At 44.0% G+C, this 122,175-nt stretch overlaps 2 protein-coding genes and 1 pseudogene across 13 annotated transcripts; 2 read left to right on the top strand and 1 right to left on the bottom strand.

Annotated features, from left to right (window-relative positions):
* Positions 1-22,471: 22,471 nt before the first annotated feature.
* Positions 22,472-71,259, top strand: ZFP62 (ZFP62 zinc finger protein). Of its 8 annotated transcripts, none has more exons than XM_032335206.1 (5): positions 22,472-22,553; positions 35,059-40,436; positions 46,501-47,102; positions 65,458-65,493; positions 66,615-70,019. In XM_032335206.1, coding segments are annotated over exons 1-2 (2,781 nt in total). In that variant the 5' UTR covers positions 22,472-22,552; the 3' UTR covers positions 37,839-40,436; positions 46,501-47,102; positions 65,458-65,493; positions 66,615-70,019. The 8 variants fall into 8 exon arrangements, with proteins under 8 accessions (XP_032191097.1, XP_032191094.1, XP_032191100.1 ...); XM_032335203.1 differs by adding an exon at positions 63,978-64,119 and having other exon boundaries at positions 65,458-70,019; XM_032335209.1 differs by lacking the exons at positions 46,501-47,102; positions 66,615-70,019 and adding an exon at positions 70,533-71,259.
* Positions 71,260-74,826: 3,567 nt separating this feature from the next.
* Positions 74,827-94,128, top strand: MGAT1 (alpha-1,3-mannosyl-glycoprotein 2-beta-N-acetylglucosaminyltransferase). 5 transcript variants are annotated; one of them, XM_032335215.1, is made up of 3 exons: positions 74,827-74,914; positions 76,032-76,451; positions 91,532-94,128. In XM_032335215.1, the coding sequence occupies exon 3, from the start codon at positions 91,629-91,631 to the stop codon at positions 92,970-92,972; it is 1,344 nt and encodes a 447-aa protein (XP_032191106.1). In that variant the 5' UTR covers positions 74,827-74,914; positions 76,032-76,451; positions 91,532-91,628; the 3' UTR covers positions 92,973-94,128. The 5 variants fall into 5 exon arrangements, with proteins under 5 accessions (XP_032191106.1, XP_032191102.1, XP_032191104.1 ...); XM_032335211.1 differs by lacking the exon at positions 74,827-74,914 and adding an exon at positions 75,157-75,246; XM_032335213.1 differs by lacking the exon at positions 74,827-74,914 and adding an exon at positions 75,301-75,959.
* Positions 94,129-109,462: 15,334 nt separating this feature from the next.
* Positions 109,463-109,762, bottom strand: LOC116585870 (annotated as a pseudogene).
* Positions 109,763-122,175: the final 12,413 nt, after the last annotated feature.

Genomic DNA, 122,175 nt, shown 5'->3' with positions numbered 1-122,175 from the left:
TTTATGCCGATACCATAATGTTTTGATTACTATAGTTTTGTAGTATGTCTTGTGATAATCTGTAGTTTTGCTCTTCTTTCTCAAGATTCCTTAGGATACATCTCAATAAACAAGTAGGCACTGACATATAAAATATAATACCACTTACAACTGCTTGAGAAAAGAGAAATGCTGTGCTGTCAGTCTCCCCAAACATCTACTATATACCGTGCACATAGCTGAATACTTTTTTTTTTTTTTTTGACAGACAGAGATCACAAGTAGGCAGAGAGGCAGGTAGAAAGAGAGAGAGGAGGAAGCAGGCTATCCGCGGAGCGGACAGCCCGATGCGGGGCTCGATCCCAGGACCCTGGGATCATGACCTGAGCCGAAGACAGAGGCTTTAACCCACTGAGCCACCCAGGCACCCCATAGCTGAATACTTTTAACATTCTTGAAGTATCACTGTTAGAGTGATGGAGAGCATTTTGGTGTTTCCCAGTCTTTAGGGATGGGAGGGTCAGGGAGGGAGGCGGTTGTAGCTATGAAAGGGCAATAGAAGGCCTTGTGATCACAGATCTCTTCTCTTCTCTGTCTGTATCTGTGTTAACAACCCAGCTATGATATTGTACTAGAGCTTTGCAAGATATTACCACTGGGTTGATACTGCTATATTATATTTTACAACTATATGTGAATCCCCAATCACATCAAAATAAAAGATTGTTTAGTACACATTTTCTAAAAATACATACACGTGTAATTTTTTGTTACATGTTCCCACCTTTAGTTCTGTCATCACCTTGAGGGTCTTGAGAATGCCTGGGGATCATAGCAACACGCTGTTTCAGAAACGGGTATCAGAAATGGAATAGGAGCCTTGACCTTGGCTGCAAGTTTGTGCTCACACTTTCCACAGGATGTTTGGATGGATTGCCCTTGGGGTATGAGTGAAAGCAAGGAGTTCATGTTCGGTGCCCAAGCAACTGGTTCAGCAGTAGTACTGTTTACTGAACACCAAGGGAAAACAAATGGGTAAATATCCAACATGATGTCAGGTGTTGATATGTGCTAAAGAGACAGTACAGCAGAGTCCCAGGCTGGATTGTTGCAGGGCGGGAACGGGGAGGGGATTTTAGGTAAGATGCCCAAGGGGGTAAAGAGGCACTACTAGGTGCCCTAAGCAAAAGAGGTTTCTATGGGGGGAAAAATTGGGAAATAGTTAAATAAAATTACAGTTACTGCAGGATTCTCAAAGCCAATGAGTAGTCTAATGGCACTTAGAGGCCATGCTCCTGAGGTTGTCTGTCCCTTCTGGGAGCAGGAAGGCTGGTATAGACTGAGGAATGCTGCTGTTGTGAGACTGGAGACTGAAGGGACTCCATTTTTAGAAAGGCTCCCTCTCCGCTGTTTCTATGCTAGACCCCATTTACTCATGTTCTGTATGTCACCTTGCATCTGAATGAAACCCAAGAAGCTATGTTCTTACTCCAAAGGGAACAGAAGAAAGTTAAGTCATTCTCTGAGTTCATTCTAGGCCCCCAAGCCCCGATAATATCTAAGAACTGGATCCCAAACACGTTCTAGGACTCTAGTTTCTGATAGACCTCAGCTGACAATGGCATCAATACCCAGGACCTTCAGTGATTAATGAGTGATTAATAAATATCAATGATTCATAAATAACACCTGTTGTTTATCTCTCATTTGCCCTTGACCAGCACCTACCCTGGATTCCTGAACAAACATGTACCCTAAACCCCTTTCCAATATAAATTCCTAGCCCCAAGCAACACAGAGACTCACTCTCCTTTCCTTTCCAAGTCTCCCAAACAATCCACCTGCTATATTTTATTTAATAATAATCATTAGTAATAATATTAATATTAATTATAATTTATTAATATTTAATTATTATAGTGACTCTTTTAATGAACTGAACTAATAAACTAAAATGATTATTATTTAGTAATAATAATTAATAATTTCTGCTTTCACTTCCTCCTGGCTCGAGTTTGATGTCTACCCTGAACAAAGCCAAGGACCCTCTTTGCTGGTCCTGTGTATCCCACGCTGGGTCCTATGTCTGCTGTTCTAAGGTCCCTGCACCAGGGGCATGGGACTTGGCTCTGGGAAGCCCTGCGGCCCCTCAAGCCATTCACCACCTCTCAGTGGGTGTTTCTCCCTGCTGCAGAGATGTGGCACCCTTGGCCAGCTGGAACCCTGAGTGTGATGAAGGAAATATTCAAGTTTTAATGTTTGTGGGTCCTGCTCCTGGTCTCCCAAGGAAGTTACACTTTTACCAAGGTCAGAATGTCTTCACCACACTTCAAAATAGGGGCTCTATTTCTGCCCTGAGCACATACTGTACATCTGCTTTGTTAGCCAATGACCTAAAAGAAAACATTTCAAGCTAAAGATAAGAGTAAAAATCTCCCTACAGTTCTGTTCCCATACCTTCAAAGCCTGCAACCTTGCACCTGCTAAAAAGCAAAAACAAAGTGTGTATTTTTCTGAAATGTCCTTCATCATGATGAATCGTAACTCTTGATGTAACAGAAAAAAAAACCATATATAACACAGGATTAAACATTCCTTCTCTGGAGCACTGTCTTCTTTGTGAAGTTTGTGTATCCCTGGGCCACTGTCCTCACTTGTGCTTGTGATCTCATAAAACTCTCGCCCTTTCTCTAAAGAAATTCTAAAAGGTTTATTCCTTTTGCTTTGACGAGAGCACCCCCAGCTGTGGATTTGAAAGGGGCTCTGAGAGCAGAGGTCCAGAGGCCTGAGGGTGAAGGTGCAGAGTCTGTGTGTATCCACCAAATACTTTCATTTCTCTTCTCCTTTCCAAAATGTAACTGAGGCTTTTCTCATTAAACACACCCTCCGAAGCTCCCAGACTTAGGAAAGGCCTTCATCTTCTTCGTCCCGGCACCAAGTGACCTGAGCTGCGCAACCTCCCTAGCGGAGTGAGCAGGGATTGCTGTGACAAGGACCAAGGACCAAGGACCAACCCTAACCACACCTTCCCTCAGCTGCTTCTTAACCTTTTTTCTTTTAAGATTTTATTTGTTCATTTGACACAGAGAGGGAACACAAGCAAGGGGAGTGGGAGAGGGAGAAGCAGGCTTCCCACTGAGCAGGGAGCCCAATGTGGGGCTCCAACCCAGGACCCTGGGATCATGACCTGAGCCAAAGGCAGACACTTAATGCCTGAGGCATCCAGGCGCCCTGCTTCTTAACTTATAATTTGGAGATGTTTGAACATAAACAAAGGAAAATATAGTGAACCCCGATGTTCCTACCCATCATTAGCTTCAAAAATCACCAATTCCAGGGACATCTGGGTGGCTCAGCTGGTTAAGCGTCTGCCTTCAGCTCGGGTCATGGTCTTGGGGTCCTGGGATCAAGTTCTGCATCGGGCTCCTCGCTCAGTGGGGAGTCTGCTTCTCCCTCTGCCTGCTGCTCCCCCTACTTGTGCACTCTCCCTCTCAAATGAATAAATAGTCTTTTTTTTTTTTTTAAATCACCAATTCCTGGTCATCTCCTTTCATTTAAATCCCCATCTATCCCCTCAACCCTTCACATAATTCTGAAGCAAATTTCAGACATTATTTCACCCACAAATATTTCAGTGTATACCTCTAAAACTATAATCCTTTAGAGATATTATGTGAGAGTATGATAACTGTTATCATCTCTTTAAAAAAGTAATAGTACCAAAACAATGAATACTGTTATGCTGAAAATAAATAAAAAATAAATTTTAAAAAAAGTAATAGTACCTACTTTCTGTCATCATATTCAGATTATTCTAATTTCCCCAACTATCTTCCATAAACAACATATTTGGTCTGTGTTTAATCAGGATGCAAATACACTACGAATTTGTAACAAATTATAATTTGTGGATAAATCTCTTAAGTGCATTGTAATCTGTTAGTTCTCTCTCCTTTTATTGTTCCTTGCAATTTTTTTGTGAAAGAAAATATGATTTTTCTGGTAGTCTGTATGTCACTGGCTGAATCACGTTTAACGTTTCTCTCTCCCCATATTTCCTGAAAATTGGCAACTGGGTCTCGAGGCCTGATAAGATTCAGGGTGGGTTTTTGTTGGTGGTGGTGGTGGTTGGTTATTTTTTGTTATTTTACCTTGTTTTTTTGTTTTTGTTTGCCCTACATCCCTCAGTTTACTAGCAGTGACAGGACATCCTGTTAGCTAGGAGGCGATGGGGGGTACTAAGATCAGAAGGCTGTCTGCAGAGGGGGGGAGGGAGAAGGGACAAAAACGGAGAAAGAATGTCTCTGTTTTGCAGAACAAGCAGCTCCCACCAAGGAGACCCATGGCCTGGTGTTCCAACGGATTCGCCCTTGCATGAGCCCCACCGGCTCTTAATACTAAGATCTCCTATGGGCAAGTTCTTCTGCTCTTAAAAATAAGATCACCTATGGGCAAGGTCTTCTGGTGTTTTTTGAACACAGTGTATGCACTAGCCTGTTGACAAGCTGAGTTTGCACACGTGAAGCAAACAACTTAACTAACAAAATACTTACAAGTTCCCTAATGTATCAAACACCCCCAGCACACTGAATGAAAGCTTCCTGCACGAACCCCAATAGAAAACGGTGCTTTCGGGATTGTTTTCGTCTCCTTACTTGTTGCACGTAATTAAAAAAAAAAAAAAAAAGTTTTTGCTCAAACCAGGAGACTTGGGCTGGTCCATCGGCTGAGGTCCACAAGCGGCGGACACTGTCTAGTTCGTGACCATCCTAACCTCATCCTTCCCTTCCCGATTACCGGGAAAGCCTTTGGAAAAGAAACTTCTGGCTCAGTATTTGGTCATACTCAGGATAAAGGCCGGATCTTTTTCTCCCCTCACGCACCAGTCTTCTAAATAACGACGTGGTTCGCCGACCCCAAAGGAGGTTCCGGGCGCTCTTTTTAGGGCGGTTGTGAGTTGGTGGATTTAAACGCACTAGATGTGTTTCAGTCCTTTGCACTTATCGCGCTCGCTGAAGCTCCAATAGGCTCGCCCAAAGGGAGCTCGGTCAGAGTCACCCCAATTCCTCTTGCCTGGACCAGGTGGGGTGTCAGGCTCATCCCCCAATCAGTCGTGGCTCCCGGAGACGCCGGGTCCTCTGTGTGCAACATGGGATTTACATGGTCGTCCTATTTACGGACCTCTCAGTTCTCCACCCCTGTTCCCGTTACGGTGTCGCGGCCACCCTCCCTTCCGCGATTAACTTTAGGACACCCTCATCTAGAGCTCGGACCAGGAACCTAAGCTCTCCGGGTCAAAGGCGGCCGGAACCAGCGAGAGGCAGTCCGCCCGCCCTCCTAGAGCGGAACCGGAACTACGCCGGCGGAACTCGCGAGCGGCGCTCCGCAGCAGCCCCTTCGCCTTGGTTCCGGGTGTGCAAAAACTGGAAGGGAGACCATGGGTCGTCCGGGGCGCGAGCAGGGCCGCAGGGCTGCGGAGGAAGGACGCGTGCATATTCCTCGCAGGGCGCCTGCGCGCTCCGACCGTTGCGGGTCGGCGCGCGGGGCTGGGGCAGCGGCCGGGCACCCTGTCCGGGAGGGTGCCTCTGCCCCGCCTGCTCTGCGTCCCCCGGCTTGGCGTCCGCGGAGTCGCCCCTGCCGTGCGCGCCCCGCGGGGTCCTCTTCGGAGAACACTTTCCACGTGGCGGGGTGGCATTTTGATATATGTTACCCGCGGGGAAGAGTTGTTTGGATGGGTAGGGAGGTAGCCTGTGCCGCCCCGACACCGGGCCCCTAGGCGTGGGGAGTATGTGCGCTGACCCCCGGGTCGGGAAGGATCCCCGCCTGCCTGTGCGCCCAGGAGCGGGGCACGACTGGCCTCGCGGGAAGGCGTGCTTCTGCGTCGGGAGGGGTGACTTCTGTCCGGGACAGCGCTGGCACCGCGGTAAGTCTGCGCCGGCGGGCTTCCCTGAACGCCCGCCCCTTTCGTCCGCTTGTCCACGCGGCTCCTGGCGACGTCCTTGAGGCCGAAGCCGTCCCTCCGCGGGGGCCGTGCCTGTGCTCCCGGGTCTGACGGCCCGCAGTCCCGCTTCCTCCCTGCGCATCCCCCTGTGTGCAGAACTTGAATACAGTTGTGTGCCATTGTCTCCTGCGGGTCTGCCCTTCGCGAATTGACCTGCACAGCTCCCAGCTCAGAGGGAGTCACGAAGGATTCCTCGACGGCTCACAGGCCGCATCCGCCCTGGAGACGGCTAGACAGCCCCCTGGTATCTGCAGAGTCTGGGTTGCGTTTCCGTGGAAAGCCTCTGTCTGCTCTCCCAGCACTTCTAGGTCTAGAGCTTTCACATTTCCTTGCGCATCTTTATCTTTGCATGAGTGGAGAGTCAGGCTTGCCCCCTGTGTTGGACAGAGTTCTTCAGAGAGAGAAACAACAGGGGAGAGACGGAGAGGTAAGACATTGGCTCATGCAGTGATGGAGGTCAGGAAGTCCCAAGATGTGCAGCTCAGGTCAGCTCCCTTAAGACGCAGAAAAAGCCACCGTTTTAGTTACAATCCAAAGGGATGGGAAAAGGCCTAGTTGGAAGGTCACCAGGCAGGAGGAATTCTCTTCCTTGCAGAAGTGTCAGCTTTTTTGTTCAATTCAGGCCTTCAACGAATTGGATGGATCCCACCCAAATCACGAAGGGTAATCTGCTCTACTCAGTCTGCCAGTGAGTTTTGTGCAGAAACACCCTCGCGGACAGGTGAGTAATGTCTGACCAAGTATCTGGGCATTCTGTGGTCTAGTCAAGTGGACCCAAGCAGACCGCTGTGTGCTGCTTTATGCTTTATGCTTAGAGGAAGACAGAATGAGCTCTAGGCACATCTAGGTAGGATCTTTAAACAGGTGGAAGAGGTAACAGGCGATACCAGCCAGCTGTCTTCTGTGCTGGTTGTTGTTATTATTATTATTATTATTATCATTATTATTATTACTATAGTTTAAGAAAAAACATTCCTGAAGTCCACAGCAGACTTCTCACACACCTCAATGGCCCCAAATGGTCACCTGGCCTTTGCTTGCAAGGGGGGGCAGGGCTTGGGGAAATTGAATATCAAGAAAATGGGAGTAAGAATCATTGTGTTTGGTCATCTTACAGTAATCGTGATTGGTTTGGGCTTATTGCTACCCCTTATAATCTGGGGGCTCCACTAGCTGAGAAGGGAGGGAGTGAGGCATACAACAGTATCAGACGTAGTTCTCAAACAGAAATCCCAGTCCAGCCCTGCCTCTCTGAAACTGCATCCTTGGCTTCTTTAGGACTTGGAATGTTTATAAACTCAATCACATTTGTATAGATAATTTCTTAGCTTGTAAAACTTGATTATTATGTTTATTATTATTATTAAACATGTATAAAACAAACACTTTATTTATTAAAACTTTATTATTATAATTATTAGGTTTGAACTTTAACAGTTTCATTCCCAGATGGCAGCTTGCTTTCTCCTGTTTCTATGTCTCTTGGGGTTGGGGGAGGGTGTCCTGCCATGGACCCTTTGTATGGTTGAATTGAAACTTCTCAGAGGGGAAGATGGGGGTCCTGGCACTGACTATTGGTCTCTGTGGCTCTGTTGATCTGCCCAGATCCCAGGGCAAACCACTCATTTCCAGAGCAGGTCCCTCTCCATTGCAATCAAAAGACTCCCACCTTACCTTCCCATGCTGGTTCTGGCAAATGGCCTGAATATGCTCACAGGTAATGCCTGTGTTACCCTCCTCCCCTCTCATCCCATTTTCTGACCCAGTGCCCCACTCAGTGCCTTGTCTTAGACTGGACCAGGGGCCATTTCTGCAGGATGCAGATGAGATGTTGCTGCTTTCATGATTCAGATCGTTTATGGTGCCCACACCCGAAGAATGAAGTCCCAGGACCTAAAATTTAAGATTTCTACCAAAAGATGGAGTCGAACTGCAATTCTTCCTGCCACCTCCCCCACAGTCTGATCTATCACCAAGTCCTGTCTGTGGAGCTCTTCCTTCAAAACACACACACGTGCACCCACATGATTTACCTCACCCTGGGTGTGATCACTGCCTGGCCTGCTCCAGTTACCAATCCCTCAAGGATAGTTGGTGCTAACTTTCTCTCCTGGGGACGCTTTACTATCCACCCCTCCCAATTCCCCATGCTACCACTTTACTCTTGCACTTAGTACTGTATGTTGCAATCACGTACACATCTCAAGCTAGAATACTAGGAATTGTGGTCTGGGTTAGTTTTAGGACAGCTGCAATAATTAATGCTACTTGAACAAGAGAATGGCTGGTCCACGCCCATAACAGACCCTTTTCTAAATAATTTTTAAAGATTTTATTTATTTATTTGACAGACAGAGATCACAAGTAGGCAGAGAGGCAGGCAGAGAGAAAGGGAGAAGCAGGCTCCCTGCTGAGCAGAGAGCCTGATGCGGGGCTCGATCCGAGGACCCTGGGATCATGACCTGAGCTGAAGGCAGAGGCTTTAACCCACTGAGCCACCCAGGTGCCCCCTAAATAATAATTTTTAAAGATTTATTTTTAAATTTTAAAGATTTATTTATTTATTTATTTGAGAGAGAGAAAGATACAGCAGGGGAGGGGCAGAGGGAGAGGGAATCTCCAGCAGACTCTCACCACTGACTGTGGAGCCTGACGTGTGGTTTGATCTCATGACCCTAAGATCACGACCTGAGCCAAAATCAAGAGTCCAATGCTCAGCTGACTGAGTTACTCAGGTGCCCCTCTAAAGAATAATTTATGTGATAAAATGAGGTATTTCAAATCAATAGGGGATACAAACAACACGGCAATCAGCTCTTGGAAAGGGAAAGAAATTCGTATTTTAAATGAATTCTAGGAAGACTGCTGTGGTTTTGAAATATGTTCTCAAGTTCTTTTATAGACTTCCTTTCAAGCAATGGAGCTTAAGTCCCCTGTCCTTGAGGGTGGGGTGGACTTAGTGATTTGCTTCTGATGAAGAGCCTAGTGCAGCTGCAGAGACCAGAGCATGAAAAGCACCATGACTTCTGCCTCGCTCGCTCGCTCTCTCTGACCATGGGCTGCCATGTCAGAGGGGCACTCTAGCAGGCCACTGAGAGGCCAGTGGTGAGGGGCTGAGGCTTCCTGAGAACAGCTACATGAGGAGCCATCCTGGAAGCAGATTCTCCACCCCCAGGGGCACCCCCGAGGGGATGCAGCCCCAGCCAACAACTTGCCAACTGCGACTGTGCCATGAGAGAACTCAAGTCAGAACCATTCAGTTAAGATGCTCTCAACTCCCGACCCAAGGAAACTGAGATAATGAATGTGAGTGGCTTTAACCCACTGAGTTTTGAGAAGTAGTATGTCACACAGCAACACACAAAACAAAGAATAAACCACAAAATATTTTTTAAAAAGAAAAAGAAGATACAACATAAGTGGGCATTGGAGGGGAAGGAACCCTCTGCAGTCTAATGAGAGATTCTAATAAGAGGTCCGCATGGCCACAGAGCCTCCCTCCTTCCCCTTTTTGTGATTCCCTGACTGTGACAAGATTATTAGTGTTCGCCAAATATCCATGAGGTCCTCCACTTCCCAGCCTCCTTTGCGGTTAGAAGGGAGCCTTGTGACTTGATTCTGGTGCAAGAGACGTGGGGCTCACGGATAGAAGGCACCTCTGGGCCTGTCCCTTAAAAACATCCCATAGGCCTTTCCAGCTTCCTGTCTCCCTACAGTGGACACACTGAAGTTCACATATTCCAGATGTTATGGCTGCAAGGTGGAGAAGGACAGTCTGGTCTGCACAGAACTCTCTGTGAGCAGCAAGTAAACCTTGTGTCTAGCCATGGAGATAGAGGGTTTATGTGTTACTGTCACCTGGTCTAGCCCATCCTGATGAAACCATTTCCTCTTTCTAGTACCTCTAGTACCTGTAGTCCTCTAGTACTAGTACTTTGTAGAACCTGTCTGTAGGTCACTGGGACATTCCCTATATCCCCCAGGGTCCATCCAGGTTGTGTGTATGTCTACACTGGGGTCCCCTCCAGCTTAGTTACAGTTCTTTGCATAGACAGATTATCACCAGAGTTGCAGGGATCATGGTGCCCACTGTGCAGGCAAAAATACCGACCTGAGCCTTGACCAGGATTCTCTATAGCTCAGCCAAGACCAGGCTATCATGTTTCATAAGACTCAACACCCGCAGGCCCTGGGGAGTATTAAGTGATCCCTACAGGGCACCCTTCTAGCTCCTGGCCTGCTCCCCTATGTGATTCCGAAAGAACCAGATCCAGGGAGAAGAAGTCAACCGACTACCCAGCATAAAGTGTCTCCTCTGAGTCCTTGGGTTCCATCTCTTCCCCAGGGGATAGAGGGGGATAATCCACTCCCTTCCAGACCCAGTGTCTGTAGGAACGTGACCACAGCAACAATGGTAGTTAATACTGATACAATGCTTACAGTATGGCGGGTCTTGGTGTAAGTGCTTTACATATACTAATTTCATTTTCACCACAACTCTGTAAAGTAGGTTGTTTCACAACATCCCTATAAGGTAGGACAGCTACCTATCTTCATGAGGAAGCTGAGACCCAGGGAAGTGACATACCAGTGCTGGTTTACACAGATACCTAGCCCATAAGAAACCCAGAACCCATATGGAAAGAGCCAAGATGTCCATTGACAGATGAATGGATAAGGAAGATGTGGTACATAGGTACAATGGAATATCACTCATTGGAAAGAATGGAATCATGCCATTTGCCACAACATGGATGGAACTAGAGGGTATTATGCTAAGTGAAATAAGTCAGAGAAAGAGAAATACTATATGATTTCACTTGTGAAATTTAGGAAACAAAACAAAGGATCATAGGAGAAGGGAAGGAAAAATGAAATAAGATGAAAATAAGAAGGCAAACCATAAGAGATGTTGAACTCTAGGAAACAGGCTGAGGGTTGCTGGAGGGGAGGTGGGTGGTAGAATGGGGTAACTGGGTGATGGGCATTAAGGAGGGCACTTGGTGGACTGAGCTCTGGGTGTTATATGTAACTGATAAATCACTAAATTTTACCTCTGAAACTAATAATACAGTATATGTTAACTAAATTGAATTTAAATAAAGAATTTTTTAAAAAAGAAACCCAGAGTCCAACACTGATTCAAGAGAAATACCTTAGAGCAGGATGCCATTTTCCAAGAGCTCACCTTCCAGATTAGGGAAATGAAGTACAATTCCTCTGATTTTCAACTTCTCCAAAGCTGCCCATAACTGAGTTGACCCACGTATACCACAGGAAGTTCAGTTCTGCCTCTTTTTAGAAAACATTTCCTTCCTCCTGCCAAGTTGGCCTCTCCATGGCCTCTTGGTCTTGGTACCCTGTGGTCTGTGAGTGACAACTGGAGAAGAATGGCACCTCCAAGAGGAGACCAGACAGCCAGGGTTGGACCAGCAGGTGCCAAAGATGTTCTCAAGACAGAGCGTTTGGAAGATGTTAATGACTGACTGATTGATTGATTGATTGAGTGGCCCCCAGGGACACACGGAGAAAGAGAGAATCTCAAGCAGACATTGCGCTGAGCAGGGAGCCCAATGTGGGGCTGGATCTCAACAACCCTGAGATCATGACCTGAACCGAAACCGAGTCCAGTGCTTAACCAACTGAGCCACCCAGGTGCCCCTGAAGGATATGAAAGAGCTCGGCTTCAAAACTGCCCAACTGTGTGTCCTTGGGCATTTGCTTACCTTCTCTGTTTCCTCACCTATAGACAGGTTATCCTTGGACACCTGGATGGCTCAGTTGGTTAAGCAGCTGCCTTCAACTCAGGTCATGATCCCAGTGTCCTGGGATCGAGTCCCACATCGATCAGCGGGGAGCCTGCTTCTCCCTCTGCCTCTGCCTGTGCTCACTCTCTCTGACAAATAAATAATTATATTTAAAAAAAAAAAGTCGTGTATCCATTACATAGTCCACTTAGAACAGAACCTGGCACAAAATAGGCACCAAAAAGTGTTCACTACTATTAATTAGCTTCACAGATACAGTTTCAGTCAAGACTTCTGGAAAAAAGACACATCCCCTTTAGCACAGGGCCCACAAATGAGAATGGTGGTTGGGCTGCTATTCCTTCTAGATCTTTCTCCAGGGATTGTGAGCAAACCCTAAGAACCACTGATAATTCAGGGAACTCCAAGCTCATTCCTATCTCTCTGGCAGCTGGACAGTTTTTTACATATCTCTTTAAATCTTTCATATGTGAAGGGAACTCACTGACATTAAAAACAGCATTTATGGCAAATTCAAAAGGTGAAGCTCTTTGCTACAGAATGTGTTCCTATGACAGACAAAAATTTCACAAAAGAGGGTAAGGCTATCCTTGACCTAAGGAGGGAAGGTGGCCCTTGGAGGATATCACTGTAAGGGTAAGCAAATTAAACAATCATATATGATGTGGTGTTTTTTGATTTTTGGGGTTTTGGTTTGGTTTGGTTTGGTTTTTTTTTTTTTTTTTTTGCCTGCAAATTTAGAGGAAAAAATCTGCTAAAACCCAATCCTGGGGAGGCAAGCATATAAGACACTCTGCACTCATGGTTGGGGGCTTCATAAATTGGTATAATTCTTCTTGAGAGTAGTTTAGCAATTTGATTCGATTTATTATGCTTAAATATATGTTTTAATAAATAGTACATTCTTACAGTTCGAAATGCAAGGAGTATTAAAAAGATATGCACTAAAAATTCTCCTTTCCACTCTTCTCTTCCATCAGCTCAGGTACCTCTCCGCAGACACCCATGTTGGTGATTCCTGGTGCAAACTTTCATTGATTGTTCTATGAACATACAGAAATATGTACATGTCCTTTTCATCCTTTCTTACACAAAGTATAGCATAATGTAATTTAGAATATTGATTTCTTTGCATCTTGGAGATTTTCCCATACCATTTCACAAAGAGCCTCACCTTTCTTTTTATGGCATAACACCATTGCATGTCCCCTTGAAATTTCCTATTTTGAAGTTCTAAGTCTGAATACCTGAGAATATGACCTTATGGGGAAATAGGGTCAATGCAGGCATCATTATTTAGGATGAGGTCATTTGAGAGTAAGTTGATCCTAATCTTGCATGATTGGTTTCCTTATCAAGGGGGGAAATTTGAACACAGATATGCATACAGGGAGAAAATGCTCTACGGAGGTGAAGGCAAATTTGGATTGTCACATACCCAAGCCAAGGAACGCCAAAGACCACCACCAAATCACCAGAAGCTAGATGAGAAGCATGGAACAAACACTCCCTCACAGCTCTCAGGAGCAACCAGCCCTCTTGACCCCTTGCTCGTGGTCTTCTAGCCTCCGAAACTTTGATTCACAGCATTTCTGTTGTTTAAACCGTGCAGTCTGTGGTGCTTTGTTTTGGCATCACGAGCAAACTAATACACTTGGAAGTATCATAATTTCTTTGATCACTTCCTTACCTTGATCGTTCAGAGGTGTTGGTTTTTTTTCAATCTTTACTTTTAACAGTGCTTCAGTGAAAAATATTTCTACATGCCATTTTATGAGTGTGTAACTACACCAACATGGTGAATTTCTAGAGTAGAATGGATGCAGCAAAGAGTGTGTGTGTGTGGTGATCCTTTCTGCCATGTACCTCCTTAGAGGTTCATAAAGTCAGCACTCCCACCAGTCGGCCAAGACAGTGCTTTCCCTCTGTTCTGATGACCACAGCTTGTTATCAAACTTTTTGATACTGACCGTTCTGGTAAGAGGAAAAAATGGTATCTCTGTGCTTTTTGGGGTTTGCATTTTTTATTATGAGTCATTTGAATATTTTCCTGTGAACGTATTTTTCTGTTGGGTTGTTGGTCTTGCTTACCAGTTCTGAAGGAGCTCTTTGTGCTTCAGAGACATTTGCCCTTCTTTTTTTTAATTTTTATTTTAATTCCAGTTAGTTAACAAGCAGTGTTCTATTAGCTCCAGGTGTATAATTTAGTGATTCAACAATTCCACATATACCTGGTGCTCATCATGACAAGTGTGCTCTTTAATCTCCATCATCCCTCCATCCTCCCTTCCCCATCCCTCTCCTCTCCGGTAATCATCAGTTTGTTTTCTTTAAGAGTTTTTTTTTTTTTTTAAATTTCTCTCTCTTACTCTCTTCCCCCCCCCTTCTCTTTGCTTGTTTGCTTTGTTTTTTAAATTCCATGTATGAGTGAAATTATATGGTATTTGTCTTTTTCTGACTTATTTCACTTAACACAATACTCTCTAGCTTCATCCATGTCATTGCAAATGTCAAGATTTCATTCCTTTTTATGGCTGAATAAAATTGCATCATATATATGCATATTTATACACATCATATATTTTTAATCTATTCATTAATTGATGGACAATTGGGCTGCTTCCATATCTTGGCTCTTGTAAATAATGCTGCTATAAACTCAGGGGTGCATGTATCCCTTCGAATTAGTGTTCTCATACTCTGAGTAAGTAGACAGTAGTGCAATTGTTGGACTGTAACATAGTTTTTTTGTTTGTTTGTTTTTTGAGAGAGAGAGAGAGGCAAAGGGAGAGGGAGAGAGAGAATCCCAAGCAGGTTCCATGATCAGCAAGGAGCCCAGTGCAGGGCTTGATCTCATGACCCTGAGACCATGACCTGAGCTGAAAACAAGGGTCAGACACCCAACCAACTGAGTCACCCAGGTGCCCCAAGGTGGTTCTGTTTTTAACTTTTTGAGGAACAGCCATGCTGTTTTCCACAGTGGCTGCACCAGTTTGCATTCTCCCCAACAGTAAGAAGGTTCCTCTTTCTCCACATCCTCACCAACACCTCTTATTTCTTACGTTGTTAATTTTAGTCATTCTGACAAGTGTTAGGTGACATTGTAGTTTTGATTTGCATTTTTCTGAAGAAGAGTGGTGTTACGCACCTTTTCATGTGTCTGTTGGCCATCTGTATGTCTTCTGTGGAAAAATGCCTTTTCATGTTTTCTGCCCATTTTTAAAAAAAGATTTATTTACTTGAAAGAGAGAAGAATGAGTGGGAGGGCAGAGGGAGAGAGAAAATCCTCAAGCAGACTCCTTGCTGAGCAGGGAACCCAACATGGCGCTCTGTCTAATGACTCTGAGACCATGACCTGAGTTGAAATCAAGAGTTGGATGCTTAACCAACTTAGCCACCCAAGTGCCCCTCTTTCTTCTTCTTTGGGACTCTTATAATGCAAATGTTATTACATTTGATGCAGTCACCGAGTTTCCTAGGTCTATTCTCATTTTGCATAATTCTTTTTCCCTTATCTTTTGTTCAGCTTTGTTTCTTTCCATTCCTCTGTCTTCTAGGTCATTAATTCCTTCCTCTGCTTCTTCCAGTGTGCTGTTCATTCCATCAAGTGTGTTTTCCTTTCATTTATTGTGCCCTTTACCTCTGCTATGTTTTTCCTTATCTCTGTGTTAAGGGTCTCATTCATGTCTTCCAGTCTTTTCTCACGTCCAGGGAGTGCCTTATTATATTGCTTTAAATTCTCTATCAGGCATGTTACTTACATTTGTTTCATTTAGATTTCTGGCTGTCTCCTCGTCCTGTTCTTTCATTTGGGATAAATTTGTCTCCTCATTTTGTCTGCCTCTCTGTTTATGTAGGTCAAGAAAGTCAGCTATATGGGATGCCTGGGTGCCTCAGTCAGTTAAGCGTCTGCTTTCGGCTCAGATCATGATCCCAGGGTCTTGGAATCAAGTCCTGCGTAGGACTCCTTGCTCAGCAGGGAGCCTGCTTCTCCCTCTGCTTGCTGTTCCACCTGCTTGTGCTCGCTTTCTCTCTCTCCTTCTGACAAATAAATAAAATCTTAAAAGGAAAAAAAGTCAGCTAAGTCTCCACTCTTGAAAGTGATGACTTTATGAAGAAGAGGTCCTAGAGTGCTCTGGTGTGCAGTGTGCCCTGTCCCCCAGAACCTGGCATCTCAGGAGAATATCCTCTGTGTGTTGCTTACACCCTGCTGATATGCCTGAGTCACTTTTCTTTTCAATGCCCTTGCCTGTACTATCTTCCTGTTGGGGGCTGTGCTTGCTTTCTGTGGCATTAGGAGGACCCAGGCGGGCCAGCTCTAAGAGGGCATGGTTGCTGGGGAATTGGGGAGAGGGGCCACAGTGTTAGCAAAATTTGGGTCCTACTCCTGTACTAGATCCCCCAAATCACTACAGTGGGTGGAGGCTGTGTGCTAGGACTGCGTGTGGGGCACATGCATGGCTGGGTATGGTACAGGGTGGGGGCTAGGGAGGCCTGGCTGGTTGAGGCATGGAGGCTGGACAGGGCATGCTGGGTATAGCAGCTGTGTACCAGGTGACAGGTCTGGATGCTGGCACAGTTAAAAAAAATAATTTTTCTCAGAGCCCGGGGCTGACTGGGTGAATCTTTAGGAGGACAGGTGGGCTTGGTGCACCGCTAGCAAGTTAGGAAGCACGTGTCTGTGCAGCCCTGCCTCCCTCAGAGGTTTGTTCTGGGGAATGAGAGGAGAGTGGGAACCTACCAGTTCCCTCATTTTTTGTAGAAGTCTCTGGACTCTCTGATCTGTCTCCTGTTTGCCCCTGGCTTCTTGCAAAGGTCTCTCCACACAGTCTGCTGTCTCTTAAAGAGTAGTGACCCAGCTGTCACTCACCCTCCCCGCCTGCCCAGTGCTGAGTGAGCTGACTTTTACAGTTCCCTGTTCCAAGTCCCACTGTTTTTACAAACTCAAGGAATTCAACCCCTCTGGTTTTTACAGCCAAACATTATAGGGAGTAATCTAACCCATGTGAGCTGCCCGGTGCTGGGGCCCATTTCTCTGCCCTCTCCATGCACGCAGCTCCCTTCCTCCTGCAGGCAGTCTCCCTCTACAGCACTGACCTTCCTAACCTTTCAGCTGCAGTGTCTTCTTGATACTTAGTTGTGGAGTTTATTCTGCTAGTCTTCAGATTGCTTTCTGGTTGATTGACTTGGATTTGGATGATCTCTAGTTCTAAATGTGGGCAGGGGTGAGCTCAGGGTCCTCCTAGTCTGACATCTTCCCAAGCTCTTTAATTTACACTTTTCAATATAAGACCCAAATATTTTTTCCCAGTTATTCTTTTTTTTTTAACATATGGTGGTTTTGCCATACAAAAACATTTTATTTTTATGCATATGAATTAATTAGTTTTTACTTTTATGGTTTCTGGATTTTGTGCTTATAGCAGGGAAGAAAAGAAAACAAAACCTTCCCCACTCCAGAATGATCAAAGAATTCTCCTGTGTATGTGTGTCTCTGGTTCTTTTTTCCCGTAATTCTTTTATGGAGGTGGTAGAAGCAGCAGTATGTTTTTACTCTTATGGATCATTAATGTGGGCACATTTTTTTTAGTTGCTTATTTACTCATGAGAGATCACATGAGCATGTGAGCAGCAGGGGAGGAGAAGAAAAAGAGAGGGAGAAGCAGGTTCCCCGCTGAGAAGGGAGCCCAATGTGGGGCGTGTTCCCAGGACCCTGTCTCATAACCTGAGCCACCCAGGTGCCCCACAATGTGGACAGAGTTTATGTCTTCAATACATCTGGGGTTTATCCTGATATAAAGACTGAGGTTTGAATCCAAACTTATATTTCCTTAATTCTTCATAGTTGTCCTTACATCCTCTGTTCCCCCCACTGATTTGAAATGCTACCTTTCTCAAATACTAAATACCTGACAGGTTTATTTTTAGACTTTGTGTCTCAGAATTACACCAGCTTGTTAATATGCTATAATAGTACCCCAACCCCATCACTTGTATTTTTTTTTTCAAGGCACTTTCTAGCTAGAAACAAATGATCTTCATTTTCCCCCATGAACTTTAGAATCATTTGCGTGTTGCTGAAGATTTTGTTGCTATTATTATAGTTATAGATTAACTTAGAAAGAGATGACATCATTCTGATAACAACTCTTTCCATTCATGCAGATTGTGCATCCAAGAATGTTTCCATAAGCTTAGTTCATCTTTTGTGATTCCTAGAGCACTGCAACTTTTCTTCACATAGGTCTTGGATGTGTCTTCTTGATTCCTGGGTATTTGGTTTTTTGCTTGTTCACTTCTGTTGTAAATGTAATCTCTCCTTCCATTACTTTAATTGTAGCTTGTATATAAGGAAAATATTGATTCCTCATGATGATTTTGAAACCACACCCCTTACAGAATTCTTTTATTGTTTATTCTAGGGATTTTCTTTGAATGAGTCTCATTGGTTTTCCATAAATAAAACCCTTTTATCTACAAATAGGATAATTATACTCCTGCTTTCCATTATTTATATTCTGATTTTCCCCCCTTATCCAGCTGCAGTAGGAAATAATGGTAGTGATGGTTTACACCCTTGTCTGATTCTCCATTCTTCTTGCCAACTGTTCCAAGGAAAACTCTTGTATACTATTTATTACAGCATTGATTGACTTATTGAGACCCAATTGGAAAGAACCTCAAAGATCAACCACAGAAGAGTTAAGGAGATCATAGTTCAATGGAATATCACAAAGAGTTGTTAAATGAAAATGATACTGTAAAATATTTGTAAAAAGAGTCGATAAGAATTGCAGATGTAGTGCTATTACAACCATCTGAAAAACATCTGAAAATTGGTAGACATTTTGGTAGACAAGGAAGTTGATTAAGACATTGACAGTAGTTGTCACTAGGTAACAGGAGTAAAAGTGGTTAGTGTTTCTAATTTTTCTTTCTTTTCCAATTTTTACATAATGAGCTTGATACATATGTTAGAGTGGAGGGGGATTTTTAATAATACTGACCAAATTCAATGACTAAAAGTGGAGTTGGTATTAAGCCCCTTTGGCGCTTAACATTAATCTGTACTTGAACTACTTCAAAGGAGGTAGATGAGCTCTAAATGAAGAGCAAACTCAGGACAAAACCATTGCTGTACCTGTTGGGCTCTTAGAGCTGTACCATCTTATAAACAATTTCTAATTTTTTGGTAAACACACCTAAAATAAAAAGAAATGTGTAAAATTCATTTTAATGATATATTTTATTTAACCCTATAAACCCCAAATATTATTTCAGCATGTAATCAACATATTAAAGTACTATTTTACAATCTCTTTTTCTACTAAGTCTTAGATATCAGATATGGATTTTATATTTACAGCACATCTCAATTTAGACTAGGCAAATTTTATGTGCTTTTTTTTCTCGTTTCATGTGCTTAATACCCACATGTAAAAAATGGCTTGCATACTGATCAGTGCAGGGCCAGACACTTTGCTTTGATTTGTAGGTATCTAGAAGAGACAGGTATTGGAGAAGGCCTGTGTGTGTAGAGACAAGGCCAAACAAAGATGCCTGAAGTATGACAATGCTCATGGAGGAAAAACTACCCACTAAAGTAAAAATCACTTTAATTAAGATGATTTATGTGGCTTCCCAATGATCCCTCCTACACACAAAGAACCTTTCAGTGAGGAAAACCTCCCAATCTGGACGTAAGCATTAGGCACCTTGCTGCATAAAAAGAAAAACCCAGGCTTCTCTGCCATAAGTGGCAAGTAACACCACAACCGTTCATCATGTGAATTCTTCTGGCAGCATGTCATCAGGACTGCCTGAAGCAACTTCTAGAGCTGTGCTAGAAGCCCTATATGGAGGGCATTACCTACATGTGCCTGTTTATTTATTTATTTAAGATTTATTTTAGAGAGACAGAGAAAGAGAGAATGCACGGAATGGGGGGAGGGAAAGGGAGAGGAGAAGCAGACTCCAGGATGAGCAGGGAGCCCCATGCAGGGCTTGATCTCACAATCCTGAGATCATGATCCCAAGCAAAACCAAGTTCTGGTTTTGGCATAGAGCCAAATGTGATCAAGAACCCATAGCTCCAGGGGCGCCTGGGTGGCTCAGCGGGTTAAGACGCTGCCTTCGGCTCAGGTCATGATCTCAGAGTCCTGACATCGAGTCCCGCATCGGGCTCTCTGCTCAGCAGGGAGCCTGCTTCCTCCTCTCTCTCTGCCTGCCTCTCTGCCTACTTGTGATCTCTGTCTGTCAAATAGATGAATAAAAATATTAAAAAAAAAACCCATAGCTCCAAGGAAACGCCTTCTATTCCCTCTATTTACCCTGCACCTACATGTATAAAAAGTGAAAATTAGACACAAAATTGATGCTGAACATGGGCTCACTCCAGTGAGAAGTGAAATCCACCCAAATACTTTGCATGACTTGAACTGTTTTTAAAAATCCATCTTAGTAAAAGTTTGCTTCCAAACATTTCATCTTTGTCTAAGGACTGATATTAAAATTTAGCAATTATATATAATTTTGCTAAAAATCCAGAAAAGAACATTTGAGTGAGGAAAAAACTGTAAACTTCTAATTTCATTACAGAGACATATCCTAAACAATAAAACTTAAGGCATTAAACTATTTTACATTAGGTTAACATTCAGTGAGAATGAAAATATTTGAGGGACATAAAAGAAAAAGATTCAAATTTACAGCATTTCAAATCCAAATGGTGTAAAATCTCTGTCAAAAGCGAATTATATGGGGGGGGGTTGGAAGAAGGGGGGTGGGGTTATGGACATTGGGGAGGGTATGTTCTATGGTGAGAGCTGTGAAGTGTGTAAACCTGGCGATTCACAGACCTGTACCCCTGGGGATAAAAATAAAAAATTTTTTAAAAAGCGAAATATATATATATATATATATATGTATATATATATACATATATATATATATATATATATATAATTTGAATTATAGGGATGCCTGGGTGGCTCAGCAGGTTGAGCCTCTGCCTTAAGCTCAGGTCATGATCTCAGGGTCCTGGGATCGAGCCCTGCATTGGGCTCTCTGCTCAGCAGGGAGCCTACTTCCCCCTCTCCCTCTGCCTGCCTCTCTGCTTACTTGTGATCTCTGTCTGTCAAATAAATAAATAGAGTCTAAAAAAAAAGCAAAAGATAGTATTAAATTGTGGATTTAGAGTCCGTTGTGTATATTTGAAATAAGCAGTTTTGTTTAAATGTCAGCATTTGGAGACATGTCTTGAAAGAGGTAACCTCTTCAACATCGGCCACAGCAACCTCTTTCAAGACATGTTTCCAAAGACAAAGGAAACAAAAGCAAAAATGAACTTTTGATGACTTCATCAAGGTTAAAAGCTTCTGCACAGCAAAGAAAACAGTCACCATACCAAGAGGCAACCTACGGAATGGGAGAAGATACTCAGAAACGACACTACAGACAAAGAGCTGATATCCAAGATCTATAAAGAACTCCTCAAACTCAAGACTCAAAAAAACATGGGGTGCCTGGGTGGCTCAGTGGGTTAAAGCCTCTGCCTTCAACTCAGGTCATGATCCCAGGATCCTGGGATCGAACACCACATCAGGCTCTCTGATCATCAGGGAACCGGTTTCCTCCTCTCTCTCTCTGCCTGCTTGTGTTCTCAAATCTTAAACAAATAAACAAACAAAAAAGATAATCATGTCCAAAAATGAGAAGACATGAACAGACACTTCTCCAAAGAAGACATAAAAATGGCTAACAGACACATGAAAAAACATTAGCATTAGCCATCAAAACCACATTGAGATACACCTTCCACCAGTTAGAAAAACCAAAATTAACAAGACAGTATACAACAGGTGTTGTAGAGGATGTGGAGAGAAGAGAACCCTCTTTCACTGTTCCTGGGAATGCAAGTTGGTGCAGCCACTTTGGAAAACAGTGTGGAGATTCCTTAAGAAATTAAAAAGAGCTTCCCTGTGACCCTGCAATTGCACTACTGGGTATTTACTCCAAAGATACAGATGTAGTGAAAAGAAGGGCCATCTGTACCCCATTGTTCATAACAGCAATGGCCACCGTGGCCAAACTGTGGAAAGAACCAAGATGCCCTTCAACAAACAAATGGATAAGGCAGATGTGGTCCATATACACTATGGAGTATTATGCTTCCATCAGAAAGGGTGAATACCCAACTTTTGTAGCAACATGGAGGGGACTGGAAGAGATTATGCTGAGTGAAATAAGTCAAGCAGAGAGAGTCAACTATCATATGGTTTCACTCATTTGCGGAGCATAAGGATATCAGGGAAGACACGGGAAGATGGAGAGAAGTGAGTTGGGAGAAATCGGAGGGGGAGACGAACCATGAGAGACTGTGGACTCTGAGAAACAAATTGAGGATTTGGGAGGGGAAGGGCTTGGGGGGTTGGGTGAGTCTGGTGGTGGGTATCATGGAGGGAACGTATTGCATGGAGCACTGGGTGTGGTACATAAACAATGACTTCTGGCGGGCTATAAAGTGCCGGCAACCCAGACCCCTCGTCCGCACCTCCCGGGCAGCTGCCCGAAGCCAGACACCAGGTAGGGGCCGGGACGCTACACACCGACCTACGTTCCTCCGCGCCCACGCCCTCCCCGCGCGCCCTGGGTCACGTGCCCAGACCCGAACGATCATCGAGTCTGTCCTCCGGCCTCCCAGACAGGACTCGGAAGTGTCTTGCAGCCAGCGCGGGCCCTTCCGGCCGGACCGTCCGCGCTTTTGTCCCTCCGGCGGCAGGGCTCCCGCGGCGCCGCCACAGCCAGTACGTGAGTCCGCGGCCGCCCGCGCTCCCGCCCCCGGCCCTGGCCTGCCACGCCCTTCCCTTGGTGGCAGGATCCCCGCTGCCCCTCGGGTCTCGGGCGGGATCCGGGCGGGAGTGTCCCCCGTCGTCCTGCGCACTCAGGAGACACGTCCCGGGGGAGCGGAGCGGTGGGAGGACTTCGGGCCGGGTAGGGCGGGCCCGGGTGCGGACCGGGCTCGCTGTGGGCCCCCCCTCGGGCTGTCCGGGAGCGGCCGGGGCCGGCTGTGGCTGCCCGGTGTCCGGAGACGGGTTGGGGCCTGGCGCTTGTCGCGTCTCCGCTCTTCGCGGCTTCCCGGGTTGGGGGCGAGCGCCTGACGGGGGCGCCTCGGATTCCCCCTCGGGGCGCCCTGCCGCGAAGTTCGGCGCCAGGGCTGGCCCGTGGTGGGCGTTACAGGGACCCCGGGGGGGATCTGATGTGAGCCCCCACCCCGCCTGCCTCCCTTCTCCCCGACGTTTGCGGGCATGGTGTGCCCAGGCTCGGGGCCCGGGGAGCCGCTGCCAGGCCCTTGGCCTGGGGGAGCAGCGGAGGATCCGCCGGCCGAGCGGCCTCGGTGGGGAGCGGGCAAGAGGCCCGCGGACGCGCGGCCGGCGGGGAGGTGCGGGGCTGCGTGCGCTGCGCTCCCCGGCGCTGGGACCCGCGGCCCCGGGCTCCTTCGGAGGGCGCGAGGGTTGTGCTGAGTTAGGGGATCTCCAAGTCTGCGGGCGCGCCTGTGCGTAGCCACGCGGCCCAGATACTCAAAACACATGAGCGTATGCCTGTGCAGAGCGAGGTTGGCCCCGCTCGTCGTCCCAAGCCCGATCCCCGGGCGCTCCCCTGAGTCCGCGCGCAGCCGGCCCACATACGCCGACCCCCGCCAGCGGCAGTGCGCGAGCGCCCGGCCCTCCGCGCGGGCGGCGGGTGCGCGCCGGACCAGTCGCCTGCCTGCCTTCCTCTCGCTGTGCTTCCGAAGACACGCAGCTTTCGAAATCGAGCAGACAGACCCCAAACTGGCGCTGGGGTAGCGGCCTGGCTATTGTTTGCATGTTCTGAATGTTCCGTGAGTTTTCAGCTCTGTTCGGAGCCTTCCGGGCCGTTTCCTGTTTGCTGTTACTTCGGTGGCCCGCTCGGCGGCTCCTAGGGGATGCGTCAGCAAGGGTTTTCGCAGAGGGAAGGGTTCGACCAGGGCCGTGTGTGTCCTGCCCCAGCTCAGCTGTGACTGATGCGCTGTTCAGTGGCCCGGTCGTGACCGCGACAGCTCCCCAAGTGTTCCGAGAACCAGCAGAGCCGATGGGTTTTTCGTCCCGGCTCTTGGGTTTATAATGCCGTGCGGGTGTGCGAGCCTCGCCAACGGACTCTGTGACTGACCGCCTTCCTGCCCTTCTCTGCCCCTTTAGCTTCCGAAAATCTTCCAGCCTCCCTTTCAGAGTGTCCTTTGCTTACCTTTTCCCCCAGGATGACTAGAAATCTCTTCACCGCTACCAGGTATGGTAATGTTCTGTTTCCGTTTTTCACTTTAAGGAAAAATCGCCTGTAGTCCTTATTTCTGCTTTTAAGCAATAGAACCCACTCCTGTTAACCATTTGTAGTGCATTTGTGAGCTAGATGCAGTAACACCTACAGCCCACACCGTATTCTCGCCCTTTTCATCTGTACATCTCTCACTTCTTGGTTCCGTCTTTCATCCGTCTCATCCTCCAACGTCCTCGGTATCCTTCCTTTTGAATTAGTAAGCGTTGTGTGCGCACACGCCGTGTTTTTTCGTTTTCTTTCTCTGGTCGCTTCCAGTTCAAATGGGACATCCAAGAACTTAAGGTACAGAACCCAGGGGTCACCCTTGACGGCAGGTTGACTTGTGGAGTGTGTTTGGTAGTCTGGAACGGAGTAGCTGCCAATGTGTTGCTTGTTGCAGCCTGTGAATGGCAGGGTTTTTCAGCCAGAATGAGCCACAGCTCTCCTAGGGGTTGTTCAGGCTGGGGAGAATTGACTCATGACTCCTGTGGGCTAACCTGTTCAGTAGTCACACCGCCCAGATGTTTAAAATACATAAGCAGATGCCTGTGCAGAGTGAGAAGGTTTGCCCCCTCTCATCGTCCCAAGCCCAAACCCCTAGACAGCAAGAATGAGGGGCAGGTTCTTACTCTGTACACAGGTTTTTGGGGCATTGATAGTAGAACATGAACAACAGGCAGAGAGGTGTCTAGAGGTGGTGGGACATGTGTAATTTGGAAGGAGTGGATGGTATTCCAAAGCTGGCTGTTGGGTCATGCTTCCTACTGACAGCTAGAGAGGAGTTAAGAGCAGTTTCCCATCCAGCTTGTAGAACTTCTAAAAATTTAAACCTTTCCAGTCTGTGCTTTCAGAGTGATTGTTTTCTTGTGTCATCCAGGATGTGTGACTTAGCTAACAGATCAGTCTTTTTTTTTTTTTTTAAAGATTTTATTTGTTTGACAAGAAAGATAGTGAGAGAGGGAACACAAGCAAGGGCAGCCTGAGAGGGAGAAGCAGGCTTCCTGCAGAACAGGGAGTCTGATATGGGGCTTGAACCCATGACCTTGGGATCATGAACCGAATGGCAGGCGGACGCTTAACTAACTGAGCCACCCAGGCATCCTCCCCTTTTTGTTTAAGTTGTTTTTTTTTTAAATTCCTGTTAGTTATATGCAAACAATGGATCATGGACCACTACATCAAAAACTAATGCTGTACTGTATGGTGACTAACATAACATAATAATAAAAAAAATCCAGTGATTTGACATACAGTATAATACTAGTTTCAGGTGCACAGTATAGTGATTCAGCACTTCCTTACAAAGCCTGGTGCTCATCACAACCAGCGCTTTCCTTAATCCCCATCACCTATCTCCCCCTTCATCCCATAGCTGCTTTCCCTCTGGAAACATCAGTTTGTTCTCTGGAGTTAAGAGTCTGTTTTTTGGTTTGCTTCTCTCTCTCTCTCTTTTTTTTTTCCTTTTACTCATTTGTTCTATTTCTTAAATTCTAAATATTAGTGAATTCATACAGTATTTGTCTTTCTCTGACTTACTTCACTTAGCATAATACTCTAGGCCCATCTATGTCCTTGCAAATGACAAGATTTCATTTTTTTTATGGCTGAGTAATATTCCACTTCTTTGTTCATCATTTGACAGACACTTGAACTGTTTCTGTATCTCAGCTGTGGTAAGTGATACTACTATAAACATTGGGGTGTATGTGCCCCTTCCGATCACTATTTTTGTATCTTTGGGGGTAAATACCTAGCATTGCAATTGCTGGGTCTTAGGGTAGCTCTACTTTTACCTTTTTGAGGGACCTCCATCCTGTTTTCCACACTGGCTGTACTAGCTTACATTCCCACCAACAGTGCTAGAGGAGGGTTCCCCTTTTTCTGTATCCTAACCAGCACCTATTGTTTCTTGTATTGTTAATTTTAGCCATTCTGACAGGTGTAGGGTGGTATCTCATTGTACTGTTGATTTGTCTTTCCCTGTTGATGAGTGATGTTGAGCATTTTTTTGTGTGCCTGTTGGCCATCTGTGTCTCCTTTGGAGAAATGTCTCTTCATCTCTTCTGCCCATTTTCTAACTGGATTATTCGTTTTGGGGGTGTTGAATTTTATAAGTTCTTAATATATTTTGGATACTAACCCTTTATCAGATATGTCATTTGCAAATGTCTTCTTTCATTCTGTAGGTTGCCTTTTAGTTTTATTGATTATTTCCATCCCGGTGCAGAAGGTTTCTATTTTGATGAGGTCCCAATTGTTTCTTTCTGCTTTTGTGTCCCTTGCCTTAGGAGACATACTGAGAAAGAAGTTGCTCTGGCCGATGTCAAAGAAGTTACTATGTGTGTTCTCATCTAGGATTGTTACGATTTCAGGTCTCATATTTAGGTCTTTTATCCGTTTTTTTAAAAAAGATTTATTTATTTTAGAGAGAGAGAGAACACACACATAAGAGCAGGGAGGGGCAGAGGAAGAAAGAATCTCAGGCAGACTCCCTGAGTAGGGAGCTGAGCAGGGAGCCTGACATGGGCTCCGTCTCATGACCCTGAGATCATGACCTGAGCCAAAATCAAGAATCAAGATGCTTAACCACCTGAGCCATCCAGACGCCTCATCCATTTTGAATTTATTTTTGTGTGTGTTGTAAGAAAGTGGTCCAGTTTCATTCTTTGCATGTTGCTGGCTAGTTTTTCCAGTACCATTTGTTGAAGAGACTGTCTTTTCCCATTGGATATTCTTTCCTGCTTTGTCAAAGATTAATTGACCATATAATTTTGGGTTCATTTCTGAGTTTTGTATTCTGGTCCATTGGTCTATGTGTCTGTTTTTGTGCCAGTACCCTACTGTTTTATTCACTGGAGGTTTTTAGTATACCTTGAAGTCCAGAATTGTGATGCCTCCAGCTTTGCTTTTCTTTTTCAAGGTTGCTTTGTTTATTCAGTGTCTTTTCTGGTTCCATACAAATTTTAGGATTATTTGTTGTAGCTCTGAAAAATGCTGCTGGTATTTTGATAGGGCATGTCAGTCTTGATTGGCTTATAATAACCTCTTCAGACTCCAGGACTTAGTTTTCTCTTCAGTTCATTTCACTGCAGCTAGTATGAGTGATCTTTATTTCTTTTAATTTTTATTAGGAAAAAATTTAAACACACAGGAAAGTAAAATAATACAATGAACCCCATACACCCATAGCTCAGATTCAATAATTATTATGATTCTGCTGCATTTGTCTCACCTTTCCCTTTTTATTCTTTCTTTATTAAAGTATTTAAAATTCTTTTTAAAGATTTTATTTATTTTATTTTGTAAAATTTTTAAAAAAGATTTTATTTATATATTTATCTCATTTACTTATTTATTTGACACAGAGAGAGCGAGCGCGTGCATAAGTGTATGTGAGCCAGGGGAAGAGGCAGAGGGAGTGGGAGAAGCAGACTGCCTGCTGAGCAGGGAGCCTGATGAGGGGCTTGATCCAGGAACCATATGATCATGACCTGAGCCGAAGGCAAATGCTTAACTGACTGGGCACACCTTTATTAAAGAATTTTAAAGGAAATTTCAGACATAATGCCTTTTCATCCTGGCGTACTTCAGTCTACCAAAAAAGAAGGAAAAAAAAATAGAAACTTCTAACATAGCCACAGTGCCATTGTCACATCATCCTAAATTAATTCTGATTCCTTGATTCAGAATTCAGATTCAAAGGTTGCAAACTACTGGGCCTATAGCTGTTTTTGTATGACCTGCAAGCTAAGAATTGTTTTTACATTTTTAAAAGGATGTTTAGGGTTGCCTGTGTGGCTCAGTTGGTTGAGCGACCGACTCTTTATTCTTGCTTAGGTAATGATCGCAGGGTCATGAGATTGAGCCCGGTATTGGGCTCATGCTGGGCGTGGAGCCTGCTCAAGATTCCCTTTCTCCTTCTCCCTCTGCCTGTCACCCAGCCCCTCATGCTTGCTGTCTCTGAAAAAATTAAAAAATAAAAGGATATTTAAAAGCAAACAAAAGTTAGTGACAGAGTCATATGTGGCCTATAAAGCCTAAAATATTTTCCTTTTCTTTGCAGAAAAGGTTACCAACCCCTGATTCAAAAGAATATGTGATCTTCCAAAATGCATATCTGAGTTTGCTATTCCTTTGCCTAAAACTCCTCAGGATCGAGACTGGACTCCTTAGTGTGAAGAGCCTGGTGCTGCCCTTACTTTTGCCCACCTGTTCAGCTGTGTCCACCACCCTCTGCTTCAGAGCAGTGACCACTAGTTCCTTTGTACCTGTTCTTCCCTCTGCTGGAACTACTCTGTTTCTGAAGCTTTCCTAGTCCTTCAAGGCAGAGTCAGCCCTTTCCCTCTCCTCTGTCATGTGTGTCCTTTGCCATTTTTATCATGTGTTTATTGCTGTTATTTTTGCCGTTTTTTTATTTCCTACAAACCTGCTAGTCTGCCAGCTCCTTGAAGACAAGATCTTACCTATCTCTACATCCCTAGGACCAGACCAGTGCCTGGGGAAAAAAGCAGGATATGGGTCATAATCTAAATTCTTGGGCAACAATAAGCCTCAAAGATAACAGATACTAGAATACATTTTATTGTTTGTAAAGATAACTTAATATTTTATTAGAAACTCTTGATTGTCTCTATATTTTAGCAGATATCTTAATCCATCTGGGCTATTATAACAGAGTACACGCTGGATGGTATATAAACAGCAGAAATTTATTTCTTACAGTTCTGGAGCCTGGGTAGTTCAAGACAAGGTGCCAAGTCATCTCTGGGATGACTTTTTTATGAGAACACTAATCTCATTTGTGAAGATTCTACTCTCATGACCCAAGCACCTCTCATAGCCCTTGCCCCTAAACCATAATCTTTGAGGGTTACAATTGTAACATGAATTTGGGAGGAGGAGACACAAACATTAGGACCAAAGCAGTAGCATTTATCCTGTTTCTGGCTTTTCATGTCTTGGCACATCTCTGCCTGTGTTTTGATCGACCTTTTCTTAGACTCAGCATTGGTTAATATGAATCTCATTGCAAACAATCAGTTTTCAGTGAAGAGGCACATTTATATTAATTTGCTTTGACTTCAGTCATTAAGAGGTTGGGTGAACTGTATCGGGTAATATTATACACTGTGCCTCCATCCAAACGGGGTTAATTTAAGCTTGCCTGAAACAGAGACTCCTGGTGTCTGCTTAGGTCAGAACGATAAGCAGTAAAATACGTGTGGTGCAGACCAAACCAGACCAGTCAGCAGCCACGCAAGGAATCCCAGGGAGTGTGAAGTAGATGAAGAATTAGCCTGTTTATCAGAGAAGGTCAGGGGAAGGGTCCAGCCGGGCCAAGGATCAGTGAAAGCAGTAGTAGGGGTGGGTTAGCATGGCCCATTTGGTGTCAGCAAGTCACTTGAGGTGGCCAGATGCAGAAAGCTTCAAGTGCCAACTACGTAGCCTGGGAAGACTTGATACAGGGAGTGACCAGGTGTGCAATTTTCAATACTTAAGATAGGGAGACTACGGCAAAAGTTCAGAAGGATAATTTAGGAAGGCTTAAACTAAGGCCTTTAGCAGTGGGAATAGAATTAGGGGTAGGGACTTGAGAACTGTTGAGGTAATAGAATCAGCTGGTGTTGTGGGCTCTTTTGGATGTGGAAGGGTGAGGCGAAGAGAAAAGCCCATTTCTAATTTAGACAAAGGGGAAGACGAGGTGGACATGAGAGTCTATAATTGTAGAGAGCAGTCTGGACCAGAGGTGATCTGAGCGGTGGCTTGTAGGAATGGTAGGAACCACCCATATAGATCCAAATGCTTAGGGAGAATATGTAGAGTCAGAGGGGAAAGGTTTAAAGTGGAACAGGGAAGCAGGAATATCTAAGAGACAGTAGGTGGGGGAGTGAGTGCTTGGCCCCAAAGAAGCTAATGCAGTGTGGTCTGAGTGTGAGAAGTCAGACTGAGTAGATGAGGCATAAGGGGAGATGGACATGAAGACCACTTTTTCAAGAGATAACTAAGCAGGTAGCAGATGGTAAAAGCGGTACCTGGAGGGGAAGGTACAGTTAAAGGAACTTTAAATTTACTTTTTGACCTTTTTTTAACTTTTTATTTGAAAATTGTCTTAAATATATATAGAAATATGTCAAGAATAAGAATGGTAAAAAGATAGCCTTTACTCATATTCACTTCATTTAGTATTCTCTCTTTTGCTCTTTCATACATGTGATTTTTTTTCTAAACCAGTTGAAGATAATGCATAGGTCATGGCCTCCTGCCCCTAAATACTTCAGTATACATTTACTAAGGATAGGCATATTCTCTTGCCTGAGTACAATACAACTGTGAACTAAAGCACTTTGCAGTCAGTATTCCAGTTCTGTCAGTTGGCACAATTATTCTTTTATAATTTTCCTTCCAGTACAGAGTAACTGTAGGTCAGGTATTAAGTGTAGTGGTCTAGTCTCTTTAGCCTTTTTTAATCTGGAACGTTTCTTAGCCTCTCTTGTCTTTTATGAAAGTGATACTTTTGAGGAATACTACAAATACTACTTGGAGTAGAATAGTCCATATTTTGGATTACTTGATGTTTGCTTGTGATTCTGAAGCTATGCATTCTCATAGGTGATACATCCTCAGGATGTCATTTCTGGAGCATGTGATGTGCCTCTGCCACCATTGCTGATCTTAATTTAGAACACTTGGCCAAGGTATTGTCTGATTTTTCCAGTGTGTAATTACTGTTTTTTCCCTTTCATTCTGGGGGGAATATTTCAAGCTCACGTGTATATACTGGCCCTTCTCAAAATTTCCCCCCACACTTAGAATCCAGTGATTGCTCTACCCTGATCTGTTCTGCTCAGATAGTTACAGAATGCTGATTTTGTTTTTTTCTTTTTTCAACTCAGCTCTCCCCACATTTACCAGCTAGCCCTGGAATTCTGCTGTAAATAAGTGGCCTCTCTTTCTCCCCTGTTTGTATATGTATGGATTCACAAAATCCTATTTTCAGTGGTGTATAATTCTTAACTGTACGTAATTATTATGGAGCCTAAATTGGGTGGTCAAGCTGACTTGTGGTCTTGTGACATGTGCCTGTCATTTTTAACTATCTCCTTATTTGTTGGAGTAACAAGATGCTGTTCATCTTGTGTGTATTCTTTTTTTTTTTTTTTAAGATTTTTTTTTTTTTATCAGAGAGAGAGAAGGGGAGAGAGCAAGCACAGGCAGACAGAATGGCAGGCAGAGGCAGAGGGAGAAGCAGGCTCCCTGCCAAGCAAGGAGCCCAATGTGGGACTCGATCCCAGGACGCTGGGATCATGACCTGAGCCGAAGGCAGCTGCTTAACCAACTGAGCCACCCAGGCGTCCCTCTTGTGTGTATTCTGCCCCAGCCTAGAATCTGCCATTTCTCTGAAGAGCTCTGGTTCTTTTTAGTAGGCAGTAGGACTAGAGATCAGAAACAGGGTGCTGGATGTGCTTACTACCACTAAGGTGTTTTTTGCTTCTTAGCTTTTCACCAGAGAGCTAGGGAATATGTGTACATATATACACATACAAATATACACACATGTGAATGTATAGATGTGTGTGCATGCAGAGGTAATTTTAGAAATCGTGAATTCACACCGATTATCTGATTCATCCCCACAGGGTTCTTTCTTGCCCTCCCCTATTCCATATTTGGAATTTGATTCTTCCTCCAGGAGAGCCCTGGCTTGCAACTAAATCAACACATTTACTCAGTCCCCCAACATATCTAAAATTGCTTCAAATTACTTTGTTCATAACCTCTGCAGAAGACAAAGCTGCTTAAAAAACATGTGTTTTCAGGCATTCACCACCACCCTCTCCGTCCTTCCCAAGACTGAGAGAATAGGTATATGGTTACGTGTTCTGTGATATTATATGTCTAAATTATGGGTTAGTTCTTTGTTTCCTTTTGTTTCCTTCCTGTGGTTACAGTATCCATATGAAACACAATTGAGTTCATATGTTGCCGTTTGCTTTGTGGTTTAGCTGCTTTTCCTTTTTCCAATTCTCATTGATTTAATTTTATTCTTTGAATATGCAGAACATCATGCTTCCATAGTAAAAACTATGCAGAAAGCTGTATTTACCCTGGGGATAAAAATATATGTTTATAAAAAATAAAAAATTATAAAAAAAAAAAGAAAGCTGTACTTAGAATGTCTCTCTTCTCTGTCCCTCTGCTCTGTTCTCCCCACTTCACAAAGAATGGGGCTTTCTTCATTTCTGGTTTCTCTCATTATTACAAAGATAAGCAGTTATATCTTTGTTTTCATATTTTTCTTTCTGTGAAAAAGCAGAGCATATATGTTCTTTTTCTCTTTACATGGTACCCTGGAATTTGCTCCCTCTCAATCAATTGATAGAGATGTTCCTCTTTCTTGCTTATTACTCCATTGTATACATGTGCCATAGTTTATTTAACTGGTCTTCTATGCTAGACACTCAGGTAGTTATCTGGATTCTCTAGTTACAAACAGTACTACCATGAATAGCTTTGTGCGCATGTACTTTTTTGTATTGTTGGAAGTAGATCTTCAGTATAAATTCCTAGATGGGATTTCTGAATTGAAGTGTAAATACATACGGTTCACTTAGCTATTAGCAGATGCCCCTCAATGGGTGTTATGCTGCTTTACAGTGCCATTAATATATATGAGTGCCTTTTTCCAACACAACCTCCCCACCAATGTGTGTTGTCATGCTTTTTAATATGACATATGAGAAGTGGTATCTTAGTGTAGTTCTTATTTGCATTTCTCTTTTTTTTTTTTTTAAGATTTTATTTATTTATTTGACAGAGAGAGAGATTACAAGTAGGCAGAGAGGCATGCAGAGAGAAAGGAGGAAGCAGGCTCCCTCCAAGCAGAGAGCCTGATGTGGGGCTCGATCCTAGGACCCTGAAATCATGACCTGGGCAGAGGCTCAACCCACTGAGCCACCCAGGCGCCCCTGCATTTCTCTTATGAGTGGTATTAAAAACATGTTTAAGGGACATTTTAATATTTCTTTCTGTGAATTGTCTGTTTTTGTCTTGCACATTTTTCTATAGGAATTTTAGTATATTTTTTCAACTTCTGAAAAGTTTTTATATAAGAGATATTAGTGCCTATATATGATGCATGTTGCAAATATTTTTTCATTTGTCATTTCTCAATTTTGCTTATAGCATGTAATTTATATTTGCCATGTTATTTATATTTATACAGTCAGATTTATCCATTCCTTCTTATTGCATGTGAGTCATAGTTTGAAAACTTTTTCTGTATGCAGGTTATAGAGGCATTTTCTCATGTTTTCTTCCAGTATTTGTATGGCAGCACGTTTTTGTATTTAGAGCTCTGCTCCATTTGGAGTAACATTCTTGAGTATGGTGTGAAGAATGATCTAATTTTATCTTTTTCCGGGTAGCTTTAGAGTTGTTCCAACACTAAAGACCATCTTTGCTCCAAGAATTTGATATGTCATCTTTATCATTGCTTGATTTCTGTGTGTGATTAGGATTACTTCTGGACTTTCTGTTCTTTTCCTTTGGTCTGTACACTGGTACCATGCTGCTTTTGTTGTAGAGGCTTTGTGGTATATTTTAATACCTAATGGGGCTAGTCTTGACTCATAGCCCTTTTATGTTTCTTTCTAGTAATTTCTTTGTGTTTTATTTTTTTAATTTTAAGTAGGCTTCAGGCCCACATGGACCTTGAACTCGAAGATCCTGAGACTGTGAGTCCTAAGCTCTACTGACTAAGCCAGCCAGGCATCCCTTGTATATTTATTTTAGAGGATTTGGTTTTATGGGTGTAGGAACTTGAACATCTTTCTCTCCTGAGGGCCAAGGATGAATAGAGGTGGAGGGGCCAAGGCCAAAGGGAATTAATGGAGCATGGGCCCTGATGTGTGGGAGCAGGATTCAGAGCATGGATAAAAGGCACGTTGCTGTGTATGGTTATGGAATTCCACTGCCTGCCCAGTAGGCCTCACATTTAAGCAACATGGACAAGTGGAGTACTTTCAAGGGGAACAAAGAATTCCTGCCTGAGCCCTAAAATCTGTTTTAGGAAGGAGTTTACCTTTCCTGAGTCCTGTGCTTTATACCCAGCTTTCAGCCTGGATCAGATAACCCAACCTCAAATAATAAATAGTAATAACTAGGCATCTAGCACTCACCAAGTAGTAGGCATTGTTCACAACACTTTAAATAACTTTCTCAAGGTCACGCGGCTGGGTATTTGAACCCAGGCAGTAGTGTTTCCTTTGCTTGGCGGTTTGTATTTTAGCTTCTGATCTTCAATGTGCTCCGATTGCCGTTAGCTCTTTCATAAAGTGGGCATGGAAGCCTCTGCCTGGCACACTGGAGCACACTGTTCCATGCAGATTCCCCCGACTGCCCAGTCTCCAGGGTCAGGTTTTCCGTGCAGGGGAAGTCCAGGAGGCCAGACCAACTCCAGGAAGCTGCAGTTTGCTTTCTTTCTCATGTCTGTTGTGACTCTCTTCATGGTTTCATTCTCATCGCCCTAATACCATCACTTGGGTACTGATTTCTTTTAGCTTTGCCTCTTTAGTTCTGCTGATTATGTCTCTTTTGTCTTATTATTTTTCGGCTTCTTATTCAGAGATTTCTTCTGCTTTTTGTTTTTTCATGACTAGGTGAACATTCCCCAAAACTGGTCAATACTGTCCTTGGTTCTGTGCATCATTTCAATGCCCTTATGCTAAGCTGTTATGCAAGAATAGAAAAGCTCTTTGTCCCATTGAAAATCCAGGGCTCTAACATTTTAACATCAACTCCAAAGGGGCAAAAATTTTGGCATGTCCCATCTTGTATCCCCTGCAGCTAAAAATGGTACTTAGTCACACAGCATGCAGTCAATAAACATTTGTCAAGTGAATGAGTAAATTTGGTTGTAATTCTTCCAGTTTCCTCTAAACAAAGTGAACAGGTATCATTTTCATTGTCTTGCTTTAGTGTCACATTTGAAGACGAGGGGCACTGAGGATGAGAAATCAGCTGAAAAGTATGAAAATGTTGGAAATGCAGAATCTTTGTGGCCAAAAGTGGAAGGTCTTCACAAGGATTGTATACAGGAATATAAGGTTGGTGAAACTTGTGATTGGAATAGCAAGGTAGAGAATCAGCTGCAAAATCCTGAGGGAAAAAGAATGAAGGAAGACAAAAGTGGCATCAGGGAAAAGATCGACAAAGCCAAGAATGCAGCAAATATAAAGACAGAACGGGAAGACGAGGCATCTGAGAAAAGCTTACATCCAAGTTCAAAACATGTTATACACCAGACTCTCTCTGTAAAACAGATAAGCAGTGAACAAGACAGATGTGTGGAGAACTTTAATGGAACCTCTCACCCTGGTCTGCAGCAGAAAACCAGTGCTGTTAAGAAGTCACACAAATGTGATGAGTGTGGGAAATCATTCAAATATAATTCCCGCCTCGTTCAACATAAAATTATGCACACTGGGGAAAAACGCTACGAGTGTGATGACTGTGGAGGGACTTTCCGGAGCAGCTCCAGTCTTCGAGTCCATAAAAGGATCCATACTGGGGAGAAGCCCTATAAGTGTGAGGAGTGTGGGAAAGCCTACATGTCCTACTCCAGCCTTATAAACCACAAAAGCACCCATTCTGGGGAAAAGAACTGTAAATGTGATGAGTGTGGGAAATCCTTCAATTATAGCTCTGTTTTAGACCAGCATAAGAGGATCCACACAGGAGAAAAGCCCTATGAATGTGGTGAGTGTGGGAAGGCTTTCAGGAACAGCTCTGGTCTCAGAGTCCACAAAAGGATTCACACAGGGGAGAAGCCCTACGAATGTGATATCTGTGGGAAAACTTTCAGTAATAGCTCCGGCCTTAGGGTCCATAAGAGGATCCATACAGGTGAGAAACCTTATGAATGCGATGAGTGTGGGAAGGCCTTCATTACTTGCAGAACACTTCTAAACCATAAAAGCATCCACTTTGGAGATAAACCTTATAAATGTGATGAATGTGAGAAATCGTTTAATTACAGCTCTCTCCTCATTCAGCATAAAGTGATCCACACTGGAGAGAAACCTTATGAATGTGATGAATGTGGGAAGGCCTTCAGGAACAGCTCAGGCCTTATAGTGCACAAAAGGATCCACACAGGAGAGAAACCCTACAAGTGTGATGTCTGTGGCAAAGCGTTCAGCTATAGCTCAGGCCTTGCCGTTCATAAAAGCATTCACCCTGGGAAGAAAGCTCATGAATGTAAGGAGTGCGGAAAATCCTTCAGCTATAACTCACTTCTGCTTCAGCATAAGACCATTCATACTGGAGAGAGACCTTATGTATGTGATTTGTGTGGGAAAACTTTCAGGAACAATTCAGGCCTAAAGGTCCACAGGAGGCTCCATACTGGGGAAAAACCATATAAGTGTGACGTGTGTGGGAAAGCCTATATCTCACGCTCTAGCCTTAAAAACCACAAAGGAATCCATCTTGGGGAAAAGCCCTATAAATGTACCTATTGTGAGAAATCTTTCAATTACAGCTCTGCCCTTGAACAACATAAAAGGATTCATACAAGGGAGAAACCTTTTGGGTGTGATGAGTGTGGAAAAGCCTTCAGAAATAATTCAGGCCTTAAAGTACATAAACGGATCCACACTGGGGAGAGACCTTACAAATGTGAAGAATGTGGGAAAGCCTACATCTCACTCTCAAGCCTTATAAATCATAAAAGTGTACACCCTGGGGAAAAGCCCTATAAGTGTGACGAGTGTGAAAAAGCCTTCATCACATACCGAACCCTTATAAACCACAAAAAAATCCATCTTGGGGAGAAGCCCTACAAATGTGATGTATGTGAGAAATCTTTTAATTACACTTCACTCCTTTCTCAACACAAAAGGGTCCACACTAGAGAGAAACCTTATGAATGCGACAGGTGTGAGAAGGTCTTCAGAAACAACTCAAGCCTTAAAGTGCATAAAAGAATCCATACTGGGGAGAAGCCCTATGAGTGTGATGTATGTGGAAAAGCCTACATCTCACACTCAAGCCTTATTAACCATAAAAGTACCCACCCTGGCAAGACACCTTTCACATGCGATGAATGTGGAAAAGCTTTTTTCTCAAGCAGAACTCTTCTAAGCCATAAAAGAGTCCATCTTGGGGAGAAGCCCTTCAAATGTATTGAGTGTGGGAAATCTTTTAATTACAGTTCACTCCTTTCTCAACACAAGAGGATCCACACAGGGGAAAAACCTTATATATGTGATAGGTGTGGGAAGGCGTTCAGGAACAGCTCAGGCCTCACAGTGCATAAAAGGATTCACACAGGCGAGAAACCCTATGAATGTGATGAGTGTGGGAAGGCATACATCTCACACTCAAGTCTCATTAACCATAAAAGTGTCCATCGTGGGCAGCAGCCCTATAATTGTGAGTGTGGGAAGTCCTTCAATTACAGATCAGTTCTTGACCAACACAAAAGGATCCACACTGGAAAGAAGCCATACCGATGTAATGACTGTGGGAAGGCTTTTAATATCCGATCGAATCTCACCAAGCACAAAAGAATCCATACTGGAGAGGCGTCTTTCAGTGTGACCTCTGTGGGGAGTCACAGTGATACATCACAGAAGAGAATTTATGAGGGAGGGAGTACTCTGGATATGACCAACATGAGCTTATCTGTAGGTGGCCGAGCTTACCAAGTCTCAGGTCAAATGGAAGAAAAACCTTATGAATGTATGAACATCTGAGCTCTTTGTTCATTTGTAATTTACACAATGTACATGAGACTACCAGTGCTCTTCAGGGCGATCTGCATCACAGCCAGCAAAGAAGCCTCCAGTGTCAAGATAGTTGAGCCTGAATGGGACACAGTTTGTCCTGGGATAAAACCAATCCAAGTAACAGTGATTTAAAAACCTTCCAAACAAGCAGACATTTCTGGACACAAAACACATGGATGAGGAAAGAACTTAGAGGTCATATAATTACCATCAGAAAGCTCATATTTGGGTAAATTTTGTGAATAGAAATGGGGGAAATTCAGGTATAGCTTTGAATCCTAATTATACATTGGTCGGTGGGAAAAATACAAGGAGGGCCTCCCAACAGGCAAATTCAGGAGAGAGATAGGCTTCAGGGAATAAAAACTTATTTAATAGTGGTGATTGCAAAGTATAAATTTGATATAATTGAGTAATTTGTGAGGGGTGATGATAAATTTTGAAACAAAATTGGATTTGTTGTAGGAAGAATAAAAAGTATAGACATGAATCTAGCAGGAAATAGTAATTTTAAAAATGTAAGTTGATTGGACTATATGGTTGTAGTGAAATACTCTGGGCAAAACTTTTTAAAAATTTTCAAATGAACCCCCTCAATGAATGATGAAGTGTGGTGAGTGAAAACGTCACACATTATGCTACACATACAAGGTTCTACCATAACCAGAAATTCAGCAATTAAATAACTAATGGAACACGTCTTCAACATGAATTTGCACCTACAAAAAAATATTTGATTCAGGGATTCCTGTGAATAGGAATGCTGAGAAAGAGATTTATTGGAAAAGCTAGAAAGCTAAGTACCTATTGATAATTGAGGGATTGGAGGAAATTCATGATTCTTAATATTCCTGTTAAATATTTGGTTGTTTTGGAATGTGTTATTGTAGAGATTTCATGCACTACATGTGTGTATTGTCTGTTGTAAAATGTTATGAATACTTTGTTCAGGGCTCACTCTGTCTTGGCCGTGAAAAGCCAGATAGATATGGTGAGGTAAGGTGGAAGTCCAATAAAGAAACTCCTCAAAAGTAAACAGGCTCTGAGTGACTTTAGATGGAACAGTACACAGAGAAAACAGTTTGTGTGTCACATCTTTGTGAGGTAAATGAGACCAGATGTGAGGCAGGGAGGGCAGCAGGGGACTTATCCCATAGGGCTAGTAGCTCAGGTTTCACAAGAAATTACGTGGTGTCTCTACCAGGAGACGTGCAGAATGGACTGATCCTCATACCGGGCCTGGGTCATAGCTCCTGGGAGTGGGCAGGCTATGGGGCTGATCTGTCAACTTGCACAAATACTTCCTTTGCGAACAGAACTTAACAAAATGTGGTTTATGTGTTAAAGCTGTTAACAAGGTGACTCAAAGGGTAAAAGTAGTCTGAGCGTTAAGTGAGCTGTCAAAGAATACTTTGGATAGCACCTGTCTGTAGAGGTTGAATCCTGGTCTTATCTGGGGCTCCAAAATCCAGTCTCCCTACCAGAGAGCAGTCTCCTCTAGCTGATAGTTTCCTGGCTTTCTAGGATTTGTCTCTAGCCGCATTCTAGTCTCTCATGGTTTCCCTGACCCTCTCTAGGTGTATAATTCTTTCACTTTGTCTCCAGCCTCCACCAATAAGTTTTGATAGAAGGAGAGGGACAGAGCTAGGAAGGGAAGAGGGAAAGAGCATTTCTGCCACTCAGCTCCACTTACGTCACTGCCACACTTGTTATGTCCGTCTTGGAACACTGACCCTCTCCACAGACTTGGATTAATGGATTCAGCAGTTACTCACTGAGGATCTGCTAGGCACAATCCCCTCTACTAGGAGCTAGGCAGCGGGAGTAAGTAAAGGGTAGGTAAGGGAGAAAGTCCTCAAGAAAACCACACTAGTGGATACTGAACTGAACTCTGCAGTGTTGAGTAGAGAGTGACAGCCACCAAAGGGGAAGAGGGAGGCAGCGGGGATATCTGGGTGGGACAGTTGGGTTTTTAAAGAGGAAGAAGCGGGAAATAGGATGGTTTGATTAAAGGCCTCATCAGAAAAGCTCACACATCTTCAAAAGGGGCTGGTCATTCAGGGTTGGTGTGTAATGGGCAGAAAGGAAGGCCATAGAATACCAATTCCCAGGAGTCACCAGGTTTCCACCTTTCATTTATCTGAGGCCACCAGCGGCTTGAATATCCCTCCTCCATGCACACACACACCCATGTACTTGAGCTCTACCTGGACCCAGTGGGCCTCCTACAGTGGGGAAACATGAAATAAGGGAGAGGATGGCTACCACTCAAATGGGAATTCTGAGTGATCCAGCCTGCCGAGCAGTAGGACACGTTCCTGCTGAGGCCTCCACTGACTCCACTGACTTGACCCACAGGAAATGGGCCTCAGGGTCTCCAGTCCCCCTAGGGCCGGTAACACGCTGCTCAAGCTGATCTCACAAGATTTCCACTTGTGCCAGGTGGACTTTGTGGCACAGATTCAACGAGCTGTTCAGACTGGAGCATGTTTCAGGAGCACCATCCGCCACCTCTTTCCAGAGAAAATGCCTGATGTGCAAGAAGAAAAACTTGCCAACATGTAGGTAAATCAAAACTCTTTTAAAAAGGCAGAGTCTAATGCAAAGGACTAAAGATAGAACTGAAATGTAGGGGATGCCAGGGTGGCTCAGTTAAGCTGCTGTCATGGGATCGAGTCCCGCATGGGGCTCCTTGCTTGGCGGGGACCTTGCTTCTCCCTCTGCTGGCTCTGCCTGCCACACCCTCTGCTTATGCTTGCTCACTCTCTCTCTGACAAATAAATAAAATCTTTAAAAAAAAAAAAAAAGAATTGAAATGTTGGACCCTACTAGGTTAAATTGGAAGCTGGAGATCCACATGAAAGTGCCCCAAAGTGCTTGTGGTATTTCTGGGGAGGTCAAGATGCTCTTAGCTCTGCATTTTGTTACATTAACTATGTGTGGTAAAATGTCATGGGCAAACCAGAAGGATCAAGTGTACGAAGGATCTAAAGATCTGGGCTGGAGAACCTTAAAGTCTGGAAAGAGAATAAAACAACACTGAAAAGGCAGGGCAGTACCTTCTGGAAAAGGTGGGCTAGGTTAGTTGGGTCAGTTTCATACCAACAACCACGAAACTCTGCATTTAAAAAAATGTAGATGGCATGCCACCCTTCCTCTCGAGAGCATTGAGGATAAAAAGACTGTAGTTTAAACAGACAGGACAGTTTAAAAGTGAGATCCTGTCACCAGAGAGGGGAACACCAAAGCAACTTCTGTCCTAAACTGTCAGCTGATGCTGCAGAGCTGGGTCACACTTAACCAGCCTCAGGATAACCCTGGGTCTATACCCTGTTAACCAGCCACAGGGAGTGAGAGAGACAAAGGTCAGGGCCAGGCCCACCCACAATGGAGAGTCTTTTATATGAGAACTTTCTGAAGTTAAGCTGGGTTCCCAAAGGTTCACATCCTCAAGAGAAACCATCCCTCCATCCCAGGGGGCTATAGAGAAAGTGGCTGTGTACCTGAGCAGAGCAGTAGAAAAGAAAGGGAAAAGAAAATCTCCCAACACCTTGTGGTCGCCGACCAACCCTTATGACCCAGGTAAACACAACCTGAGCCCCAGCCAAAGCAACACAAGGCATCTTTGGAAGAGGACTTCTTCAACTAGACCTCAGGGAATATTTTAAAGTTCATTTTTCAGGAGCAGTTAATAAGTATGCAAAGATAACCAGGCACAAGGGGAAAAGGCATCATGACAGAACCAGAAAAGAACAGATTCACATAGACTTCACATACTATCAGTTACTTTTTAAAATTGTTTTGTTTTATTTTGGCTTTTTTGCGGGGGGGGGCTCTTTAAAAAAAAACTGCTTAAAATATTTAAAGATGTATTTGGCTACAGATTGTGACAAAATTAAAAATAATTGGTGAACTCAAAGGTAAAGGTGAAGAAATTATCCAGAATGCAGTGCAGAGTTAGAAAAATATGGGAAAATAGAGAAGGGAAGGTTTCAGTGGGAAGTTTTACATGCAAATATATGTAAAGTTACAGTCTCGGAAGGCAAGGACAGAAAAAAGAGGGCCAAAGGGACTGGGACTGAGAATTTTCCAGAGCTGATGAAAAACAAAAGTCTGCAGTTTGAAAAGCCCAAAGAATGCATTTACAAAAATCACATCTAGGGGTGCCGGGGTGGCTCAGTGGGTTAAAGCCTCTGCCTCTGTGTGGCTGCTGTCATGATCCCAGGGTTCTAGGATCGAGTCCCACATTGGGCTCTCTGCTCAGCGGGGGGCCTGCTCCCCCACGCCCCCCGCCTGCCTCTCTGCCTACTTGTCTCTGTCAAATAAATAAAATCTTAAAAAAAAAATCACATCACACATCATAGTGTAACTGCAGAAAAAGAAGAAAAATATTAACAGCTAAAGAGAAATTACCTTCAAAGGGCAGGAGACTTCTCAGCAACAACAGAAGAAAGATTGGAATGAAAACATGAGTGTAAAGGTAGACAATGACCATCCACCCAAACATTCACACCCAGTGAGAATACCTCTCGAGAATGAGGACAAAATAAATACATTTTAGAACAAAACTTGTTTCATTTTCCCCTGCCGACCCTCACTAAGAGCAATTCTAAAGAAGGCATTTTAATACAGAGAGAGAGTGATCCCAGATGTTGTTCTGAGATGCAAAAATGAAGAGCAAAGAGTAAGAGCTATGTAGGCAAATGTAAATGAACATTTTTTGTACAAAACAATAAATATTTAAAGTTGTTAAGATAGACTCAAGATACCAGACAACAATAATATCTGTCAAGAGAGAGTAAAAAAGGATTCAAGTATAATATGAGGTAAGGCTTTGGTTAATATCATACACATTGTAAAATCCAGGGGAATCATGAAATAGAATATATATATTTTTAATACTAGTAGAGGAAAAATGAATTTTTTAAAAGATTTTATTTATTTATTTGACAGAGATCACAAGAAGGCGGAGAGGTAGGCAGGGAGAGAGAGGGGGAAGCAGGCTCCTCGCTGAGCAGAGAGCCTGATGTGGGGCTCGATCCCAGGACCCTGGAATCACGACCTGAGCCGAAGGCAGAGGCTTTAACCCACTCAGCCACCCAGGCACCCTGGAAAAATGAATATTTAAGAGATCAATTAAAAACAAAAGAAAAAACAGGAAAAGGAGAAGGAAAAACAGTGGCAGATCTTAAGCCAAAAATACGAGTATTTCTTTTTTTTTTTTTTTAAAGATTTTAATTATTTATTTGACAGGCAGAGATCACAAGTAGGCAGAGATGCAGGCAGAGAGAGGGGAGGAAGCAGGTTCCTCACTGAGCAGAGAGTCCGATGTGGGACTCCATCCCAGGACCCAGAGATCATCACCTGAGCCGAAGGCAGAGGATTTAACCACTGAGCCACCCAGGCGCCCCCGAGTATTTCTTTTTAAATGACAAAGATTGTCAAACAATGTCTTAGTCAATTCAGGCCACTATAACAAAATACCATGGACTGGGTGGCTTATCAACAACAGAACTGTATTTCCCACAGTTCTGGAGCCTGGAAGTTGAAGGTCACAGTGGTTAGAGATCAGTATGATTGGGTGAGGGCTCTCTTCCAGGTTGCAGATTTCTAATTGTACCCTCATGTGGTGGAAAGGGCTGGGAAGTTCTTTGGGGTCTCAGATAATAGCACTGATCCCATTCATCAGGGCTCCACTCTTCATGACTCAATCACTTCCCAAATCCCAACTTCCTAACACTATCACACTGGGCATTAAGATTCCAACATGTGAATTTGGGGGGAATATGAACATTCACACTGTAACAGGACAAAAATATAAAACTCCACTGTATACTGTGTACAAGAGAATCACCTTAAATATGAGGACATTCAAAATTTTGAAAGTAAAAGAATGGCAAAAAAGTTATTTGAAGCAAATAGTAACCATTTAGAAGTTGGTGTAGCTCTGCTAATATTAGATGAAATAAATAAGTCATAAACTATTCCTACAGGTAAAGGGATAAAACAACTAAAACTTTATTACATTAAGACAAAAGGTCCAGGGAAGAGAATATACTGGAAAGATACAAAAGTTTTAAGTTAGTATCTACTTATTAACATAGCTCAAGAGTTGGCAAATATGTGCAGAACTCAAAGGAGAAATATAAAATCCAAAATCATGGTGGGAGACTTTTGATACCTTTCAGTAATTAGTGGGACAAGAATATTAGATATTAGTAAAGTTACAGATTTGAACACTGTAATTTAGTAAGGAATCTAATACATGGAACCCTGCACCATTGTATTAAGGATACATTTTTTTTTTCCAAGCACACATGAAACATTTTCAAAAATTGACCTATACAATGTGAGATGTCAGTTATATCTCAGTGAAGCTGGGGAAGAAATTGACCATATGCCAGATCATAAAGTAAACCTTAACAAATTTTAAAGAATTAAAATCATACAGAGTATGTTATCTTAACTATGCAATTAAGTTAGAAATGAATAATAAAAAGGTACTTAGGCCATCCCCATTATATTCAGAAATTTACAAGTACTTTTCTTAATCATGGTTCAAGGAAGAAAATATTTTGAACTGAATACTGTAATCAAGACCAGTGGGATATTGCTTAAGCAGTGCTTAGAGACATTTATAGCCTAAAAAGATATTTTAGAAAACCTGGTAATTAATCATCTAAGTACCATCTCAAAAAGTTAGAACAATCAAAATAAATCCCAAAGAAGTTAAAATAAAGTAATAAAAGGTAGACTTTTATGAAATAGGAAAACAAACACAATATAAAGAATCAACAAAACCAAATGGGTGTGTGTATTTTGGAAAAGACTAGTTAAACTGACAAGCCTCTGGTGAGATTGATCAAAACAAAAAGAATACCAAAGTCAGAATAAGGAGAGCTGTGAAATTTTCTACTCTGTGGACATGCACTGACCTCCCCACTCCCTGCTACTGAGAGAACTACCCACTCCCTCCAAATTCCTTGAGCAGCAATTCTGAGAACAGGCTGTAAAATAAGTGAGCCAAGTCACAAAGAAACACAATCCATTTCTGCAAGATTACAACACCTACATGATCAAAGCCCACCAAAATGTCAGTGAACACTGTGGCTTTAGTTTATTTCCCCTACAAACCCCATCTCATTCCTCATGTTTGGAGAGACAGTTCCTTTGAGAACGTCCCTTGTTGCAACCATTTGAATAAAGCACCCAGTCCCTTGGAGTTGAAGTCTCAGATTTCTAAAGTTTGATGTTACAAATGCTACAGGTATTAAAACAGTAAGATATTACAACTTTATTACAATAAGTTAGAAATGTTGTTTGAAATTTTAAAAATCCTAGAAAAGTGTAACTTACCAAAACTTACTAAGGGTCTCCCATCTTAAAGATGTGGAGTGTATAGGAAAGACAATGGAGGGAGTTACAGTCCTTAGGGAACTTGATGGAGAAGCCAGAGGACAGAGGAGAGAGGAGGAAGGGGTAAAAAGTAGAAAGGCAAAACCTTAATCAACAGTGAGTATGGAAAAGTCTTCCATAGCATTCTCTATCAATGAATTTGAAAGTGAAAACCTGAAAAATAATTTCTTTTTTTTTTTTTTTTTAAGATTTTATTTATTCATTTGACAGAGATCCCAAGTAGGCAGAGAGTCAGGCAGGGGCGGGGGGCAAAGCAGGCTCCCTGCTGAGCAGAGAACCCGAATCGGGACTAGATCCGAGGATCCTGAAATCATGACCTGAGTTGAAGGCAAAGGCCCAACCCACTGAGCCACCCAGACACCTTCTGAAAAATAATTTAATCTGTGTTTATGTATGGACACTCTAGGAGTGAAGAGGTACTGAGTGCCAGTCATGCAATGCAAGGGAACTTTTCCCTCCTGGGTTTCAAAATCAAGAGAAGCTCCACTGAGGACCAGTTAGCTGAGGACAGACAGTGGGGACCTGCAGTCCGTCTGCATCAGGACCTTAAAAAATTGGGTATAACCGCTTCCAAGGGATTACTTGGGCTGGGAGGTTTCTCCAGCCTCAGCTTGGAGACCCAGAGAAAGAAGACACAAATTTTAACTCAATTCTTTCTACAGGGTGTTTCTATTTAGACCTGGCAGTTCTTCTCAGGGTGTGGAGTGTGTCTGTTATGCTCAGTTTGTGTGAATCCCCCGTAGAGAGACTACAAAGTATAGTGGCCAAAACATGGCCTTTCCACAACAAAGCCCAGATGCAAATAAGAGCTGTAATAAGCCAGATGACTTCAGGCAAGTAATTAAATCTTTTGTTTTATGCTGTATGTCCTCAGCAGTCTCTTACTGGAATAACAATAGAAGTGAGTTGGAGAAGTTGGGTTATTAGAGCCCTTAGAAGTGTGCCTGGAATGAGAATCTTTAGCATAAAAGTGTGTGAAGTGAGTCTCACCATGTGGTGGTCCATGTCCCAGGACTCTAGCGACCTGACAGTCAGGTAGTAGAAGACAGTACCATCTGAAAGCCAAGAAAATGGCTGAATGATCACCCTACACACAGATACAACTGAAGATGAGATTCGAGAAAAACGACTGTCTTAATCTGGTTACTCAGCAGTATCTTGCTTCTAAGCAAGCAATCCATTGTTCCTAAGCGAAAATGCATTGCTTTTTCAGGCTGGAAAAAGGGTCAGCAGAAGAAGCTTCCAGATCTACTCCAGTAAAGTGTTGCCTGGGACCAACGCTGCTTCACACTTGCTTCTCCAGCTTAGGCAGCCTGCCCACTCATACTATATGCATTTTGCTTCTCTCCCTCTCCCCGTTTTCCTGCAATAGATAGGCTAGAAATTAATACAGAAAGGGTTGGCGGGAGCCAAGCCTCCACCATCTTAACCATGGCTGTTTGAGGGGAGAGAGTCCCTTAAGATCTCAAAATATGAGAAGATCCAGGGGTTGGCAGGGCAAAGCCCTGGAGAGGAGCAGAAGTTCCTCTGGTCTTGGATGTAAACCTTAGGGTCAGCATTCCAGGGAATGCAACAACTATGAATTTCTTTTCCTGTTTATAATTTCCCCACCTATAAAAAGGGAAATGACCCAACTCACAAGGTTGCTTTAAAGATTCGTGAAAAAGCATTTTGTATTTTGAAAATCTCTATATGAACATCATTGTTAAATTGACTAGTGAACGGTCTTGTTTTTTAAAGTTAAAAGAAGGAGATAAAAATAACAGCAAAGATTAATGAAACAAAATGACACAACAGAAAGGATCAAAAATCAAGGTTGGTATTTTGGAAAGAGATTAAAATTGGCAAACCTCTGGTGTAATAAAGAAAGAACAAAAATCACAAATAATCACAACAGATTCCATAGATTATTTAGAAGTACGCTTTTAAAATGTACAAGGACTTCCTAGTTATATTTTATTATCGCATTGTGGTCAGAAAATACACCCCCCGTGATTGCTACCCTTTGATATCTGTTGGGATCTGCTTATGGTCCAGCCCGTGTTTGATCTCATGAAGTTTCCATGGGCACTGGGGAAGAATGTGTGTTCTGCTGATGCTGGGTACACTCTTCTAGATGACACATTAGATCACCTTTGAAATGCATTGTTCAGATCGTCTCTGCTCTCAATGGTTTAGCTGCTTTTTCTGTCAATGAACGAGGTAATTGTGGAGTTCCCCATTTCCACTTAAATGATCTGTGCAGTTTGCTTTGTATATTGGTGGCTGTGTTTTTAGATGCATGTAAATATAGAATTATTATATCCTCCTGGTGAATTGAAATTGTAAGAAGAAAGCCTCTTCTCTGTTGTGATGCCTTTTGCTTAAAGTCTATTTCTTTCTGATATTAATAACATCAGCTTCTTTTTAATTACTGTTACATGGCATATTCTTTTCATTCTCTCACTAGATTTAAAAGCCCAAAGAATAGGGCACCTGGGTGACTCAGACAAAAGCGTCTGCCGTTGGCTTGGGTCATGATCCCGGGGTCCCTGCTCGGCAGTAAGCCTGCTTCTCCCTCTCTCACTCCCCCTATTGTATTACCTCTCTAGCTGTGTTTCTCTCTGTCAAATAAATTTTAAAAAGTAAATAAGTAAGTAAAATAAAAGCCCAAAGATGTGCTTAGATGTGTCTCTTGGAGATGTGTCTTTTGGAAATAGCATGTGGTAACTTCTTTTAACAGGAACATTAGGCTTTCCATGTATAATTTCCACTATGTTTGGGCTTATATCTTTTTCACTGCTTTCCTGGTATAAGTTATGTTTGGGCTCTCTCTTTTTTTTTTCAAGATTTTATTCATTTATTTGAGAGAGAGAGAAACAGAGACAGAGCAGAGAGAGAAGGGCAGAAAGAGGGAGAAGCAGGCTTCTTGCCAAGCAGGGAGCCTGACACAGGGCTCCATCCCAGGACCCTGGGATCATGACCTGAGCTGAAGGCAGACGCTTAACTGACTAAGCCACCCAGGCATCCCTGTTGTTTCTTTTCTTGGCTCCTTTCAGATTGGGTTAGAATTCTTCCGTTAGGATTCTATTATTCTACTTTTCTCTCTGCTGGTTTGGAAGTTATATTGCTTTCTCTCCTCCTTTACTGGCCAAGGACTTAAAAGATCCATTCTTGATTTACCAAAGCCTGATGTTAACTGGCAGTTTTATCTTTGTACTAGACCATTGAAGGATCTTAGAACACTTCAGCTTCACTTGCCTGTTATCTTACATGCCATCGTTTTTGTGAACTTTAATTATGTGCATATAAAGGTATACGGGTATGCATGGAAATACAGTATTGTTGTCTATACCAAATATTTATTGAGATTTATTTTCCTCTTTACTACTTACTTCTCTGTCTCCTCAATTTTCCATATGGGGCCATTTTCCTTCCTTTTGTCTGAAAAACATCCTATAGGGACAGTCTGTCCTGTTAGAGGTAACACCTTCCAATTTTTGTTTGCCTAAAAATAGCTTTATTCCACCTTATTCTTAAAAGATTTTTACCCAGGAATAGAATTCTAGGTTGAGTGTCTTTTGTCCCAGTGGAAGCATCAAGCCACCAATTCCTGACTTCCATACTGGTTGGTGAGCAGTTCATCTTCCTGTTTAATGCCTTCTTTTAAGTTTTTTTTTTTCTCTGTGTCTTTGGTTTATTCCATTTTTACCAAGATACATTTGGGTGTGGATTTTTTTTTTAATTTATGTAGTAATGCTGCTTAGATCCTTTGGGCTTTTAAATTTGTGGATTTGTATGTTCAGTTTTGGTAAATTCTCAGCTGTTTGGGTGCCCTCATTCTCTTTCTCTTTCCTTCTGTGACTCCAGCAAAGGCATATTAGACCTTATCACCATAACTCCTATGGTTAAGTAGTAACCTTACCCTTTCATTTTCATCCCTTTGTCCCCCCTCCCTGCCCAGGCTTCATTCTGGATGTAACTTATATTTCAGTTCACTAAGTCTCTCATTGGCTGTGAATTAAGTCTGCCATTAAGTCGATATTCTGTTTTTCAGCTGGAGACTTTCCATTTGTTTCCTTTTTTATAGTATTCCAAACATGTCTTTTTTTTTTCTCAAACATTATTTTAAAAGCTGTATCTGATGACATCTGGCAGGGTCTTTCCCTGCTGCTGGTCTCTTTGTGTGTCACATGTTCCCTGCATTAGATTCCCTCTGCCCAAATACTTAGAGTGGTTTCTGTTTTCCTGCTTGTAATCTGACTGATACACTGCTATCTGTCAAACTCTCAACCCTGGGCCTTACAACTTTCTACAATTTTTTTTCACTACCTTCAGCGCCTCTTTATGTTTTGTTAACTTTTAGCAAAAGGAAACTTAAATTAAGAAGCTACAGAATTTGTGGTCTAAAGCCAGGGGTCTAAACTGAACACAAATGGGAAAAAAGAATCCCTTCCCAAAGACTCCTACTCTTAGTAAATAATTTTGGAGGAACATTTTTGGGGGAGACACTGCCATCCCCCCAATTTTGTTTCAGTTGGCCTGTCATCCCCCTGTTCCACAAAACAATATCTGGGATACATATGTTAGTTATTAACTAATAGTTAAGTCATCCTGAAGCTGTCTCAATTACGTATTTAAAATTTTTTAGACAGAAGTCACTTCTTCCAAAAAAAATTTTTTTTCTTAGAGCCTGTCCTCTGAAGATACATTTAAAACAAAACAACAAAACACTTCAGTGAACACAAACCTCAGAGCTCCCAGGTCCCAGCTTCTTTATCAGAAAAATAAATATAAAAATAAAGATAAAATAAAATAAAGATAAAAATATGTTACAACAGAAATACTATAAAAGCAGTACTCTGACTAGCATTTCTTCCTGTGATCTTATTTCCCTCCTCCACTTTTAGCCACTTTAATGGGAAGAGTTACATCATTTCCCAGTTCTGCTCTCACTTCTCCCCTCCCCAATCTAGAATCTTGGTGGTTACCTAGTTTATTTTGTCTGGGCATATGCTGACTAGTGGGGCCTTGAGGAGAAAACTCAGGGCCTTCCTCCCCAGCCCTTTAGCCCTCTCTGAGGTTGACTGACCCTCTCATGGCCTGTGGGGAGATCTGCCATTGGGCACACCAACCCCTGACAGAGACCAATCTGAAGACTAACAGTGCCTCAGTGCCTGATCAGTCAGGGGGAAGGGACATAGATAAACACCATCCTAGATGGATAGCAGAAAAACACCGTCCTAGAACTTCTGCACAGAACACAGTCTTGAGGACTAAATGAGGCCCCCATCTGGGGATCCCCACTCACCTCTTTAGCCAGTCCCAAAGTACAGTATTTCGAGTGGGCTGTATACTGGTGTAAAGGTACCACAAACATACACCCATTGTGGGGTTAGAATAAGCTCCTTGTTTAGTTAACCAGCTTCAAAATCTTATCAGAAGCAAGACGGCTTCTGGGCAGGATTCAGGACCTCACAGGGATGTTGACCTCAGTGCCCAGGGTCCCTGAGCAGCTAGGTTCTGACCAAAGATCTGACCAGATCTGGAGCATTTTTTTTCTTGTCTGGACACAACCATTTTAAACTCAATCTGTCTTTGGAATCCAAACCAAAAAGCTGTGCATTTATACTTTCAAGAATCTGTACAGACAAGAGGCTCTCACTGGTGGAACTGGACCCAGCAGCACCAGGGAGCACATGAAGGGAAGTGAATTTGAAATAGCACTTGCACTGTTGCTTCCAAACATTCACTTCCAATTTTTCACAGAAAGGAAACTTCCCATACATGCATTAATGTGGTGGTTCTCCTTTCTGCGAAAGGACATAGACATCTTTTGCATTGTCTCTAAAGGCTTCCTAGTTACTGTATAGTTACACCATAACTTACCCAGTCCCTAGTGCTAAATATTTGGGTTGTTTCCAGTTTTTTTGTTTGCTTGTTTGTTTGGGTTTTGTTTTTTTTTTTTTTTTTGCTAGTATAAGCAGTTTTGCAATAAAATATATTTTCTCACCCTTACAGAAATTTATCTGAAGGATACATTTTTTCTTTTTTTAGAATCATAAAAATTAATCTCTTTTTTTAGTTTAAATTTTTTTAAAAAAATCTGAATATAGTTGACACACAATGTTACATTAGTTTGAGGATTACAACATAATGATTTGACAAGTTTATACCTTATGATATGCTTACCACAAGTATCTCCACAAAACAGTCTTACAATATCATTGGCTATGTTTGAAGGTTACATTTCTAGAGACAGAGTTTTGAGTCAAAATTTGCCTTAAATTTTTGATAACATCCTCTTGCTGTCCAAAAATATTGCAAAACTTATACTTCCAACAGTACTTGGTAGAACACCTTCACCCACACTAGGTACTTTCGACATTTTTCATCTTTGACAGGCTGATATTTTAAAAATGGTATCTACTGTTTGTTTTTTTTTTCGTATCTTGAAAACTGTCTCAAAGAAAAATGGAAAGTACAATGTAAGACTTTTTCTCTTCCTGAACTATTTGAAAACTAAGTGGCTGACAAGGCACCCCATCACCTTTGAAGACTTTTAGTGTATATTTCGTACAAACAAGGATTTTCTACAACACCACCACAAAATCATCAAAATCAGAAAATAAACATTGACTAAGTATGGCCATCCAATATCCTGACCCTGTCCAAGTTTCTTTAATTGTCCCAGTAATGTCCTTTGGAAAAAAAAAAAATTCAGTTCAGAATAATGCAGTGCTGAGTTTCTGCATCTTTTTGGTCTCCTTCAATGTGGAATAGTGCTCCCACCCTAGAACAGTGCTTTTCAAGCTTGCACAATTGTCAGAATCATGTGGTGGACTTGGTAAAATTACTGGGTCCCAGAGCTCCTGATTTAGGGTATGGCTAAGAATTTGCAGAAAATTCTCAGGTGACACAGATTCTGTCGGTCCAGGGACCTCTCCACACTAAAGTCCACCAGCCTGACTGGTCCCAGATTGCTCCTGAGACAGTCAGTAGGCTATTGCACAAGGTAGACGATCAAGACGTAGTCTTATCTTCTTAGCATTTAAAATAATGCTTCATACTAGCAATAGGTAGTGTTTGGAAAAAGGAAATACTAAATGGGGTTGTATTAGTTTCCCAGGGCCACAATTCGGTGGCTTAAAACAATATAAATTTATTATATTAGCGTTCTGGAGACCAGAAGTCCAAAATAGGTGTCTTTGTCCCAAGATCAAGATGTCAGCGGAAGTTGCATTCTTCCTTGAAGCTGTAGAGGAGAATCCATTCCTCATCTTTTCCAGCTTCTGTAGGCTCTCTGCCTCCTGCTCATACCCTTCCATCTTCAAAAGGCCCCTTCCAGCTTCAAAGACAACAATGGCCAGACAAGTCTTTCTCATGCTGCATCAGTTCTGACTCCCTCTTTCACTTAGAAGAACCCTCATGATTACACTGGGCCCCTGGGATAATCCAGAGTAACACCCTCATTTCAAGATCCTAAACACCCTCAAGGTCTCTTTTGCCACATGAGGCAATACACTCACCGATTCTGGGGATTAGCACACCTTTGGGGTGCATTACTCTGCCTACCATAGTGAAGACCGCTGGCTGTCTACTAAACTCTGTTCTTCCCTCTTAGGGGCACAGAGCTAGACTACGTTTTCTGGTCTTCCTTGCAAAGGGGTAAGGTCTCTCAAAAGGAATGTGAGCGGAAGTGTGTGTGCTTTCCAGGCCTGCGAGAACCTCCTTTGCATGTTCCTCCTGTTCTTTCTCCTTTCTCGGGCAGGACCTTAGATGATGGGGAGCCTAGGTTATCGCTGACCTGAACACCCATCCTAGACTATTAAGTGAGTAAAAACTTTAAAATTCTATAGCACGGAGATGACACTGTAGAGCCTTGCATTTTGGGTCTGCTTGTTGTAGTAGTCAATCCTTCAATAGTGAGTCAATCCTAACTATTCCATCAACAAATGGAATGTTTCTTCATAGGCCCTTGACTCCTAATGCCCATATTTCGTAAGACCCAAACCTTCTACTTCCCTAAGAAGACTGAGGTCCTCTGAAATAGGCAACCACAGTTTTTCACCTCCTCCCTTCAAACATTTATTGAACAGGCACAGGGCAGGTGCACTAGGAATGCCTGTGATGCCTGCTTCTTTTGTCTCACTGGGCCTACTTTCCTTTCTCCTTCTCCAACTCTGCTGCCCTCACCACCTTCTTCTGCTTTCTCCTCTCCACTGGTACTTTAACTTCTGCTTTCCAACCTGCTGGCCTTGACCCCAGTGCTGAGTCAACCTTGCCTTCACTCTGCTGTGCCAACAAACTACTTCTCTATTCCTCTGCCTCTTTCCACTCTTAGACTTCAGGAGCTGGGGCCTCACTTTGGTAGAAGTCCAGAGATGGGAGGGAGCAGAGATTGACCTGGTCTGGGGGCTCAGAGAAAGACATAATGAAGAGGCAGCGTTCTTGCTGATGGGTGATGGCTGAGGAGGCATTAGCCAAGCAAATGAAAAAAAAGTTACAGGCAGACATGCTGCTAAAAAGAGGCTGCACCCGCAAGTACACATGGCAACTGGAGAGGGTCAAGGACGCATGTAAAAGAGAGAAGGAAAGTCCTCTGGGGACAGGGCTGGGGTTCGAGGTGGGGTATGAAGAAGAGCTGGGGAGTGAGGTATACATGGCAGGGGGCTTGAGCTCCAAAGACAGCTTGGATTGTCGCCTCTACAAAGCTCTGGGGCCTGCCAGCCCCTACCCCACCGCCCAGCACACTCTGCAGACAGAGCTCAAACCCACAATCTAGCCAAAGCTGTCAGGCACCTCCAGAAGTGTGACCTGGGGTCCTGTGCCCCGCTTGGCCACTCAGGAAGCTTGGGCACCCAGGTTTTGACTAAAGGCCCATTCTAATTTGTAAAAATGGGAGGATGACCAAGAAGATGGGTGATGGCCCCGAGGTGCCTCTTCTCCCAGCTTGTGTCTGGAGGTGCTTAGGAGCCGTCAGGGATGTGTGGGGCTGCGAGCAGAGACGCCCTGGTTCTGACTCAGTCTCCCTATGCTAAGGGCTGTGCTGTTCTGGGGTCAGCCCACAAAGATCCCAGATGTGGAAGTGGGCTAGGCTGTGAGCCCAGCAGAAGAACTCTTGGCACATCATCGCTTTGTCCAAACCCTGCATGAAAAGACTGGAACAAACACTTGCATAGTTTCTAACAGGTCAAGGCCATGTCCCTGGGATGTCTACTCTGGCCCCCAGAAGTTCCTGCATGGAAAAGCTTTGAGCTGCCAGAAGAATTTAGTGTACTCCAGCCAACATGCGAGGACAAGGTCCCAGTCTCCCAGTCTCTGTAGGAGGGTAGGAGCCTAGCTTCCATAAGCACCAGTTAGCAAATCCAGATAGCCCAAGCCTGCATGGGTATCTTTCCATTTCCCCAATTCTGCTCACCACCCCTGGTGACTACATTCAGAGAAAGTTGGGATTTTTCAATGTTGGGATTCTTAGCTTCTCCTTTACTGGGAACCATTTGGTATGAGTGTGGGAGAGGGATCGGGTGGCAAAACAAATGAGCTTCATGTGTGAGGACGTATGGCTGGCTCTGGGTGGATTCTCACCCCCTTACCTCGGGTTCTGCTCATCAGACCGGCTCTGAGGGGTAATTCAGCCTCTCATTGACTTGATCCTCTTTTTCCTCCTCGGCACACTAATCCCTAAAATGGTCTTCAAACGTGTTTACGTGTAGAAACGCCATTTTTTTTACCTGATACAAATTTAGATAATGTTCCCAAACAGATAAAAGTAGATCCTCTTTTGTAGAGTGGGGAATTGAGGGGTTGCCCGTGGGGTCTAACAGACTCTCCAGGGGGAACTGAATCACCTCCAAAGAACCAGTTGTGGCAGGAACTACTGGTTCCTCCAAGGCACCCAGTCTCACCTTCTTCCACTGAGCAGTCAGACCCCACCCAGCAGAGTGTTGGCAGGGCACCCGTTTATCTTCCCTCAGGCTTCTGGGCAATGGGATGTGAGCAGAAGTAAAAGAGCCGCTCTCAGTGATTCCCTGAAAAGAAAGCTCTTAGCACTCTGCTTCCTCTGCCTTCTTCCACCTGGCTGGGGAAGGGGACAGCTGGAGTGGCATCTTGAACCCACAGGTAGATATCACGTATTGACAATGTGAAGCCCAAGATGTCACCCTCATTGCCCAGTGACCTCGTAGAGCAGAGCAACCATTGCTCTGACCCCCCGACCCCACTATACTATCACCTGAAAGAGAAACAGAGGCCCATCTCAAAGGCCATGTGTCTGGGTCTTTTGGGAAAGTGGCTCACTCAGCCAGTTGCGTAACCAAAGGATCAAGGCTCCTCAAAAGAGGAGTTGGGTAAAGTTCTACATGCTTCATGTATGGAAGACCATTTCGCTTATTAGGTTCCCCACGTGGCTTTGGCCCAGGTTTAAACCTTCCTCAACTCCACCCCAATAAAGAAGTCTGCAGGTTTGTTGAATGAGAAGATCAGAGTCAGTTCATCCAGTCAGTCATCCCATAGATGCTAATTTCCGAACTGGTGTAAGAACGCAAAGGAAATTAGTAGAAAAGCTGATTTCTTTCTTTTTTTTTTTTTTTAAGATTTTATTTATTTATTTGACAGACAGAGATCACAAGTAGGAAGAGGCAGGCAGAGGCAGGCAGAGGGAAGCAGACTCCCTGCTGAGCAGAAAGCCCGACAGACATGGGGCTCAATCCCAGGACCCTGGGATCATGACCCCAGCTGAAGGCAGAAGCTTTAACCCACTGAGTCACCCAGGCATCCTGAAAAGCTGATTTCTATTTCCTTTTCTTCTTGCATCATTTCCTACCAGCTCTCGCCTTTTGAATTTATTTATAAGGCAATTCTTCCTCACTTCTCTGTCCCCTTTGGATTTTCTCTGGAATGCCTACGTAAGTTGTTCAAACATGTGACATTATATGGGTCTTTAGTGATGGCTCATGGAAAAGTAGGACACAGCTGAGTTATGGTCACTTGAATACCAGGGGATAGTGACACCGCAGGAGAGCAGGGAGCTTCCTGCTGAGACTCGGCTAAACCTCAGAGGGAAAATGGAAAAAGGTCAAGAGTCGCCTACAAGTGAGAAGCAGCTGTGAAAAGAATCCTAAAATGTTTAGTGGACTTTCTTTTCAAGTTGAAATCTTAATGATTGCCATCCTTTAGGCGTCAGTCATAGGTCTAGGTGTCTCACAGACACAACATCTTATTGTTACAGAATTACTCAAGGTAAACATTCTTATTCACATTTTACAAATGATACTGGAGCGGACACCTGGGTGGCTCAGCCAGTTAAGCCTCTGCCTTTAGCTCAGGTCATGATCCCAGGGTCCTGGGATGGAGTCCTGCATTTTCTCTCTCTCTCTCTCTGATTTAAAAATAAATATTTTAAAAAATGAGACTGGAGTTCAGAGTAAGATTAGGGATTTGGACCCAGCCATGACCCTTTGTCCCCTTTCCTCCACTTTAGACAAGAAACATAAAGTATTAAGAGCTGGCCTTAGAGGATGTGCAGAAATTCGTGTGTCACTTTCACTACCCATGGTGCCCAGGTATGCAGTCAAACATCCTTCTGGATGTTTCTGTGAGGGTGTTTCTGGATGAGAGATTAACATTTAAATTGGTGGACTAAAGCAGATTGCCCTCCATAATGGGGGTGGTCCTCCTCCAATTAATTGAAGGCATGCGTACACCAGACAGACGGACGTCCTCTGAGCCAAGAGGAATTCTTTCAGCTTTGGGCTACAGACTTCAACCACAGCATCAGAGCTAGTCCTTGGGTCTCCTGCCTGCAGATTTTGGAGGAAACAGTGTTCTTGGAGATGAATGCCAGTACATCACAAACTGAAAGCCCCAGAGAGAAAGTGAAGTGGGTTTGAGGCTCTAGGCTGTACTGAACGGCTGTCCGGCATCTTCAGCGGTTTCTCTGTGAACGGCACAGGGGGTCGTGAGCTGTGTAAGGAGGCTGAGTGTCCTCTCCCAGTCTGTAATCGCACATGCGTGAAGGAGTGCCTCTTCCTGGGCTCGTAGGAGGATGGCTTTTCCCAGTCTCCTTTGCAAGTAGGGGTGATGTTGTGACTGGGTTCTGGTCAAGGAAGGGTGGGTGGTATGATGTAAACTACTTCCTGGTGTGGCCCCCCAAAATTTCTGTAATCCTCCAGCTCTCTTTTCCCCCATTCCCATGACCTGGTAACTTCATGCTCAAAATGAGTTGACAAGAAGAAGGAACAGGGCCACCGACACTATATTAGACTTTGTATGAGCAAGAAATAACCCTTTAAGCACATCAACTCAACTGAGATTTGGCGTTTACTGGTTCCTTCTTCTTAGGCTAGTCTGGGCTGACAAAGGCAGCAGTCTCTGTTGGTTAGAGGAAGTTAGGCTGTGGGAACATGAAGAGTCAATGACACAATGTTTGTAAAACCGACCGATCTGTTTACACAGCCTGCTCCCTGTGATTATTTTCACAGGTGTCTCCATGTAGGGGATGTTATATGGACACCCTATTTAAGGAACAAAGAACTTTAAATCTCTCTCGCTTCCCAGTCCAAAGTGAGCATTCCTGCCTGGCAGCTCTGTCCTGAGTTCCTTTTATGTAATGGCTCTGCAGAATTCAGGACGCTGCTGTCATCTGGATGGTTGGAGCTGGGCTGTTGCCAGGCAGAAGTTGTCATCTGGGACTTTTTCCACTTATTTTTCTTTTCTTCCTTTCTTTTTTTTTTTTTTTTGTTTTGTTTTTAGAGAGTAACAGTGAGTGTGCTTGGGTGGGGAGTGGTGAGGGGGAGAGAGAGAATCTCAAGCAAACTTCACGCCTAGTGCAGAGCCTACTGTGGGGCTTGATCTCATCACCCTGGGATCATGACTTAAGCTGAAATTAAGAGTCGGATGCTGAACCAAAGGGGCCACCCAGGCACCCCAACTTTTTGATTTTTTGAATCTTCCGATTCCCATGGTTAAGGAAAGACCAAGGTAGAGGCCACAGTTTGAATATACCCCTAGCCCAAGCACTCTTAGTCATGTAACTGAAACCTAAAACTGTCGGGATTTTTTGATAATGCTGATTCTGACCATAATCAAAATTAAGCTTTCGGGGCGCCTGGGTGGCTCAGTGGGTTAAAGTGGGTTAAAGCCTCTGTCTTTGGCTCAGGTCATGATCTCAGGGTCCTGGGATCGAGCCCTGCAATGGGCTCTCTGCTCAGTGGGAAGCCTGCTTCCTCCTCTTTCTTTGTCTGCCTCTCTGCCTACTTGTGATCTCTGTCTTTCAAATAAATAAATAAAATATTTTTAAAAATCTTAAAAAAGAAGAAAAGTCATAAAAAAATTAAGCTTTCTTCATGTCAGCATAATCTATAGTGTACATACACTTAAACTTCTGTTGCTTTTCTACCCTAGAAGGACTATCAGTTCCTAGTAATCAATCGCAATTTCCTCATGCTCTGTCAGTTGCTGGGAGCCAGCTATAACCACTTTCGGTTGAAGTCTTCCTGTTCACCAGTAGCTTGTTTTCTGGCTCAATAAAATACTCATATCAAGTAAGTCTCTCCGGATTTTCTCTTGACACCATTTGAGACTGTAAGCGCAAAGAGACCAGAGTCCAAATGTTTTTGCTTCTAACTTCTTATCTTGCGATCCTTAGAGTCACAAGCAGTTGCAAGAACACAGAGATCCTTTTACCTAGTGTCTCCGGAGCAATGACTTCTTGCAAAACTCGAATGTAGTATCACTACTAGGATGTCGATATTGGTACAACACCAAGATCTTGTACGGAGGTCCTCAGTTTTACTTGTATTCGTGTGTGTGTGTGTGTGTGTGTGTGTGTGATTTAGTTCTGTGCAGTTTTATCATGTGTGTGGGTTTGTGTGACCACCTCCATGGCCAAGATGCAGACAGACCAACCTTCCTCCCAGACCTAGAGCAATGGCTGCCGCAAAGAAGACACTCAGTAAATCCTCGTCGAGTGAATGAATGAGCGCTGTGCTAGCTAGCTAGGGTTCTCAGAAGCGAGAAAGGGGATGCAAAAATCCACCAATGTAAACAGTCCACAGTCCAGAGGTAGGACTGGGGGGACAGCTGTGCCATCTTCCTCTGTGCCCGGGGATGGCTGCAGCCCACCATGTTCTTGGCCGATGGGCAGGGGAAAGTCCTGGCACGCCCAGTGCCTCCAAGTGCAAGGCATAGACATTGCACACATTGCTCCCCTTGGGCTAGAACTGAGTTTCAGGCACACATCAAGCTACAAGAGAGGCTGAGACTGAAGGTGTCATGCACCTTCCCTTGTTTCTCCCCTCTCTGCCCTTGGCGAGGTTCCCCAAGGCGGGGAGTACTTCCCTACCCCACTGATGTTCTGCTCCGACCAGGGGAATGTGGACAGAAATGACAATGTGTCAGTTCTGAGCTGAGGCCTTAAGTGGCCTCTCATGTTCCTCCCCACCCCACTGGCACAGCTGCCACCCTCCATGAGAAGAGCCTGCTCCAGAGAGCTAGGGGTCCAGAGCTCAAGACAAGCAGAGCCCCCCTAAATCTGTTCATGGCCTGAAGCAGAGCTGCCTCTATTTAACTGCAAGAAAAATAAACGGCTTTTTGGGGGGAAGTCACTGAGATTTGGGGTTGCTTGCTACGCAACAGAAACTTCATGCAGTGCCCCCAAGTTAGCCTTCACTGAGGAGTTCTACTGTTAAAGATGGAAAGAATGCAGGCACTTGGGTGGTTCAGTCAGTTAAGCATCTGCCTTCAGCTCAGGTCATGATACCAGGGTCCTGGGTTCAAGTCCTGAATCAGGCTCCCTGCTTAGTGGGGAGTCTGCTTCTCCCTCTCCCTCTGGGTTCTCTCTGTCTCTCTCAAATAAGTAAATAAAATCTTAACACTGGTGTAGTATGAGAATTCCGTGGGTATGACAGGGGTCCTTCCTGGACAGAGCGGGACCATCCAACTTGTGGAGGGCTCCTTTAGGCATCAGAGGATGGCCGAGCCAGTGTAATGTGCATGAATATAACACGAGGGGAGCCCTTTCCTGAGACTGTATTGTGTGGATTGAAGCCCTGGAGATGGGCTGACCTGGGCCAAGCGGAATGGTGAGAGCAGACCAGGAACCCCTCTGTCCAGAGGCATCTTGGAAATGAAGGGCAGGTTCTGTGTGGGAGAGTGGTGATAATGGAAAACTGTTTGCCTTAACAAATAAAATGGTCCCACTAACTAAAAAAAGTTTGGGAAGAGTTTTCTCTGTGAGTTGAGAGGTGGTGCTAACAGTGGCAGCCTGAAATAAATGTGCTTCAGCATATTAAATGGTTAATCAGTGTCCATCTGTTGCCAGTATGGCTGGGGAGAAAGTGGCCACTCTGGTCTGCATCCCATACAGGTTTAGCAATATGTGGGGAGATTGCTGCTTCTGCGGGATCAAACTATACCTCTAAAGGAGCATTTCTCCACGGTGCCCTGGCTCCTCAGCACTCACAATTTGCCTGATAAATGCAGCCTTTTGAAGGAGGCAGCTCTCCGTATTACTTGCTGACTATTCTGCCAAGAACTTGTGTACAGGATTGGCATTGAATATTTTTCTACCCGGGACACACTGCTAGAAATATGCAGGAGGTGAAAAGCTTGCTTGCTTGCTTCCTTCCTTCCTTCCTTTCTTTGACAGAGATCACAAGTAGGCAGAGAAGCAGGCAGAGAGAGAGGGGGAAACAGGCTTCCTGCCCAGCAGAGAGCCCGACACGGGGCTCGATCCCAGGACCCTGGGATCATGACTCAAGCCGAAGGCAGAGGCTCAACCCACTGAGCCACCCAGGCGCCCCGAGGTGAAAAGCTTTTGAAAGCACAGCAGTTTAGTGGTGAACATCCCTTCGGAGGTAGATGAATTCGTCCCTGTATTAGTATTAGCTGCTTATTTGAAACTGAGGAAAATAAAACATAGCTTAAAGCATTTCTTCAGTTACAAACATATCCTGGATTTTATCTAGGGTTTGTTTGTTGTTTTTGTTTTTTGGTATTTAAATTGTTGTTATTTGGTACCAAATTTTGAATTTGAAACTGAGGAAAATAAAATATAGCTTAAAGCATTTCTTCAGTTACAAACATATCCTGGATTTTATCTAGGGTTTGTTTGTTGTTTTTGTTTTTTGGTATTTAAATTGTTGTTATTTGGTACCAAATTTTGTTATTTGGTATTTAAATTGTCATTACCTTTTGGTGTGACAATTTAAAAACACTTAAAAATGTTAAAAGACTAGAACCACAAACGCCTTCCATCTAGATTCAGTGGTTGTTAATGTTTTACCATACTTCTTTTTTTTCCTTCTCTCCCCCCTCCCAACATACCCAAATACACCAGTTTTGAAAACAAGTTATTAATCTGACCTTATAATCTCTAAATACTTCAGCACGAATCTCCTCAAAACAAGGGCAACCTCCTAAATAACCCCACTGCCACTATCACGTCTAAGCAAATTAACAATCATTCTACAATCGTAACTCATATCCAAGCCATGCTTAAATTTCCCCCATTGTCTCCTAGAGATTTCTATGCAATTCCGCTATGATCTAGTCAAGGTTTAAGGATTCCATCTGGAGGTTAATCTGGAAAATTTTCTCCACCTTAACTTCTGTTCGGTTTTGACCTATGAGGCTGATTTTTCAAGAATCCAGACCAAATAACTCACAGAAAGTCACACATTCTTCATCTGTCTGATTGTATCTGGATGGTGCTCTTTAACACTTGTTTTCAAGCCTGTATTGTCCTTAAAATGGAAGTTAGATCTGGAGACTCTCAATTAGGTTTAAACTTTTTTTTTTCACCAGGAATACTGCAGAGGCATCTCAGAAGAATGTTCACACGTCGGGTTTTTCCACTAGTAGTGATGCAGAGGGTAATGCCTTAGTTGACAAAGTGACTGCGAAACTCCCATGGAGACTGAGGGAAAGTTCACATGCTAATGTTTGATGACAGGTGCAATCCTATGACTGCAAAAAAGGTGGGAGAAAAGAATTAAAGCAGCAAAAAAGGGAAAATGAATGCAACACAGTTTGTTGCCAAGCTGACCGTGGTTTCGTACACAGCCCCACTTGGTCATGTGGGGCATCTCTGGAGGTGCTCCGGGCACCGTTTCATGTGGGTGGAGCTCTTCTCTGGCAAAAAGCCCACAGTGTGTAAATGTGCCTGTACTTCCAGATTGTGTTACCAGGGCCTCTGGGCAGCCCCCGGGAAAGGCAGGATTCTGTGGGTCCCACTGTGTTTGACTTGGGTATGGGAGCTTCTATAGAGCTTTCCAGTGTAATGACAGCCTTGCCAGAGGCAGAGATACCTGTTATTGTAGGAGGAGAGGTGACAAGATGGAGCCTGGAGCTTTACAACCATCACTGGGACCTCATCAGGGCAAGTGGGTCCTGAGAGGCAGGCCGGCAGACAGGACCAGACCCATCCATGGGGAATGGGCAAATACTGGATTCAATACCAAAAGGAACATCTTTCTCTTTGAAACTAGTAATGCTGAGGAATGTTAGTTTGCCCCCGGAGGACTAGCCTATTGCCCAATTTTGCACTGGTTTTAGTACTCATTGTTCATTCGTGCCTGAATCACTTGTTACATCAGGAGTTGCAAGGTATGGGGGCTAGTGGTACCCACTGTTACTAGATCTAGGGTGTCATTTCTTCTAGGTTCTTCAGGAACACAACTGGGAATAATGTGTATGTATATATATACATACACATATATACTTAAATATATACATATATATATATGAACTAGCAGAAGTTCATATTGTTTTTGGTTTTATTAAACAGTATTTTTCTTAAAATACTTTTTATATTTTATTTTTCCCTTGATATTGGAAATTCTTGGTTCCCAATACTATTAATGTAGGTATACTCAGAGTAGTTACCAGAATAACATTGTCTTTCATTGTTGGTTTAGTAACTAATTTTATATAGAGTGAGGTCATTTGTTTAAGGTCCAGGTTTAATGCCTTTTATGATTAACTTTTTTTTTTTGAGTATATAAAATACATGGTTCAAAAATGAACATTGTATCAACATATTTAATCAAAGAAGCCCTCTCCCATTGAGCATCCTCTCCACTGTTTCATTTTCATTGGTTCCTGGTTTCTCCTTTACTGTATTTCTTTTTGCAAAAATCAGCAAATACGGAGCTAGAGTTGACTCTTGAAGAACATGAGGGTTAGGGGTACCAACTTCCCATGCAGTCGAAAATCCATGTGCAACTTTTGACTCCCTTAACACTTAATTACTAGTACCTTACTATAGTAAGTATTATATACTGTGTTCTTATAATAAAGAAAGCTGGAGGAAAGGTAATTAAGAAAATACATTTACAGTACAGTACTGTACTGTACAGTACTGTACTGTATAAGTGGACCCACACAGTTCAAACTCTGTTGTTCAAGGGTCAAATATACAGTTTAATTTCCCCTTCTTATTACACAAAATGCAGAACACTACACACTGTTCTTTGTCTAGATTTTTTTCTTTCTGTAACATATATGCAAGAAATTGTTTCATACTGTTCATAGATTTAAGTTAAATACTAAAATTCATTAACTGTTTACTACATATATATGTCAAGTGTATTAGTCAGGATAGGCCAGGCAATGTTGTAGTAACAAACCCTCAAATCTTCACAAATAAAGTTTGGTTTTTTGTTCACATAAAGTCCTGTGTGTGGTAGGACACCCTCCCATGTCTTATAGCCACGTGACTTGGAACAGCTGTCCCCCGTGGTAGCCAGGCTGAGTAGTCATGCCAGAGCCCAGTCACATGGCCCCAAACCAATACAAGAGAGGTTGAAAATGTGTCTCATTCTTCATGAAGAGGAAACAGAAACGGAATTTGGTGAGTCATAGAGCATTGTCTCTGCCACACCAGACTTCATATTCATTCTCTCATAGAAATCCCACCACAGCTCTACAAAGTAGGTACTTTTACTATGCCCATTTTACAGCAAAGGACATTGAGGCATCAAGCCTCCATATGCCTTTCAAAATTATGGTGTTCCTGTGTGTTGGGATTAATTTCAGATCCAGGTATATCTGGTATTGTTCACTTAAAAAAAAAAAAAAAACACAGCAAACCCATTTCATCCATGCATAAAAGCAAAATCTGCAGAAATGCTGGAGATCAGAGCAATTGGTGTGGGAGAGTAAATATTTAGGCTTAGGATTAATAAGATATTTCTTACAAAAAATAAGTGCAAAATAAAAATGAAATCCCTGGAACAATAAAGATGAAAACATCACAGGACACTGTGTTTCATTAACATTGGAAGATAAAACAGCTTTATTTATAATTTCTGAATCAAGAGCTAATGTTATAGACATCTCTTAAAGTACAAAGTGAGATGGTAAACATTTTTTTCTGCCTCTTCCTCAGTAAAAGCATCATATGTTCACTGCGTGAGAGAAATAGTGACTCTTACAAAACCATTTGGGATAGTTCTGAGGAATTAAGCCACGTAAGCTCCAACGATTTTAAAGTTGAAAAACCTTCCTTTTAGAGGAGGAAATAAAAAAACTTTTAAAGGCCATTTGGACGGTGCATTTAGTTCCACATTATTTGTTATATTTATATGGTATGTTTAATTAGTCTATTTATTGCTAAAATTGGGTGCAACAATTCTGGATCCCAGTGTATGTTTCTAGTAAGCGACTGCAGCAAAATGAACAAAATGACAAAACTAGGAACTCCACTTTAAATGAAGCATTGGCCATCCATATAGGCAAGGGACTGCAGATTCCGTGAAAAGGGAAGGTGGTTCCAGAAAGTGATTGTTCTAAATCAAGGCAAAGCTCACCCTCCCCTATGAGTGTGAAGCAAACTCATTCTGCCTGTTGATCCAACAGTTTTCATAATGTCCTGCAAGCACCAACCTCTTGTCAGTGGTTTCCAAATATTTTCGACCCCAACTACAGTAAGAAATATTGTTAGCAGTGTATACACACAGCCACTCAAAGATGCTAAGTTTCATGAGACATAGTACAGGCAAAACAGTCTGATCCCCTCCCCTCGACCTACTCTACTCTATCCCCTCCTTTTCCCCAAATGCCGGCATCCCTGTATTCACATCCTATAAGACCAGCTGTGTGAAATCCCTAAGCTGTCACTGCTTATTGCTTTGGCTGGCCAATCAAACCAGCCTGTGTCAAATGTTTATTTTCTCTTTTTGTCCCACAGCTCCCAGAAGAAAGAGAGGCTCAGTGCATGGAGAAGGTATGGTCATCTCGGATCAATAACTAAACTCTGGAGCCTGGCCTTGAAGACTCAGTGTAGAAGCTGCCACTACTTGTTTAATTCCATCTTCAAAAATGTTCAGATTCGCTTACCATGTTGGCGCATCGCTTGGATTGCCTGATTTGGCAAAGTGAAGCAAGCCAACAAAACCAAGATGCCCAGTTATGTCTGAATTGCAGATAAACAATTTTTTAGTGTATGTCTCATGCATTAACAATAATTCCTTGTTTATCTGAAGTTCAAATTTAACTGGGTGTTTTGTATTGTATCTGACAACCCAGTTGGCCACACACCCTGTTTCCTTTTACTTTGAACATCTTAAGTCTTAAGGATAGATCTAGGCTGGACAGGATGTGGGCACTGCTCTTGGGAGGAGGGACATTTTGGCTTAGCCTCCTTCTGCTTTCCTCTGTTTTAACTGCTGGCTACATGGCCCACAGCCCCCTTCAGGGTTCTCCCATCTGGTGGTTGCCCTCTTAGACTTGGCATTGGATAGGCAAGATGGTATAAACCCTGCTCCTGCTGTGTCCACTTGGCCTTCAGATCCTCTTGGAACCTTGGCATACAAACCTCAGGGATGCCAAAGGTGAGTCACCAGCCCTATCTAGCTGTTTCACAGAATCACAGTCTCTCCTTGCAGCAGTCTCCATAAGTGATCCTCTCCATGAGGGAGAGCCTGCAGGGTGGACAGGGAATTGCGTCCTGCTCCATGCCTCCTGGCAGGTATCCCCAGCCTCCTTCTGTTTCCAAGTCTATGTATCTCAAAGAAAAGCCTTGCCTTGCCATCAAAACACACTATCTGTCCATACAGGCCAAGCCTCTTCATCCCCTCAGAATTAGGATCTTTGGACTTGGTTTTTCCTCTCATTGTCCATCCCATGCCACCCCAAGACAATCAGTCATTGTCCGAAGTGCTGGGATCTTCCCTCCCTGTGTGCTCTTTGGGTTGTTCTGGCCGCTCCCTTCCCGTTTGGTTAATGGCAAGAATAAATCTCACCTCCTGGTGCAGGCTTTGAGTCTGAGTTCTGAGCTTGGGGGCCTTTTAGGGCCTCCCTTCAGGGCTTGGATTGGGTTGTAAGGTAGTTACTGTGTTTCTTCAGGAGGCAGTGAGGGCACAAGGACAGGGGCTCCACATCTCTAGAATTAGTACGTGTAGCAGAGTCTGCTGCAGGTGGATGGAGAGGAGCAGCTGAAAGGTATGGGCCATGATCCTTGCTGTCCCTTCCTTCAGACTTTTTCAGGAAACACGCCTCCCTCCTGACTGAGATCATCAGGACTTGTTGCCTAGGCCAAAGTTTCTTCCAGGGCCTTCCCTCCCCTTGTTAACTGTCTAAATGGCTGCCACTGGGATAAGTTTGAAATTCTTTATTTAAAAAAACAAAACAAAACAAAACAAAACCCCTCATAGATTATTAAGTTCTGTTACTTGTGCCTAACACTGTTAAAGTCACACAAGGTGAAGACACAAGTTCCTGCATTCAAGAATCATAGCGCAGGTCAAGATTTGTGTACATTAAAAAGCCATTTCAGGATGACCCTAAAAGTAGATAATAAAATGCATTTGACATGATTTGTAAAGGTCATACAATGACAGTGTTTCATCATTTGTGGAATCAGAGGATTTGATCAATTTTCCCCAAAGTTTGCTTACTTATTCCAAAAAATATTAAGATCGTTCAAGTTTTATAAAATAAAATAACAAGATACTGTATTCATGCTGTGCAAGGCACTGTTGCTGGCAACCCTTCCACTCTTCCTAAGAATACCATGAGGTGGCAATTACTCATTTCTCACTTGGCAGGTGGGGAAATTTAGGCACCAAGGGTAAGAATTTGCCCATGGCACAGCACTCTATGGTAGAGCTTGCATACGTATAAACCCGAGGCAACAGGCTCTCAAGTGCACAGGCCCTAGAGTGCTGTCCTGTGTCTCTGCAGGCCTTCGCCCAGGCTTTCCCATACTTTTCAGGTTTCACTTCCTTACCTTTTAAACACAGAAGCAATATATTGTTCTTGGAATGCCTATGCTATTTTCCATTGCCTTACAAACTTTGTCCTCTGGGTTCAGACTTGTACAATTTGCAACCCAGTTTCTACATTTTAGAAACTATGTATCTATGGGACTCTGGCTATATCTCCTTTTAGGGATTTGGTTTACTGGAATCTGTAAATTTCACTCAGATTTTAGCCCAAAGTCCTGACTCATTCACTAGGTCATGTTTCTTTCCTCCTTTTCTCAAAACTGATCTAATTCAATCCTCAACATTCTGTCTCTCCCCTCAGGGAGGGAGTGGCATTTGATTTGGTAATAAAAGACTTGCAAACATTTTTCTGGGGAAAGAGAAGGACAAAGTAGAATTCTGGCTGGGGGAAGGGAGATGAATTCAGAGTCCCTGTCTTCCTCAGACCAAAGATCCCTGGTCTCTTCCCTGGAATGAAGTGCCTGTGCTATTCTAGGGATGGTCGAAGTCCAGAAAAAGTAATTTTTTTTTTTCTTGGAACATTCTCCTCACTCTAGGTTGTAGCTGAGTATATCTGATCCATTTCTCACACACACACACACACACACACACACACACAACTAATTCTCTGCTGAAATTCCAACTGTTATTTGCTCACTTAAGCAAGCACGTTAATTAAATGCAGGCATGTGCGGTGCCTGGATGGCTCAGTGGGTTAAGTGTCTGACTCCTGGTTTCAGCTCAGATCATGATCTCAGGGTCATGAGATCCAGCCCTGTGTCAATGCCTGCATAAGGCTCTATGATCAGTGTGGAGGCTGCTTGAGATTCTCTCTCCCACTCCCTCTGCCCTCCTCTTCATGCATGTTCTCTCTCTCTCTCAAATAAATAAATGAATCTTAAAAGAAAATGCAAGAATGCAAGCCTGGTATTTCCAGACACAACTTCAAATGGGTCTGATTCCTTAGCAGGGTCAGTCACCTGAACAGGCCAGCCCTTTAATAGGCACTAGGAATGAATCAGTGTATGACACAACACAGAGGTGATTACCACACTGCAGTGAGACATTTGGGAGGCACAGAGAAGAATTTAACTCCCAGAATCCCGTGGCTTTTTTTTTTTTCCTTAAACAGTTTCCAGATGATTCGTAATGAGTGTTAGCTGGGGTGTTGGGTTGCCTTTAACTTAAATTCTTCCATTATTCCCAAGTAGCCTATTGTGGGGGTGGGGTGGGGGAGAATGTGGAGACACATGTGGACACCTTTATCCCAGAATAGGATGGAAAACAGTGAATCACCCACCTAGGAAAAGATCAAAGATGTTCCTTTGAAAGATTTAGGTATGTCCTTTCCTTTTTATGACTCAAAGATTGTTACTAAAAGTTATTTAAAATGTTTCCAATAATTAGAAATGGTTATTCTGGTTTAAAACCCATTTCAAAAAGATAAGGGAATTATGATAAGGTTATAGATAATTCGGGGTTAAGACTGTAATTGTTTTCTCCCAAGTACTTTGAACTGCTCCAGTATGAGGAGAAGCTTTGAAGGATTTGGCTGGGGTATGTGAGAACTGGTCACTGCAGCCAGGACCTTTAGAATCCAAGCACCCTTACACCAAAACCAGCTTAGGTTATAAGGAGTAGGAATATTCCCATTTGAGCTTGGTTCTGCTTGAAGCAAAGCATTCATGACCCCAAACCAGGAATTACTCGGATTATTTTTTTTTTTTTGGCTCTCCAAACACTTCTTCAGTACTTCTGAAATGTCTTCAGTTTTTTATTTGTAAATTTCCCTATTCTTTCTTGAGAATAAGTCTCCTCTTCCATGTGACTGATAAGTCTTGAAGGCAAAAGGCACTTCTATTTTGGACTGTGCTCCTTTGACTTCTCCCTTCTCCATCTCCTCCTCTCTCCCAGCCACCCCCACCACCTGTGGAGGCTCAGTACAGGGAAACCTCAGCCTCCTGGCATCAGGAGCCAAGGTTTTTTATTCACTACATAACTGGATGACCCTCACTAATGGTGCTGGTCTATGGAAATGCTGACCCAAGCAGTTCTGCGTTTAAATGCAAATTCACAGATTTAAAAACAAAGCCACCTAAGGAGAGTCAGAACTTGTAATTGTTAAGAAAGGTGTTTGAAAGTAGACCAGCTTTCACTATGGCCTAATCATACTTTGAGAGCCCTGAAAAAGGAACAGACCAGGTGAGAAACAGGAGTGGTTTCCTAAGAGGACCAGGGGGAAGGTTGGCCCTCAGGCTTTCTCTGGTCTCAGATGGTCAGGGCATGAAGTGATCTCCCATGAAAATTCAATGTGACCACCACCCTGGCACTTTCCGATTGCTATCTGTAAACTTCTAAACCTCACAGATATTTACATTGCTGTGTGTAGTTTTAAAAGCGTTCCCACAGCCTTGGTTTCATTTGATCCTCATGAATACCTTGCCAGGGGTGAAGGATACATTTCCTTATCTGCACCTCGCAAAAGGAAACCAGATCTTCCACCACAGAAATCAGAGAGGCCAGGATCTGAGCTGGCAGGTAAATGTTCACTGAATTAACCAAATACAGAAATATATGAGTGTTTTAAGGGAAACAGGTCTCTGCCCCAAAGAAATTCATTGTCATCGCTTCTCGGCCTTTTGGCTAAGATCAAGTGAAGAAATTCATTGTCTGTTTGGGGAGAGATGCTCAAAATTAAAATAATTAAAATAACAATACAATTTAGTAAGGAAAGACCAGGTACAGTGCAGATATGATCAGTGCATCCTTCACTGTGAAATGAAATGAAGAAAGCACTAGGATTCCAAGTGTACTTAAGTAGCTTTCATCCCGTGACTGAACTGCAATCTCCAGCGGCCTCCCAACTGCTACCTAACCTTCATCTCAAGTCTCTGCTTAATATCCTGGGTTTTACTAGGATAAGGAATCCTAGTGTCTGTAAGAAGTCCAGCTTTACACTTAACTAGGGTGATGTTTGAGCTTGTCACATCCTCTTCAGTCCTGTACTGGCAGTGAAACTCCGGCCCTCCTTTTTTTTTTTTTTTTTTTTTGCCACAAGGAACATGAAAAAGGGATTGGTGGAGATCTATCTTCAGTGTTTCCGAAAAGTCTGCCCTCACCCGCTGGATTTGCTGAAGGGAGCAGAGTTCAGAGAACGATGTGGTGACTAATGCATCAGACATTTAGGAGGAAAGACATTTAGGACGACGGTGTTTTAGGAAAGAATACTGACCAGGCCAAAGAGAAGACAAAGTCAGAACATGCCCATGGTCAGGACTATCATCACCTGACACAGAAGAATAATTGTGTGATAATTATGTGTGTATGGATAGGGATAACTAATAGGAATAACAGATCATTTAAAATTGAGATTTCCAAAAATCTAGGATGGCACTTGGGTATCAATGCTCTCCAGAAAACATAAATTGTCCCCCAAACGCCTCCTTCTTCATCTGGGGACTCTGTGGCCTTTTCTTTGGAGATTATGGTCATGTCTTCTTATTTACTCCTTATATCACATGGGCAAAAACAGACACAAAAGTCTCTAGTCTACTCCTAAGCATTAATTTATTCTGAAGGCAGAGCATGGGCAGCAAGACCAGACTTCTGGCCTAAGAGCTGCTGAAACCTGCAATGTCAAATGAGCCAGAGACAGACTTAAAAGGCAAATAACAATCTGGGAAAATATTTACAACCTAAATAACAGTATTTTATAGTCTATAAAGAGTCCTAGCAAATGAGTAACATGACTGTAAAAGATAAAAGTAGGCAATTCACAGAAGTGACATAAAAACAGGTTCCACTTGGGACACCTGGATGGCTCAGTCAGTTAAGCCTCTGCCTTTGGGTCAGATCATGATTCCCAGGTCCTGGGATGGAGCCCCACATTGGGCTCCTTGCTTGGCAGGGGAGCCTGCTTCTCTTTGTACCTGCAGCTTCCCCTGCTTATGCTCTCTCTCCCTCTCTTTCTGAGAGATAACTAAATAAAATCTGGTTTTTTTTTTAAAGGTTTGATTAGATTAAGATATAAGATTTTAAGATTGACTATCACTGGGTGTTTTTTAAAAATTTGATTATTTCTGGATGTTTTAATCTTTTCATTTTGCTTATTTATGGTTTACTGTCTTTCTGCAATGAATGTCCATTTCTTTTATAATAATTTTAAAAACTGGGTAATTATGTGAAAATAAAAAGATAGAAGAAAAGGTATTAATAAATTCTGAATTCACTGGAATTAAACTGTAGCTGATCATTAACAAATAAATCATGAAGTGCCAGCATTTTCCCTGAATTAACTAGATTTAGTTTTTCTGCCATCAGAGGTAATAAGGCCTAGAATTAAAAGTGACTTGAGTTACAGAAAATAAAGTTACAATTCTGGTATTACCTGTCTCTGAACTATGAAATCTGTACTTGTTATGTGTTTATATGTGTGTCTAGCAAATATTTGGAAATGTATCCACTAAATTTAAAAGTGGTCCTGTTCAACAGGGTGGAATTAGAAGAAGATAATTTTTTCTTGATGCTACTCTGTATCATTTGACTAATTAGAACAAGCATGCAAAAAATCTAAGTATCTTTAACAAGCATTATTATGAATATTTAGAAATGTGAAGAGCATCTATGGTACGGTGAGAAAAAAAATCATAATGCAAAATATACTGTATCATGTACCTACTGGTGGGAAAGGCCAGGGTGGGAATACTCTATCATGAAAGTAGTTCGTCCAGTTCATTTATTATTTCCTTTATTCCACAAATATTTGTTGAGCACCAACTAAGGGCTAGGCACTTGGGAGACAGCAAGAAATCAAATAGCCAAATACGGCCCCCCTCATGGAATTTATATGGCAGCAGGGGCAGACGGACAATAAGCAGTAAGCATAATAAATATGTCGGTTGATAAGTGAGTGCTACGGAGAAACCGGAGCTGATGAAGACAGACTGGCACTGCTGAGTGAGGAGGAGGGTTACAGGGTGATCAGGGAAGGCCTCACTGAGCTGACATTTGATAAAACGTCTGAAAAGAGGTGAGGGGTGAGTCAGGCAAATATCTGGAAGAGCTTTCTAAGCGGAGGCAGCCGCCAGTGCCAAGTTCCTGAAGTGGGCTCAAGGAAAACCAATGAAGGCAGTGTGGCCGAGTCAGACTAAGCAGAGGGAGAGCAGGTCATAGAGAAGCAGGGCAGCTACTAGGTGTTGGGCTCTGTAAGGAGTTTGGCTTTTCACTCCAAGTGAACTGGGAAACCAATGCCAGGATCCCTCTGGCTGTTGTATGGAGATTAGGCTTTTGGAGGAGGGGTTGTACAGCAGAGACCTGATTGGGTGACAGATGCAGGATGCTGTGGGGATGCTGAGGTGTTGTATACTAGATATAGTTTGAATGCATAGTCAACAAAATTTCCCAATTGGGTAGAGGATGTGAGAGGAGTGTATGAGGATGGGTCTTAAGATTTGGGCCTAAATAAATGAAGTGGAGTTGCTGTTAATTCACATGAGAAGGACAGCTGGATGCAGTAGGTTTGAGTTGGAGAAAGAACTTATTTGTGAACCTGTTATGTTTGAGTGTAACAGCAATGTAAGTTCTGTTTAAAGAATGTTTCTAATATGACATCTTTCCAAATAAATCATTTCAAGACTCCTGACTCAGCAATTATTACACTTCCAGTACTGAAAATATGTGTTAGTCACTGCTAGCAATCTGGAGAAATCACAGGAACAGAAGATATGCCAGAAGACTGGAGCCCAGGTTCCAGTTTTCAAAAACGGAAAAAAACGAGGGCTGCAAATCCATCCCCAGTCCTGGCCATATTCTAGAACAAGTGAACTCCAAAAATTAGTTACAGCTCCTCTTAGATTCAGCTTGGAGTCTAGCAAGTCAGACCAATGCCTGTACTAGAAAAACCCAGACTTTCCTTCCATGTCTTCTTTCCTTTTTTATAGAACTCTTCACTTCTGATAATTTCTGACACCAAATATGTGGGGTTTACTCCCCCCCACCTAGCAATTTTCTGTGACACCAGCTGGTTGTCCTACAATTTAACTAGTTAAATTGGACCCCACAGTCCATTTGAGACTGACCACACTTCAGACACCAATGACATGTAGCAGGTCCCCAAGTTACCCACAACTTCTGCCTGACCTGGCTACACATTGGCAGTTCCCAGGACCTCCTTCTCTTGGACTTATTTGCCAGAGCAGCTCACAGAACTCAGGAAAACACTTACTTACACTCAACAATTTATTAAAGGATATTAAAAAAGGATACGGATGAACAGCCAGATGAAGAGCTTGGAACCAATGGAACCGCCCTCAGTGACCAAACATTAGAACAGAAGATGCACCTAGTGCTCTTACCTCTTAGGAAGTTTCAAGGGTTTTAGGAACTTTGATCCAGGAATGAAATGAAGAGCAAACCTACACAATCCTTATAAATCATAACATCTCACAAGGCAGGCCAGAAGACTGAAGCCCAGGCTAGAGTTTTCAGAGAGGAGGTAAAAACAGAGGCTGCCAATCCATTCTGTCTTGGCAAGACTCTAGGACATGTCCTTAGGGGATGACACATGAACTCCAAAAATTAGTAGTAGCTCCTCTACTATTACTGATTCAAGTTGAGCGAGTCAGAACAATACATTTAGGACAAAAAGAAAGAAAGAAGAAAAAAAAAGCAACCAGGGCCATTTTGGGACTTGCAAGCCCCCTGCAGAAGCGACAGGTTTCTTCCGAGAGAGGTGTCAGGCGGAAGGCGGCAGCCGCAGCGCGGGGTCGTGTTACAGGCTGGGAGGTCGGAGACCGCCTCTACCGCTCTCCAGTCCCGTAACCGCAGGCTGACTCCCCACTGTTCGCGGGTGGTGGTGGTGACCAAGTAATACAATTAATACCGCAGTTATTAATACTTGCAAAGTGCTTCGCAGAGCGTGTACAACGCGCACTGAGGGCGCGGGGCCGGGGGGGGGCATTCATTTTAGAGCACTCTTACCATTTTCTGTCTCTTTTCTGACCCAAGGAAACGTCCTGCCGGGGCGACAGAAGCAGCTAGGAAAAAGCGACGCGCAGAGCGACACTTCCCGCGGGTGCCGCTCCGAAGCTGCCGGCGCAGGCACGGTTAACTCGGGCCTCGCAGCTTCCCGAACCGCGCCCGGCAGGCGGGACCCGAAGCCGGACAGCCGAGCCGCCCCGGCCTACCGCACCACCCGGGCAGCGGGCGGTTGCTAGGCGACCCGAGCAGGGCCAGGGGCCAAGGCGACCCTCCCCCATCCTTGCCCAGGTCCCACCCGCCCCGCCCGCGGAGCGTCCACACCCGCGACCCGGCGGGGCGCCGCGGCGCATGCGCGCTTCCCGCCGCGCGTCGCCCGGTGACGCGCGCTCCCGCTCGCCGCCGTACTCTCTGCCCCGCCACTTCTTGTACTCTCGCTCCACGCTCAGTTCTCTTCCAGACCCGGTCGGCCCACACCTCGTCTCCGGTCTTGGGAACAGTGCAGACCCGCGCTCCCGTGGTGGCGGTGGTGACGGGCGGGGGGGAGGGAGCGGGGTGCGGAGGAAGAATGAGGCGGGACGAAGGGAGGTGGACGTTGCCGCGGACTCACTTCCGGAGCACGGGCGGAAGTGGCTGCGGGGGATGGTGGGAGGGGGGAAGGAGCGCGAGGGGAGGGCCCGGCCGCCGGGGGTCGAGGGGGTGGGGCTCTGGGCCGCCTGTCGGGACCCAGCTTGGGGCCTGGACTCCGACCTGGGAGGGCCACGGCTTCCTGCTGAGACCAGGCGGGCGGGATCCAGGTAACGACCCAGAGCCGCCTGGGCGAGGGTCGTCCGGGCGGTAGGGGGTGCGGGGTGAGGGGTGGGGGTCAGAGTCTAGGGAGGGTCTCCGTGTCACTCCCTTCCCGGGTGAGCGCGGAGAATGGGGTGCGGAGGAGTCGGTTGGGAGGAGTTAAACTCATGGAGGGGGGGGGGGTCATGTGAACGCCACGCCCCTACAGGAAGGACGGATGTGTGCGCGCGTGTGTGTGTGTATGTGTGTTTAGGAATAAATGTAGAAGGGAGGGGGCGACGGGGTTTGTGTGTGTGAGAATAAACTTAGAAGAGAGGGGGCGACCGGGGTGGGCTTCCCAGCTGAGAAACTGGAGCTCGGGGCGGCTGCTGCTGGCCGGACTCGGGCCTCTCTTCTCTCAGAGCGCTCTCCGCGGCCCGGGGAGGGAGTTCGAGATCAGGAATCCCAGCCCTGCCACAGTTTTGGGAGCCGAGGGCGAGGCGAGGCCGAAGGGAAAGGAGCAGAGAATGTATGCGGAAGGGGCCTGTGTTGGGGTCTGGAGTGGGTTGAGTTCATTCTAGGAGCGCTGACCGGGCGATTAAAACACTGAACCCCCTAAGCTTGGGAGCTGGAGGAGATTAGTGTGTGGCAGTAACAGGACAAGAGGGAGAAGGAAGAGGGATGTTCTTTTCCATGTGTCTTAGAAGACAGCCTCCATTGATGGTAGAGGAATCCAGTCTAGGTAAGGGGCCTTAAGCATCCGTTGGGGTACAGCATAGGATAGAAAGTGTCGTAATGTTTAAATATTCCACAGGTTAACACTGACACCAGCCTTCTGGCCATGCCGGTTCTATGGCCTCATGAACCCCAGCAGAAGACAAACCGGCCGGTCCTCACAGTGGATGACTTACCTTCCCTGAGCAAGATATGGGATAGAACCCGGAATCTGCCCCACACCAGCCTCTGGGCGGAATAAGCCAGCTGAATGAAGGAATGTAACAGACCCCTGGGAGGGACACTGAACCCTGCCGTGGGGGGGGAGGGGCCTGGACTTACCCCTTCCCCCCCCAGACTCCTCCCCCTCAGAGTCCACTCAGCCATGGACTTTAGACCTGGATAAGGGGAAAGAAGCTGCACTTTGGTGTATTTGATTTGGGACTCTGAGTTTTGGAAATGGAGTGCCGGAAGGGGGTTTGATGGTCTCCAGGGGAGCAGCTGAGAGAAGAGAAGAAAGGTAAGGTTCCTGTCTCACTTCCCACTGGGTGTCTTGCTGCTCTTAGGCAGAAAATGTTGAGTGGGGCCAGTCTGGGGATGCTGCCATTTAGGAAGTGCCTGATGAGAACCCTTACTGCAATGGATACACAGGAAGCTTTACCTCTGTTTCACTCTCTTAGACTTGTTCCCGGCCTCTCTACCCAGGTAGGAGGACCCAGGTAGGAGGAGTACGTTGTAAGATGTTTTGTGCGGTGGCATTTGAGAGGTTAGGCCTAGGAGAACATGAAGAGAATTTTCAGCTTCTGAGGAGAGGCTGGGTTAGACTATATATAAGGACCAACACCGAGTCAACACATGTTGGGCTAAATAAGACTCTAGGGTGGGTTACTTAGGCCGAGGCAGGCTGCCGTGTTTTGGGGGAACTGACTGAGTGGAACTGCCTTGGGGGAGGTTAGACGATGGTCTGGATAACTTCCTAAATTGTCTCTCTTCAGATTTAGGCCATGAAACCTTATGCAGACCACAGAAAAACAGAACACAGGTTTAAGATCAGTTGAATTTTTGTTCTAGCTCTGACTTTCTTAGTGTGTAACCCTAGGAATGTCGGTTAAGATCTGTCATGTTCTGTTCACCTGTAAGACAGGGGTACCTAGCTTTAGAGCTTCCTCACAGGTTGTCACAGGGAGCAAATGGGGGATAGATCTTGAAAAGTGTCCAGGGCCATGTGTGTGGAAAACAGTGCTGTTGACATTGCTTGATAATGCTTGTGTAATTGGTACATACAAAAAAACTCTGAATGAGGAGTTCTGTTCTTTTATTGAATTAGTGTATTGGCAAAAGCCTTGGATGTCCTCAATTAGAAGCCTGCCCTGAATGTGTCTCATCTTGTTGCTGTTAAACAATACCTGGGATCATCAAGTGGTGGAAAAAGTGCACAGGTCCTAGGAGAGCTTAGGTTGGGGATTCTGGTCCTTAGGGCTCTCTACACTTGTGATAAGTATGCCTCTTGGGGTAGCAGATTAAAGAGGGCCAAGTGTGTGGTTAGGAGGTGGAGCTCCATTTCTTGGAGTAAATTCTGGGCCTTTCTTCCTGTGCCATATCCTGGTATTCTCTCCTGCTCTTGAAGATGACAGTGTTTTTGGACTTCCATCTCTTAGTCCTTTCTGTTTTTGCAGGCTGTTCCCACAGACCAGTTCATAGTTAACCGTCTCACCTCCTTCCTACTCCTTCCTTGAACCCCAGTTTACTTATGCCGAGATACCTGCTTTTCTCAGTTACAACAAACAGAAAGGAGATATGTTGGCAATTTTGATAGGTGGTAGGGTATGGTGGCCTGGGGGCATGGGGCAGAAGGCTTGGCTTCTAGCATCTCTGCCTCTCAGTAGCTGTGTAACACCTGGAGCTCATATTCATTGGGGTTGGTGTAATAACTAAGATCATTTGCAAGCTGAAAATCACGTTATTTATGACTTAGCTGCTTTTTCCCCCTCCTTCCTTTCTTGCCTGCCTTTCCCCAGTGGTGAGCTGTTTCTTCTCTGGTCTGAGGCTGGCTTGGAGCAGTACCTTTCAGGCCGGGGCTCTACTTTAGAAGGTCTAGATTTCAGGGTGGCAAGTCACCTGCCCCAGCTTGGCCCACCACATTCCTAGTGCCAGTCCTTGCAAGGGCTTTCTGGTCCCAGGATCCTTTTGCAGCCCTCATCTTAAGCCCAACCTAAGCTCTCCTGCGAGTGTACAGAGTTGTGCTGTATATATATGGCGCTTTTGTTACATGAAATGTCCAGTTGGGTCACTTTTCTGTCATCACGCTGTTGTAAGGAAGAGAGAGCAGGGATTATTTCCCTAATTCAGTAGGTAAGGGGAAGCTACAGAAACTCTGAGCACAAAGGACTTGCCTCAGTGTCGAGAAGCAGATACTGTAATTGCCTGCCCAGTGCTGGGCTGCTTCTACAGCATCTTACCTAATAAGGACCATCTGGATCCTGCTGCAAACCTTCAGGGAGGGAAATTTAGTGCCCTGTCAGCAGCCTCTCTGGTAAGACATTTCCTCCCTAGATTGAACCAGAATTCCTCTCCCCTGTCATTTTTCACTGAAAGTGCTAGTCCTGTGCTCTGCCTGACCCTGTCTCAAGATAGTCTTCTCAAGACTATCTCACAGGGGTACAGGATCTCACGGCCTTCTCACAGGGGTACAGGATCTCAGACCACTTAGCCAGGAGCAGTGGTAGACTTAATCAAAAGTTGTGAATGTGTTTTAACTGAATTTATTTATACCATTGTGTCACACAAAAGGAATTGTATGTAGTTAACCAAAAGTCTCATTTCATAAACTTTGCTCACTGGTCCTTTTATTAATCTTTTCTCTTTTCTTTGATCTTGATGATCTGTGTTTCTGGGTCTCCAAGGGGAGTGTCGATGTTGGGAGAATGGGAGAGGGAAAATTAGACACAGCGCTGATTTAAAACTTTGATTTTACTTCTTCTGATAGTTTCTAGCCGAGATCTGCCTTAAGTTCAGATCATGAATTCTTTTTAAGTCGTAAAAAATTTCAGGGTATCTTGGGTATGGTTTATGGGAAGGCGATTGGAACAATTTTCATGTCCTTCTCCGTATGTCTCCAGTCCTCTTTTGGAGGTAGTGGGGGTGGACAGGATACAGTATTTTCGCTTCTAAATTCTCTCTTATCTTATGATCAGATCTTCCTATTTTTTCCGTTTTGGCATACTCCAGTTTCGGTTTCATTCCCAGAATTCAGGCACCTAGTTCCTTGTTTCTGCCCTTCTTCCCCTTCCCCCTCAGCCCATAACACCTCCTCATGAAATCTCCATCAAAAGCCCTGGGCCTCTTTTCCCAGGTCAATGTGGCACATGTCACCCTGGCTTCTTGCCTCCTAGACCAAGTGTTTTCTTTTGTTTCCGTCCAAGAATTCAGCCCAAACCTGTTCTCTAACCAGGCTCTTTCTGCTTGGGACAGTCCTTTTGTAGCTGGGGAATTTCTACCTTTAGATCTTCCTGTAAGCCTTGGAATTTCAACAAAGTAGTCATTGGGTGTTAGTTCTCATGCACAAGCAGTTCCCCATTCTTGTCCTCATTGAACTGCCTTGGATAGAGGAGGATTATTAGAGTGGGAATGTGACATCTCGTGGGCTGGTCTGCCCCATTTTTCAGCATCCTACTATGTCCTTTTCCTGGAGAGTGATTTTAGCTTCTCATATCTTGGATCTACAAACTAGTATTTCCCATCTCTTTACACTTTTAGAAATCACGGTTTTCCTTCTTACTTTGATGTGGAGTGTGAGTGTGTAGGCCTCCTGCATCCCCCAACTCCCTTCATAAGGAAAGCATAAAGAGAGGGCAGATGTGCAGACGCAGTGGCTATTGGCTAGCATATGAGTCCATGAGACCATGGTCCATAAAGTCAGCTCAGCTGGAAACCTTGAAGACACACATAGTACAGTCTCAGTGAGGTGTCAGCTCCTTTCACTCTGCCCCTTCAGAGCTAGGCTCCAGGTGCTTCTTCCATAATTTCCTTGCTGCCCCAGTGTGCACCTGTCATGCTGGACACACAGCCATCTCGGTGTATTTTCACTCAAGGGTGTGTAAGAGGAAGGAATGAGTGCAGGAATGCCTGGGTCTAAAACCTGGCCATGCCCCTCACTAGGTCTTGTGACCTTCAGCCAGTTGGCACTTAACCTGAAATTCACACTGCCTTGGATAGAGTTGGCCCCCCTTCTGTAGAATGCGATGATAATGCACACTCTGCAGAGCTGTTGGGAAAGTTCTGCATGTGGAGGCCTCTGTGCAACTGAGGCCTTAGCCCCTGGTGGGGGTGGGGGCTTTAGGGCATACTCTGCCCTTTTTTGGGGGGGGGTCTGGAACCCTTCATAATTCCTGGTTTCATGTAGAAACACGTTAGTGAGCGAAAGCAGTCAATAACCCCACACTGCTAAGTTCCTGCCAGCGGTGTGCGGTGTGGAACACAGGAGGGAAGTGGATTGGGGAAGGGCCTGGAGCCCCATCACTTGGTGGGGCTGGCCCTAGACTGGGTGTGCGTGAGTAGCCAGGAGCTCTCAGTGCCCCACCCTCAGTCCCAGGATCAGATACAGACATCGGGGCTTTTCCAGGGATCCCTCAGCCCCTTTCACAGGGCTTCCACAAAATCCTGAGATGAAGTCCTGTATTCCTTAGGTCTCATGGTTCTTATCCCTGGGACAGGTCTGTCCTCTGCTCCTGTACTCAGAGTGAACAGCTCTCATTCCCCACCTCGAAAGAAAAAAAAACAAAGTATTAAAAAAGAAAGAAAGAAGAAAACAATTGCCCCCCCCCTTCTGCTTCTGGCAGCAGGTGTTTCCTCTCTGGCTTCTTTTTTGGCACCTTGGTTCTTGTTCTCACATCCCCGCACCCCGGGGTCCCTCTGTTGCCCCGGCTCCTCCCCCCCACCCCCGGAAGCTAGACTTTAGCGGGTTGATGAGCGCTGTCCGCACGACGTCGGCCTTGGATTTGGTGGACTTTGGTGGACGCACCGTCTGGCTGCCAGGCCTACCTGGGGCCGGACTGACCCCATCCCCTCTGTGGGCTCCAGGCGCTGGGGCTGGGGGCGACGAGGCTCCCAAAGACTCCTCGGGACGGGTTGAGTGTGCGAGTGGGGTCGGGATCGTGAGCCAGGAAGGGCACTGTAGCCGCTTCAGCACCGCGCGTCCCTAAGTTCGGAACCCCGGAAACTTGGGACGCCCGGCCGGCGGGGTTGGCCCAGTCGGGCCGAGGGGCGGGCCGGGGACGCAGGGGCCCCGGCGAGGGTAGCCGGCCCCGCCCCTCGGCCCTCCCCGCCCCGCCCCGCCCTCGCTGGGGAAGGGCCACGTTGCTCGGCTGGCGGGCTGGCCGGGCGCGAGTAGGAAGGGCCGGCTGGGAGCGGAGCGCCGGCATCCGCGCGAGCGCCGGCAACGCGCCCCGGGGCGGCCGCTTTCGGGGCCGGGAGGTCGGGAGGACCTGGTGAGTAGGGCCCAGAGCGCCGGCGTCCGTCGGCTGGGAGGCCGGCCCTGGGGAGGGGACGGGGGTCGGGCTGAAGGAGGCCCCGCGGAGCGGAGAGGGCGCTCCGAGGCTCGGGTCCCGGCGCGGGAGGCGGCGGCTGTCTGAGCGCTTCGCGGCCCCGGGCGGCCCCGGCGGGAAGGGCTCGGCCTGGCGCGGGTTTGGCCGCGCGGCGCTCGCGAGCCGGGAAGGGGAACTCCGCGCTCGGTTTTCAGAACCCCGGGCCTCCAGCTGCTGGAGAGCGCGGCCGGGCTCCGCGGGCGGGAGGCGGTTGTGAAACGCGCTGGCGGGGCGTCCGTGGGTGCGGGGCCGGGGAGGCGGGGAGTGGGGAGGGGAGGTGGCCTTTCCCCAGACCCATCCCAGCGTCCTTCCACGGGCTACTGGGGTTCCTCCTCCTCAGCCGCGAGGAGGAGTGACTCCATGTGAAAAATATGTAGACGGGAAAGAAAACTTTCACCACCTGTTAGCCAGCGTGTGTGGGGTCGGGGTCCCGGACCCGTGCGGGGCCCCATCTCAGAAGGCGGAGCGGGGTGGGGGGGCTGTGTGGCCCGCTGATCCGCTTTCGGACTGACCCGTTGAACCCAGGGTGAGAGGCTCCACCTCGGTCAACCCTTGCCCCTGAGGCCTGTTTCATGACTCTTTGCTTTAGGTCATCGCTGGCTGAGGGACCAGCTTTGTTTTCTGTCGTTTGTCACAGTTTTCAGACCTCGGAGCCTTTTCTCCTAGACGCTCACATCCCCCCAGTCTGCCTCCCATGGTGAATCACCCCCGTCTGACCCCATTGCGGGAGACTGTTGAGCTCTTCTGGATTCCTGCCTGTGTCCTGTTGTCAGAGTCGGACTGCACTGTAGTCATGGTTAACCTCAGTGCCATATGTGACACCTTGAGCTCACTTCCTGTTTGGGACATTGGGGAAATAGTCGCTGTCCTTTTCATCATCAGAAACCAGGGAACCTGCGGAAGATCCAAATCGATTCTTTTTTTGTTCAAATAAGTGAACCAAGGCACAAGTGGGTCAAGGGACTTGCCCAAGGTTACCTGGTTTCCCAGGCCTTCAGGCTTTTTGCTGCACTAACATCATGCTTCCTCTTAGTCTCTTCTTTTTCAGGATGAATAACCTGCGTGCCTTCCTCCTAGGTTTTACTCTGTAAGCTCTTGAATTATTTAGTGTATTTTCCCTGACTCCTTTTCATTTCTTCCGTCCTTGTGAAAGTATGGAGACTGATACTTGATTCAGGAGTCTAGCAGAGGTCTAATAATGAACGAGAAAGTAATTCAGTTAGGTCTCTATTATCTGAGGTGTATTCTGTGCTTTAGGTTTTTTAGGCAGTGCATTTTAACCTGGTAAGACAAAAGTAGAAGGGAAAGCCTGTCAATATTACTTTAACTCCCATACTTTTTGAAGCTAAGTATGACTTCTCCATTATTGCTCATGAAGGGAAGTCAACTATTTGGTGTTCTCTTACTGTGTAAAAAATAGTTTTGCCAGAGAGGGGGGAGCTGGCTGCAGAATACCATGGAATCAGGGTGGTGGAAAGGGATCACAGCTTCTAGGTAGTCCTTCAGGGGAAGAAACTGAGACCCACAGGAGTTGGTGGGACCTCCTCAGAGCTTCCTGGGTTTTGGCTGAGGGTTCACACTAAAAATGCTCACTCTTCATCTTCCACCACAGTGCTGATGTCTTTGTACTTGGTGGTGTGGATCAGCTGTGTCACTTCCCTAAAGGAGTGTAAAGACTAGCAAATCACAACTAGGTTTGAATCTGCGACTTGCAGGCAAATGTCATTAATTGCAGAACATCAGGAGCTTATGTCAGGGTTAAGGACTATCGTTCTGTTTTAGTAAAGGAAGGTGTGGCAGATTATATTTTCCCCAAATGGTCACTCCATAAATATCCCATTCCACTTTTTATTACAATTGCACATTGTTCTCCCCCCACGAGTGGTGGGATCTGTGGTTTTTCTCCCTTTGAGTGTGGGCAGACACTTAACGATTCCTCTGACTTATGAGTAAAATACAGAAGTGATCCCAGGCTAGATTATAAAAAGGATACAGTTTCACCTGGCTTACACTTTTTCTCGGGACACTCATCTTCGGAATCCAGCCATCAAGTTCAAAGGAAACCCAGGCCATGTGAAGAGGCTACGTGCAGGGCGTTGCAGCCAGAACTTCATCTAACCGTGCTAACATCAACCTGCAGACATGTGCCTGAATAAGCCTTTGAGGGAGAGTTCCCCTCCACCCATCCCCAGCGTTCCAGCCTTCAGCTGAGGTCCCAGACATCATGGAGCAGAAGCAGGTCATTCCCCTCTGCCCCACAGTCCAAATTCCTGACCTGTTGAAACTGTGAGAGAGAGTAAATGATTGCTGTTGAACATTAAATGTTTTTATTGTTCAATAATAGCTGTTGATGAGGAAGGGAATAGCAGTAGAGGCAAACCCTCAGATTTTGGACTTGGGGCTCTGAGCCAGAGGACAGGAGGAGCACGTGCTGTGCTTAGATTCTGTCCTACTCGTTATTTCAGGTACTTACTGCTCTATCACATATCACCTCAAAACCTAACGGTCTGAAACAGCAGAAGCATTTTATTCCTATCTTAGCTTGTGGTTCTTCCTCATGGTCATTCCTGTGGTTGCAGTCCAGTGTGGCCAGGGCTGGGATCATCCAAAAGCCCTCCTCCCATGTCTAGTGGTTGGTGCTTGCTGTTGGCTAGAACTTTAGCTTGTGAGCTAAGGGTCGTGAGCTGGAACACCTGTAGGTGTCCTGTTCATGTGGCTTGGGCTTCCAGCCTCTGTGGCTGCAGTCAAAGAGCATGCATCTCAGGAGCAACAGGTGGAAATTGCATTGCCTTTTGTGGACAGGTTTTGCAATTCATGCATGGTCACTTCCTCCGTAGCCACAGATCAAAGAGGGAACACAGACCTCGCATCCCCCACCTCTAGTGGGAGAAATGGCATTATGTTCTTGTAAGAAGAGCATGTGGGATGGGATGTGTGATGATCTTCTTTGGAAAAGCACTGTCATGCTGCTGGTTTGGTCTTCTTTCTCCCCGATTTAGCTAATAATGCAAGCAGTCTGCCAGCTAGCCACTTGGACTCCGTAATGTGCGTCAAGCACTGTAATAGGGTTAAGGGTCATAGAGCTTTTCCCCTAAGGAATAAGGTGAGAACCACATAAGCACAGCCACAGATTCTGTTACACTGTGGAGGGGAGAAACAGGAGGAGGGGAGAGAGTGGCTTGAGGGTAGTTGCGGGAAGGCCTAGCTCTGGCAGTGGTGCTGTGGAAGGATTTGCTGACCTGGGCTGTAAAGGATTTGCAGGTGCCCACAGTGTGGGTCCACAGGTGATGTTTTAGGATGAAGGAACAGCCAGAGCAAAGACTGCAGCATGTAAGTAAGTGTACTCATTAGGGGAAACAAGTAGCTTGCTGACAGCAGAGAATGGGGTTCAGAGGCTAGTGGTTGGAGGTGAGCTTGAAAAAGGATGTTTGAATTAATTTCTTCTGAAGGCTTGTGTGTCATGATGAAGTTGAGTTTTATCCTGTAGGCAGTGGTAGCTAGCCCCTGATGGTTTTTTACGGCAGACTGGTGGTGTGACCAGCTGTGCATTTTAAGAAAGAAGGGTGCTCTGTTGTTGTTGGGAAGGTTGCTTAGGGTTAGGGGGAAGCAAGATTAGTGATAGGTAGATGAGCTACATACATCAGAAGTTCAGGCTTAAAGCAGTATGGCATAAGCAAAGAGAGTTCAAGGGACTGGCATGAATGAGTAACTGTCTCTTCGATTTTCAGAATTGTGAAATGCTTGGAGCTGGATATGTTTCAGAATTTAAAATTATTTTGGATTTTAAAAAGATAATCTGGTGCATTTATGATGTAGTGTAAAGTGTGGAACCGCACCATAATCCAGCATCTTGACTTCTGTGGCAAATATATAAATAGTCACACTAAATGGATAATAAATACTATAAATAGCCTTATATTAGATCACATCAGATTTCACCAAAGGTTTTACTGCCATATGAGTGAAGGAAACTTCTCTTTGTCAGTGCTTTCTGGGCTTGGGGATTGCAGTTAAGGGATTGTGGGTGAGTGGCATCCATACAGAAGTCACTTTTTAGGTCATTAGCAAATCTCAAGTCAAGGATCCTAGCTCAACAGCTTGGATGCACTGGGGGAACTGGTCCCCGTCCTTGAATAGCTTGTAGCCCAGGGGATTTAAAAGATCTTGAGCAAGAAGTTGCACTGATGTCAGTGATGGTGAAGGGGAGGTAGACTTCACATTGTCTGACTTCTTCCCTGGCAGAGACATGAGGGCACACCAAGTGAAGGAGGGAGGGAAGAAGACACCAGGCATACAGGCTCATGCGAAGGCCTTGAGGCAGGCTCAGGTGTTTGTAGCCCAGAAGGATCTAGTAGAGTGGAGCATAGAGAGCCAGCTAGAGAGGGGACAGAGGAAGGACTGGCTAGCATCTATGTCACAGATGGGCACTATTCTAAACACCTGATGTAGATATCTCACCCAGGCTTTTTAGCAGTCCAGTGATGTATTCTATTATGATTTCTATCTTAGAGGTGAGAAGATTGAGTTTTCAGAGATGTGAAAAAATGTGGGATGGTGCCAAGCATTTGTTTGGCTTGCCCTTGTTACTCCTGACGGTAGGAATGAGAGCCGCACGTCCTCAATGAACTGGTTGGCTTGCCCGCCAAAGGCTTGGCTGGCCTTTGGGGCTTCATCATCCCTCAGACACAGCCATCCGCTGGAGAGCACAGGTGCTTGTGTACACACACACCGTTCATTAACTTCCATTTAGAAAGGAGGATCCTGTCCCAGAGAGTGTGTGAGGAAGCAGTGGGAAATGGCACTGGGACTCTGGATGAGTCTGTGTAGAGAAGCAGTGGGGCTTGGGAATAGACATGTTGTGTTCTCTGCAGAAAGAAGAGCAAGTTCAGTGACACAGTTTAGCAAAAAGTGGTCATGGTCTGGAGAATGAGGGCCTGAGCGTTAAGGTAGAGGCCTGGGCTGGACTGGGACAGCTGTTTCCTTTGGGCCATCCGGCCATGCCTGATGGTTACAGACGTGCTTGGAGTCCAGTCCTCTGAGAGACTGACAAGAGTGCTCTGAACTGCGTGGCTTAGAAGGATGGGTGTATGGGGGAGTGGGGGGCCTGCTTCAGGGCTTCTGGAAGTAGATATGGACCACCTAGTTCTAATATCTGGAGGAGAGTGAAGGCTTTTACATGTCATCTGCAGGGCAGAGAGGATGTGGTCCCCTGGGGTTTTGCCACCAGTCTGAAGAGCTTCCTGGTCTGAGATGGTTCATCAGTAAGTCAGAGACAGGTCTGCTTCTCCAGCCTTGAAGTAGCTTTGGATATGGGGGTCAGTCTCTTTTGTCCTTCTGCCATCCCTTTATCTCAAGACTTTTCCTGCCCAGTCAGTTAGGAGGCAGGAATTTGGGAGATAAGAAATCCTGACGAGGAGATTAGAGAGAATGGTTATCAACGACCACATCCTGAGGCAGAGTGAGAAAGAAACTGCAAATCTATTCTCTCTCTCTCCTAGGAAACTCTGATTTGTGTATGAGCATTGATAACACGGGAATTTAATGACACAGTAAAGTGGAAATGGACTTGAGTTTTCTGAGGAAGACTGGTGCTGTGGAGTTGTCGGGGTGGATGGTTTCTCAAAGGAAGATAGGTGGTGGTGCTGCTAGCAGATGCTGGAGGAGTCTCCCCAGGAGGGAGACCGAATCCAGGTTCCTCTAGAGATCCTTCTGGATCAACACTTTGATCTTTTGACCCTGGATCTGCCTGCCCAAGAGTCCGGAAGTGCAGATATGAGATCTGGAACCTGAGATTTTGGTGGCAGTGAGGCAGAGGGTAACTGGCAGAGCAGTGGGCACAAGAGGGCACATACCTGAAGCTTTAGGGTGTGAAAAGTGGGACCAGAAGTAGAAGGGCCAGGGAGAGAGTTGCTTTGTCAATAATGTCAGCTGTCTGGAAACTGGATGGTATGGTAGATCTTTCAAGTAGTGGGTTCTAGTTGGGTAAGAGGGCTGGTAGGACTATGCCTTTTTCTTGTAAGATGTGTGTCCCAGTCCCTTCCCAGAGCTTGGCGGACAGCAGGTATGTGCCATGGGTGTTTAAGGAGTTCAGGACAAATGGATTGCTTCAGTTACCCCTACTGATGTGCCTAACTGGGGCTATATTGGACAAAGTTAGTCAAAACTGTGGGCGACATTCCCATGTTGATTTTAAGAAACTTTACTTGGAAATTTCAATTTGCAAAAAAGATCAAGAATTAGAATGGTGTAAGGAAACTCATTCCATTACTCAGATTCACCTATTAGCATTTTGCCACATTTGCTCTCTCTCTGTATACATGATACTTTTTTTTCTGAGCCTTTTGAGAAGTTGCATCTTTCGTGGCTCTTTACTCCTAATTAGCTAAGAAGTGGGATTTTATTTTCCATAAGCACAGTATGGTTATTTGTCAGTCCGCATTGGTACTTAATTGACTGTCTACATTTCAGTTTTGTAATTTGACCAAATAATGTCATTTTTTAAATAAAAAGTTTTATTGAGGTACAATTGACATAAAGGGCACATATTTAAAATGTACAGTATTATAAGTCTGTAAGTATATATACACCCATGAAGCTGTTACCCCAGTCAAGATAATAGCAAACTTTCCAACTGTCCCTTTGTAATACCTCCCCTCACTGTCCTTACCGCCTCCATGCCTAGGCAACCACTCTGCATTCTGTCACTCTAGGTTACATTGTATTTTCTGGAGATTTATGTATGTGGAATCAGTGTATGTGCTCTTCTTTCCATCTTTCACATATCACTAGATTATTTTGAGATTCACCCATGTGTTATATCAGTAGTTTATGCCGTTGAGTATTACTCCGCTTTATAGGTAAGCCCAGTTTGTTTATCCATATTCCTCTGTGGATGGGCATTGGGTTTTTCCCAGTTTGTGGTGATTTTTGAATAAAGCTGTGATAAACATTCCAGATAGTTTTGCATGGACGTATGTTTTTATTCCTCTTCAGTATATGTCTAAGAGTGGACTTGGTAACTCTCTGTTTAGCATTTGACAAACTACCAACCTGCTGTAAAAGGACATTAGTTTCATACCTTACCCCATATACAAAAATTAACTCAAAATGAACTATAAACCTAAATGTAAAACCTGAAAGGGGAAAGATATGTGTGATTTTGGCAAAGATTCCTTAGATACAGTGTGAAAAGCATGATCCATAAAAGATGAAACCCTTGATAATTGAATATCATTAAAATTAAGAACTTCTGCTTTTCATTTGACACTCTTAAGAGGACAACTGTTTGAACTTTTGCATCTGATGAGTGAGAAAATTTTATCTTAGTATAGTTCAGTTTGCTTTTTTCTTATTGTAAGTGAAATTGATTATCTTTTAATATGTCTAAGGACCATTTCAGTGTCTTTTTTTTTTAATATTTTATTTATTTATTTGATAGAAAGAGATCACAAGTAGGCAGAGAGACAGGCAGAGAGAGAGGGAAGAAGCAGGGTCCCTGCCGAGCAGAGAGCCTGACGCGGGGCTCGATCCCAGGACCCTGAGATCATGACCTGAGCCGAAGGCAGAGGCTTAACCCACTGAGCCACCCAGGCGCCCCATTTCAGTGTCTTTTTGTGTTTTGGCTTTTTATCCCCTCAGTTTAAAAGTTCATTGTCTCTTAGAGTATTGGCTTTTTTTTTTTTTCTATTTAAATTAATTTTTTATTTTTTATAAACATATATTTTTATCCCCAGGGGTACAGGTCTGTGAATACAGGTTTACACACTTCACAGCACTCACCAAAGCACATACCCTCCCCAATGTCCATAATGCCACCCTCTTCTCCCAAACCCCCTCCCCCCAGCAACCCTCAGTTTGTTTTGTGAGATTAAGAGTCACTTATGGTTTGTCTCCCTCCCAATCCCATCTTGTTTCATTTATTCTTCTCCTACCCACTTAAGCCCCCATGTTGCATCACCACTTCCTCATATCAGGGAGATCATATGATAATTGTCTTTCTCTGCTTGACTTATTTCGCTAAGCATGATACGCTCTAGTTTATTTGTATGTATATTACAAGTATTCTCTCCAGTTTGTCTTTTAACTTGGCTAATGGTGTTTATATCATGCAAAAGTGTTTTTACTTATTACTCCCTCTCGATTTTGAATCAAACTTAGAAAGCCTTTCTCTGTACCCAGGTTATAGAGGAATTGACCCATATTTTCTTCTAGCAGTTACATAGTTATATTTATTATATTTAGTTCTCTAATCCACTTGGAAGTTATTCTTCTGTACAGCTCTAATTTTGTCTTTCCAAATAGCTATATAGTTGTTATAACAACTAGTAAAACCATTTTTTTGTCCTAGTAATTTTAAATATCACCTGTATCATATTATCAGATTTCTACGTGAATTTGTGTCTATTTTCTGTAGTTGAAATTATATTCCTTTGGATGATCTGTTTATTTGTGTACTAATATCACATAGTTTTATTTATAGAAGATTTGTAATATGTAGTACTTTAGTGGATGGTAGGGCTAGTCCCTCTTTCACATCTTCATTATTTTCCTAGATGATCTTGTATGTTTATTTTTTTCATTTTTTAAAAAATTTAATTTCAGGTAGCCAACATATGGCTACATCATTGATTCTTGATATAATGTTCAGGATTCATTAATTGCATATAACACCCAGTGCCCATTAGTGTCACTTTGGCTCCCAAAAACCGTATTTTTATTGAGATTTCTGAGGATGCAGAAATGTCCTAAGAACAAGGATATGTAAGTCCTCTTTTGTGTCTTTCAAGAACCATAGTTTTTTTCATAGAGGTTTTGAATATTTCTTGTTAAGTTTGTTCTTACATAGCTTATCATTTTTATGGCTGCTGTAAATAGGGTCTTCTCAGCCATTGTGACTTGTAATGAGTTTATTATTTGTGGATATGAAGGCTATTGATTTGTGCAGGTTACTTTTTATATCCTGCTACTTTTCTCAATTCCTCAGTTGTCTGGATTTGTTTTATCATTAATTCTCTTAGAGTTTCCCACGCATATTCTTATAGTATCAACAAATAAAGATAGTCTTGCTTCCTTTGCAACTTCTGCCTTTGTCTTCTGTAGTCCATTCACATTGGCTGATCCCTGCAACTGAAGGTTAAATAGTCATATGGATGGTGGGCAGCTTGGCTTTGCCCCTGACCCTTGTGAGAATGCCCCCAGTGCTTCCTTACTGGGTAAGGTCTAGCTTTATCTTAAAGGTGCAATATTAGAGTTTTTATTTTTATTTTTTAAAAGTTTTATTTATTTATTTATTTGAGAGAGAGGAAAAAAACATGGTCTTGTGAGCTGGCAGAGGGAGAGAAACTGCAGCAGACTCCCGGCTGAGCCCAGAGCCCCTGTGTGCTCTGTCTCAGGACCCTGAGATCTTGACCAGAGCTGATAGCAAGGGTCATCGCTCAACTGACTAAGCCACCCAGGTGCCGCTGACATTAGAGTTTTAAAAGCAGTAATCTGGGGCGCCTGGGTGGCTCAGTGGGTTAAAGCCTCTGCCTTTGGCTCAGGTCATGATCCCAGGGTTCTGGGATCGAGCCTTGCATCAGGCTCTCTGCTTAGCAGAGAGCCTGCTTCCCTTCCTCTCTCTCTGCCAGCCTCTCTGCCTACTTGTGATCTCTGTCAAATGAATAAATAAAACCTTAAAAAAAAAAAAAAGCAGTAATCTTTGAGCAGTGGGGGACAGGTGGTCTCACGTCCAGCCCTGCCCCTGAACTCTGAATGGAAGATAAGACAGAAGGGTGTCAGGTATGGCAGGGAAAGGAGGATTCTCTTGCTTCCTCCTCTGCAACATCACTCTCTACTTCCCCTTCACACCACATTGCTTTCTGAGGACTCATGGACTCACTGCGGAGTGGGGGGAGTATGGTGTCCTGTCCCATAGGCAGTGCTTTTCTGAGGGTGCTCTGGGTCAGCCTCCCGGCCTCCCTCCACCCAGCGCGCCCCGTGCCTCTGTGATGAAGGCTGGTTTTCTGTGTCCTCTCCGCAGGTGCATGGCTGCTTCCTAGCCCCGCAGTAGGCGAGCCCCGGGCAGCCCCGGGCAGCCCCGGGCCCCACCCCGGCCGGCCTCCCCTGCGGGGGCCAGGATGCTGAAGAAGCAGTCCGCAGGGCTGGTGCTGTGGGGTGCCGTCCTCTTCGTGGCCTGGAACGCCCTGCTGCTGCTCTTCTTCTGGACGCGCCCTGCGCCTGGCAGGCTGCCCTCGGACAGCGCTCTCGAGGACGACCCAGCTGGCCTCACACGTGAGGTGATCCGCCTGGCCGAGGACGCTGAGGCCGAGCTGGAGCGGCAGCGGGGGCTGCTGCAGCAGATCCGTGAGCACCATGCCCGCTGGAGCCGGCGGTGGCGGGCGCCCTCGGTTGCCCCGCCCGGGCCGCCACGCCCGCCCGCGTCCCCCGCGCCGGCCGTGATCCCCATCCTGGTCATCGCGTGTGACCGCAGCACGGTGCGGCGCTGCCTGGACAAGCTGCTGCACTACCGGCCGTCGGCGGAGCTCTTCCCCATCATCGTCAGCCAGGACTGCGGGCACGAGGAGACCGCGCGGGTCATCGCCTCGTACGGCAGCGCCATCACGCACATCCGGCAGCCGGACCTGAGCAGCATCGCGGTGCCCCCCGACCACCGCAAGTTCCAGGGCTACTACAAGATCGCGCGCCACTACCGCTGGGCACTGGGCCAGGTGTTCCGCAGCTTCCAGTTCGCGGCCGCCGTGGTGGTGGAGGACGACCTGGAGGTGGCCCCGGACTTCTTCGAGTACTTCCAGGCCACCTACCCGCTGCTGCGCGCCGACCCGTCCCTCTGGTGCGTGTCGGCCTGGAACGACAACGGCAAGGAGCAGATGGTGGACGCCGGCAAGCCCGAGCTGCTCTACCGCACCGACTTCTTCCCGGGCCTTGGCTGGCTGCTGCTGGCCGAGCTCTGGGCCGAGCTGGAGCCCAAGTGGCCACGGGCCTTCTGGGATGATTGGATGCGCCGGCCGGAGCAGCGGCAGGGCCGGGCCTGCGTGCGCCCCGAGATCTCCAGAACGATGACCTTTGGCCGCAAGGGGGTCAGCCATGGGCAGTTCTTTGACCAGCACCTCAAGTTCATCAAGCTGAACCAGCACTTCGTGCCCTTCACCCAGCTGGACCTGTCCTACCTGCGACAGGAGACCTACGACAGTGTTTTCCTGGCCCGTGTCTATGCGGCGCCCCTGCTGCAGGTGGAGAAGGTGAGGACCAGTGAACGCAGCGAGCTGGGGGAGGTGCGTGTGCAGTACACCGGCAGGGACAGCTTCAAGGCCTTTGCGAAAGCCCTGGGTGTCATGGACGACCTCAAGTCTGGCGTCCCCAGGGCCGGCTACCGGGGCATCGTCAGCTTCCTGTTCCGGGGCCGCCGTGTTCACCTGGCCCCCCCGCAGACCTGGGAGGGCTACGATCCGAGCTGGAATTAGCTGCTGCGCCTGTCCGCCCTGCTCCTGCTGGGCTCCTTCCTCGCCGCTTGGTGGGCTGAGACAGACCGAGCCCCTGGGCTGCATCATCTTCTCTGTGTGTCTCTTTTGGGTACATTTACCTTTTCTTTCTTTTTCTTTTTCTTTTTTTGAATGGCATTCGAGAGCACAGAGGATGAGATGAGGGTTATTCTCCTGTTCTCAAGGGGGTCAAATCAGGGGAACCTTGGTGGGGGTATGTTGGGTGGTATTAGCAGGAAGCCACTGTGTGGCAGGGAGAGACTTGGGCATGTTGGGGCCACAGACTCCCACGTTCCAGTTTTTCTCAGAGCATCTGCTGAGGTGGGCAGCTTTAGCTGTCTTGACCAGCTCTCTTTCTCTTGTCCTGCCTCTTCCAGCCAGGGTGTGGGCTCACCTCCTGTATCTGCTCCCCATTCCCACCTTCCCCCAGTTGAAGGGGTTGTTGGGTTCTTTGCAAAGGGGACTTAACTGTGGCCAGAGTGAGACTAACCAAAGGGGTGTCATCATCAGAGTCTGGGTGGAGCTCTTGGGCTTTCAGGGTTTACTGCTGCCCACCCCTGTTTCTCTTCTGCCCCTCTCCTAATCCTGACCTCCTCTCTGCTCTTCTTCCCTTGCAGCTTAGCAGTGTGTGATTCTAAGATGAGAAGTGGAAGGGGAAAGCCAGACTTCTCCTCAGCTTATCCACAGAAGTTGGGGTGGGAGGAGCGGAGAATGTGGTAGGGAGAAAGCCTTGGTGTGCTGGGACATGCCTCCCTCATCCTGCCTCAAAGAAACAGACTCTGTTCCTGGATTCCTGGCCTTTCTAAAAATTGACCCCTTTCCTGTTTTAGTAGGAGGTTTCATGCTGGCTTTCTGGAAGACAGATTAGCTCCTTGTGTCCTTTTTCCCATGGGGTTTGGGACACAGGCCCCTCTCTGAAGGTTGAGGCCTCAGGTGGCCCTCTCAGGGTGAGGTGGAAAGATAGCTCTTGCCTCCCTCCCCTGTCCACCGGGCATTCCCCTGTCTGCTCTGATTGCGGTGAGGATGGCAGGTTGGAGAGCGATGTATGTGTGTTTGCTTCTGGCCTGACCTCAGTTCATGGAAGAAAGTTGAAGCCAGAGAATTATTTTCAAAAATAAAGGCTGAATTGTCTGAAAAACTGTGTGCGTGTGTTTGTGTCCTTGAACAGGAAGGAGCTGAAGGGTAGAGGAAGAAGGAAAAAGAAGGGAGGACAACAGCTGAGGGAAGGGCCTGGATGGCAAGAGGAAGTGGATCAGCTAAAACAAGGAAAGCAGATGACCAGAAGATGGGAGCTGGGAGGGGCTGGGTGTGAAAGAAAGGCCAGACGTGGGGGTAGGGGTGGGAGAGGAGGTGCAGGGGTGGAGCGGGTTAGTCCAAGGTTACAGTACTGTGTTGCTCATCTCTGAAGTTGTGCTGTGAGCCGTTGGTGGACTTGAGCTTGCTGGAAGGCTGAAGACCTGGTCTGAGAGGACCCAGGCAGTCCCTCACAAAGTGGGTGCTATGTGCTGGGTGCCCCATTTCCTGGGCCTGCCCCCAAGCTCCAAGATGCAGTCCTGATACCAGGGCAAGCTCTGTCAGGGAGAGGCACTCAGAGTCCTGACAGTGATCCCAGTGAGAATGCTTTTGTCCTGCCACCTACAACACACACACACAGCTGGCAAGCATGTCCGGAGACTTTGAATCATGGGAAGCACATGCCTCGAGTTTCTGTTCTCTATTCCTTCTTTTTTTGATGATTCACTAGTGCGTTTGACAACCCTGGGGAGGTGACTTTGTTCACTTATACCATTCTGGAGCTTCACACATACTAGCTGTAGGGGGAGTGGGGCCACCTGGTGCCAAAGGGAGTAGCTCCGGCCTCCCTTCTGGGCTTAGGAATGCTGAGTGTGCTACGGGAACCGGAGTCAGACATTCATTTTAATCTTTCAGATTTCTGTAGAGCTAGTTTTGTCTTCCCGTGTGCTCCCAGATGGATCATTTAATCCTGTGGGGTAAATAAATTGGGGTAGGGAGGTGGTCATTATCCATGATTTGCAGACGGGGAAGGGTGCAGGGAGTACTTGGGCTGCCAAACTCCATGCTCTTAGCACTCAAAGTATTAAAACAGTTGCTCACGAAGCACATTGTTCTGAGTGCTCCGTGGTTAACATGAACTCATGTAATCCTCCAGGTAATTGTGGGGGTAAAACTCCTGTTTTACAGGTGAGGAAATGGGCACACCGAGGTTCCTTTGACCCACCACCTGGTTGGGATGGAGTGGCAGATTTGAACGGGGCCCATGCTGTTAACGACCACCTACTACTGGACTGTTCCCTTCTGTCCTTTACTGCCTTCCTCCAGGGATGCCTCCCCGGTCTCCTTTGTACTCTGGTCTCCCCTCTGTCAAGCCCCAGAGTGGTGAATGGGGCCAGACTTCCTGGCCAAGCAGCACACAGTCAGCCTGACATGGTGGGCTGGTGGGGGACAGCCCTCTGGGAGGGATCTCCGAGGAGAGGACACTCTTGGAAGATACCAGCTGATTTCTCAGGTTTCTCCTGAAGCAAGGAGAACTTCCAGAGGTCTCCGGGTCCTGTTTCTCTCCCTTTTGATGTAGGTCCTCAGGCCGCATTTGCCCTGTCACGTCATCTTCAGGTGTGGTTTATGGGTGCATGGCTGCTGTCCCTGCAGGACTGTGATCCTCCTGTATGCACAAATGTACACGTACATGTACAAAACCAAACGCAAAAGTACATGATAAAAATGTCAGGATGAACCTTGAGGTCAGAGATTCAAAGGTAATTCTGAAGAGTTCACCCAGCTCCCTGCAGCTCCCCTGCTGGGTGGGTCTGCCCCAAAACACCTGGTGACTGACTGGCATGGCTGGTGCTGATGGCAAGTTCCCAGGGGGAGAGGGTCTCAGCTGCCCACAGAAGGCCTTGCAGGGATGCAGCGTGCCTGTGGGTCCAGTAGCTGCTCAGGCCAGACCTCTGCCTGTGTCCCCTAGGCCTTCCTCGACTTCCAGCCATCCTCTTCCCGCTCCGGGTTCCTGAGAACCACTGTTTCTGCCTTCCCTCCCCCAGTCTCTTGGCCTTTGCTGTTGTTGAATAACAAATATTAAATTTTAAAGATCTAATTGGCCTTGCTGAACGATTCATGATCGTCGCATCCCATTTGGCAACTAGAAAAGAGTTGTAAAGGGCTCCAGAAAGGGAAGGTTTTTAAAGGCAGGACAAGGAAGTCCTAAACAGACTTAAACAACAACAACAAAAAACTTATTTTGGGCAAGTTCACCTCCTTTTGCGAAACAGAAGGGTCTTTGGTGGATTACGTCATCAGGGCTGACCAGGAAATTCCAAACTGGTTAAGACTGCATTCTTGAGGAAGATTGAAACTGCATTCAGGTTGGGTATGAAACCCTGTTTAGCAACACGGGTTTACCACAAGTGACTCCATTTTGGATCTATTGTTTCTTTTTAACCGTTTTCTCTCTTTTCTGGTGGATTTTCTCTCTTCTTCCTGGTGGATTTTCATTTGTGAGGTAACAGATGCATCAGTGTGGACAAATGGGTGATGACCCTGACCATGTTTTCCCTGAGCTGACCTCCCTGGGTGTGTTCAGAATCCTGCCAGGACTGAGGGGCAAGGGCGAGGAGTGAAACATGGGGACCAGGGAACAGTAGGGGACCAAAGGTGGGAGCGGGTGCTGAGGCTGGGGACCTGTCTGGCCTGGAGGGGTCTGCGTTTGATGTTAGATTTCAATGCCTTCTAAAAATGAAAGGTAGGGTCGCCTGGATGGCTTAGTTAAGCAGCTGCCTTCTGCTCAGGTCATGATCCCAGGGTCCTGGGGAGTCTGCTTCTCCCCTGCTTGCCGTTCCCCCTGCTCGCGCTCTCTCTTTCTCTCTCTGTGTCAAATAAATAAAATCTTTTAAAGAATAATAAAAAATTATGTGTGACCCTTTACCAGGTTCACACATGACAACTGAAATTCTTTTTTTTTTTTAATTTTTATTTTTTAAATTTCTTTTCAGTGTTCCAGAATTCATTATTTATGCAGCACACCCAGTGCTCCATGCAATACGTGCCCTCCATAATACCCACTACCAGGCTCACCCAACTTTCCACCTCCCTCCCCTCCAAAACCATCAGTATGTTTCTCAGAGTCCACAGTCTGTCATGGTTCATCTCCCCCTCCAATTTCCCTCAACTCCCTTCTCCTCTCCATCTCCCCATGTCCTCCGTGTTATTCCTTATGCTCCACAAATAAGTGAAACCGTATGATAATTGACTCTCTCAGCTTGACTTTTTTCCCTCAGCATAATCTCTTCCAGTCCCCTCCATGTAGATAAAAAAGTTGGGTATTGGGCACCTGGGTGGCTCAGTGGGTTATGCCTCTGCCTTCAGCTCAGGTCATGATCTCAGCATCCTGGGATCGAGTGCCGCATTGGGCTCTCCGCTCAGCAGAAAGCCTGCTTCCCCCCTCTCTTTGCCTGCCTCTCTGCCTACTTGTGATTTCTCTCTCTGCGTGACAAATAAATAAATCTTAAAAAAAAAAAAAAAAGTTGGGTTTTCCTCCTTTCTGATGGAGGCATAATACTCCATAGTGTATATGGACCACATCTTCCTTATCCATTCGTCCCTTGTGGCCATTGCTGCTATGAACACTGGGGTACAGATGGCCCTTCTTTTCACTACATCTGTATCTTTGAGGTAAATACCCAGTAGTACAATTGCAGGGTCATAGGGAAGCTCTGTTTTTAATTTCTTAAGGAATCTCCACACTGTTCTCCACAGTGGCTGCACCAACTTGCATTCCCACCAGCAGTGTAAGAGGATTCCCCTTTCTCCACATCCGATCCAACACTTGACAACTGAAATTCTTAAAGGCCACTTAGCCTTTCTTATTACAAAAGCAATACGTTTGCATCTTAGAAAATCAGGAAGCAGATGATAATAAAAATATTCACACTTCCACATTCCCCCTCGTCTCTATTTATACCTGCCAAATTTCTTTCTTGCATAAATAAATAAAACACTTATTCTTCAATAAAATTCATGAAGGCACAGAAATATTTATTTAGCTTTATATGAGTGGAACACTTATATATGCCCTGTACACTGTTTCATAACCATGTCAAATATTTACCTGTGTCAAAATTTTCCTCGCTTATCCTTTTTCTTGATAATCTTCCACAAATGCTGGATTTCAGGCTTCCCAACAGGATTTCTGTAGAGATCAGTGGTTTGCCTCAGGTGGGGCCCTTGAACCTCCATCCGTTGTCCCAACCACCCTCTGTCTAACCTGGGCATGTCACAGAGAGCTTATAATTGGAGCAGAGGGGAGGGGAGGAGCACCACCTCTGTTCTGAGACCCAGAGACCGTGCGTGGTGGTGAAGTCCTGTCACAGGAAGACCTATGCTGGGCCCAGCTCTGCCTCAGCCATTTTGTCCTGCCAGAGCCTCTTCCTGAGGGGCAGGGACAACAGTGCCGGCCTCCCTTTAGGGTGCTTGTGAGGATTAGTATGCGTGAAAGCAACCGTCCATGTCTTTGAGAAATCTCTGTCCTGGGTGCTCTCTTTCCCCAGGTTTCCTTTTTGACCCCACCTGATGGTGGGAGGAAGGCGAGTGAGTACAGGCTTAGCTGTTGAGAGAAAGGGGCCTGGGTGGTCCTGAGGCTGTTACTCTCTCTCCTGCTGCCCCTTCAGGTTCCTTGAAATCTGGCTCTTGATACTAAAACGCTCGGACAGGACGCTGGATCAGATCCAGATGCATACAGCAGAAAACTCGTCACGACGTCTTAGGGAAGCGAGAGCCAGGTGGTCTAGGGCTCTAGGTGGGTCTAGGGCCCAGCTGTCTTCTGTCTCTGTGTCTCACTGCTTTGCAGGGGACTGCCATCCTAGATGTTACTCTTCGGCTGTGGGAGCTCTGGTCGGCATGCTCACGTTTTAGGCAGGACGAAAGAGGAAGGAAGAAGGGCAAAAGGTGAATTCCTGTGGCCAGCACTCCTTTCTTGGAAGCCATCAAACAGCCCAATTATAGCTCCCTGGCTGGAACCGGCTCACACAAACATACCACCAGCCTGCTGGAAAAAGTAACTGTTTAGTCAGATTCCTCTTACTAAGGGAGGGGCCAGTGATTGTGTAGGAAATTTTGGGACCTCTGGCACACACTGGGCCCAGGGGCCTGATTTAGGACAGTGACAGAGAACATTTGAGAGGGCAGGGTGGTGGAGAGATCCTGGGGAGTGCATTAGGAAACTTGACCTGGAGGGGGGCAGAGTTTAAGCCGCCTATGGCCCTAATCCCAGTGGACTGTGTGAGAAGCAAGGCCAGGGTGCTTCCGGGAGCAAGGCTTTCCCAGGGTCACACATGACAACTGAAATTCTTCTAGATCACTTAGACCCAGAAATGCTTACTGAGAAGGGAGCAGATTGTTTTTCCTTAAGTGTTTTTAAAAAGGTTTATTTATTTGAGAGAGAGAGCGCACACAAATAGGGGAGGAAGGGCAGAGGGAGAGAGAGAATCCAAAAGCATATCCCCCCACCCAAAACAAAGTCTGACATGGGGCTTGATCCCAGGACTCTGAGATCTTGACCTGAGCTGAAACCAAGAGTCAGGTGCCTGACCGACTGAGCCACCCAGACACCCACTATTTTTGACAGTGTAGACCTCACATCCTTCCCAGACCCTCTGGCTGCTGGTGCACTGTTGTGGGAGACCCTCCAGGAAAAGTCAGAGAGCCTGGCACCTTCCGATTGATCCCCACTTGATGTTATAATTCCATTTTATTTTATTTATTTTATTTTATTTTATTATTCCTACTGCTCTTTCTTTCTAAGGGGAGGAGAAAGGACTTACTTACATTCTTGTGACCATTGCCTAAGCCATGTACCCAGGGATCTGTTTGCTTTTTCCCAGGAGATGCACAGTCCATCTGTGTTAAAAAGCAAAGGACTTTTATCTGAAGGGGTGTCAGTCTGGCAGCTGGAACAGAGACCCAACATGATCCTGGCCTAAATAAGATGGCCTGTTTCTCACTTGCTCAAGGATCCAAGTGGGTGTGTTTCTGGACTGCTCCAACACATCCACACCTACTAGGGACCCAGTCTTTCATTTGTCATCCTAATATCTTCAACACGCACATCCCAGCTCCCAGTTAAAGATGATGTCCCGGCTCCGGTCAGGACGGAGGAGAGGATGAACTTTTTTGTTTTAGAATGATACCCAGACTTTGTACAGAAGACCTTCCCTCACCTCCCACTCACAAGAACTTGTTCTTGCTCCCCAGCTTTCAGGGGAGACTAAGTAAATGGAGTGGCAGCCATGTGTTCAGCTAAAAATTCTCTCACCCTGTAAGATATGATGGTCAGTCAGTCTTCTCTGGGTATGAGCCATGTGGCCAAACCTGTCAAAAACCTCTCCTTGAAGATAGCGTTTGCTTATTATTATTATTACTATTTTTTAAGTTTCTATTTAGGAAAAGGGAGCGCCCCTCAGCTCCAAATGGGGTAGGTGAGTGGTGGTCAGGCCTCACCAGAGCCCTTAATGCCCTCCTGGATGAAGACAACAGGAGCAACCCACCGTGGGACCAACCATGAAGCCATGCAGCAGGACTGAGGTCAGAACATGAAAAGGGACCCAGCTTCTGCCTGGTTTGCTGGGCTGCTCAAGCTAGGAGCCTTGGGCTGGGCAAAGCTCCCATGTAAGAAGTCTCATGACCCTGAGACTGTCTTGCTGGGGGCCACGGCCATGTGAGCGAGCCATTTTGCACCAGCCTGCTGACCTCCAAATGCACCTGCACAGGACATCCCAAGTGACCACTGCCCAGGCAAGACAAGCCCTTCCTGCATTTATGACCCACAAACAGTGAGCAAACTTAAGTGGTTGGGGTAATTTGTTAAGTAACAACAGTACCTGGTAGTCTATGTTCTGTCATGGAAATGTTAGAAGATTTTTCATAATCAGAAGGGAATGTTTGAACAAATACTTAATAAGAATAAGAATTTTTCAACATTTGCTCATCGGTACCTAGGAGTGAGGGTGTCTAAGAGACTGGTTCTATTATTTAGATAGAAGTCCTAGAATTTATAGATGTAAATTGCTTTTTTTCTCCTAAGACTTTTCTCAGTTTTATATTCAAGGCATTCCCCAAAGTTTTTTACAAAAATTCTCAAACCCACAGAGTTGAAGGACCCGTGCCAAGAAGATTCATATTTCTTCTACTGAGATGATTCAACAATTGGTATTTTGCCGTATGGCAAATACCTATAATTTTCTGTACTATTTGACTAGAAAGTTGAAGAATGAATTTTATTTTCAAATAACATTTTTTCCTGATCATATAAATAATATTGCTCATAGTATAGCTCTTGTAAAATGTAGAAAAAAATAGAAAATATAACAGTCCTTCTCCAAAATAAACTCTTCTAGATCTGAAAAAGAGAAAGAAAAAAGGAAAGTAAATAGTTTTACAAATAACCCAACTGACTTGATTCTTGGTTTCCTGAGCGCGCTGGGGATCTGAATTCTGTCTTCCTTGGGCAGGCACGCCCTCTGCTGACAGCTTGGTGATTTGTCAAGTAGTGGGATTTCCACTTGCTTGGTCTCTTGGGGGTTTGGGTTGAACGGATTCCTCAGATTCCTTATTCATGGATGAATCGAAAATTTGAGTATTTATTATTTTATGTATTTATTTATTTAGTTAGTTAGTTAGTTTTATTTTAATTTTATTCATTTCATTTCATTTCATTTTTTCAGTTTCCAAGAGTCACTGTTTATGCACCACACCGCAGAAAAGATCCTTATGGACCTCTGCCTGGGGATTTTACCAGGGTCTTGGGTGAGGCCTGACCTCCAACAGCTCGTCTGACTTGTCTGATCTGCTATATTGCTCCTGCGAATGATGAACATAGGCTCCAAACTGCCCCCGGTGTTCTCCACCCCATGAAGACACATGTGCGTGGCTCCAAATACCGGTTTTCTCCCACTCAACTAACAACCTCGATTTTTCTTAGATTCTTTTTCTGTTTCTTCCCTTGGTTCTTCCTTCTTATCTCATTTTCTCCAATCATGTCTTGTTTACACTTACCACTTCTGGGGCCACGGGGATGAATTCATTTTACTTTTCTTCTTTTTTCCACCAACTTACGTCTCATTGAAAATTAGCACATTCAAGTATTCACATTTCTATAACAAGGTCTCTATAAGATTTATAAAAAGAATAACACCTCTCTCCATCTAACCCCCGCTTAATATTCTGCCCACTTCTTTTTAAAAAAAATTATTTAAACTCAATTTTGTTGACATACAGTGTATTATTAGTTTCAGGGGTAGAATTTAGTGATTATCGGTTACTTGTTCCATCAAGTGCCCTCCTTAATGCCCGTCACCCAGTTACCCCATTCCCCCCACCCACCTCTCCTCCAGCAACCCTTAATTTATTTCCAAGTCTTAAAAGTCTCTTGTAATTTACCTCCTTCTCTGTTTTTATCATACTTTATTTTTCCTTCCCTTCCCCTATGTTCCCTCTTTTGTTTCTTGAATTCCACATATAAGTGAAATCATATGGTATTTGCCTTTCTTTGACTGACTTATTTCACTTAGCATAATACCCTGTAGTTCCATCCACATCATTGCAAATGGTAAGATTTCATTTTTTGATGAATATTCCATTGTGTATATATATATATATATATCACATCTCCTTTATCCATTCATCTGTCCATGGGCATCTGGGCTCTTTCCGTAGTTTGGCTGTTGTGGACACTGCTGCTATAAACATTGTTCCAAACATCCATCACACTGAGCTCACCTTTAATAACCTTGTTGTCTACCTTCATCCCATGTTAGGAACTGAAGTGATTTAAGGTAAATGAATAGAGTAATTTAAAAATTTCAAGGTTTACTGCCATAATCTTTCTACCAGGAGAACTCAAGGGATAATTTGAGTTTTTGATATGAGTGTGGTGAGTGGAATGAAGGAAGGAGGGAGGCATTTGAATATCTCAAAAACTGGAAGCATCAGTCTAGAACGGGCTGAAGTCCAACAAAGGGATAGGACTACATTACTCTCAGACTTTTCAGCCAATAGTTCCCCCATTGCCTCATTTTTTTGTACGTCAGGCAGCTCCTTCCCAAGGGGCTCCAAATCATAGTGCTTTGGAATGTAAAACTGTCCCAAACCTTTTGCTGTTTCAGCCATTCAGAGAACCTGATGTGATGTCTAGAACAGATGTGTCTCACAGTGCTCTCCACTTAAGCTAACCTGGACCTGCTCTCACCTTCCTTCCACTAGCAGGTGGGGAGCCTTCTTAAATACCTAACCCATTTTCAGTGGGTGGTGGACAACTGCCCTGACCCAGGCCACACAGAGTTCTTTGAATTCCAAATGTGTGGAAATAAAAATGAGCTCCATGTAGACAGATCTCAGGTCCCTCATTAAAATTAAATGTTGTCATCCAAATAGGCCTTTAAGAAAGTAGGGGAAAGGGCACCTGGGTGGCTCAGTTGGTTAAGCAACTGCCTTTGGCTCAGGTCATGATCCTGGAGTCCCAGAATCGAGTCCCACATCAGGCCCTCTGCTCATCAGGGAGCCGGCTTCTCCCTCTGCCCCTCGCCCCTTTCATGCTCTCTCTCTCTCTCTCAAATAAATAAAATATTTAAAAAAAAAGAAAGCAGGGAAAAAAGTCATAAACTTTGAAGTAATCATTATAATATGTAAAATTGACAAGGGATTGGAACAATGGATAAAGAACTTTTACAGACCAGAAGATATATTCAAACGTTTTTTTCAGTAGAAAAAGGGCAAAAGATGTGATATGCAATTCTGAAAAGAGGAAAATCTTTTAGCCTTTAAATATATGAAATGATCCCTAATTTCTACTAATCAGGGATATGAAAACCAAAACCGCATTAAGATAATTTTATAGACACTTCATTGATCAAAATTAAGACATTTGACATTACCAAACATAGAAGTGGATCCACTGTTGGGGGTCAAGGGAATGTGATTTAGAGCAACTGCTTGGAAAACAATTTGCAATGAATTCAGATCATTGAATATTTGCGTACTTTAACACCCATGAGTAGAACCTGGAAAATTCTTGCACACGAATCTCAGGAGATGTGTGCAAAGATGTCCATACCAACACTGTTCATGGTAGCAAAAAATTGAAAACACTGAGATGCCCATTTGTGGGAGCAAGTAACATAAATTATGGTATAGCCGCACCATGGAATGGTAATCCCAATACAAGGAAGTGCCCCAATTAATGGGGGCAACTTTGCTGAGTCTTTGTAACAATGGTGAGTCGAAAAAGCAAGTCCTAGAAGAATATATACAGTACAATGCCATTTGTAGAAGGGAGCAAAACTAAACAATGTTGGTTAGGCATACATCTCTGTGTATCTTCCTCCTTGCTTATCTGTGATGCAAAGGAATTAAAAACACAAATGCAGACTAGCACTTACCACCTGTGGGGAGGTGTGTGGACAGGATGGTGCAGAAAACAGCGACAGATTACAATAGAGATATATGAATTATTGGAAATATATAGCTCTTGTGTCAGAATGTTTCTATATAATGTTTATATTATAAACGGGTAAATTAATTCACACATAAATAAAACATGATGTGGGAGTCTATTGTTAAAGATGAAGAGGAGAATGGAGATAGAAGGTGAAACAGCAGGTGACTCTTGGATTTCTTGCAGGAGTAACTGAAGAGAAGGAGATACCATTGAATAATGAGATACTGTGGACCCTGAGAAATAATCTGGGGGTTTCAGAGGGGAGGAGGGTAGGGGAAGGGGTAACAGGGTGATGGGTATTGAAGAGGACATGTGCTCTTATGAGCACTGGGTGCTATACTTAACTAATGATTTACTGAACACTGCATCAAGGGCTAATTATGTACTACACAGTGGCTAACTGAACATAATAAAAAAAAGTTTTTTAAGAATTTAAAAAAAGAGAAAATTTTCAAATGATGCTGACAGGAGAAAATAAACCAAATGTAGTATATAAAATATCTTGCTTTCTAAGTATGCAACAGCCTTTGATTTTCTGATTGAGGTATCCATGAGAGCCTAGCTGATGATCAATTAAAAAGGAATTGTCTACAGCAGTAAATATTTACTCAATGCACACATAATACACAAGGTATTCACTTATTCCAACTAAAAAAAAAGAATTATAGGAAAAAATTGAGAAATGAATTGTGAGTGTGAGGATAATGAATTCACCTTTGAATGAATACATACATACATATATATATATATATATATATATATATATATATATATATATATATAATTTTTTTTTACTTGTCTGTGTGACAGCCAGTGAGTAGTGTAATCTGTGGGTCAGGATCTCAGAGGAGAGGTTTAGGACAGAAAAATAAATTTAAAGGTCAACACCAGAAGAGGTGGGCTGTGGTTGCAACATTTAGAAGTCAGACAGGGATGGGGCGCCTGGGTGGCTCAGTGGGTTAAAGCCTCTGCCTTTGGCTCAGGTCATGATCCCAGGGTCCTGGGATTGAGCCCGGCATCCGGCTCTCTGCTCTGAGCCTGCTTCCTCCTCTCTCTGTGCCTGCCTCTTTGCCTACTTGTGATCTCTGTCTGTCAAATAAATAAATAAAATCTTTAAAAAAAAGAAGAAGAAATCAGACGGGGATGAAACTAAGCAAACTGTTTCATACAACGAATGGCCATTTGGATATCTTCTTTCAGAAATTATTCTCAAATATTTGCCCATTTTTTTTTAAGTGCGGTGTTTGTCTTTTGATTTGTAAATCTTTAAAAAACATATTCTGGGTATAACATCTTATTGTTTATATCTAGTGCACGTCATGTAATTTCTCAGTCTGTGCCTTCCTTTTTTATTCTCTCAGTGGCATTTTTTGATAAGCAAATGTTATTTTTTCCCCTCCTGTTCAAGTTTTTATTTACCTTCAAGGAAGGTAACAGTGATGCAGTGTTGGTTTCAAGAGTAGAATTCAGTGATTTGTCACTTACACGCAACACCCACTGCTCATCCCAAGTGCCCCCCTTGCCCATCTAGCCATCTTGCTCCATCAACCCTAAGATTGCTCTCAATTGTTGAGAGTCACTTATGATTTGTTTTCCTCCTTTCCCATATTTTCATCTGTTTTCTTTCTTAAATTCCACATATGAATGAAATCGTATGGTATTTATCCTTTTCTGACTGACTTACTTTGCTTAGCATAAGACCCTCTAGTTTCATCCATGTCATTGAAATTGTAAAGATTTCATTCTTTCTGATGGCTGAGTAATATGCCATTGTATATTTAAATTAAATTAATTAAATTAAATTTTTTTAAATTAAAATTTTTAATTAAATTAATTTATTTTCAGAAAAACAGTATTCATTATTTTTTCACCACACCCAGTGCTCCATGCAATCTGTGCCCTCTATAATACCCACCACCTGGTACCCCAACCTCCCACCCCCCCGCCACATCAAACCCCTCAGTTGTTTTTCAGAGTCCATAGTCTCTCATGATTCACCTCCCCTTCCAATTTACCCCAACTCCCTTATCCTCTCCAAGATCCCTTGTCCTCCATGATATTTGTTATGCTCCACAAATAAGTGAAACCATATGATAGTTGACTCTCTCTGCTTGACTTATTTCACTCAGCATAATCTCTTACAGTCCGGTCCGTGTTGCTACAAAAGTTGGGTATTCATCCTTTCTGATGGAGGCATAACACTCCATAGTGTATATGGACCACATCTTCCTTATCCATTCATCCGTTGAAGGGCATCGTGGTTCTTTCCATAGTTTGGCGACCGTGGCCATTGCTGCTATAAACATTGGGGTACAGATGGCCCTTCTTTTCACTACATCTGTATCTTTGGGGTAAATACCCAGGAATGCAATTTTAGGGTCATAGGGAAGTTCTATTTTTAATTTCTTGAGGAATCTCCACACTGTTCTCCAAAGAGGCTGCACCAACTTGCATTCCCACCAACACTGTAAGAGGGTTCCCCTTTCTCCACATCCTCTCCAACACATGTTGTTTCCTGTTTTGTTAATTTTGGCCATTCTAACTGGTGTAAGGTGATATCTCAATGTGATTTTAATTTGAATCTCCCTGAGGGCTAGTGATGATGAACATTTTTTCATGTGTCTGATAGCCATTTGTATGTCTTCATTGGAGAAGTGTCTGTTCATATCTTCTGCCCATTTTTTGATATGTTTGCCTGTTTCATGTGTGTTGAGTTTGAGGAGTTCATTATAGATCCTGGATATCAACCTTTTGTCTGTACTGTCATTTGCAAATATCTTCTCCCATTCCGTGGGTTGCCTCTTTGTTTTCTTGACTCTTTCCTTTGCTGTGCAGAAGCTTTTGATTTTTATGAAGTCCCAAAAGTTTATTTTTGCTTTTGTTTCCTTTGCCTTTGGAGACATATCTTGAAAGAAGTTGCTGTGGCTGATATAGAAGAGATTACTGCCTATGTTCTCCTCTAGGATTCTGATGGATTCCTGTCTCACATTGAGGCCTTTTATCCATTTTGAGTTTATCTTTGTATATGGTGTAAGAGAATGGTCGAGTTTCATTCTTCTACATATAGCTGCCAGTTTTCCCAGCACCATTTATTGAAGAGACTATCTTTTTTTCCACTGTATATTTTTTCCTGTTTTGTTGAAGATTAATTGACCATAGAGTTGAGGGTCCATATCTGGGCTCTCTACTCTGTTCCACTGGTCTATGTGTCTGTTTTTATGCCAGTACCATGCTGTCTTGGTGATCACAGCTTTGTAGTAAAGCTTGAAATCAGGTAATGTGATGCCCCCAGCTTTATTTTTGTTTTTCAACATTTCCTTAGTGATGCGGGGTCTCTTCTGATTCCATACAAATTTTTGGATTATTTGGTCCAGCTCTTTGAAGAATACCGGTGGAATTTTGATTGGAATGGCGTTAAAAGTATAGATTGCTCTAGGCAGTATAGACATTTTAACAATGTTTATTCTTCCGATACAAGAGCTTGGAATGGTCTTCCATCTTTTTGTGTGTTCTTCAATTTCTTTCATGAGTGTTATGTAGTTCAAGTACAGATCCTTTACCTCTTTGGTTAGGTTTATTCCCAGGTATCTTACGGTTCTTGGTGCTATAGTAAATGGAATCGATTCTCTAATTTCCCTTTCTGTATTTTCATTATTAGTGTATAAGAAAGCCACTGATTTCTGCACATTGACTTTGTATCCTGCCACGTTGCTGAATTGCTGTATGAGTTCTAGTAGTTTGGGGGTGGAGTCTTTTGGGTTTTCCATATAAAGAATCATGTCATCTGCGAAGAGAGAGAGTTTGACTTCTTCATTGCCAATTTGGATACCTTTTATTTCTCTTTGTAGTCTGATTGCTGTTGCTAGGACTTCTAATACTATGTTGAACAAGAGTATGTACCACATCTTTATCCATTCATCTATCAATGGACATCTGACTCTCTCCACAATTTGGCTATTATTGATAATGCTGCTGTAAACATCAAGGGATATGTGCCCCTTCAAATCTGTATTTTTGTATCCTTTGGCTAACTACCTAGTAGTGTAATTGCTGCGTCATAGTGTAGCTCTACTTTTAACTTGGTGAGGAACTTCCATACTGTTCTGCAGAGTGGCTACACCAGTTTACATTCCCACCAACAATGCAAGAGGGTTCCTCTTTCTCAGGATCCTCGCCAACACCTGTTGTTGCCTGTGTTGTTAATTTTAGCCATTCTGACTGGTGTGAGATGGTATTTCATCACAGTTTTGATTTGTATTCCCCTGATGATGAGTGATGTTGAGCATCTTTTCATGTGTCTGTCAGCCTTCTGGATGTCTTCTTTGGAAAAATATCTATTCATGTCTTCTGCCCATTTCTTAACTGGATTCCTTGTTTTTTTTTGTTTGTTTGTTTCTTTTTTAAAGGAAACATCAAATTTAATTTAAGGACAAAACAAAAACAAAACAAAAACTCCAGAAATTGTCTGAGAAGACAACAGACCAAATAAATTCCTAAAAAAAAGAGTGCTGCATGTTGGTGATCACATTTATTCAAACAGTTGGAAAAAAAAATAAAAGTGCCCTTTAGATTAAGAATTCTTGAGTTATCATCAAATTAAGTTCAGTAGTGGAGGAATCCTTGATCATGCCTTATATCAAAATTTACACAGGTTTTGGGACGCCTGGGTGGCTCAGTTAGTTAATCGGCTGCCTTCAGCTCAGGTCATGATCCCAGCGACCTGGGATAAAGTACCACATCGGGCTCCTTGCTCTGTGGGGAGCCTGCTACTCCCTCTGCCTCTGCTGCCACTCTGCCTGCCTGTGCGCTCTCACTCTCTCTCTCTCTCTCTCTCTCTGGTAAATAAATAAATAAAATCTTCAAAAAAACAAAAAAATATTTACACAGATTTCTATTTTGAATGTCTTCTACATTTGAAGAGGCAGCCATACGAAGTCTTCTGTATTCCATACACAATAAATTCTTTGTTTCAACCAACTCTTAATGGAGGAACAACTCATACGCTACCATCTCCCCTGACAAAAAGCATCAGAATATTCTATTTTGTTGATTTATATATTTCTTTCATGTGTTTCCTCATCAGTTTCTATAGCAGTCACCGGTTCCTCCAAATCATATTTAAATGCTGACCATAAGCATGTAATCTGGTTTGAAGCTTTCTGTCATTTCTCATTTTCATGTAAATTCATTCATCCAGGCTGAACCTGATGAGACCCAGGGATGGTTCTGCAGTGTTAGTCCTCTGTTGCTGGTACATATCATCCGCCATGTTTCAAACCCTGTGTCCTTTCCCCTGGCGTTGAATTTGATAAGTTCTGCATAGATTTTGGTTGCTAACCCTTTATCGGAAATGCCACTTGCAAATATCTTCTCCCATTTTGTTAGCTGCCATTTAGTCTTGTTGACTGTGCAGAAGCTCTTTTTAAAAAAATTTTTTTAAAGATTTTGTTTATTTATTTGACAGAGATCACAAGTAGGCAGAGAAGCAGGCAGAGAGGGAGGAAGGGAAGCAGGCTCCCCACCGAGCAGAGAGCCCCACCTCGATCCCAGGACCCTGGGATCATGACCCGAGCTGAAGGCAGAGGCTTTAACCCCCTGAGCCACACAGGTGCCCTGAAGCTTTTTTATCTTGATGAAACCTCAATAGTTCATTTTTGTTTTTCTTTCCCTTGCCTCTGGAGATGTGTCTAGTAAGAAGTTGCTCTGGTGAAGGTCAAAGAGGTTACTACCTGTCTTCCCCTCTGGGCTTTTGATGGATTCCTGTCACACATTGAGGTCTTTCACCCATTTGGGGTTCATCTTTGTGTATGGTATAAGGGAACAGTCCAGTCTTATTCTTCTACCTGTGGCTGTCCAATTTTCCCAGCACCATTTATTGAAAAGGCTGTCTTTTTTTCCATTGGACATTCTTTCTGCTTTGTTGAAGATTAGTTGACTATAGAGTTGCTGGTCAATTTCTGGGTTCTCTATTCTCTTCCACTAACCTGTGTGTCCATTTTTGTTTTAGTACCATGTTGGTTATTAGAACTTTGTAACACAGCATGAAATCAGGCATGTAATGCTTTGGTTTTCTTTTTCAACACTCCACTGGCTATTTGGGGTCTTCTTCTGGTTCCATACAAATGTGAGGGTTGTTTGTTAAAGCTCTCTGAAAATTGTCAATGGTATTTTGATAGGGATTGCATTGAATGTGTAGATTGCTCTGGGCAGCATAGACTTTTTCACAATGCTTATTCTTCCAATCCATGAGCATGGAATGTCTTTCTTTTTCCTTGTGACTTCCTCAATTTCTTTCATAAGTGTTCTGTAGTTTCTAGAGTATAGATACTTTACATCTTTGGTTAGGTTTCTTTCTAGGTAGCTTATGGTTTTTGATGAAATTGTAAATGGGATGGATTCCTTAATTTTTTTTTCTTCAGTTACCTTGTTAGTGTATAGAAATGCAGTTTATTTCTGTGCATTGATTTTTGTATACTGCCATATTGCTGAATTGCTATATAAGTTCTAGTAATTTTAAGGTGGAGTCTTTTGGATATTCCACATAAATTATCGTCACCTGCTAAGAGAGAGAATTTAACTTCATCTTTGCCAATCTGAGTGCTTTTTATTTCTTTTTATTGTCTGGTTGCTGAGGCTAGGAATTCTAGTACTATGATGAACAAAAGTGGTGAGAGTGGGCATCCCTGTCATGTTTCTGACCTTAGTGGAAAAGCTCTCAGTTTTTCCCCATTGAGTATGATATTTGCTGTGGGCTTTTCCTGGGTGACTTTTATGATATTGAGGTCTGCTCCTTCCATCTATATATTTGATTTTTTTTAATTTTTTATTTTTTTATAAACATATATTTTTATCGCCAGGGGTACAGGTCTGTGAATCACCAGGTTTACACACTTCACAGCACTCACCAAAGCACATACCCTCCCCAATGTCCATAATCCCACCCCCTTCTCCCAAACCCCCTCCCCCCAGCAACCCCCAGTTTGCTTTATGAGATTAAGAGTCACTTATGGTTTGTCTCCCTCCCAATCCCATCTTGTTTCATTTATTCTTCTCCTACCCACTTAAGCCCCCATGTTGCATCACCACTTCCTCATATCAGGTAGATCATATGATAGTTGTCTTTCGCTGCTTGACTTATTTCGCTAAGCATGATACGCTCTAGTTCCATCCATGTTGTCGCAAATGGCAAGATTTCATTTGTTTTCATGGCTGCATAGTATTCCATTGTGTATATATACCACATCTTCTTGATCCATTCATCTGTTGATGGACATCTAGGTTCTTTCCATAGTTTGGCTATTGTGGACATTGCTGCTATAAACATTCGGGTGCACGTGCCCCTTTGGATCACTACGTTTGTATCCTTAGGGTAAATACCCAATAGTGCAATTGCTGGGTCATAGGGCAGTTCTATTTTCAACATTTTGAGGAACCTCCATGCTGTTTTCCAGAGTGGCTGCACCAGCTTGCATTCCCACCAACAGTGTAGGAGGGTTCCCCTTTCTCCGCATCCTCGCCAGCATCTGTCATTTCCTGACTTGTTGATTTTAGCCATTCTGACTGGTGTGAGGTGATATCTCATTGTGGTTTTGATTTGTATTTCCCTGATGCCGAGTGATATGGAGCACTTTTTCATGTGTCTGTTGGCCATCTGGATGTCTTCTTTGCAGAAATGTCTGTTCATGTGCTCTGCCCATTTCTTGATTGGATTATTTGTTCTTTGGGTGTTGAGTTTGCTAAGTTCTTTATAGATTCTGAACACTAGTCCTTTATCTGATATGTCGTTTGCAAATATCTTCTCCCATTCTGTCAGTTGCCTTTTGATTTTGTTAACTGTTTCCTTTGCTGTGCAAAAGCTTTTGATCTTGATGAAATCCCAATAGTTCATTTTTGCCCTTGCTTCCCTTGCCTTTGGCGTTGTTCCTAGGAAGATGTTGCTGCGGCTGAGGTCGAAGAGGTTGCTGCCTGTGTTCTCCTCAAGGATTTTGATGGATTCCTTTCGCACATTGAGGTCCTTCATCCATTTTGAGTCTATTTTTGTGTGTGGTGTAAGGAAATGGTCCAATTTCATTTTTCTGCATGTGGCTGTCCAATTTTCCCAGCACCATTTATTGAAGAGGCTGTCTTTTTTCCACTGGACATTCTTTCCTACTTTGTCGAAGATTAGTTGACCTTAGAGTTGAGGGTCTATTTCTGGGCTCTCTATTCTGTTCCATTGATCTATGTGTCTGTTTTTGTGCCAGTACCATGCTGTCTTGATGATGACAACTTTGTAATAGAGCTTGAAGTCCGGAATTGTGATGCCACCAACATTGACTTTCTTTTTCAATATCCCTTTGGCTATTCGAGGTCTTTTCTGGTTCCATATAAATTTTAGAATTATTTGTTCCATTTCTTTGAAAAAGATGGATGGTACTTTGATAGGAATTGCATTAAATGTTTAGATTGCTTTAGGTAGCATAGACATTTTCACAATATTTATTCTTCCAATCCAGGAGCATGGAACATTTTTCCATTTCTTTGTGTCTTCCTCAATTTCTTTCATGAGTACTTTATAGTTTTCTGAGTATAGATTCTGTGCCTCTTTGGTTAGGTTTATTCCTAGGTATCTTATGGCTTTGGGTGCAATTGTAAATGGGATTGACTCCTTAATTTCTCTTTCTTCTGTCTTGCTGTTGGTGTAGAGAAATGCAACTGATTTCTGTGCATTGATTTTATATCCTGACACTTTACTGAATTCCTGTATAAGTTCTAGCAGTTTTGGAGTGGGGTATTTTGGGTTTTCCACATGTAGTATCATATCATCTCTGAAGAGTGATAATTTGACTTCTTCTTTGCCGATTTGGATGCCTTTAATTTCCTTTTGTTGTCTGATTGCTGAGGCTAGGACCTCTAGTACTATGTTGAATAGCAGTGGTGATAATGGACATCCCTGCCGTGTTCCTGACCTTAGCGGAAAAGCTTTCAGTTTTTCTCCATTGAGAATGATATTTGCGGTGGGTTTTTCATAGATGGCTTTGATGATACTGAGGTATGTGCCCTCTATCCCTACACTTTGAAGAGTTTTGAATAGGACGGGATGCTGTACTTTGTCAAATGCTTTTTCAGCATCTATTGAGAGTATCCTATGGTTATTGTTCTTTCTTTTATTGATGTGTTGTATCACATTGACTGATTTGCAGATGTTGAACCAACCTTGCAGCCCTGGAATAAGTCCCACTTGGTCGTGGTGAATAATCCTTTTAATGTACTGTTGAATCCTATTGGCTAGTATTTTGGTGAGAATTTTCGCATCTGTGTTCATCAAGGATATTGGTCTATAGCTCTCTTTTTTGATGGGATCCTTGTCTGGTTTTGGGATCAAGGTGATGCTAGCCTCATAAAATGAGTTTGGAAGTTTTCCTTCCATTTCTATTTTTTGGAACAGTTTCAGGAGAATAGGAATTAGTTCTTCTTTAAATGTTTGGTAGAATTCCCCTGGGAAGCCATCTGGCCCTGGGCTTTTGTTTGTTTGGAGATTTTTAATGACTGTTTCAATCTCCTTACTGGTTATGGGTCTGCTCAGGCTTTCTATTTCTTCCTGGTTCAGTTGTGGTAGTTTATATGTTTCCAGGAATGCATTCATTTCTTCCAGATTGTCAAATTTATTGGCGTAGAGTTGCTCATAGTATGTTCGTATAATAGTTTGTATTTCTTTGGTGTTAGTTATGATCTCTCCTCTTTCGTTCATGATTTTATTTATTTGGGTCCTTTCTCTTTTCTTTTTGATAAGTCGGGCCAGGGGTTTATCAATTTTATTAATTCTTTCAAAGAACCAGCTCCTAGTTTCGTTGATTTTTTCTATTGTTTTTTTGGTTTCTATTTCATTGATTTCTGCTCTGATTTTTATGATTTCTCTTCTCCTGCTGGGCTTAGGGTTTTTTTCTTGTTCTTTCTCCAGCTCCTTTAGGTGTAGGGTTAGGTTGTGTACCTGAGACCTTTCTTATTTCTTGAGAAAGGCTTGTACCGCTATATGTTTTCCTCTCAGGACTGCCTTTGTTGTGTCCCACAGATTTTTGAACCGTTGTATTTTCATTGTCATTTGTTTCCATGATTTTTTTCAATTCTTCTTTAATTTCCCGGTTGACCCATTCATTCTTTAGAAGGATGCTGTTTAGTCTCCATGTATTTGGGTTCTTTTCAAACTTCCTTTTGTGGTTGAGTTCTAGCTTTAGAGCATTGTGGTCTGAAAATATGCAGGGAATGATCCCAATCTTTTGATACCGGTTGAGTCCTGATTTAGGACCGAGGATGTGATCTATTCTGGAGAATGTTCCATGTGCACTAGAGAAGAATGTGTATTCTGTTGGTTTGGGATGAAATGTTCTGAATATATCTGTGATGTCCATCTGGTCCAGTGTGTCGTTTAAGGCCTTTATTTCCTTGCTGATCTTTTGCTTGGATGATCTGTCCATTTCAGTGAGGGGAGTGTTAAAGTCCCCTACTATTATTGTATTATTGTTGATGTGTTTCTTTGATTTTGTTATTAATTGGTTTATATAGTTGGCTGCTCCCACGTTGGGGGCATAGATATTTAAAATTGTTAAATCTTCTTGTTGGACAGACCCTTTGAGTATGATATAGTGTCCTTCCTCATCTCTTATTATAGTCTTTGGCTTAAAATTTAATTGATCTGATATAAGGATTGCCACTCCTGCTTTCTTCTGAGGTCCATTAGCATGGTAAATTCTTTTCCACCCCCTCACTTTAAATCTGGAGGTGTCTTCGGGCTTAAAATGAGTTTCTTGGAGGCAACATATAGATGGGTTTTGTTTTTTTATCCATTCTGATACCCTGTGTCTTTTGATTGGGGCATTTAGCCTATTAACATTCAGGGTAACTATTGAGAGATATGAATTTAGTGCCATTGTATTGCCTGTAAGGTGACTGTTACTGTATATGGTCTCTGTTCCTTTCTGATCTACCACTTGTAGGCTCTCTCTTTGCTTAGAGGACCCCTTTCAATATTTCCTGTAGAGCTGGTTTGGTGTTTGCAAATTCTTTCAGTTTTTGTTTGTCCTGGAAGCTTTTAATCTCTCCTTCTATTTTCAATGATAGCCTAGCTGGATATAGTATTCTTGGCTGCATGTTTTTCTCATTTCGTGCTCTGAAAATATCATGCCAGCTCTTTCTGGCCTGCCAGGTCTCTGTGGATAAGTCAGCTGCCAATCTAATATTTTTACCATTGTATGTTACAGACTTCTTTTCCCGGGCTGCTTTCAGGATTTTCTCTTTGTCACTGAGACTTGTAAATTTTACTATTAGGTGATGGGGTGTGGGCCTATTCTTATTGATTTTGAGGGGCGTTCTCTGAACCTCCTGAATTTTGATGCTCGTTCCCTTTGCCATATTGGGGAAATTCTCCCCAATAATTCTCTCCAGTATACCTTCTGCTCCCCTCTCTCTTTCTTCTTCTTCTGGAATCCCAGTTATTCTAATGTTGTTTCGTCTTATGGTGTCACTTATCTCTCGAATTCTCCCCTCGTGGTCCAGTAGCTGTTTGTCCCTATTTTGCTCAGCTTCTTTATTCTCTGTCATTTGGTCTTCTATATCACTAATTCTTTCTTCTGCCTCATTTATCCTAGCAGTGAGAGCCTCCATTTTTTTTTAAGATTTTTATTTATTTATTTAACAGACAGAGATCACAAGTAGGCAGAGAAGCAGGCAGAGAGAGAGGAGGAAGCAGGCTCCCAGCTGAGCAGAGAGCCCGATGCGGGCCTCGATCCCAGGACCCTGGGATCATGACCTGAGCCGAAGGCAGAGGCTTTAACCCACTGAGCCACCCAGGTGCCCGAGAGCCTCCAGTTTTGACTGCACCTCATTAATAGCTTTTTTTATTTCAACTTGGTTAGATTTTAGTTCTTTATTTCTCCAGAAAGGGCTTTTATATGTCTTGAGAGGGTTTCTCTAATATCTTCCATGCCTTTTTCGAGCCCGGCTAGAACCTTGAGAATTGTCATTCTGAACTCTAGATCTGACATATTACCAATGTCTGTATTGATTAGGTCCCTAGCCTTTGGTACTGCCTCTTGTTCTTTTTTTTCTGTTGAATTTTTCCGTCTTGTCATTTTGTCCAGATAAGAGTATATGAAGGAGCAAGTAAAATACTAAAAGGGTGGCAACAACCCCAGGAAAATATGCTTTAACCAAATTAGAAGAGACCCCAAATCGTGAGGGGGGAGATAGGGGATAAAAAGAGGTTCAAAAAAGAAGAAAGAAAAAAAAAAGAAAAAAGAAAAATAAGAAAAGAATTTAAAAAAAAGAAAACAAATAAGAAAAATATAAAAAAGAAAAAAATATATATTAGATAAACTAGTTAAAAAACATTAAAAAAGTATATATTTGATTTTTAATCAAGATAAGATGCTGTATTTTGTCAAGAGCCTTTTCTGTATCAATTGAGAATATCATATGGCCCTGTCTTTCCTTTAATTAATGTGCTCTATCACATTGATTGATTAGCAAATGTTGAACCACCCTTGCCTCTCAGGATTAAATCCCAACTGGTCATGGTGAATAATCCTTTTAATGTACTGTTAGATCCTATTGACTAGGATCTCAATGAGAGTTTTGGCATCCATATTCATCAAGAATATAGGTCTGTAATTCTCCTTTTGGATGGGGTCTTTGATTTTGAGATCAGGATAATGCTGACCTCATAGAATGAATTTGGAACTTTTCCTTCCATTTCTATTTTTTGGAACAGCTTCAATAGAATAGGTATGATTTCTTCTTTAAATGTTTGGTATAATCCCCCCAGGAAGGCATCTGTCCCTGGACTCTTGTTTTGGGGGATTTATTTTAATTTATTTTTTATTTTCAGCATAACAGTATTCATTATTTTTGCACCACACCCAGTGCTCCACGCAATCCGTGCCCTCTATAATACCCACCACCTGGTACCCCAACCTCCCACCCCCTACCCCTTCAAAACCCTCAGATTGTTTTTCAGAGTCCATAGTCTCTCATGGTTCACCTCCCCTTCCAAGTTCCCCCAACTCCCTTCTCCTCTCTATCTCCCCATGTCCTCCATGCTATTTGATATGCTCCACAAATAAGTGAAACCATATGATAATTGACTCTCTCTGCTTGACTTATTTCACTCAGCATAATCTCTTCCAGTGCCGTCCATGTTGCTACAAAAGTTGGGTATGCATCCTTTCTGATGGAGGCATAATTTTAAAAAGATCTTATTTGTTTATTTGACACAGAGAGACAGAGTGAGAGCAGGAACACAAGTAGGGGAAGTGGGAGAGGGAGAAGCAGACTTCCCACTGAACAGGGAGACCGATGCAGGGCTCAATCCCAGGACCTTGGGATCATGGCCTGAGCCAAAGGCAGATGCTTAATCATCTGATCCACCCAGGTGCCCCTTTTGGGAGGTTTTTGATGACTGTTTCAATTTCCCTGGTGCTATTGGTTTGTTCAGATTGCCTATTTCTTCTTGTTTCAGTTTTGGTAGTTGATAAGTTTCCAGAAATGCATCCATGTCTTCCAGATTGCTTAATTTATTGCCATATAGCTGCTGGCAATGATTTCTAACAGTTGTCTCTGTGTCCTTGGTGTTGGTCATGATCTCTCCTTTTATTCATGATTCTATTAATTTGGTTCTTATTCTTTTCTTTTGGGTAAATCTGGCCAGAGGTTTATTGATGTTACTAATTCTTTCAAAGAACCAGCTCAAAGTGAGTCTTTTGTAGACAGCATATGGATTGGTCCTGCTTTTTTGATCCAATTTGATACCCCATGTCTTTTGATGGGAACATTCAACCCATTTACATTTAGAGTAACTATTGAAAGATATGCATTCAGTGCCATTGTATTGCCTGTAAAGTCCCTGTTTCTGTAGATTGTCTCTGGTACTTCTGGTCTATATTTCTCTTGGGGTTTCTCTTCACTTACAGAATCCCCCTTAATATTTCTTACAGGGTTGTCTTGTCCCATATTCTTCCAGTTATGCCTGTCCTGGAAGATCTTTATCTCTCCATTCATTCTGAATGACGGCCTTGCTGGATAATGTATTCTTGGCTGCATGTTCTTCTCATTTACTACCCTGAATATGCCTTGGCAGCGCTTTTCTGGTTTGCCAGGTTTCTGGAGATAGGTCTGATATTATTCTATGTTCTTCCCTCCATACATTAGGAACCTCCTCTCCCTAGCTGCTCTCAGGATAGCTTCTTTGGCTGTAAGATTTGCAAGCCTCACTATTATATGTTGGGGTATTGATCTATTTTTGTTGATTTGGGGAGGGTTTCTCTCTGCCTCTTGGACATTAGTGCTTATTTCATTTCCCAGATTAGGGAAGTTCTCAGCTATGATTTTCTCAAATATACCTTCTAGTCCTCTCTTTCTCTTCATCCACCTCAGGGATCCCAATTATTCTGACACTGGAACATTTCATGACATCATTAATCTCTCCAAGACTTTTTATGGGCTTTTAATTTTTTTTAAGGTTTTATTTATTTATTTGACAGAGAGAGATCACAAGTAGGCAGAGAGGCAGGTGGGGGTGGGGAGAAGCAGGCTCCCCACTGAGCAGAGAGCCTGATGCGGGGCTCGATCCCAGGACCCTAAGACCATGACCAGAGCTGAAGGCAGAGGCTTAACCCATTGAGCCACCCAGGTGCCCCTTTTTATGGGCTTTTAGTTGTTTTCCTCAAGTTCCTTCCTTTCCATCAGCTTATCCTGTAGGTCAGTTATTCTCTCTTCTGCTTCTTTGACTCTAGCTGTTTGCCTATCCTGTTTAGACTGAATCTCATCCATAGTATTTTTAAGAGTGGCCTGACTAGATCTTATTTCTGTACTTAGAGATTCTATATTGTCATTTATGCTTTTTTCATGCCTAGCTGTTAACTTTTTTTTTTTTTTAAAGATTTTATTTATTTATTTGACAGAGAGAGATTACAAGTAGGCAGAGAGGCAGGCAGAGAGAGAGAGGAGAAAGCAGGCTCCCTGCTGAGCAGAGAGCCCGATGCGGGACTCGATCCCAGGACCCCGAGATCATGACCTGAGCCAAAGGCAGCGGCTTAACCCACTGAGCCACCCAGGCGCCCCTAGCTGTTAACTTTGATTGCTATCCTGAATGCTCTTTCTGACATCTTTCTTATATTCATATCGATGATCTCTGTGGCAGAGAACACTGCCTCTGGTTCTTTTCTCTTTTCTTTTCTTCTTTCTTTCTTTCTGTGTGTGAGTTCCTCCTTCTAATAATTCTGCCCAGAGAATGATGGGTGGGCAAGTGAACAGAGTCCAAAATATCAATAGGACCCAAGCAAGATGAACCCTAGAAAAACCTGGAGTGGTCAGAAGCCACCACAGAAAAATAAACGAAGCCAAAAGGAAACACAAGGATAAAATTGAAAAAAAAAATAAGGGAGGGGAAGGGAGACTATAATCTCACAGTGTGGAGAAAATATGGTGATCCACTTATTCCTGTGTGAGTTTTGGTCTGTGTGTTAGAAGACAATACATTGCAAGGAAAGTAAAACTTCATATATGTGTATGTGATATGTATACACACACATATATATGTGTGTATACATATATATGCACATATACATGTTTATATGTGTATACACACATGTACATATTTACACATACATATATTTATGTGTGTATACACATATACACGTGTATATGCATATGTATATATGTGTGTGTACATATATAGTACATATATGTATACATACCACACACATATATGAGTTTTTACTTATGTATATATATACACTTATACATAATACATATACCTATGTATATGTATATATGTACACACATATAAAGCATATATATGTATATATACATATATGTGTATACATATATACATATATGTGTGTATATATACATATATACATATAAATATATAAAGCATACATATATATGCTTTATATATATAAAACTTTATATACATATTATGTATATAACTTTATATATGTGTGTGTGTGTAAAATTGAATAAAGTAAAAAAAGAGTAAAATGACACACATATCTATAAAATGTAGATGTGAAAAAATACAAGTTAAAAAGCAACTATGAAATATAAGTTGGTATAATAGGCATCTAGTCTAAATAGGAAAAAGGAAAAAAGAGAAAAGAGAAAAAGCATAAGAAAGAAAAAATAAGAGTTTTATCTGAAAAATAAGTGAGTCATGTGGCAACACCTGGAGCTCAATATACTATTCTACCCTGATGCTGGAATTTTGCAGTCTTGTGGAATCCATACACTTGTCATCATCTGTTCTTCCAGAATATTTTCTGGGGGAGGACCCCACCACACTATTTCTCAGGTATCCCTGCCTGGGCAGAGTTGTCCCACCCCCTGTCACGGAGATGGGTTCAGTGTAACTTTTGTTTCCACACTTCTTTAGAGGATCAGAGCAAACCTATGCCCAAAACTCTGGCCCAGAAAAGTCTAGCCTGGCATTGGAATTTTACAGTCTTGTGGGATCTATAGGCTTGCAGTCCACCTGTTCTTCCAGCCCATCTTCTGGGGGAGGGGCCTGTTGCACTGTTTCTCACCTATCCCTGCCAGGGTGGAGTTGCGCCAGGGGGATGGACTCATTTCAAATTGGTCAGGGGGATGGGCTTAACGCAAACTGTCCTCTGTGTGGCTTTTGTTCCCTGGAGGCTTTCTGCACCTCTTCAGAGGATCAGAGTAAAAATGGGCATGCCTGCCGGGCCTGGGTGGCTCAGTGGGTTAAGCCTCTGCCTTCAGCTCAGGTCATGATCTCAGGGTCTTAGGATCGAGCCCTGCATCCAGCTCTCTGCTAAGCAGGGAACCTGCCTCCCCTGCCTCACTCTTCCTGCCTCTCTGCCTACTTGTGATCTCTGTCTCTCTGTCAAATAAATAAATAAAATCTTAAAAAAAAAAATGGCTGTTGCCCAAACCTCTGGCCCAGAGCAACAAGATCGCAGTCTTTCTGGACAAATAGTCTCCACTTCTGTATGCATTGCTGAAAACAACAGCCTGCCGTGGTGTGTACCCTCTCAGAGGTAGTCCCAGGGACCCAGGAGTGCCACTGCCCTTTGTGATTCCAAAACTGTAAGTGGCTGAGGGCTCCCATGCACAACCACAGCTCCTGGATTGTGTTTGGGTGTCACCCTAATGTCCTTTCCAGGATGCTATTGCCTGCAATCTTTTCCCCAGTCATGGGGACAGCTGTTTCCCCCTCCCAGGGGATGGTAAAATGCCCCCAGGTTCCAGTCCTCAGGCTGCTCAGGAAAAGAGTGATTACCAGCTGGCCTGGATCATGGTTTATGGCAACCCAAGCTGAGAGTCTTCCCGTGGCTCACGGACCATATCCTGCTTCCCTGCTCCACTGTTCAGGCACTCTACAGGTTCTGGCATGCCCATTCACTCTGTGACTCCTTGGATTGCCAGACCACAGTGCCTCACCTAGAATTCTGCCTTTTCATTTCCAGAGCCCCTTTAGAGGGCTGCCTCTCAGTTGAGCAGATTACTAAGGGTTCCAAATTTTTGCTCCAGTGCTACATCACTTTCCAGGAGCCAGCTTATAGAGGCTTTCTCCCCGTTCTGTTTATCTTCCAATATCTCTCCTCAGATTCATGCCTCTGCATGTCCTACTTTGCAAAAAGCAGTCACTTTTCTTCTTGTAGAGATCCATACACATAAAATATCTCAGGC

The sequence above is a fragment of the Mustela erminea genome, chromosome 3 (genome assembly GCF_009829155.1).
Source record: "Mustela erminea isolate mMusErm1 chromosome 3, mMusErm1.Pri, whole genome shotgun sequence".
Taxonomy (NCBI): domain Eukaryota; kingdom Metazoa; phylum Chordata; class Mammalia; order Carnivora; family Mustelidae; genus Mustela; species Mustela erminea.
Note: the sequence above shows the minus strand (reverse complement) of the source record. Positions and strands in the feature narration are given on the sequence as shown.

What these genes read in the sequence shown, in the direction of transcription:
- MGAT1 (XM_032335215.1), top strand. Translation starts at nt 91,629, where the DNA reads ATGCTGAAGAAGCAGTCCGCAGGGCTGGTGCTGTGGGGTGCCGTCCTC.